At 38.5% G+C, this 144,179-nt stretch overlaps 1 protein-coding gene across 3 annotated transcripts; it reads left to right on the forward strand.

Annotated features, from left to right (window-relative positions):
* Nucleotides 1-3,706: 3,706 nt before the first annotated feature.
* Nucleotides 3,707-91,141, forward strand: CSNK1G3 (casein kinase 1 gamma 3). 3 transcript variants are annotated; one of them, XM_082074568.1, is made up of 15 exons: nt 3,707-4,065; nt 20,856-20,927; nt 26,013-26,430; nt 30,222-30,262; nt 36,920-36,989; nt 59,765-59,913; nt 61,193-61,427; nt 69,273-69,358; nt 69,491-69,575; nt 73,799-73,947; nt 74,986-75,081; nt 76,067-76,162; nt 84,160-84,266; nt 84,618-84,641; nt 90,675-91,141. In XM_082074568.1, the coding sequence occupies exons 3-15, from the start codon at nt 26,253-26,255 to the stop codon at nt 90,727-90,729; spliced, it is 1,371 nt and encodes a 456-aa protein (XP_081930694.1). In that variant the 5' UTR covers nt 3,707-4,065; nt 20,856-20,927; nt 26,013-26,252; the 3' UTR covers nt 90,730-91,141. The 3 variants fall into 3 exon arrangements, with proteins under 3 accessions (XP_081930694.1, XP_081930695.1, XP_081930696.1); XM_082074569.1 differs by lacking the exon at nt 84,618-84,641; XM_082074570.1 differs by lacking the exons at nt 84,618-84,641; nt 90,675-91,141 and having other exon boundaries at nt 74,960-75,081; nt 84,160-84,268.
* Nucleotides 91,142-144,179: the final 53,038 nt, after the last annotated feature.

Here is a 144,179-nt window from a genome sequence, read left to right on the forward strand (position 1 = left end):
GTAAGCCTTTCTCCGTCACAAACAGGATGTGCTGCCAAACTGCATGAACTTTAGAACAGATGAAAAGTACCCAGCATTGTTTGTTTTCTTTGTTTGTAGGCACATATTTACAGCAGGCAGTAACAGATTCCCACCACTACCTCTCCACATAGGGCTAAAAGTTGGCCAAGTGCTGGCTCATCATTATGTAGTTCACTATGTTGCAGTAATTTTTCTATCATACACTGGGAAGTCTAGAACAAAAAACTTAAACTAAAGGTTAGTCAAACAGAATTTGGATGATCCACAAGAAAGAATTAATTTACTGCAGCAGCTTATATTACTGCTTGTTTAGCTCTGTTTTTAGGTGTTGAGATCTTCTTAGGTACATGGATTAAGTTACAGGGTACTGAATGGCAGAAATGTGAAAAGACTGTGATAAAGATACCACAGTGAGAGCAATAATTCTGAATTATCTTGACTGGCTCAAGACACATGACAATGGAGAAAATACCAATATTAAGAACTGAATATGAGTTTAAAACATTGGCTAGAAGAACTAATCATATGATTATTTCTTCCACATGTGTGAAACAAACAAAGATCTTAACAAACTGAAAGAGCCGTTGTTATGGGAAACCTGAACTGTAATACTGTAATAAGTCAGAAGTTATGCCTGTTGGGTTTTTTTAGTGCGAGTTCTAAATTTACTAGTATCTAATCATTAAATATTTTAACAAGGCATGGAGGAATAAGTTCATCAGAAAAACACTGCATAAACAAAATATTGTAGGCTTCTGGAAGCAGTTGCTGAAATCTTAGAGCAAAATGATATTAAAATGAAAGTAGAAATTTTACAGGGGATGAAATATCTTGTCAACTTTATGATGAAGTACTTTTTAAAAATAAAAAGCTTTGAAAATAGGCATCTGGCAAGTTCTGTTATTTTTCGGTGTGTGCAGAAATTTTCAAGGGATTCCATGAAGGCAGTAATGCTCATTCTGGAACTAAACACTGAAAGTATCATAGAATCACAGAATACCAGGTTGGAAGGGACCACAACAATCATCTGGTCCAACCTTTCTTGGCAAAATGCACAGCCTAGGCAAGATGGCCCAGCACCCTGTCCAGCTGAATCTTAAAAGTGTCCAGTGTTGGGGAACTGACCACTTTCCTGGGGAGGTTGTTCCAATGGCTGATTGTTCTCATTGTGAACAATTTCCCTCTTGTGTCCAATCAGAATCTCCCCAGAAGTAACTTGTACCCATTACCCTTGTCTTTTCCATATGACTCCTTGTAAAAAGTGAGTCTCCATATTCTTTGTAACCACCCTTTAAATAGTGGAACATGGTGCTGAGGTCTTCCTCAAACCTTTTTTTCTCAAGTCTGAACAAGCACAGTTATCTCAGCATTTTCTTTGCTTGGAACAGCATTCATGCATGTACACTACAAGGTACATCACATTACAAAATTGAAGCTACAGCATTCCTTTTCTGTTTTATGTACTTGGCATACAGCATGGTAGTCTGTGTTTTTCTTAATGACTAAGAAGAGTAGAAACACATTTTATATGTAGTAAGTATCCACTTTCTTCACCACTGCAGCCTGACTGACTGTAATTCTAACCACTCCAAACAGATGCATGTTTTGTTCAAAATTCTGAGATGTGGAAGACATTTTCAATTTTGCCTTATGTTCTTCACCTAAATCCTACAATTACAGATTAAATAACCTGTTGAGTTGAATTAAAGGCCAATGAATTGCGCTTTTTTTTTTAAATATCAGAAATCATAACTTTACTGGAAAACTACTCTACAGATTTTTCATAAAAAATAAATCTCCACTTATTGTGAGGTTATGACGGCCTGTTTAGAAAACACTGGGAAAGGCAACATTAGTATTAGTGAGAATGTGTCCATTTTGGATTAAATAGAAAATTCGAGGACAGATTCTAAACAAACAAACAAACAAACAAAACCAAAAACCCAAACAACTGAAATCACAGTAATGCAAGACTGTTTTTGTCTCTGCTTAGTTGCTTGTTGGAGTGGAATGCATGTTTGACAGGATCCTGCAGTACTAATCGGAATTAAGTACATGCTCACTCCCATTCGATGAAACCATCTTTTACAGAGGGGGAACTTTCAATGCAAAACAGCACAAAGCTCTCTGCATTGATTCAAGACCACATCCTGTGTGATGCTACAGAAGACCAGATGAATAGCTGGAAGAAAGTTAGATGTTCTGAAGGTGAAGCTGTGCTCCACGTGGGAAGCGCGGAGTTACACATTTCTGGAAATGAACGTGGTCTGCCTTATATACTAGCACACCACAAAATACTTAGTATGAATACAAGACAATTATCAATGGGCTTCAGTTAGAAAATAACAGTTAAACACCAGCAAAATATTTCTTAATGGGAGTAACAGCATGGATGGCCTATGGAGATTTTTTGGCAGACATAATTAAATGTCTGCTGAGGCTGGGAAATGTACAGTTGAGGAAAACAAGGCTACGCCAATGACTTCTTAAAGTCTCTTGCAGCTATATTGTTTTAAATTCTTTGTTCTGCAAGGATTTCCAGGTTCTGGAAAGATGCAGACTTTCCCTAACAAGTGATTTGGGCAAGCAATACTGAAGATCTGTCAGAGGGTCCAACACTTACCTTTTGCATCTTCTTCATATTTATAATGACTGTAAAAAAAAGCCGTTAATAAACTTTTAAAGCTATTTTTAAGTTTACAAATGAAAAAAAGAATCCTTTTACTTAAAACTATAGACCCTCAGTGACCAAAATGCTACTCACCTCTGGTGAACAAGTGCCTAAAGATCTTTTCTTTTGCAAAAATGGTGTCACAAACTCTATTATATAGCATTTTTAATTCTATTTTTTTTAACTTTTACATGGTAGCTCTCACAGCCATCAAGGGAGAGTGGGGTTCTGATTTCTCTGAGACATAGGGAATGCACGACGCCTGAGTGAAGCTAGCGGTGTGTAACGTCACCCACCCAGTATCATTTTTGGAGCATCTGGTAAAAGAGAGCAGTGCGATGTCGAAGGATATTGGCATTTTGGGGACTGGGGTACGCAGCACAGAATCAAGGGCAGCTGTGGCCTGTAAATGATCGAGCCGTTCCCGGACACTCAGCCCTTCCCATTTTAAGCAGCTACTTTTGCCTCTCTAGCAAGGAGTGCGGCAAAGAGCATCAGCTCACCGAAGCTTAAAACGAGACGCTCACAGCGTGCCTACAACGACCCGCCGCCGCCGCTTCTCTAAACCGGATCTCTTAAGTTTTGAGGGGAAGCACCGAGGCTAGCGCGGCTAGGGGTCGGCAGCCAGACGCCCCCCGGTGCCGTAAGCACACCCAAGCGCCGTCCCCCAACCAGACCCCTCTGGGCGCCGCCGCCCGCCGCAGCGTGACCGATATCCGCCCCTCAGCGCTGAGGAGGAAAAAAACAGGAACAGGACGCGCAGCCCCCACCGCCCGCGCAGCCCGCACCACAGCCCAGGCGCATCCCGGCGCACCTCCTCGCGCCGCCACGCCCAGCCCCTCCCTCATTGGCTACTTCCTCTGCCCACCAGCGAGCCCCGCCCCTCCGGAGGCCTGGCGTTCGCTTCTCATCTCCCGAGTGGCTGGCGGGTCCTGTCAATCTCTCGCGCGAGGGGCGAGCGGCGCCGATCGCTCTCGGCTGAGCGCTCCCCCTGTTCCCTCTCCGAGAGGCCCTGCCCATGCGCGCGCCCCCTCCGCATCCGGGCGAAGGTGCGGCCCGCCCGGAGCTCCTGTCGCGGTGGGAAGGGGCGGGCGCTCGCTCGCTTGCTCCGGCCGGCGCTTCCCCTTTGACTCGGAACCCCTCCCCGGCTGCGCCCTCCTTGCCTGGCCCTATCTTAGAGCTGCCGCGGCAGGGCAGGGTCAGGGAGCAGTGCCCAGAGCTGACGGGCTCGCCGCCGACTCTGCCGGCCGGACACCCAGCCTCTTCCCTGTCGCGCGGCGCAGCCGGCTGGACACCCAGCCTCTTCCCTGTCGCGCGGCGCAGCCGGCTTCCCTCAGACCCCCCGCAGCGGCTCCTGCTGCTCAGCGGAGCCGGTAGGTAGCTGTCCCTACCCGCCTTTCGCTAGGGCGTCGATGGTTGGCGGCCGCAGCACTCCCTTCGGCCGAGGCCTGTAGCGGGCTCCCTCCCTCTGCCTCCGGCCGCCACGGGGCGGGGAGCAGAGCCCCCTGCGTGCGGGCGTCGCGGGGGTTGCAGGTGGCGGTTGGTCAGGCGGGGTCGCCCGCGGCGGCGGGAGGGAGGCGCCGTCTGTCCCGGAGCCGCCGCGCTGCTTCGTCCAGGTGGGCGGCGGGAGACTGCGCGTCCCTCCGCGGGGTTAACGCCTCCTAGTGCGGGCCGTGGCGGTGCCGGCAGCGCGGAGCGAGGGGTCGCGACCCGCGGTGGGAGGCCCCCTCGGTTCCCCGTAGCTCCTGGCCTGGGTGACAGAAGCTGCCGCTGTGAGACCTCTGGCTGCCGCCCTCTCCCGAAGAAGTGTTGCTCGCGGCTTGTTTGGTTTCCTGACTAATCACCGATTTCGATGCTGTCGGCGGTGGTTAGTCCGACAGAACACTGACTTGTTTTTGTAGGAACAAGTGAGTAAGTTCGTTTTCCTGTTCTGTAGAAGCAGGTTGTTGGCGTGCGTTTGTACTGGCTCGGTTAGCGGGTTAGCATATTACAGGCAAACTGACCTGCCAGTGCCTTTTTTTTTTTTTTTTTTTTAAGTTATTTATAAACACTCTGGGTGTAATGGTTTTAACTTGGAGTCATTAAAATCTCTTAAGAGTCATGTTTCAGGTGATTTGCTGTGAAGCTTTCACAGAGCTTATTTTCAGGCTTTTCTGTTGACTTAGCTGTCAAAACCTTAATGGGTGTTAAAGTGACATGCTATGTGTAAAAGGAGTTGGAAAATAAATGAAGATATTTTCTTTATGCATTTTGTATGTAACATATTTTGTAAGTACGTATGTAGTGATATAGACTGTGTAAAATTATTCTTTATTTGCATGTTCTTAAGCATGATAATAAGTGAAGCCCCCTGTTATGTGTATTAAATGTTGCTACCTGGCTTATGACTAGTCAGTTGTAGGAATAAACAACTTATCTGCACTGTAGACTCACACCTTTTCTGAACACTTCTGCATTTTATCCTGAGCTGTGTTGGGATATTTAACCCCAAGATGGGAATAATGCAGTTTTCCTCTTAGAGGGGAAAGATGAGATAGACGTTTGTTAACTATATTTTAGGAGATCGTTTCTACTGATCTCAACATGCTTCTGTCAATTTCTTTTGAATGGACAAGTTTCAGCAAGTGAAACAATGTTTAGAATAGAAATAAGTGGTATTTTATTGTGCTGGCCTGGCAAACAGCAGATTAGTTCATCAGCTGAGAATGACTTTCAGCTAATGAAATTAATTTTTGCGTGTTGCTAATGTGCTTTTGAACCAAATAGATATAATTGTTTCTAAAATGTAAATGAATTGCAGAATCTAGAGTAAGAGTTCTGATATAATGATACATAAGTTTTTCTGTAAGTGGTTTTTGGTTGTGTGGTGTTGTGTAAAGGTTTTTGGTGTTTTTTCTGTGTGTTTTTTTTTTTTTCCTTTCTGTGTGTTCAAGACGAAGATATTCAGGGTTAGGAGATTCAGCCAGTTTGTTTGGAAGACTTACAGGCCCTGTCTTAACTGTTCTGAAGTTATTCTTCCATTAAAAAAAAAAAAAAAAAATCACTGGGCGCGCAAAAGAGTTTTTCCATACCAAGTTCAGTTATGTACAATTAACAAGACTGAATTTACTTCCTCTGGCAATTTTTCACTTTTTCGTAGTCTCATAACTAGATAAATATATTTTTGAAGTTGATGTGATATATCAATACTTAGCATCCCATCTGCATTCACAAAGTGTGTTCTATGAAAATTCGATTGTTTATGCTTCAGTAGTGACTAGGCTAAGTTGTTCTATGATTAGAAGTATCCAAGTTACATGTATTTGTAACATCTTTACTTTTGTCTTAAAATTGTGTTTTATAAAATATTAAGAAGTCTTCTGCTGTTTAAGATGAATTTAGTTTAGTTATGACTCCAAGGCAACAATAAATCAAATGTGAGGAACAGGGAAGTGGCAGTGGTTACTTTTCTCCAGTATCTTGTAATTATAGGAAACTACTTTCTAAAGAACAGGGTACTGATCAGCTGCATTAACTATCTTAACTATCTCAGCTTTTCTTAATAATTCATACTAGCTAAACAGTTTTTTTCAGTCTGTTGTAAACAAACATATAGGTACTTCTCATATCTTAGATTTTTCATTTTACTTTTAACTGTTGGTTTTGGGCTAGCGTACACAAAAGCAATAACACAATTAAAGGCATACACAAATAACAGGAAGAACAAATCTGTGGAGGAGTTTGGGGTGCTGCTTCTTCACAGTTTAAGCTCACTGATTCAACTGCAAGCTATCTGCAAGAGTTTTCAGTTGATCCTGCATACCCTACCTGCAGTTGTATGGGCAAAGGAGCTGACACAGTGTTTAGTGGAAGAGTGGACTTTTCAGCAGCGGACTGTAGTTAGATGATAGTAAACTCATCGTGATAAGCTGGGAGTTATTTAGCAATAAAATGGAATGGTATATTCTCAGGGAGCAAGTAATGTACCCTAGAAGAATAGGTAAAAGCTTAAGAATTACAACATCTTTTTTGCTTTCTTTCTGGGCCTTTAATATTCTTTCAGAAGTGTTTTGAGATTTCTAGATAATTATTTTCCATGCTCTATTCAAAGATGAAGAAGAAGTAACTTTTATCTAATTGCCATATACTTTCTGGCATGCTTTTTTTTTTTTTTTTTTCCTCTCTATGCAAGCATTTTAATGCCTCCTAAGTGCTGCTGTAGAACCAATGCAGTGAAATCAAGCCTGCTGCTGCTGAGCTTGTTTTTCTGAGTGTGGTTCAGAGTAGCTTCCCAGACATTGTTGCTGGTGTTCTAGAGGTTTGTGGACCACAGCTGAAATAGTTCAGTGAGGGAAAATGTATGTGTTTAAGCTAAATAGTTGCATAAATAAAAGCAGAGTAGTAAGAAAGTAGTTAAAAGCTAGGCTGATGATCACAGATAAAAGACACTAACTGAAACATCTGTCCTTCCTTGTGACCTTAGGTAAGCCACTTATAGTGGAATGTCTTCTCCTTGGAATAGGGAGAATATAGAAAAGGAGACATTAGACAGCAGTCTGTGCTCTAGAATTGGTTTGGATTTTGGTTATTTAGAGTTTTTTGAAAGCTGTGCTTTCAAAGGGAGTTCTGAAACTCTTAGTAAGTAGTAAAGTACTCGGCTATGTTTAAAGAATATAGATTAATTAATTTTGATCAGATTTAGTTCTATTTAGTTCTAGTGTTCCATAGATATGTTCACTACCTTGAATGAATGAGTAGGATGACTTTTTTTCAAAGAAAAAGGACAGAAAATATTTTAAAATATTAAATATCTAACACTTTCAGAATATTAAAAATGTGTTTACCAGTGCATCCTCCTAGGATGTTTATTCAAATACATTATCCTGCATTTGTTAGAATTTTTGTTTGAACAAATTTCACTGTAGTTCCCTGTCATTAAGTTTTCTCTCTCTTGTTTATTCCTTTATCTGTTGTTTTTGAGTATATTTACATGTAAAAGCTCGGCATACATTTTAGGAAAGCTTTTTAATACAAGATAGATAATATCCACTTTTGGCTTTTAGAAGAGAGGTGTTTTATACAGAACAAGCATACCCTGTAGGTATGGAAAAATGACTTTTTTTTTTTCGTACTATTTTTGTGTCTAGTATTCTATTGCTGCCTTGTGCAGTGGAGTTAGGAATGGGAGGAGATAATAATGACAAGTCAGAACTGTCATTGCAAAAATCTGTACTCAGATGACTGTAGGTCACAGAAGTCCATGACAGACACAGAGGTAAGATTTGCATACTTCAAGTAGGTTTATTACTTAATCTGACATTGTGTAGAACATCACTAATGGAATTACAACAGTGTTTTCCATGCTTTATGATTGTCCTTGCAAGGTTACTTGTCTGTTTAATTTTTAACATACCAAGACTTTAAATAACTGTTTTACTTTACTAAAATCTGTTAGTAATTTAATGTCATTTTCCTAGAAATGATTTTTTTTCCAGATTACATGGATGTAATTGCCTATATGGGAATTTATACCCAACCACATGTTTAAATTGTGTTATTTTTTTATTAAGTCATGATGTGGATGATAGCAATGGAAGATAATGCCCTCTTTAGTACAGAGATGTTTTATGACAAGCAAGGCCCAGATTCCAGTTTAAAGTATGTGGTTTGACACACTTTCTTGTAGTCTCCACGTTTATTAATTGAGTAATTCTTGAGGTGCCATGCTCATTATTCAATAAATCATGTACAATAATAGAAAGCAGATGGAACAGAAGCATAGTTAATGGTGATGTTTGGGTGGCAACCTATGGAGGCTACTGAGCACGAGGGTGCTGTATTTTAAGAGATGCAGCAAAGCTGTGTGAAACAGGAGTCATTGAAATTGCATCGCAGGCTGTTGAAAGGGTCATTGTCTCTATTGCCAGGTATTTGAGTACCTTTCTGCATTTAAGGCACTAAACATTTTTCATTTTAGATCTTTATATTTGGACTTAAATGAAGCAGCTTGCATTTCTATGTGTAAAGACATTAAATAATTTTAATATTTCAACAGCTTTTTAATGTAATGATGTAAAGCAATCTTCTAAAGGTATTCATTGTTGATTTAGAGGAGTTCCAGTAGCTCAAAATTAAGTACATAATTAATTTCAGATATCTTTGGTATTGTTGATGTCAGTTTAAATGTAGATAATGTCCATATAAAACCAGATATTATATATAATATATATCATGAATATAATGAATATATAATATATATAATTCTGCAGTAATCTTGTCAAGATGAAGTAATATTGTAGAGTTTGCAGTTAGGGACATGGTTACTCTGGGATTCATGGGAGACATGTTTCACGCTAACCTTGACCACTAATATTTTCTTATTTGTGTCTTGCAAATACTGGCTTCTGAAACTGAAGAAGTCCAGTATGAAGCATTCTTCCTTTCTCTTTCTATGGAAGGTTGTCTCAAACAGCTGCTAGTCATTAATTTCTTACAGTATTCCAGGAGGAGATTGCTCAAGGTATCAGGTTGTGAAAGTTTTTTACTTCTATTTAACGTTTGCTGCTTGTAGGCTGAGGAATCTCTAAATCTGGAGGGAAACCAAGTGATGAATCTTGAATTTTCAGGTGACAGTAAGCAGATAGATACTTGTAACTATCCACAGTGAAGGAAGGATGTTACCTGTTCTGTGTGGTAGCTTGAGAGCTGTTCATCTTACATTTTGTGGTACTGGGCAAGCAACAGTACACCGCTCTGCTGAGTGAGAAGTGAAGGTGATAGTTTTATTGTGGGAAGAAACTAGGGGTTTTGCAAAATAGAGCTCAAGATGTGACAGAGGAAGGCCTGGGAATTCTGTGGAAACATGGAAGATCTCCAGCAAGTTGAAGTTACTACAAATGAGGCTGTGTGGGTGTTGAACACTAATCTATAGAGAGCTAAGCTTAACTAACCTTGTTACATTTGAGGAACCATTTGCTTAGTCTGGATCTTAGTCTCCCTAAGTAGTAAACTGAGAGTTTGCTACACAGTGCCTGCATCAAGATACTGACAGTTTTTCATTTAGTGCATGAGAATTTTGTTTTAAATTAAAATTGTTGTAGTTAGTTAATTGCCATCAGATGCTGGCAGAACTCATGCTGGTAGCATACAGGTTATTTTGTTCTCTGAACTTTTAATTTACACCAGATTATTTTGTATTCAGTGTTGTTTGGTTTTGTATAAAACTTTGAGAGATTTGATTTTTATGCTGAGTTTCATACGAAGTAATTGATTTAAGTATATTTTGTATGAGGAGATTAAATTTAAGATTGTAACTGTGGCTAATTTTTTTTTTAATTTGTGTCACTACGTATCTTTTGTTATAAATATGACAGTGGCTGGCATGATTCTAATTTTGTGGTTCCTGACGCTTTTTTATCTGTAACATTTAATTCCATTTTAAACTTATAAAGCAAGAAGAAAACTTTATGGAAGTTTTTTAAACATAATTTAGAACAGTCCAACAGAGCTGACAGTTTAAAGGAATTCTGCAAAAGTTAAGTCATGACTGCGTTCAAGCCTGGGATGCATGAATGGAACAAAACTTCTCTGGAACCTGCTCTGTCATGTTGATGGGAGATTGCTGTGGTGCCAGGCACTGAAATTTAACACCAAGTGACTTTCTGGCATGTGATTTTGGTGTTTTCTTTGCTTGTATCCAGAAAAAGGAGGAAACCTTAACAGTGGGAGGGTGGCTAGGGCTATAACTTGGGCTTTGTCTGAGCTAGGTGACAAAGAAGTATTTCCCTCCTCTCAGATGCCAGTACATGTATCCATACTGGCCACATATGGAAGAGCACAATTGGAGCTGCAGTTCAGTACAGTTGTAGTTGGACTAAAGTAGAAGAAGAGCTATAGGGGAAAGAACTACAAGTAATTCAGGAACAGTTGAGAGGGCAAATGAATTTGGTAAGGTCAAAATAAGGAAAGGCAGAGATACTAAAACATACTTTAATTAGTTCTGTGTTGTCAGAGCCTTTGAAACTTAAGTATGTGCCTTTGAAGGTCTGGTCTCATAAAAAGGAATAATGTTCAGTATTACTGGTAATAGATAACTGTTTTATGGGATCAAATAATGATCTTTCAGGCCTGAGCATGTGATGTCTTATTTTCTAGGCTTGTTTTTCAGGAGCACAGCACAGTAGTCAATGTCTGATGTGACTGCAGTTCAAGCTGAAAAAATCCAGAGTTAAAATAGTTTATCTTGCATTTGGCTCCTCTCTAAGTTCTTATAGCAGAATATGACTATGTAATTAAAGGTAAAGGTGAGGAGGAGTTGGTCTCAGTGAATTAACTAGATTTTTCATTTTGAAAACTGCTTTTCACAATCACTGTGGAATGCTAGAACAAACTATGTGCTTAATTCTATCCAAATTCTAAACTGGAAAAGAGTTAGTGTCTTTTGGACTCTTAGAAAAATATGTGTGGGGTTTTGTGTGGTGGTGTTTGGTTTGGTGTTCGTTTGTGTGTTTGTTTGTTTGTTTGTTTTCTCCTCCCACGTCACAGTGGAGTGCTTCACGATTGTGCTTGATTTTGTCTTCAGACATAGTTCTGGTGTTAGACAAAACGTGATGCTGTCCTTGCTTTGTGCTCTAGCTTTTAGATGTGTTCAACTTCACTGTTTCTCTAGCCTAGCTTTAAGCGAATATATACCTTTCAGTTGTTCTGCTGTAACAGCTGAGTGCACATGGTAAAATGTTTGATGTAGAAAATTGAAGCATCCATTGTACAGCATTAGCTAGCTCAGCATTAGCTTTCTGTCAGCTGTGAACAATATAGCCCATTTAAATGTGTGTGGAGGTGGTGTTGGAAAAGTGAGAAAAACAAATTACTGGAATGCTGTGTAACCATCAGTTACATCCTTTCTCTGCTCTTTAGTTAATAAACTTTAATACTGTCTTTATTTTTTTTTAATTTATTCCTTGTGTTGTACCACTCCTTTCTTGAAAACTGACTTTCAATTGTTACTCTAAAATTATGATTATATGATACTGCAAACAGGATGCATGCACAAAAAAAATAAACCAAGTAAATGCTTTCAGTTGTGTGAAATCTTAAACTGAAGTCAGTGGGATTTTGTGGTGAAAGACTGTAATAAAGTGTGATTTGTGGATTAGGTCCAAACTTAGAGGAAAAGTCAGTGAGAAAACATAAATGTTTGTGCACTGAACAGAAAGTAGTGGTCCTTAGTTGATATTAATTTTAAATTTACAGAGATGAAGAGATTGTTAGGGGATCTTAATTTTTATGTAGTTAATCCGGTCTGTCATTTGGGGAAAAACTGTAGTGAATTGGGGTGTCCTTGAGTAGTGTATACATTTTCTGGTGTAATAGTATTTTGACCAGAACTGGCAGTTGCGTGATGCTGAAGGCTGCATTATTGTTGGTTAGGTAGTAGTCTTTCAAGTGACAAAATTCAATGTACGGATTATGTACTAAAGTTTGGGTATTGATAACCCTCAGATATCTTCATGTTACTTTAAACCTTGGTACAAGAAAAATTACAGTAGCCTAACCAGAATGGACTTCTTAAAACAAACTTCAATAAAGATATTTTTTATTACCTTTTGTATAGAGGAAGATTTAGTTAAATGTTAATAAACGAATCTGGTTTTTCTTGTAGGTCTCATGTATTAAAGAAGGATTATATGTGACTCTACGTGGTTTGCTGATGAACTTTCCCTGGGGAAATAGCTATATATGTGCAAGTTTAAAAGCTCGTTCTAGAATCTTGAGCTAATTATTGTTATTGAAAATAGTGTGTGGCAGTTGATACTGTAAGAGGAAAATGTTTTTATGTATGTAACTTGACAGGAAAACCTGACTTTTTAGAAAGGTTGGCTGTGTAAATTTTTATTAATGAGAAATCCACTCAGACTTACTTATTTTCAATTAGGCTGCTTATTTGAGTGAATCTCTGTGATTGTGGACTGAGTGTGTATGTAGACTTGCATTCAGTTACATAAAACTTAATGTTATGTGGGGAGAATCTTACAAATCTGTAAAAGTAAACAGAATAGAATCTTAGCATGTCCTGAGTAGGAAGGAACTCACAAGGAACATCGAATGCAAATCCTGTCCCTGAATAGGATGAGGCCAAAGTTCGCATGATGTGTCTGAGGACATTGTCCATTCTCTTCTTGAACACTGTCAGACTTGGGGCTGCGACACCTCTCTGGGGAGCCTGTTCCAGTGCTCCACCACCCTCTGGGTGAAGAATCTTTTCCTAATGTCCAAATTAAACCTCCCCTGGCACATCTTCCTGACATTCCCTTGAGTTCTGTCATTTGTCACTGAAGAGAAGAGTTTGGCACCTGCCCTTCCTCCTCCCCTTGTGAGGAAGCTGCAGACCGTGATGATGTCTCCTCCAGGCTGAACAAACCAAGTGACTTTAGCCGCACCTTATACTGTTTCTCCTTCAAACCCTTCACCAACATCTTAGCCCATTTCTGGACACTGACCGGTAGCTTTATATGCTTTTTATCCTATGGTGCCCAGAACTGCACACAGTGCTCTAGGTGAGGCTGCACCAGTGCAGAGCAGAGTGGGACAGTCATCTCCCTTGCCCAGCTGTCAGTGCTGTGCTGGATACATCAAGGACATGGTTGGCCCTCTTGGCTGCCAGGGCACACAGTTGGTTCATGTTCGACTTGCCATCAAGCAGAAGCCCCAGATCCTTCTCTGTGGAGCTGCTTTCCAGCATCTCATACCCCAGTCTGTATGTACAGGCAGGGTTGCCGTGTCCCAGGTGCAAAATCTGGCACTTGCCCTTGTTGAACTTGATGCGGATGATGATTACTCAGTTCTCTAGTTTGTTCAGATCCCTCTGCAGAGCCTCTCTGCCCTCAAGAGTGTTGACACCTCCTTCCAATTTAGTGTCATCAGCAAACTTACTAAGCAGTCCCTCAAATCCTGCATCCAAGTCATTTATGAAGACATTGAAGAGAGCTGGCCCTAAGATGGATCCCTGCAGAACCATGCTAGTGACTGGTCACCAGCCTGACATAACCCTAATTACTAGAACCCTTTGAGCCCAGCCCATCGGTCAGTCGCTCACCCATTTGTATTGTGTATCTGTCCATCTATATGCTGGACATCTTGTCCAGGAGAATACTGTGGGAGACAGTATCAAAGGCTTCACTGAAATCCAAAAAGATCACATTGACAGGCTTCCCTTGGGCAATTAGTTGGGTAACCTTGTCGTGGAATTAATTTAAAGTTTGTCAACCAAGGCTTTCCCCTCATGAGCCCATGCTGGCTGGGACCAATGACTGCATTGTCATTCAGATGTTTTTCAATAACTCCCAGAACAATCTTCTCCATGATTTTGCCAGACACAGAAGTGAGACTGACAGGCCTGTAGTTACCAGAGTCATCCCTGTTGCCCTTCTTGTAGATTGGCACAACATTTGCCAGCTTCCAATCAACTGGGACCTCTCGAGATTCCCAAGAGCGTTGAAAAATCATGGAGAGAGTTCTTGCTATGATGTCAGCCAGCTCTTTATGCACCCTTGTATGCAGCAATGAGAACGATGCATACAGAGATGCACAGACACAGAGTTCTTGTTAGCAGCCAGAGCAGAGCTAGGTAGAGCTGAGTCAAGCTGATCTGATCCCTCTTTTATTAACAATTCTCAGTTTATAGGTTTACAGACACGGGCCTGGACCAAGAGGTTAAACAGGATGCTTTTTCAAAAAATGTTGTTCCAAACACACCACACTCATCTTGTGACTGTTTCCAGTCACATTCCCGTGCATATCTTGTGGACAGTGTTTCAACCCACTTGTTCACATGCCCAGGCCCAACAGTCACACATCATACACAGGGAGACAGTTTTCTGGCCCAAGGTATCATTCTCACTGGCCTGGGCTATTGCTCCTTACACTCCAAAAAAAACATGCTTCTGTATAACCTGTCCAGGGCCATTTATGTTTGACTAATTGCTGTGATTTAATCATGTTAGTATTATTCATCCAGATGGTCATATTAGTATTGATCTTCCTTTATCATACAGGTGGCTGGAGCCATACACTTGCTGTTCTCACACTTGGATGAATTCCGTCAGGCCACATTGACATGTAGGGATCTAGCTGGAGCAGCAGATCCCGTACAAGTTCCAGATTGATTGGGTGTTTGCAGCCATGGTTTTCTAGCCCAGGGCTACGGGAGCCCCCATGTCCATGATCAGTGTTGAAGACAGAGGCAAAGAAAGCATTAAACATTTTGGCTTTGTCTACATAGCGCTGTTAATAAGGTGACCATGCTCATGAAGTAATGGACAAATGTTATTTCTAGTTTGCCTTTTGCCATTAATACATTTTAGAAAGGCTTTTTAATTGTCCTTCACAGTACTGGCCAGCTTCAATTCTAATTGAGCTTTGGCAGCACGAATTTCCTCCCTACAATGGTGAGCAGCATTTCTGTAGTCCTCCTATAGAAAGGGTACAGAAGAATCTGTGGAAAACTTGAGACTTAAGTAAAAAAAGACAGAAGTAGTGACATAGAAAGTACTTGAGATACAAGCATCAAATTGTTGGAAGTGCTGGTAATGCAAACAAAATTTAAGTGTAGTTGCGATTTGTTAGTTGCCTTGGAGTGCTGAAGAACACAAATCCAGTATGTTTTGGGGCCATGTATACTGAGAAACAAATTGCACACCTGAGTTCCTGCATGATCTGTTATAAGGAGATTTAATTTGCCTTTGAAATGAGGGTATTATGTTTGCTTTCTTAAATAAATGTGTCTTCTGAAGTGTGAAGAGTTTGATCTGCATATGATCAAGAAGTAGTACTTGCTTTGCTTGTTTTACCTCTTTTCCGCTAAAACTGTTGGAAGTATTTGCAACTCATTAGTGTATTGCATAGCATATACATGATCTAGTCTTCAGTATTTTGAAAGACAAGGTGGCTGGGAAAGAATGTGAACAGTGTTTTTTGATAGCCGAATGTGGATGCTGTGTAAGATGTGATTCAGGTGCATCTTCACGTCTTGTGTGTTCCACAGGTTTTTCATCTTAATGATGTAGAGACACCAACCCTTTTATGCAAAACTGAAAAAGTTTGTCCTTGTTTCTTGCAAAAGAATGTTGTTTTCTGTGGGGCAGAATGGTGTTGCTTCAGAGGATTTGTGTGTTCTTTTTCAGTGTTTCCAAGGTAGTGGTTTACCTGACTGAAGTCACGAGGATAAGTACTTAAGAAATGGGAGAAGAAAAAGTTCTTAGATGAATCAACTAACATCTGAAAGTATGATTAATCTTGAGATGTGCTAGAAATGGTAGGAAGGAAAGAGCAGGTAATGCCAAGGTGTGTGTATATATATATATATATATAACGTTAAAAGATTAAAAAACCTAGAAAATTAGGCTGCATTAGACTTGCAAAAGTTAGACTGAAATTCCCTATATAAATCAAATGGATTACATTGTTGTGAACAAAATGAGTTACTAATGAATAAGTTTTCATTGTGTTGAGCTTACGTTTAGAGAAAAGCTTATAATGATACAGTAATGAGCAATTTTTATACAGGTCATTGATAGCTGGAGAGCAAAATTGTGTCAGAAGAAATTAGTTTGGAATTTTTTTTTGTTTTTTGAAACTCATGAATAAGTAGCATCTGTGGAAGTTCTATGTGCTGAATATTTCAGCATTCTCACTCTCAGTTTTGACTGAGATGCTGATGATCTTGCCTTTTTTCTGCTTCTGAAATCTGGAAAATGATTAAATAATATTCTTAAGTCAAAGTCAGATTGGTTACATTTAATTGACTTAAGCTATGAACTTTTTAATATCTCTTATTCTGGAGTTTGTATGTGAAAGTGTTTTTCTTTTCAGACTCGAATTAGTGATAAAAAGAAAAAACCGTCAAAGCGATGTGGTACTGATATTAAAAGCATATATTTGTATGAAAATAAAGGTATAGACAAACTTACTGGTAATATGAATTGTTGGAATAACAATTCTACTTTTAGGGTGACATGAAGATTATGTGAATAATTAAATATTTAATGATTAAAGAGTGGATTTATTTTTTTCATTTAAGTAAACAATGAATCTGACTAAATTATATAGAAATTTAGAGTTATTTTCTAACTCAAATTCTATCCCAAGAGGTTTTCAAGGCTATAAACTATCCTAAACTTTCAAGGACTCTTCAATTGAGAACCTTTTTGCTGTAGATTTGAAATTTCACAGGTGTCCTCTGTTGCATGGAGACATGTTTATGAAAATGAATGAAAATGATGCAATTGTCTCATAGCTGGGCTAGAAAGAACAACTTAATCTTTCCATGGGGCATACAAACAATACTAGAAATAGTTGGTTAGATATTTGACTTGTGTGTTGACTACCTCCCAATGAAGATCTCATTCTGAGCTTGATTTCAGATTTGTAGTGTGAATTGCAGTTTTTCTACTGTTAATTACTTCTAAAGGAGTTTTGCAGAATAAAGTTCCATGTTACTCTATCTGCGGTCCAAAAGTATTCATAACATTCAAATGAATACTGGAAATGGAACGTGACTGTTCTCCATGTGAAACAAGGCTACTTAGTAGGTGAATTATTCCATAAAAATTATATATAGTGTTAGAGGAAGGCTATTGGAGATCTGTGACAGAGGCACTAGAAACTTTCTGTGCATTTTTAGAAGGTGTAAGGAGAAGCTTTGCTGCTAGATCGATGTCAGTGCCAAAAAACCTAAGACCTTGGGAATAGAAGTATGTGAACAAAGAAGCTTTAGTGGTGAAGAAAAACTGAAGATGGATGAAAATGTAGGAGACTGAGTGAATTTCTAAATGCCTTGTGCTAAAATCAAAGGTGTTTATTTACTGTCTTTTTGCTTAATGGAATATTTTCTTGTTCTCCCTAACACTTGCACTATCGTATGCTTTTTCTAAAATTAGAGAAAAATCTTAGTATACTGATACTAGCAGTGATATAGGATTTTTGTAATTAAACTCTGAAAAGTAATACATATGATACATAACTAAGGGAGCAGTTATGGTTGCATTTTTTGTTAATTTTGTCACTTCCTGACAGTGGAGTACTTTATTTAGCAGCTTTAATGTTCTCTTAACAGGTCTATTTAAGAGTAAATCTGGAACGTGAAAATGAGTGAAGTAGCTAGTAAGTTTTTATTTTAAAGGTGACTTGCACATTTGAATGTGAACATTGTTATGACATACACCTCTGAATATGTAAACTTGCATGTACTTACAGTGGTGCTGTTGCTGCAGACAGCCATTTGAGAGATGTATGAATAAAGGAGGTGCTTAAATGAGTTAGTCTATTACCCTGCCTTATATAAGGTCCTAGAAAGTCTTTATTGCACTGAAGTAGGGTTATTGTTACGTGGTGTATAGTCTTTAGTAGTGTTAAATTGGACATTTTCAACTGAGATTTAGAGATGTGTAGATATGTATCTTTGTAATCTAGGGAAGTCTGCAATGTTTTATAGGTCTAACTTCTTCCTGTGTGCCAATCCCTGTATTAGAATTTGAACTTTAGCAGCCTGCCACTTTCTGGCAATAATTTGCCCTTGATCCTAAACCAAACTTTGAATGGGATGTTCTTACATGAGTGTGGCTGTGCAAGAAATTAGAAATAATTGTCTGATAATGAAATGTAATGGTGCTTTAAAATTACCAGCCCATATCGGGCTTTGAGATTTTTTTCACTAGAAGCTGTGGAAGAAATTGTGTTTCACTGGGTGTGTATGATCTTTGTTAGTGATGCAACCTAAAGAACTGGAAGCTGTTTCCAGGGCACTTGAAAGTGGAGAACTCTAATACTAATACAATTAGAAGATTTTATCAAATTTTTGTGGCCTTGTGTAATTATTGCTTTTTCTTAAAGCCGATGTTGCACTGCTCCATTGGTTTCTGAATACTGAATCAAGAAGGAAAAGATTAAGAGGATTTAAAGGAAAATTTCTCCAGTGCAGGTTTAGGTGAAGATTGTTTATCTTCACAGGTTTTCTGTAGCAGCATGTATTTGCTTAGTATAGAACGTATTCTTTTGGGTGCTGTGTGAATTTGGAACAATAGCAGCAAAATTGTTTAATATAGTGAGCATATAATGGAAGAGAGGACAGAGGAGAGCCTGAATATGTTTTTCTAACATCCTTTTGTTCACCATGTATATAATATTACAGTGTTTTTTTTTTTTTCAGTGCCTTTAAACAGTTTTCTTCAGATCTTTAGGCAAGTACTCTTTAAATGTAAATCGTTCAGAGATCATAATCTATTTGTTAAAAGGAAAAAAATACTGACATTTTCCCACAGTGAATTAATTTGTAAGGAAGATATTTGCTTAATTTTAATTTCTGTATGTCTGGTTCTGTGTATATTCTTAAGGAGTTTTCAGTGTTCCTAGTTATTCAGATTTATACAACTACACAGCATGGATTTAAATAAAAAATAGTTTGAGTATAGTGGTGAATTGAAGGAACATTTTTGTTAACACAAGTGTATAGTTCTTTTAAAACTCTTTCAGTTGCTCTGTGTGTAGAGTTTTGTGCAGCAGAGAGAGTGCAAAATGAACATTTCAAACAGGCAGGATTTTCTGTGTTGGAATTCCCTTGTCCATTAAGTTGTCTGTCAGTCCTTCAAATACCACAGAATTGCTCATCTAACCTTTAAACAGTAGAAATATTTAGGGAATGGTTCTTTTAGTCTTTGTCTTGGCTATGCTGAAGAAGTATTTAATCAACTATTGTGGTAAGACAGAACATGACTGAAGTTGTGAAGTCAAGTGCTCAAAAATTTGGAAGTGGTAATGGATGTAGGTGAATTGTAGCATGTTCATTTAATGGAGCAGAGAAGTTAACAAACTCTTCTGAATTGGTAGTAACTACTGTGCTTCCAGAGTTAACAGTTTAGCCACACCAGTGTAATGGTGAATCCAAGCTACTAAGTTTTGCCTTTGACTTCTTACATAAAATGTGGGAAAGCAAGTACTCTCAGAAATAGATAGTTCTCTATGGACACAGCAAATGCAGTTGTCCCTGTGTGCTTCTTCATCGCAAACTGGGATTTTGTTTTGGGATGGTATTACTATAATCTTTTGGCTAAGTTTATATGTATTTGGTTAATTTGACTATAGATTCTGTATTTAAGCCATGTGTCGACACAGACAAATAGCCTGTCTGTCTTTTGCCATCGATTTTATTTATGTTTCTGAAACTGAGACTGAGATTCCTTTTCGTCTTCTCAAGGTGTTGTGTGTATGACTGCTGTCAGTCAACTGAAACATGTATGTAGCTATTGTCTTCACTCTTCTTGCTTGTCTTTATCACTCCTCTCCTTGCTTTTCAGTCAGTCTCTCTACAGTGCTTAGTAATGTTTATGAAATTCCATCTAATAAAGAAAACCTCTATTAACTGCTATTAGTTTTGCATCTCAGCTACTGTGACCTCTTCCTTAAGTCTTCCAGTCTTGTTTCACCTTTTATCTTCAATCTATATGGATTGTAGATCTGATTTCTGCTTAGGAGCTAATTACTTTTCCTGCTATGTAACACCGTTTTGACTCTTTTTCTTGTCTTCCTTTGCCTTCTCTTCCTCTTTCTACTTCATCATAAACAGCTATTTCACTTCAATGACATTGCTTTGTTAACTTTGCTTTGGTGGTGTGTTTGCCATTATACTGATATTTAGTAATTGTTTGTTTTTTTTTTTTTTAACAAGAGGGCTTATTTAAATTCTAACAATATTCCCTGATGTCTGGCTGAAGCTTACGGGTCAAGTGTGCTCATTTATGCAGGCAGAGATGAAAAATGAAAATTAAACAGAAAGTCAAGCTGTGAAATGAGGACAAGTATGGCACATGTTTCATGTGGATTGCGTGTGAAGAGAATATAGTCCCTGTAGCTAGCACAGAGCAAGAAAATTATTAAGCAAAGAACTTAGAATGCTTACACTTAGGTTTTATTTTTTCACTTTAAATGATGCATACTTTTGAACAGTGTCTGAATTCTGAGCCCTACAATTTATGTTTAGTTTTCAAAAAAACTCTGCTGGATCTTCCGTAACAGTCTAGGAAAGCTAATGTGCTTCACATCACTTGTAATGTACTTGCATTCTATATCAGAAGGTTTTGCATGCCCAAGTAATTGCAAATATTACATATATATATATATCTTTGCCTTTTAGTGCTTTTCCTCTAGAATGTGAGCATTATGGTGAAGAAAAGATATTGCCATCAACAGTAAAACTATGCCATAGGTAAGTTCAGTGTAAATAAACAGAACGGTGAATACCTTTTGTATTTCTACGGTAAATACATAAAAGCGTTGCACAGGAACTTTATGAAGAAAATCTAAGTGCACTCCTTATTTCAAATTAGGTGCAGATTGTTTTATTAGGAAATGTTGTAAGAGAATGCTTGTGTCCTAGAGATCTGTGACAGTAATGCTTTTGTGTCTTCCTTCTGACATGTACTGTGTGAAAATGTACAGGGCTTCTGATATTTGTTCAGCAGGAGTCTGATAAAAGGTGCTAATTTCAGTTTATGTAAAAAAAGCATAACCATAATGTAACTGGAATATCTGTGATTTATCATTTAATAGTTTCATCCATATACTAGGATACATTTTTGGAAACTGAAATTTATGTTGTTAATGCATTTCATCATTTTTACCTTAATGTTCAGTAAAACACTCAATAATACATTAATTAAACATGACAAAATATTTTTTAGGAAGGAATTCAGTAATCAGTTTTTACTATTTATTGTAAAGTATCTTGCTCTCAAAATGCTAGTACCATTTACAAAACTAATCTACTTGATAATACTGAAGCTTCTGGTTAAGCTTATCATTATCCCTTGAATCCATTGTGACTTATCTTTTCTATTCCTACACTCTCAGTGTTTAAAATTACATCTGTCAAACAGCTTGTAGTGAGTCTGTGTGGACACAAACATTTGGGAAGCAGTGGTTTCTTAAATTGAAAAGTGTGTGGTACGCTCTTTCTCCTGGAAGCACTTGCTGCTTTAAAAAGGCAGTTACTCTGCTATAGTGTTTGGAATTTCACAAATTTGAAAGCTAGGGGTGTTGCTTTTGTAAATGCACTGTGTGTCTTTGCTCATGTGCTCTCAGGGAGGACTGCAGGGACCTCTGTGAGGAGAGGCCAGGGCTGTCCTATGCCAGACACACTGCAGGGCACAGCTGTTCTTGGCAGTGAAGATGGTGGCACCTATGGGAAAGCATATGTAAGAAAGGGTAAAAAAAGCTTTTATGAGAGAAACAGTCCTGCAGTCACCAAGGTCAGAGAACAAGGAGGAGGAGGTGTTCCAGGTGCCAGATCAGAGATTCCCCTGCAGCCTGTGGTGAAGACTGTGGTGAGGCAGCTATCCCCCCTGCAGTCAATGGAAAAGACCATGGTGATTCAAGGTGTCCATCTGCAGCCCTTGGAGAAGACCATTGGTGATGCAGGTTGTCATCCAGCAGCCCATGGAGAACCACAGTAGAGCAGAGATCCACACTGCAGCCCATGGGGAGCCCGTGCCAAAGCAGGCTCCTGGCAGTACTTAGAGAGGAGTCCGGGCTGCAGCAGGCTTTCTAGTAGGACTTGCATCCCATGGGGGACCAATGCTGGAGTAGTCTGTTCCTGAAGGACTGTGCCCTACAGGAGGGACCCATACTGGAGCAGTTCGTGAAGTCTCCAGTGGGAGCAACCCTGCGCTGGAACAGGGGAACAGCATGAGGGGGAAGAAGTGTCAGAGAGGAGCTGTTACGGACTGACCACAACCTGCATTCCCTGTTCCTCTTTGTTGCTCGGGGGAGGGGAGGGAGATAGTGGTGAGAGAAGTGAAGGAATGAAGGTGAGGCTTGGAAGAAGGGGAGTGGAGGAAAGGTGTTCTTAGCTTTGTGTTTATTTCTCATCATCTTACCCTCTTTTAATTGAAAATAATTTAAATCTTGCCCAAGTCAAGTCTGTTTTACCCGTGACCGTAACTGGTGCGTGATCTCTCTGCCTTTACCTTGACCCCTGAGCTTTTTTGTCTTATTTTCTTCCACCTGTCCTTTGGAAGAAAGGAAGTAAGTGAGCAGCTGGGTGGGCACCTCACAGAAGACTTAAAAAAGGTGAAAAGATTTCTCATAAATTAGCTCAGTTTTTGAAACTGGTTAAAACTTAAGTACTGTAGCTTCAGTTTCAGAGTGAATACTGGAATTAAAAAAATACTGGCAATGGTTTCTTTGACAGGATTCTATTCCAAATGGGCTGTTTCAATTAATTTATAAATTGCTTAAAAGAATATGTGATTTGATATTTAAGTGCATAGTGTTATATAATACATTTTCAGTGTTTGAGGCCGTGTGTATTAAGTCATCAAGAAAAAGGTCTCTTGATGAAGACTGTAGTACTAGTATGAATGACTTGAGAAAGTCTGTTGCCATTTTCACCTAATGAGCTGGTATCTAAAATATTAGACTGCTAAATTGTGGAAAAAGATATTTAGGTGTGCAAACAGATTATTTTTAAAGTGATTCTCCATGTATTGCAAGTCTTAATCTTTGGTAACTTAACCAAGCCCACCCCTTAATAGTATTATGATTTCGACTTTAGAAATTTAAGATCTTCCTATGATTATAGGTATGTTAAAAATGTATTATGCAAACTAATTTCCTACTGGCAAAGCTTTAGTGTCTTGTGAACTACTGGGCTTCATCTGGACAAACATACACGCGGAACAGCTAATATGCTTTGTGTAAATACAAAATCTGTCCTTGAGCTCCCAGCTTGGCTTCTCTAGTACTGCTTTATTGCTGCATGAGCTGAAACAGTGTGGGACTGGAAGCTTTTCCAGTGATGATGTACTTTCTTTGGCTCACAATTGCCTTCTTAGAGTTCACCATAGCCTTAGTGCTGCTACTGAATTTCTGGTGCCCTTTGTCCTCGTATTGCGTGGTTGTAATTTTATGCTCCTGATGCATCACAACTTCCACCACTTGCAGAACCCAGCCTGTTATAGGTAAGTTTTTGGCTTGGTTAGCAAGGGTACATGCTGTGCTCAGGTGACAGTTAAATACAAAGACAAAATGGGGAAATCTTAAATAAATGACAAAACTAGAACTGTTTTATCCTTCTGAAATGAAGTTGTGATGCATTAGAAGAATACAACTTTAAACTCATTTGACATGTGATTAGTTATTGTATATGTGTCAACAAGTAGGCGATATAAAACTTGTAAGCTAACAATCTTATTAACTCTGAAATCGGCTTTGGATTTCTTCAGGTTTGCCTGCATACCCAGTCCTTTCTGTAGTCCTAGTGCTCTGTTGTGGAGCCTGTTGGTGTCATTGGTATGAAGTATTAGTGCCTTTCTATCCTGTTACTGTTCTCAGTGAAGTCTTTCAGCACTTGGCACTATAAAAATTTTGGTATGTGGAAAATAGTGTGAGGAAGTTTGGCTTTCCACTGCTGCTGAGATTACCAAAGCATTGGTTTAGTAACTATCTAGGTATTTTTTCTCTGCGGATGGCAATAAAATGCTGTGCTTAGGTGCATTGCTTCTGTTTGCCATGAAGCCAGTGTATTAGCACTAAAAAAATCTAGGATTGCTTATCTTACTATTTCTGAATGGAAGATATGGAACATAACTACTTTTTCTTTGCTACATAAAATATTTATGCAATTCTGCTGCATCAGATATACTAACCTTCTTTCCAAGTGCTAAATGTGCTCCTGAAGTATTACCTCAAGACACTCTGTTTCTAGTTTTTTTTAGTTCTTCCCTAGCCTTTGTAGCACAGTAGGTGAGGAAGAATGACCTGTTTCCTCCTGTTGAGTTTGTTCCTCTGAGATGTGTGGTTTGGAAAGTCATTTAAGGGTATTTAGTGGTAGTGCTTGAATGTACAGGATAAAGTTGTAGTCACATAGATTTGTATTTTTATCTGAAATGCGTCTTTCTATACCATACTGCATTCATTACACACTGCTCAGGTCCTTTTCACTTGCATTAAGCAAGACTACCTGCACTGGAACCTCTATTTGCATTTTTTTATTGTTCTCAGAACAAGTATTTCATTCCATCTTTCATAGTAAGGTGATCATATTTCTTTGCCTGTTGAATTGCCATGTGCTTCCTTGTTCAGATCGTAGGTTGGTCAGCTGTTTAGAGATTTTAAAATATTATCTAGTTATGACCATGCTATGAATATCCATGGTTCAGTAGATGCAAGTATTCGAGTAGTTTTTCATATTATTTGTTTTCTCTACTGGATCTTTTATTTATAAAACATTGTAGTAAGCTATGATGTGAGTACTAATTTGTGAGAAATGGGTTTGAGAAGTGTAGATGTCTTCAGTTCAAAGTGTTTAAACTAAGCTCCTGATGACTATCTTTAAAATAGGCTCTAGCACATGAAATGCATTATTTTTTCAGAGGATATTTTATTTTACTGCAGTGTATTCCCAACATTGTAGCAAAGTAATTTTGAACAGATATTTAATTTGCCCTGAAATTTTCCTATGTAGTAGCCAACTATCTTGTGAATTTTGGGGTTTTAAACTACTGTTGACAAATAGAAAACAATATCCACTGTTCTTATGGGCAAGATAAAAATGTAAGCTTTCTTTGGATTCTTTATTGTAGTAGTAAGCTAACATTATGTTTTTACTGAAATCCATGTTGCAATTAGTGTCTAGACAATGAAGCTAAATGGTATACAAGCGGAGTGGGGAAGCAAATTGATGACATAATTAAAAGGTGCAGGGGAGAATCAGTAAAAATATTTTATTTTCAGGATTTAGGAGCTACTGAAAGAACAGAAGTGTCTTTTCCATGTGTTTATACATTGTGCATCTCAGAAATGATTTAGAAAAGATAATTGAATCATTTTAATCTTGAATATGTTTCTATAATTTCAATAATTATGTAGCTTGAGCATTTCCTTAGATCAACAGATACTACTTGTAAAAAAAAACCAAAAACCAGAAGTAAAATGCTTTCTTTGGCACAGCCAGCTTAAGATTCAATTACTGTCTAAATGTCAGTTTTTAAGTGTGCTTACCTACTCAGGATGTAGTTTTATGTTTGTTTGTTTGTGTGTGTGTGGTTTTTTTTTGTCTTTTTACTTATCTGTTGCATTAAGACTTGAGATTTTTTAGCGTACTTCAGTCACACCAATATCTTTTGCCATTATGTGCTAGAATTAAGAGGCTTTAACCTTCCAGTAGTACTTTTTATAGAGAATCTGTAAAGCAAATATAATTAGTTGGAACTTAATTGTATGACGGGTTGGAGGGAGAGGTAGTTTTGTACAAGAATCTTACTGTATTGAGTAACTTTCTTCTCTTTAACAGAATTCCTGTAAAAACTAGTAAGTTTTGCTGGTATTGCGCATCCTGGAGATAATATTTTTACTACAGATGCTACCAAGGCTTTGTGAATGGGATGAACACGCTGCTATTGACTACTTACTTACAGTAACCAGCAAGGCACTTCACTGGTGATGTTTTCATTCTCACGTTGTCCAACTGGGGTTTGCTTATACTAATTTTTAAAAAGAGGAAGAAATCAAGGTGGAGTACCGTAAACTTGACATGGATAATAAAAGGAAAGACAAGGACAAGCCAGATGAAAGAATGGCACGGCCTAGTGGGAGGTCAGGCCATAATCCACGTGGAACTGGTTCTTCAAATTCTGGAGTCTTAATGGTTGGCCCTAACTTCAGAGTTGGCAAAAAAATCGGATGCGGTAATTTTGGAGAACTACGGTTAGGTAAGATCCTTGTTTATTTCACTTTACATTATTCAAGGCCATTGTATGCAGTCTTGGCATGAACACACTATACAGCTCTTCAAGGTACTTTCTACCTTCAGTTAGGTTAAATTTGCCTTGCCTACCTTTTGTGGCTTGACCTTGTCCAGCGCAAGCTCTATCACACATTAAGAAGCTCCGTAGCAGGAGAGTTTCTGGGACTAAGTGTTTTTTAAGTGTGCAGTGCTATCCTAAATTCAGTCAGTTGTCTCTACGAGGATGCTGGAAATTACTTAATGGTTATTGTACTTTGCTACCTTTCTTGGCTTCCTGAGACAGTTTTCTGAGATATATTTGGGGCTAAGTGTAAGTGATATACATCCTCCTCCTGTAGGTCCGAATTATACTTCTGTGGTTTTGGAGACAGTGTATCATAGAATGTAGAAGGCATTACAGGGTTTTTAACAGCAGCAAGCTCTTTGATTCCTTCATTTCCTTTCCATCCACAGCAGTGTAGTGAGGCTAAACAGTGAGCTGTTGGTAGGCTGGGGCAGTGAGAATCCATGTGTAGAGAGAATCTGAGAGATGGGTAATTAATTCACATAGTTTCCTGCTGAACAAATGGATGAAAATCAAACGGTGAAGAAGGGGCGGACTGACGAGGACCTGTGGAAGTTTGAAGAATTTGGGCAGCAAAGCTGGAAATTTTACCATTTATTAAAATGGATGCTAAATTATGGGTGTGGGCTTTTGAAAGAGTATGTATTTAGTTTTTGGGACTTACGTTTTTGGAATGATGGCGTGATTAGCAGGGCTTTTCAAGATTTGGGAATTCCGTTTGTGTTAACAAAGATAACTTGACCATTATGGCAAGCATATATTCCTGTATTCCTAGAAGGCTTGAGTTAATGCACTGCTTCAAGGTGTAAAGAAGGATGGGTTCTAAAGTAGGATATTTGGGAGCAGAGTGGGCTATGTAGGTGACATGTTTCTGTTGATGATCTGCATCTGGTAGAACTAGTACTCAATGTCCTTCAGGCAATGTTTTTAATGTAGTGCTTGCATAAAATATAGCATGTTTATATATGCATATTTGTAATGTGGATAAAATATAACATGTTTTTAATAAAGTGCTTTCTGGGGCCTTATATCTAGTCTAAGTTAGAATGTGAACAAACTTCACATATTAGTACTGCAGAGGGATGAAACATAATATTCCTGGAGCTCTCACTGAGGATACTGAAATTAACACTGTCTAAATAAGAGGTACTCTTGTTATTCCTATTAATAGTTAAACAAAATAGATATATTTTGACCTTCACAGTGTTATATATGTGCCTCTGCAGTTCACAAGTCAAGCTTAAACTCTGTCTTCAGCTTTTCCTAAACTTTTCTAAACTGGCTTTGAATGATAATTTTTCTTTTAAACCTCTCTGTGAACTAAATCAAACTAGTATAATTAATGTCACATTTACTACTGAAGACAACTGTAAACTAGTAAATTTTTTCCTATCTGTTTTTCCTATCTTGGAGTGGTCATAACACACAGAGCTGATTATCTACTTCAGATCAATGTCAGATTAACTCATTTGCTTGCAGCAGATACAGAGTGAAATAATCTGTTTCATTCTAAAGACTTAAAGCCTGATAGTACTGAAATAAAATAAGGCAAAAAAGTAAAGGACATAGGAAGAAGATAATAATATAGTGTACAGCCACCAGGACAAGTGCAAGCTTTCCCTTTTTAATGGCAACTTTTTTTTACGTATACAGTAGATATTTCAAATCCTTATTTATTGTTATTTGTTGAGTAAGATGTTTTAAATGTAAGTTACTGAAAGCAGGAGTTAAGATGGGTATTACAGATTCTGATTTAAATTTGCTATTTTTGCATTTGCATTACTGCAGTAGCAGGTAATTTAAAGTGGGCATCCTTACTACAAAAATGTACACGAGCACTTTGTTTTGTGTTTTTGCAAACTGGAATATATTTTGAGCATGTGTCTTAGGGTTGAACCTTAAAGATTTAAAGGAGGAATGAAGTTTTTAAAGAACAGTGAAGTTGTGCTTCAAGAGATAAAAATTCAGTTACTATTCAGTAGCCATTGTAGTTCTTCCACCTGAGAGGAAAGGAATGGCCAGAATTCTGGAATAGCTTGTGGATCAAATGGTAAGTTGGTGGTATGTAGCAAATGAGTGTGTGTGATGTGCAACTATTAACTTGCAAACGACTCATTTTTTTAAATATTGAGCTGTTAATCTTTAAGGCTCTTCTGAGTTATAGTTAAGGGAAGCTGATGGGGTAGTAAAAGAAGGCTTGTTGCTGCCACGCGTGATGCGTTATACAATACCTGTTCTTTGTTTAGAGATAGATCAATACAAGTGTCAAATCTGCTGTCTTCCATATTTTAAAGAGACAATCGTCATGAATCCCCACATGGGAAGTTATAACATGCCTTCTGATGTTTATTCAGAATGATTAGACTGTAATTACTGCATTTGGCTACTGGAACGTGGTATCCAGTCACTTAACTATAACTGGATTTGTTATTATAGCTACCTCAGTAGCTCATTAATACACCTAATAGACTGAATGATCTGGATCCCTTCAGGAGTTTTTTTCAGTGTCTTCTGGTTTGTAATAGCATGCAAAGACACTGCAGCAACTTCACGCAAAGTACACTTGTTGTCAAAAATATAACTCAAATGATCATAAGAAAACTATTTAAGATGCTTGGACTTCTACTCTAGTCCCTAAATAGGTCTTGTAATTATCCATTCTTTTGGTGGTCAGGTTAGGGTATGCTGCCTATACTGATTTTGTGTTTATTATTTTACAGGGTGCGGGTAACTTGCTTTTTTGTAAAGTTGACCCCTTAACAGACACAAGATTTTAGTACTTTTCAGCTTTGCAAGAGTACTCTATTTTAAAAAATAAGGATTAGAGCTGAGATCATAGTGTTTGACTATAGCTGTCTTTGCAGGGAACTTCTTTGTCTTGATCCATGTCTTTTCCCTGTTTGTTTTCTTTAACAAAACTGAGCTAAACATGGGAAATTCAGACCTGAGTAATACTACAGGGAAAAAAGGAGGATTGTCATTAAAGTTAACAAGCACTAAACCAACTTAAAGACTGTAGAGAAATGAAGTGTTGAAAGTGACAACTTATTTTTTCCTTTATCCACTATTTTTTAATTTTACACCTGTAAAGCTAGTTGAATATTTTAGTCATTGCATACAGTTTGAAGTCATGCTTGTTGAAATATGCTTATCCAGTTAAAGTCACTTTTAAAGAAGCACATGCATTTTCCAAATGAAGTAGGCATTTAACTCAGTAATATTCTTGCAGTGTTTGTTGTAACTTTAAGCTTAGTAAATTAAAGAATTGAGGGGAGAAAGTGTTCCTAGTTAATTCTAGCTTTAATTAGTGTCTGGTCTTCCAAATCCATGTGATAATTTTAACATAAGTTTTATATTTTTTTCAGAAATAAATATGAAAATATAGAATATCACCTTCCACTTATAGTGGAATGTGATAATTTTCAAGCTTTTATAGTGTATAAAAATTTTGCAAAAGTAGTGAAATACCGGAAACTCATCCTCAGTGAAACTGCTACTTTTTATATTATTCAAGAGCAAAGTTCTCTTTAAAGCATGGTATCAGACTAATAGAGCCACTTTCAAGTCAATACCAGAATACTTAGCACCTTAGATCAAAAATGTTTCAAAGACTTTTTTTGAGGTTTAGATGAAATTTTTCTTTAACAGGAAACTCAATGTCTCACATTCTTTTTCTTTGTTCTTTTTTTAAGGAAAAAATTTATACACAAATGAATACGTGGCAATTAAGCTGGTAAGTTTGTTTGTTTGTTTTTTAAAGGATTTGGGATGAGAAACTGATCAGAACTTTTCTTTCATATTTAATAGTTTGACTTCTTTAATTAAAATCCTTAATAGTCTTGTATGTTTTCAACTGACTAGAAGACAGTTGGTGATAGATGTAATTATATACTTTGGCCATATTGAATAAAACCAGTGTTACTTGCTGTCACTATTCTAAAGGCTAAGTCTATGTTTGTAAAGTCGATGATGATTGACTGCTGCTTCAGGGATATCCAGTCTTCTTAGTAGATTCCTTTTCTGTGCAACAGTTAGAGGAACACCAGATTTAGTGTGAATCTGACAGATTACAGAGGAGCTCCAGAAATTCTGCAGGCTGCCTGTATTTTAACACCCTTACTCATGCCTCAAACAGTTTACCATCTGTAATCATTGGTATTTACACATCTGTTTTGGTACACATGTTTTATTTGCAATTATGTGTAAAATATTTCCTTCACCTACAAACATGGTTGATTTGGATATTTTGTTAATATGTCACTCTTCTGCTTTTTCTGAATCTTTTGTCAGAACTACTTGGTTTACTTCCCGTTTTGCTTAGGGACACTTTTAACTTCTTGGTGACTGTTTTCATAACCAAAGTACTTCAAGATGAAATTCAGTTGTTTACTTTTTGTTATTGAAGGAATTTTAGGACTCCCATTAATTTCTTCTTGCTGCAGTAGGACAGAATTTTTGACTTTCTGGTTTTATAAAGTAAAAAGGGAATTATGGAAACAGAAATAGAAATACATGGCTTTAGGTGGGAAATCTAAAAAGTGTTGCACATGTATGCTATAAACTCCTGAAAAATATTTGTATCACTATCCTTGCTGAGAAACGTACTTATTTCAGCAGCAGTTACAGATTTTTAAAAATCCACCTTATGTTTTGAAAGAGCAACATTGGGTGCAGTTTTGTTGGTTAATGTGTTTTATAACAGATTTAAATTCATGATCTTAAAATATCTTGAACTTATTCTGTATGTCTGGTTAAACTTGAAAATTGAGAATTGCTCTAGTTAAAGACTATATACTATAAAGCATATTCAGAAATAGTTTGCAAAATAGTGGGTTTTTTTAAAGTATTAATTAGTTAATTAATGTAGAGCAAGAGAACATTTAAATCTGATCAGTGAGTTTTGGTAAAACCATTTGTATTATAGATGCAACCATTAATAAACTCAGCTACTGTATCAGCACATTTCAGCTTCCAAGGAAAATACGAGGAAAAAATAACTACCCTTGTTTCCAAATTGCTCAATCTTACAGCTGTTCGTTTACAGCTGTATAAAAAGCTTGAATTATCACTTCTGAATGACTGACTTCAAAGTCACTAAGGAACTGTGAATACATAGTGGACTTTACCATTAGTGGTATGAAAAGCTATAGTGTCTCTGCAGTAAGCAGATGAAAGGAATCATAGTGAAAATCAGTACTGGAGTTTACATCATCATTCCAAGGTAAAAATACTTTCATTAGCAGATAGGTTCTTTTAATATGGTTCTCACTTTTTTTTTTTTTTTTTTTTTTAATAGCATTCAGCTTTTTTGTATTTGTTTCTAAATGGGAAGGGATTTGTGTCACAAGGTTCAGTCTGTTAAAAGCAGCTGCATCTAATTGTAGGATTTTGTTGAATTTTGCTTTTTTGCTCTTTTTCCTACTGGAGACAGTGCCAGGACCTTTTTCTAACGGTTGGTTGTACTTGCTTGTGGTATGCCATTCTTTCCCTTTTAAAATGTAAGCCTGACAGTTTAGTCTGTCTTTGGTACTTACTCCCTTTGTGCTTTAAGAGCACTTATTAGGCCTGTGCTCAGTCTTTGTTTAGTTATTTTAAATGAAGTACTCTTAATTTCTCCTGTTTTGCTGTTGTACTTCAAGTTTAGCCCTCCTGGATGGGATTGTTTTAATTATGTATGTTTGCTGGTTTGAGCAGTTACCCTTGGAAATACAGTTGTGCTGTTATCTCTCCTGTGGTATCCTAAAATCACATTTGTATTCCTCATGATAGCATTCCATGGTTGACATACTATTTTCTTGTGAGCAGCAGAGCATCTCCTGTGCCAGATGTTTTGTGTATAAATGATAACTATATACTCTAGTGCAGGAGGATTGTGTGGGTTTTGCTCAAGACAATGAGTTATAGTAACTACAATGATACAGCAGCTTGCAGTAGTGCTTCTGATGTTAAAAGTAAATGCATTTTATAACTACTGTTTGACTTAAATTTTTCATTGTGTTGAATTAATATTTCTATTGTAGCCAAAATTATACAAGTATTTTCCTATTTATGATGCTTATGGCAACTTCAGGATTTACTTGTGTAAGGAAATAGTGTGAATGTTTAATTTTTCTGTGTGAGATCTGAGGCTCATACAGTGTATGCATTTTAATATATAAGTTTATATTTAAATGTATATTTATTCTGGGAAAATAACTATGGTTCCAGCATTTTACTCTTTATCTGACTTCTTTCATTATGGCCTGTTCTGGTTGGGCAGGTGCTCAAGTCTGAAAGGTTAGAACAGACCTTTCATTTTTAAGAACTGGAGTGAGACTCTTAAGAACTGAGCTTTATCAGTTTTGCACAGTCTAGTGATGTTTGTGTTTCTGCTGGTCTGTGAATATACAAATTATTATCTGATCACACAGTTCTTCAGCAATAAATATTTGGTATGGATGAACTGTACCTTTCCTGCTCACCTCTTCATTTGTTGTTAGATTTACTACTTTTATTACAGGATCCTGGACTTCATTTAACCCTCCTATTTGCTATTCAGCTCTTCCCTCTCCTTCATTCTTCTTTTTCCCTTTGACAAATTTATCTATTTCCCAAACTTATCTCTTCTGCAGGATGCTTAACCACTAACCAAATACCAATTAAAGGATGTGCAGGAGTCACTGCTGCGTTTCATCTATAATCTTTAATTCATTGATTCATTAATCATTCAACTGTTAAGAATTTAATCCTTAAAATAATAAATGGGGTGCATGTGAAGAAGATTGTGGTTGGTTCCAAGGCCAGAATGTTCCCCCCCCCACCTTTTTTTGTTTTTTAAATAATTATTACAGTCTAGAATTATACCATTTATAATATGATATTATGATAGTATTATGATATGATATTTATAAAATTATACAATATCAGAACCTCTTTAAAAGGCCACAGTAAATCCAAATCAAGTGCAACTCTGTTCAATAGACTGATCTTTTCCTGTAACAAGAGCCCTACCTTTTAAAGAATTTTAAATTTTTTTTTTTTTTTCCTGAAAGTAGCTTTTATTTGCTGTCGCTTAAGAAAATCCAAAGCAGAAACTGAAGATATACTGAGTAGGAGTTATCACTGTCTGATTGAAAACGTGAAAAGTACATAACAGTTGAATGTTTATATTGTGCTTTGGGTTAATATCAGAGTTCTTGAAAATTTCTAACCTTACAGTTAGAGTAAGTAAACTGTTTTCTGGATGCCCTTTGGAAGGGAAATAGCATATCATGGAAGCTGTATAGGGATTTATTTGATGTATTTGGCACAATAATTGCAAAAAAAAGCATTATGAACTTGAAATAAATTTCACGTTTCAGGTGTCTTTATCCTTTTGTTTGAATGTGTAAGCATCCCACAAAAAAAAAAAAAAAAAAAAAGGAGGGAAGAAAAACTTTGCTCGAAATAACCTCTCTGAACTAAGGAACAGTTGTTTCTGATGCTCAGGTAATGGTGCTTGGTAAACTGCACATTAATTCTTCAATGGCAGCAAGATGCTGACTTCTCATTAAGAGAGAAAAATGCCCTTTTGCACAGAAAATAAGCTAAGTTTTAATATAGAAGCTTGGAAATAATTAGACTTGAATGTAAAAACAATGTAGTGAAGGTTGTTTACAGAACATTGCAGGAATTCTAGAATGGTTCTTTTAGGATACTTTAATGAAGACCTAAGCTTTTTTAAGTAAACAAAATACACTAATTTCTTTTGGTAAGAGCAGAGCTTGGCTTCAAAGTCCTCTGAGATTAACATAATGTTTGAACAGTTGTATGTTCCCAAGCTATTTTTAGGTGCTGAAATGTACTGAAATACTCGTGAAAATAGAACCATGATTTGCCATTTATTCTTTATTCTTGAATATGCTTTTTAGACTTATTAATAAAAACGTAGTTACAGTGGTGTGTTCTTCATTCTTATGTTATGGTAGAAGATTGCATTTAACATACTTTTATCTTGATTTATACTTACCTCTCTGTCTTTTTCCATTTATCAGTTCACTGCATTTTGCAAAGAGGGATGTGTAGGAGCAAAACAAATTTTGTATGAGGAGCTTATTGTGCTTGTTCTGTCACAAGATTTGTCGAACAAAAGATTGTATTTCCTTTGTGTGTTTGGAGTTCCTGAACAGTCAGGAAGATTTCTAAGCCTCCTTACAAAAATAAGGCAATTCCAGAGGACTGTCAGCCAATAAATGGACTACAAGTACATAGTACTGCATTTTTTTCCCCATTACTCGAGGGAGTAACAGTATTTAATTGGCATCTGCTAGACAGGGTTTAACTTAGTCATTGGTTGGTGTGTAGTTGTCAAGTTAGATTTGTTTGACTGTTTGAGAACATTTGCCTTCTGGAAGCCTGCCAGAGCTGTTTCCTGCTGATGACCGAATGAAGTAGCATTCTTTTGAAAAAGTGTAAGGACATGCCAAAAATTGGAGGGTGTGGTGGTTGTTTTTGGTTTTTTGTTTTTTTTTTTTTTTGTCTAGTTGCATAGATTGAATACATTCAGGCTATTTTTCATCCTTATTATGGGACCATCTTATAACATTGAAAGGTGATTAAATTGCTAAGGTACTATCAATTAAGGAAAAACTATATTTGAATAGAATTGAACTGTCCATAAGCCAGTGTCTTGTCTTGGTATATTCTGTAAACATGGAATTTTATAGACTATTTTTCTCTTAGCAGGCAGAATTACAAGCTTTAATTAGAAACAATGTAGAGAGTGGTATATTTTGTAACTAACAGACTTGTACAATGCTACTGCAGGCAAGCTAGTGGCTAAATTGTTCTGTTTTATAAAGGTTAAAATGTTTCAGTAATTTGCTTCATAGTGGATGTTCTTACACCTCTGAAAGCTTGTTACTGAAGGTTGATAGTTACACTGATTTGTTTAGGTATACAGTTACAGTAAGATATTAAGGGTTATCTGTCTTTAATACATAACAACAAATTTCATATGTTCTTCTCATTAACTATAAGAAAGACCTTTTGGTGGCCCAGTTAGTCTTACTTAGATATTAGGTTTGTGAAGGATCAGCATCTTTTTGTTTTAGAAAGTTCCTGCTCCCTTCTTTGCAGTGAGCTACAGTATTCAGCTAGGATGAATGCTCTGGAGCATAAAAAGCATATATGAAATTGTTTTGTTTGTTTGTAGAAACTGTTACACTGGCCTCTCTTTACTATCAGGCTTCAACCTCTGGCACCCTGGCAAAATCACATGTGTAAATTTGTCCTGACAAGGACTTTGGCTGTAGGACTAGCAGCAATTTGAAATACCTGATTATTTGAGGGAGATTGCTTGAGGAGGAAGACAACTAAGTTTCTCATGATTGCACATTGGCTCATGGATTCTATGTCCTGGATGTGCTACTGGGAAACAACACAGCTTACTAAACTGTTAGCTTCTGGAGCAGGTGATGTGAAGAAAGAGATGAGCACCTTGCCCAAACTTTTCCTGAAAACTGAAATCCAGTGTTATAAGTTATTGCTGTTAAGTGTATTTACAGTCTTACTAATTACGTGCTGCAATTCTATTCGGAGCAGTCAATGTAAGACTAATGCACAGTTAATATCTAGATTATCACTGATGCATTGGAAGATGTTATGTATCACAAGAAACCAGGCATATCCTCTAAAGGTGCTCTACGAAATTACTTTAAGAATCTTAGGATAAAGATATTAAAGTTAGGGCTTTCATTTAGGCTGCTTGTGTGTTCCTGTGCTTGATCTCATGTCACTTTGTTCTATTCGGCCTTACCACGGAACTAAGATTTCATTAATTTATGTAAATTATGTTGGGAAAGAGCTATTCCATCTACAAATTTATTCTGGTGCACTTTTTTTTTGTTTGTTTTGAATTTAGAGTTTAGGATGTTGCCACTTAATTTATACTAAGATGTTACTATTTGGTGGAAGGATTTGGTAGTTTTTATCAAGATCCTAGTAATTTTTTTTTTTTTTTTTTAATGAAGATACCTTTATATTGTGTAGAAAGTGTGTGGAGAGTCTTTTCAATCTGTTAAGCTCTGCATATCAGTGCTGCCTTTTGAGAGCTGCAAGACATATCACCCATGCGCTTTGGAGAGGCAGATTATTTTTTAGCTGTTCTGTTGTGGGTCTGTGATTGGGTGTATATGTTGGACCCCAGTCCCTTGGAGCAATACAAGGTGTGAATGTCCCTATATGCCCTAACTTCACCTGATTGAGGTTTAGGTTTCTTAGTTCATTACCAGTCATTTTGGGTGAAACAATAAAACTTTACATGTGGCTTGGAAACAGTAGGGTTAGTTTGGCTGGTAGTAGGTTAGTGTTTTAGTTTCTGGGCTTTGGCAGAGAGGCTTTGTTTTAAATGTTGTTTTTGTTTTTAAATCAGGAGCCAATGAAGTCGAGAGCACCACAGCTACATTTGGAATACAGATTCTACAAGCAGCTAGGATCTGGAGGTAAAAAGCAGTGTCATGCATTTTACTGTGATGTAATCCAGTATCAATTTTTGACAGAAGTTTTCTGAGTTAGGGGTACAAATCTATTCATTAAAGTGTCTCTAGCTATTTTAAACAGAAAAAAGCCCGATGAAGCAGTGGATTAATGTATACATTTTTCTAGTATTGTGAGATATTTTTGTTCTACTCTTTAAAGTGTGTATATGAAATCCTAAGACTAATAAGTCTTAAATATTACATACTTCGTGTGGATATAGGTGTACCTTAAACTAAGCAGTCTTAGACTATTCCCAGTTTTTCTTTGAATAAACACTATAAATTGCCAAATCATTAATCTATTAATCACATATTTTTATTTAAAGTTGCTATGATATTTAAAGAGATTCAGTTTCAGTTTTACCTCCATTGAAACAACACATATTACTGCTTGCTAGTGTTAAGCCTCTTAAATGCTTTTTAAAAAGTTTAATTTTAAATGCAGTTTAAGATTTTAATTTGTCATTTTGCTCCCTGTGGTCCCTTTATACCCAGAAGTACTCTTATGATGGTCCCTTCAAATATGCAATTATCACCTTTTGCTTTTATAGGTGAACAGTATCTAAAACTTCTCACATAATTTTGTGCCTTTCACAAAACTGTATCTAGTCAGTTAGCAAGACGTGAAGCTTCTTAAACTAGAAAAGTGAGTACAATTTTTCCCTAAATCAGTTATACCCTAGGAAAAAAAACTAATGATGTATTTTCCTTGAAAATGTTCCTTTTACTCCTATAATAGTTTTTCATAGGTCATGTTGTTAGTTTGTTGTTTTGTTTTTTTTTTTTTTACTAATGCAGATGTTTATTGTATAAAATTTACTACTAGTAGTTTTTTTATATACAGGGACACTTGTTTGTTTTTTCTATGAAAGGCAGCTTGGATTTGGTAATGGTGATTTTAAAGTTATGATAAAGCTAGAATAAAATACTATTTAAGCTCAAAACTAATCTCTGAAAGTCAGAGAATACAAAATCAACAGGCCCATACAAATTTCATTTTTTTGCCTTGAATGTGTGTGTTATGATGAATGATAATACTTTTAAAATACTACCTTCACTTTCGAAAATTTGTGATCATATGTTCATTGATGCAGAGACTGGATAGCGTTTCTCTAGTTAGTTAACTTTCAAAATTTTGTATTCTTCTTTAAAGACCCTCTCTAGGGAAATGTCCTTTCGAATACTTTCAATCCATATAGAAGTGTGGTTTTTTTTTTTTGATGCTGTGGTGTGAATGCTCTGCAACCAGGTATCTTTTGAGATAGACAGTGTCATGTCTTGCAAAGACCTATTTCTGTTCATAGATGGAAAATGAAGCTGCAGAATGTCTGTGCAAAGCGTTGAGTCTTACGTGGTTGTGAGTTGGAGAAGGGCACCAGGGCGCAATGTCTATTTTTTTTTGTAAGTAGTTGTGAATCATCAGCGTACACCAGATTATCATTGTGAAATAGCTGATAAGTGGAAAGCAAAGATCTTAATCGCTTAACTAATTAAACATAGCAACCCATAAGTTAGGGACAGTACCGAACTGTGAAAACCAAGGTTTAGATATCTAAAATTGCAAAGGAGCTGTGTAGTGAAGGTAAGAATAAATCCGTAATTACTAGCTTAAACTGCAGGCAATAAGCAATGCTTCTCAGAGGTAGGAACCTGTATGGGAATGTTTCTTGTGAAAAATGTCGTCGCAAATGTAACTTAGTTTAACTTTTTGTTTACTGAGTTAGACTGAGGGACTGTGTTTAATGTAAGAATGTAGGCAAGTCAAAGTTAATATGCTTTAATTCTGATACCATTCAGTCTTTGTAACCGTATTGGTTGGGTGCAATAACTTCATCGCTTTCACTGTTGCCTTATTGAAGTGCTGTAGGGGAGAATAATTCCTCTGATCCTTACATGAAGACAAGGAGACCTTTGAGATGAAAACAAGAAGATAAAACTGATGTGTTACTAACCATCTTCAATATTTATGAATAAACTTGTTATAGACCTCCTCTGATTTCTAGGTAACCTGCTTTTATTCCGAAGTGAAAGCCCCCTTCAGCAGCCATAGAACCCCATAAGCTCTTTTTTGAGTCTTGTTTGACTTTCTCAGGCACCCCACATGACACTGATTTTAGAATTACTGGTTCCTTGTTTTTCTGCAGTACTCTACCTTTTTGTATCTTTGCAGGAGTTGGGCCTTCGAGCCCAGAAAGTTTTGCAGGCTAAGGTTCTTTCAGAAAAAAAGTTGCAGAATTATATAATTTCTGTCCTCATATAATCTAAGACAATTGGTTTTACTTTAGTGTGGGTGTTTTTGTTTTGTTTTGTTTTGTTTTTTTTTCTTTTGGGGACATACATGTTTGCTGTCAAGAGCAGATGTAAAAAATTTTGTCACCAGAACAACTGGAAAACATGCTGGTGGAAAGTTGATGGACCAACCAATGAAGTCAGGTAGAAGCTGATCCTTTCTATATAGAACAGGAGATGCTGAAAGCCTTATGTCAGGTTTATCCATACAGATAATGTTGCTTTATGGGCAATCTACTCTCTTTTATCAGAGAGTAGATTGAAGGAAGAGTATATTCATTATGCATATGGCAGAAGAGTCCATTGTAGGAGGTATAAAAATAGCTGCTATTCCTAGAAGAAATTTGAAGTATAGTAATGTGAGCAATTGGTGGTTTCTCTGATAAGTAATTACTGGCTGTACTAGCAGTTGCAGTTGACTGGAACCTTCTGGCTACTAAGCTACTACAACTCCTTATTTGCAGGCTTTCTTAAACAGGATGAACTAGACTTTTCCTTAGCTGTTTTTGTCCATTGGTACGACACTTCTTATAATTTCGGTGATAGCTTTATGCCCGAGTTTGGACTGCTTCTTTTGCATTTAATGGTATTAAATAGTCTTTCTGCTTGTTCTCCTTGTGTGTACGTGCTAATATGTTTATTAATAACAAGTGATTACTAAAAAATTGTTTGAAAAGCAAATGGTCAAAAGGGAATATTACTCCCTTTCTTTCCCAGTTTTGTAAGCGGAGCCATTATATCGTGTAAACAGAACTTCATTTTTCATAAATATGAACTATTAATTCCACAGGTTATGCTACAACAGACTCATGCTTAGTGTGAAATAACCTGAAGTTTGAGATAAATACCTGTAGCCCTTATGCAGTCCCAGTTTATTTGGCATGGCATGGGGAGGAGTAGAGGGGCATTAGCATGTGAAGGAGTAGTTCTGGAAGACAATGAGGTTGTTTTCCTGAAATATTTAGTTTGCCTCAGTTGATGAGGACTGGGTTAAGGACCAGTTAAGCAATCCACCCATAAATCCATAGGTCCTGACGGGATGCACCCGCGGGTGCTGAGGAAGCTGGCTCAAGTCCTTGCTAGGCCACTCTCCATCATCTTTGCTAAATCGTGGGAAATGGGAGAGGTGCCTGAGGACTGGAGGAAAGCAAAAGTCAGTCCAGTCTTCAAAAAGGGCAAAAAGGAGGACCTGGGTAACTATAGACCAGTCAGACCCACCTCCATCCCTGGAAAGGTGATGGGACAACTTATCCTTGGTGCCATCTGAAGGCATATCAAGTAGAAGACTGTCATCAGGGGCAGTCAACATGGCTTCACCAAGGGGAAGTCATACTTAACCAACTTCATAGCCTTTTATGAGGACATAACCAGGTGGATACATGATGGCAAAGCAGTGGATGTGGTCTATCTTGATGTCAATAAAGCATCTGACACAGTCTCCCACAGCACCCTCGCAGCTAAACTGAGGAAGTGCAGTCTGGATGATCGGGTAGTGAGGTGGACTGTGAACTGGCTGAAGGAAAGAAGCCAGAGAGTTGTGGTCAATGGGGCAGAGTCTAGTTGGAGGCCTGTATGTAGTGGAGTGCCTCAAGCGCCAGTACTGGGACCAGTACAGTTCAATATATTAATCAATGACTTGGATGAGGGAAGAGAGTGCACTGTCAGCAGGTTTGCTGATGACACCAAGCTGGGAGGAATGGCTGACACACCAGAAGGCTGTGCTGCCATCCAGCAAGACCTGGACAGGCTGGAGAGTTGGGTGGGGAAAAATTCAACGAAATGTAACAAGTGCAAGTGTAGAGTCTTGCATTGGGGCAAGAGCAACCCCAGGTTCCAGTGTAAGTTGGGAAATGACCTGTTAGAGGACTAGATGATCTTTTGAGGTCCCTTCCAATCCCTAACATTCTCTGTGATTCTGTGCATAGCATTACCCCTTCAATGAAATAAACGTAAGTAAATGCTCAGTATTTCCATGACCAAGGCCTGTATTTCTTGCAGTGCCATATGTCTGATGGTTGAATTAAGGCAATCTGTTAACCTCTCTTTCTTGTGTCTCTGTTTCCTTAGCTGTGCTAGCAGCTGAGCAGGTGAGGCAGGCAGGCGGAGACCTGGCTTGCAGCAGGCAGGGTGGCCGTGCCCAGTGCCCAGCAGATGAGACTGGGCCTGGCCGCGGGGGGCTGCAGGGACCGGCACGCAGGGCAAGACCCTCTCCCTACACCTCAACAAACCTGCCCGAGCACATGGAGGTGTAGATTGAAAAGGCTTTATTGGGGGGAGCGGTCAAAAGGGCAGCGGCCCCTCGCTGACCACAGTGAGGATCCTTCCCACTGCATACGCCACGTTGTAGTAGGTCTCCTCACGCAGCATGTGCAACAGGAGGCGGTAGAGGAGCTCGGTGTCGCAGCAGGAGGCGTAGAGCACTGCAGCCGCCAGAAAGAAGAGGACAAGCAGCTCCGGGATGACGAAGAGCACGCAGAGCATCCTGTGGGGCAGAAGAGACATGGGAGACCGGGCAGGGTGGAAGCCTCGCAAGCCCTTCTAGATATGGGATAGAGGGAACCCTTCTAGGAGCTCCACAGGCCACCTCCCTGGCCATTTCTCCTTGCTCCCTTGGGCAGGCTGGGACACGAGACTCTGCAAGTCTGGGAAAACATCCCGGCCCAGGGAAAAGTGACGCTGAGCACTTCTCAGCTGCAAAGGCAACAGCCAGCCAGCAGCTTGCCAGCAGCCTGGTTTGTGAGCCCCACCGGTTGGAGCAGGCGTCTAGCCCATCATGCCAGCCTCTGCCCAGGAGCGGGCCCCAGGACACAGGGGACCCAGTGGGGACACTCACTGCAGCCAGTAAAGGAAACCGCGTCTCCTCGCCAGCAAGTCCTTCTCCTGCAGGTCAACACAGAGCAAGGACACTTGTCAAGCACTGCTGCACGGTCGGGACAGACGGAGTTACACGGTGCCCCCGACCTCCGCCTTGAGCAGGAGCGTAGCCCATGGTGGATGTGACCTCCATGGACCCCTCTCCCCAGAGAGACCCACGCTGGCCGGGGGGCAGGGGCTGGCACACGCTCTCATGCTTACCATCTGTTCTTCCACCACCTCTGGCAGCGCAGTCTCTGGCGTCTCGGCCTCCTTCATCTTCTGCAGATAGCTGGGGGCAACAGGGCTTGGTTGGACGACTCACAGACCTCCACGGCCACGCAGGGGTTCCCGTTCCAAACATACGCCACCCCAGGCAGGGATTGGGCTCCCCTGTCACACCCCCACTCCACTGCCTGGCACCAGCATTGGCAGCCCCATCCCTGCGGGTGCTGCGGAGACACCCTGGAGACCCGTATGGGGTGAGGGGCCCAACTCACCAGGCCTCTTCCTCCTCTACCTCCTCTTCAAAATTACGTATTTCCCGACGCAGCACCTGGGAGTCAGAAGAGTTGCGAGTGCCTGAGCCCGCTGTGGCCCCCGCCAGATCCCCCACCCCAGGGCCTGTGGGCACCCACCCGTTTTCCCCCAGCCCTTTCGGCTTTACCTCAGTCTCCTTAATAGCCTGGTGCAGCAAGTCCACCGTCTTTGCATAGCGCCTTTCCTCCTGCTAAACAACGGGTACTTCATGCGGGCGGCTGGGCTGGGACATGGACACCCCCGGCCCTCTCCTGCCCCACGGCCGTGCCCACTCAGGCCTCCTTCTCCCCTCTACCTGCTGCGTCTCTTCTCCTGTTGCGCCTCCCTCCAGACACGCTGCCTCACACTGCTCCTGCAGGAGAGGAGGGCGTGAGGAGCAGCCATCAATCGGGGCACGGGGACACCCCCACGAGTGCACTCCCCTCGCCCATTATCCCCTCTCCCAGCTCCCTTCGGGCACCACCTTTGCCCCCCTCGTGTCCCCTCTCCTTCCCAGCCCTGCAGCCACTGTGGGCAGACAGAGGGACCCCCATGCCCAACTCGGGACGCAGTCCATGTCTGGACACGGTCCTGAGCAACTGGCTCTAGGTGAGCCCGCTTGAGCAGAGGCACGAGATGAGACACCACCACCTCCAGAGCTCCCTTCCAAGCTCAACCAGCCTGTGATTCTGCGAACTCACCTCACACTGGGCCAGCAGAATCTCCAGCTGCTGGAGCACCTGCTGGCAGTTCTCGTAAGACGCCGCCACAGCAGAGTTCTGCAAAGAGGAGCCGCATGGAGTCATTGAGCCCCTGACACAGCCTGAGCTGCTGCAGCTGGGGGAACATGGGCAGAGGAGGGGACACTGACCTCCTTGCTCAGCAGCCCTTCGCTTTTCTTCAGCTTCTCCTGCTTTGCCTGCATGGGGAAGGGAGGGGTCAGGGGCTGAAATCTCACAGCCCCAGCCCGCGGCGACAAGAGGACAACTCCACACGTACCAGTGTCCCCCGTTGCCTTTGAGTCATGGGAGAATCCTGAACCAGGCACTCCTCGAACATGTAAAGGTCTTCCTCCAACATGTTCATCTCCACTTCCTCACTTGTGTGTCCTGAGACTGCAAGGTCTGAGGGACACGGCTGTGGGCACTGTTGGGCACAGACGTAGTTGGGGACGCTTCCCAAGAGCACCAGCAGTCACGCTCTCTCGCTCACAGGACACGGCCACACACGTTGCACAGTCAGGGAAGCCCAGGGCCTTCCACTGCACAGCAAACACGGGACAGGTCGTTGGCGACTACTCTCCAAACTCCTGCCCCGCAGCCGCGCTCTCTCGCTCACAGGACACGGCCACACACGTTGCACAGTCAGGGAAGCCCAGGGCCTTCCACTGCACAGCGAACACAGGACAGGTCGTTGGCGACTACTCTCCAATCTCCTGCCCCACAGCACCGAAGTTCTCCTCCGGATGCCTCCCCACGTCGGGGAGCAGCCCCTTTTATTGCCGCCAGGGTGCCCATGTCACAAACCCACAGTGTCATCGCCGTGACATGGCCAGCGTTGCCCATTGTGACATGGCCCTCCCCTCCGCGGGGCTGGTGCCAGAAGCAGATTTGGGCTCCAGCTGCGGCCGCAGGAGGAGCAGGGCTTCCCTCGCAGCACCCACTCTTAGCACACAGGCGGGAGTGAGTGCGGGCGCCACGTGTTGGCGTCTCCCTGTGGGCTTTGCCTGTTCCTTGACCAGCCGGCCGCCTCGGCTCCCCAGCCGGGGCTCAAGCAGGAGCCAGGCTGCGCATGTGCTCCCAGCCGGCACCTGCAGACGCTCACACACACGTGCGTGCACATGTGCGTGGAAGAGCACACCGTGTGGGCTCCAGCGCAGGGCTCAAGCATCCAGCCCCAGGAGGGAACTACAGCTCAGGAAGGGGAAAAATCAAGAGTGGGGGCCTCTTCTCCCGCGTGCACGGAGCCTGTGCTCTGGGGGTTTCTCTCTTGCTCGGAGAGCCGCAGCCGCTGCCCATGGGGGGACGGCAGGAGGAAGGTGGGGCACCCGGCAGGCAGGCAGGGAACCCCGTGCTTCAGCTGCGGCCCTGCCAGCGGCTGCGTGCAGCGGCGCTGCATTCGGCAGGTACAGGCCGCGTCGCTCCGGCCTCCAGCCAACAGGGCCTTCCTCCTTGGCAGCCAGTGCTAAGGGGAGGAAAAGAGGCACCAAGACCTCAACTCTGCATAAGAACAGAGCAGACTTCATGTTGCTCAGAGAACTACTTAGTAAGATTCCCTGGGAAGAAGCTTTTGAAGACATTGGGATGCTTTTTAATTGCCACCTACTGAAAGCACGGGACTGGGCAATTCCAAAATGCTAAAATTCTAGCAGGAGTGGCTAAAAGCCAGCTTGGTCAAGCGGGGATCTCCTTCTTGAAATGTGGTAAAAAAAATAAACGGTATGATGTCGTGGCTGAGACGGACAAACGACATAGACCAAGTTCTTCCAGGATGAAAGTAGTAGGTGCCATTTATTGCCACGAGTGCGTTTTTATACAGTTTGACCAATTCGTGTGTCTCTTCGCTATTGGTGACGAGTTACAGCAGTAACATCTCACTGGCTGATTTTGCTATCATCAATGTTACTCTTCTACTCCCTTCTCTCTCACGGATACACCTTAATATCTCCGGACACTCCTTTACTCCCATCTTTCTCACGGGTAGGCCTTAATATCTTCAAGGCTAATTTCTGTTCCCATGCCCTCCGTCAGGGAGTCCACGCACCCACTGTAGTGCCCCACAGTATGGTCCGTGGACGACAGGTCAGGCGTCGTGGGAGGAGTACAGAGGTGCTGCTCACCTCTGCAGGGAGGAAACTCGTGCAGCCACAGCTCAATTGGAATTGCAGCTGGCCAGTAGTGTCCGGGACAAGAACAAAGGCTTTTGAAAACATGTTAATGGCAAAAGGCAAACTAGAAATAACCTTTGCCTGTTACTCAGTTAGCATGGTCACCTTATTAACAGGGACATAAACAAAGCCAAAATGTTTAATGCTTTCTTTGCCTCAGCCTTCAACACCAAAGATGGACTTGGGGACCCCATAGCCCTGAGTTAGAGAACCACGGCTGCGAGAACGATTGACTCGCAATCAATCCGGAACTTGCACAGGATTCGCTACTCCAGCTAGAGGTCTGCAAGTCGATGGGGCCTGATGGGGTTCTTCCAAGGGCGCACCAACACACGCAGTGTGGGGAATAACAGGAGGAGTTAGAAACCTGTGCTCAGGCAGGAGATTATGATCCGGTGGCATTTACAGATCCAGGGTGGGACAGCTCACATGACTGCAGTGTGGTCATGGGTGGCTATGTCTTTGTCAGGAAAGGCACGCCAGCAAAGCGAGGTGGTGGAGTTGCTCTTTAAGTGAGAGAGCAACTACAATGTATTGAGTAGTGTCCTGGGGCAGATGAGGAGCGAGCTGAGAGTCTGTGGGTGAGAATCAAGGGGCAGGCTGGCGGGGGTGATACTGTTGTGGGTGTGGGTCTACAGGCCACCAGATCAGGACGAGGAAGTTGACGAGGCATCCTATAGGCAGACGAGAGCAGCCTCTGAATTACAGGCCCTGGTCGTCGTGGGGGATTTTAACTACCCTGATGTTTGCTGGAAGCCAGTCAGCCACAGTCCAGGAGTTCTTTGATAATAACTTTCTGATGCCAATGGCGGAGGAGCCGACTAGAAGAGGAGTGCTGCTGGATCTCATCCTCACTAACAAGGAGGGTCTGGTTGAAGCGGTAAAGGTTGAGGGCTGCCTTGGCTGCAGCAACCGTGAGATGGTGGAGTTCTGGATCTCATGTGGCAGGAGCAGAATAGCAAGCAGAATCGCAACCCTGGACTTCAGTAGGGCCAACTTTGGCCTTTTCAAGCAATTGCTAGGGGAAATCCCCTGGGCAAGGGTACTTGAAGGTAAAGGGGCCCAAGATAGTTGGTTAGCATTCAGGGACTGCTTCTTCCAAGCTCAAGATCAGAGCATCCTGACACGTAGGAAGTCAAACAAGGGAGCCGGGAGACCGGCTTGGTTAAACTGGGAACTGCTGGGCAAACTCAAGTGGAAGAGGAGAGTTTACAGATCATGGAAAGAGGGGTTGGCCACTTGGGAAAAATAAAAGGCTGTTGTCAGAGGATATAGAGAGGCAACTAGGAAAGCTAAGGCGTCCTTAGAATTATAAACCTCAGGAGAGGGATCAAGGGCAACAGAAAGAGCTTCTTCAAGCACATGGCAGATAAAACTAACACTAGAGGCAATGTAGGCCCACTGATGACTGAGGTGAGTGCCCTGGTGACAGAAGATACAGAGAAGTCAGAGCTACTGAATGCCTTCTTTGTCTCTGCTTACACTGCCGGAGGCTGTCGTGAGGAGCCCCGTACCCCTGAGGCCCCAGAGGAAGTCAGGACAACAGAGGAGTTTGCCTCAGTTGATGAGGACTGGGTTAGGGAGCAATTAAGCAATGTGGACACCCATAAATCCATAGGTCCTGATGGGATGCACCCGTGGGTTCTGAGGGAGCTGGCTGAAGTCGTTGCTAGGCCACTCTCCATCATCTGTGCTGTGTCGTGGGAAATGGGAGAGGTGCCTGAGGACTGGAGTAAAGCAAATGTCAGTCCAGTCTTCAGAAAGGGCAAGAAGGAGGACCTGGGTAACTATAGACTGGTCAGCCTCACCTCCATACCTGGAAAGGTGATGGGACAACTTATCCTTGGTGCCATCTGAAAGCATATCAAGTAGAAGACTGTCATCAGGGGCAGTCAACATGGCTTCACCAAGGGGAAGTCATACTTAACCAACCTCATCGCCTCTTATGAGGACATAATCAGGTGGATAAATGGTTGCAAAGCAGTGGATGTGGTCTGTCTTGATTTCAGTAAAGCATCTGACACAGTCTCCCACAGAATTCTTGCAGCTAAACTGAGGAAGTGCAGTCTGGATGATCGGGTAGTGAGGTGGACTGTGAACTGGCTGAAGGAAAGAAGCCAGAGAGTTGTGGTCAATGGGGCAGAGTCTAGTTGGAGGCCTGTATGTAGTGGAGTGCCTCAAGCGCCAGTACTGGGACCAGTACAGTTCAATATATTAATCAATGACTTGGATGAGGGAAGAGAGTGCACTGTCAGCAGGTTTGCTGATGACACCAAACTGGGAGGAGTGGCTGACATACCAGAAGGCTATGCTGCCATCCTGTGAGATGTGGACAGGCTGGAGAGTTGGGTGGGGAAAAATTCAGTGAAATGTAACAAGTGCAAGTGTAGAGTCTTGCATTGGGGCAAGAGCAACCCCAGGTTCCAGTGTAAGTTGGGAAATGACTTGTTAGAGAGCAGAGTAGGGGAAAGGGACCTGGGGATCCTGGTGGACAGCAGGATGACCATGAGCCAGCACTGTGCCCTTGTGGCCAGGAAGGCCAATGGCATTCTGGGTGTATTGGAAGGGGGTTGGTTATTAGGTCGAGGGAGGTTCTCCTCCCCCTCTACTCTGCCCTGGTGAGGCCGCATCTGGAATATTGTGTCCGGTTCTGGGCCCCTCAGTTCAAGAAGGACAGGGAACTGCTTGAGAGAGTCCAGCGCAGGGCAACGAAGTTGATGAAGGGAGTGGAGCATCCCCCTTATGAGGAGAGGCTGAGGGAGCTGGGGTGACTGAGGGGTGATCTCCTTAATGCTTATATATATTTAAAGGGTGAGTGTCACGAGGATGGAGCCGGACTCTTCTCAGTGACAACCAATGGTAAGAGAAGGGGCAATGGGTACAAACTGGAACACAGGAGGTTCCACTTAAATATGAGAAGAAACTTCTCCTCAGTGAGGGTGACAGAACGCTGGAACAGGCTGCCCAAGGAGATTGTGGAGTCTCCTGCTCTGGAGACATTCAAAACCCATCTGGACACATTCCTGTGTAACTTCATCTGGGTGTTCCTGCTCTGGCTGGGGGATTGGACTAGATGATCTTTCAAGGTCCCTTCCAATACCTAACATTCTGTGATTCTGTGAAACATAATATCCCTTTTTCTTTCTTTTCTAATGATCTTGTGACTCTAGACCATTTTTCTAATTATTATTTTCTGTAATAAGAGTCTTGGTGTTCTATCTCTTGAATGCCATGACATGGAAGATGTACTTGAGTGTAGAAAATTTGGGAGATCTTTATAGGTCTCCTTCCTGAAAGACCAAGGCAAAAACAGACATTAAATATGATAGATGCGCAGTTTATATACACAGGACTTTTGAACTTAGAGCATTCTTTAATAAGAAGTACTTTTGGCCTCCATAAAAAAGAATTAACATATTGAAACTGTATTCCTTTGGAGAGAATCTGTTCATAAATAAGTCTCATCTGTGATTTTACTCTGAAATACGCTTTTTGCTGAGCATGCATGTGAGCATGCAATAGGTAAAAAATGTGAAGAATCTTTCTTAAACAGGAAACATTTTGTGGACTTTCGGAATTTTTTTGAAACATTTTTAATTATTCAGGGGAACAGGTCTGAAAGTTATTAAAACTAGTTTTAAAATTGGTTTAAAGATGTGACTTATTTTAGTTGCATCATTATTTAACTTTCATTTAAGTTTTATATACCAATAGAGATTTTCATGAAAACTGGTGTCTCTTTTCTGCCATAGTTCTGTCTTTCAGTAGCTGTGAGCATACTCTCCTCATGAAGTTAGAGATCATTTAGTCAGTATGCAGAAATTTCTAGTGAACTGAATGAGCAACCTACAGGTGGAATTTAAACTATCCAATAAAATTTTAGTCAAAAGTATTTTTTCTTAACATCCACGTATAAGTGCTAACAAAACTGATATATTATGATAAATGGAGTACTACAAATAAAACTATAGCTGAATTCTTACCTGAAATTACACTAAGACTTTTGGAATGAATAGAAAACAGTTTTGTATTTTTTATTGATTTTTTAAATTAATCTTGTACACTGCCAGTGTTTCTCCTTATGCTACAAAGATGAACTGTAGATGTATTTCATGTTCTATACCCATAATTCAACTGCACCTGGATTCAGTGTGCTTTCCTACTAGGAGGATCCAAGGGAGGGGAAAAATCAGTATCTGGCTGAATTTGAGTATTGGGCAGTAAAGCTGAGAATTCTTTTAATGTGGGATTTTTGAATTTAAAAGCCTTATTAGTGAAACATTTTAATTTACTTTAAATTACTTTATTTCTTTGACAGGTAGGTATGCTTCAGTTGCCTTTTGCAATAAGGAGTCCAGTGTACATATTAAAATAAGTTCTGTATTGTTATGTGTTGATGGGCATGAAAAGTATTCAGCTTTTATTGTCTGATTTTTCTAATGTCTCTTAGTAAATCTGTGGGTCATGAATCATAACAACTGGGAGTCTTTACAAGTGAAAGAGGACTCTTTTGTACTTACCCATCTGACAAGTGGAACCAGAGGATGGCATATGGCTCCTGCTGTTTAACCTGCCATAGTAGAGCTTGTGTCTGCAGTACTGCTGTTTTACGAAGAACAATCTGTTACTGTGGTACCTGTCCTTAGCAATCAGGGGTATCTGTTGTTAAATTCTAGTTTTTCATTTGAGTTCTGTTTTGAAAAAGACAAAGATCTGTTCATTTGTAGGTTATCCTACATTAGAAGCTGCTGTATTAACATTTCAGAGAAGGCAGATGTTCAGTATTGCTAATGGCATTTTATTTAACTTCCGTACTTCTGTTAATTAGCTCAAGTTCAGTTAACACTTCTATTCTTAAAACTGTCAGTCAAACACTTTACTTGCAGGGTGGCTGTTGGCCAGTGCACGTGTAAGATACATATTTGTGTACTATGGAAAAAAGTGTTGTAATTTAAAAGGTTATGGCCAGTCTGAAATGAATGCTAAGTATTGCATTCTGTGCATAACAAACTTTTTTGTGTCTTGGTACTAGCAGTCATGTGGTAAATGCACTCTGCTTTGCTATCTAAAAGTGTATTTTGCAGTTTTGAGGTAATGAGAGCCTGCCTTAGACATAGCAGAATCATCCTACTCGGACAGTAGTAATGAAAAAGTTACTGTTGGATTAGTGGTTGAAGACGGTTGCAGTGCTGGCATAGTGTGATTTTGGAAGGTACAGAAACTGGTAAATACTGTCAGTACAAGAACAAATCTGTGTGTAATCTTTACAAGATTGGATATTAGGGAAAAGCTTATGCACAGGAAGGGTTATCAAGCTTTGGAGCAGGCTGCTCAGGAAAGTGGTTGAGTCACCATTCCTGGAGGTATTTAAAAGACACCTAGATGTGGTGCGTATCATGTCTTATGGTTTCAATTCCCTTCTCAATAGGTAGATTGAAACTTACTTCCTAGATTAATATTCTGCCACATCATGAGGAAGTATCTCAGTAGCAAGTCCTATTGTAGTGCTAGACTTATATCTAGACTAATGTGACAAATGATCATTTTTGTTTGTGGCTCTTATAGAAACAACGTAAAATAGCTTACCCCATTCTGTATTTTTCAAAATACTTTGGGATTGTCACCCTGCACTTGCTGCTTATTGTAGGGTAAAAATGATGGAAGTTAGCAGGATTCGAAGTGAGTTTAAAAAGATGATTTTTACAAGAGTACTCTAATGTGATATATGTGCAAACCTATTAATTAATTGAATGTTTCCACTATTAAGTAAAATGGTAATAATTTACTGAAGCTTCAGATTTAAACATATAATTTCATTTCTAAAACGCATTATGTTTCTAACAATCAGTAACAATGGAAGTTGAAGACAAAATGCCTAGCTGTTAGCTACAGAGATAGCAAGTAACTCAGTTCAGGGTAGTGTTAGTTTTATGTATGTAAATAATGTTTTATGAGTTCTTATGTGTGTATCTTTGAGTTGTTTCACTTCATAACCTGTCCATTTATTTTGCTAAAAGTTATTCAGTATAAATCCAAAGTGATTTTTTTAGTAACTTCACATGAACATTGCTTTGAGCTATAGTCTTAGATGGGTAACTGAGAATTTACTCTAAAACTCATTATTTTACATTTTTTTAATTAATGCTGTCCTACTTTATTACTTTTGTAATACTTTGGTTTTGGCTATTATGTAGGAAAATAAACAATCAGCAGTTAGTTGAATCTCAAATTCAAGCAGTTAGTTTTTTATTTCAAATAATAAAAACACAGGGCAGGTGAACTTAGCAAGTCATGCTCTGTGCTTGATTTAAAAATTTGTTAAAAGCACTTAACCTGAATCAAATGATTAATCTTTTGACTCTAGGGTTATCTGTTCATAGGTACTGCTAATCTCTGTAATGATGACTGCTGTGGTTTTGTTGTCAGTTGTTTGGGGAAAAAGCTGACTCAGTTTTGAGTTCTGTGGCTGCTGATTAAGAGGAGGGTTTAGCTGCTCAGTTGTTAATGTGAATATACTAGTATTTACATTTAAGTGAACGAACAATGTTGATAATTGCAAATCTATTACTTAAGTAGAGTCCAACAAAACCTATAAGCTTAAGTGATAAGAAATTTTGTGGGCAGTTTTTCTTGTTTTATATGAGTCCTTTCTAGCATTTGGCTTAAGGAAATATACAAAATGTTCTCAATTTAAAGTATATTTTTTTCCCTAGAATGAGTGCAAAAGATCTGGTAAGAATGGCAGCTGCATAAATTTAAATGTAGCTTATAGGTGCGCATGCTAATGTTTCTGAGAAACAATAATTTCTGGCCATAAAAAGGAATTGCACTGATGTTGGAATGTGATGTCAAACACAGATTTCAGAGTCAGTGATTTTTGGATAAAATATAATAGATAGATGAAACTGTGAAGAAAGCTTGATGGTAAGGTTCACAGAACACAGTGAATGCTGCATAAATGGATATTTGATTAAATAAGGCTTACAATAAAAATGCATATCTGTATTTTAGTAATGTAAATAGTTATTGGATCAATTTTAATAGAAAAAAATTACAATTTCTTAGATTTGTAAATATATTCTTGTATTTGTAAATACAAAAAGTAGTCCAAGTGTTGCAGTGTATGCCTCCAACATGGCATTTCAGCAGTGCTGAAATCACATTTCTTTTATAGTGTCTTGTTCCATGTTTAGAGTTCTACAGTGCATGGATGAGCATGGTTTCAGTAGCTATAAAATGCTACATTTCCAGAAATTATACTGCCCTCTGTCTATGCTGCATTACTTCAAGTCAAAAACCACATATGACACTATTCTGGATTTTGTAATTGCTTACTATCAGAGGATTCTGGCCAGATTCTGTAGGCTTAGTAGGGCATACTTGTATTTGTGGCAGGTTGTTGAATTGTCTTGTTTACAGAGTACCTGTACACATGTGCCATGGAAGATGGCTGTTACTGCAGATCTTCCAGCTGCTCACTTTAGGGTATTTTGCTTGTGTCCAATTAGTAGCCACATATGAAAATTAGAACTACAAGTAAAAGACAGTGGGATGTAGGAAGCTGGATATGGAATGCCTGTTCTACAAGTGCGATCTTTTGTATTTTACTGACATTTATGGATCTGATTTAGCAAACAGTCTAAACAATAAAATATAGTGCAGATCACATCAGTAGGTGTGTTTCTTGACTGTCTGAGAGGAAACTCTAGAAGGAAACTAGTATTACAAGAAACTGAAAAGCATTGAAAGGCTGCGTACTTGCTTGATAGCTTTACAAATTCAGGTTGTATTTTACAGAGATACTTTGCCAAGATATGGGTCAAAATTATGTCAGTGGTAAATTGGGAACACAAGGTTAAGTGTGAGTGGTATTGCCATTGACCTATGTGTTTCATATTTTTTGACAGTCAGTCTCTACTCCTTGTTAATTAGTTTGAGGTTTTGTTTGTTTTTTTCATTTGTTTTTTGTTTTGTGCTTTTTAATTTTGTTTGTTTGTTTGTTTGTTTGTTTTGTTTCTTTCTGAATGAAGATACACATGCAATAATTGAGGTTACTATCTAGTATCTGCATTAAAGCAAGTAGCTGGAGTTTTTGCTGTAAGATACTGATCTGTGTTCATGCTACTCATTATGTATGTTGCATTAGATAATTGCAGCAACCAGCATGTAGCCTCAGGTTTAAATCAGGTTTCTGATGTTTTTATCTTGTCATCATTTCAGAGGAAGTCAGACTTGTCAGCTTTAAAAACGTTCTAGACATCATCTACATAAACATGGTGGACTAACGCACTTAAGTGATAAACCAGTCTTGACGGATGACAGAGGTGATTCTATTCAGTAACTCATTCCTTAGTCCTGAGAAATTGCGAAAAGGAGAAAACATCACTTGTTTTCCTTTTCTGCTTTCTGAATATAAAGCAAAGTGCAAGTCTGACTTAGTAAAATACTGGGGGGATTGCACTATATATATTTATGGAAGAAAATTATGAACTGGAGGATATGTGACACTTACTTGATATTGTGATTGTATTTTGATAATATTTTTAATTGATATTTTGATGCACAATTTTTATCAGAGTGTGATAATTTATATGGAATACTTAACGCAGTTTTCTTGATCTGATAGGCACAGGGTGATAGTCTCCTGTAGTTAGCTTTTCAAGGAATTCTTGAAAACAAACTTTTACAAGGAGCAGAAGTGCCAGCTCTGATGTTTTGTTGTTTGCTTGTCCTAGCATTAGTAGCTTTATCTTCAATATGTGGTTTCTTTGTAGGAATTGTTTTAAGCTGCTTGTTTGTATTGTGAGGGATAGTTTAATGAAAACTAGACAATATAATCCACTTAACTGGGCACATGTAATCTACAATAAGCCAAAAGTGAACAAATGAATACATTGCTGTCATCATCTCTCCATTCCCACTCTCCTGCCAGAATTCTTCCACATGTACTGTATGTGACACAACCATCTGACTGAGTGAGGGCTTCAGTGTCAAGCTGTATTTTTGATATTACCAATGCTTTGTTTCTTGTTTTTAGATTTAAAAAAAAAAAAAAAGTTCTCATATTTTTTCCAGTACCCCAGTCTTGTGCATTTTTTGTGTGTTTGCACTCTATTTCAGAAACCACTGGTGTACAGCAGCCATCTTTTTAGGTGGCTAATGAAAACTAACTTTTCCAGAAAAAGAAACTGGGATCCAAGCAGTATGCAAGTAGTGGATTTCCAAGTCCAGACTTTCTTGCTTTTGCCATGTGTAAAATGTTATTGAGAGTCATATTGGTTTAAAATGGATTTACAATTTTATGACAGGGCCATCACATAAAGCATTGTAGATGGCTTTAGTAAATTGGGTCTGTTCAAATGAAAGCATTTTACTTGTGAGCAAGTAAAAATATAAAAAGATAAGCAAATGTGACTCATATCTGAAAATAAGGATACTGTATTCAGAGTTGTAAACCTAGAAAGGAATTAGTTGTTATAGTGTTCAAGTAATTTAGTGCTACTATGTGATAATATTTTTTGGCCACAGATAAGTTTCTTCATTGGTGGAAGCATAGGAAGTTATTTGTAATTTTATAGTGACATCAGTGTGACAAGCGTTGAATTATGCACATAATTTGGGCAGAAGTGTAGTGGTGTACTTATTTTTAAAAAGGATTTTTGGGAATGGCATAGAAGATCTGTCAGCCTAATAGAAAGGGTTGCATAGTAATCAAAGTATTTATTGAGCACAAGATACCAAAGAACACTTGACTTCTTTAATTTCACAGAAAGAAGACCGGGATGTGTCTTACAAGTTCCCAGTATTTTCTTCTCATTTTCTTACACCAACTAACTTCTCTTGAAAGTATTTTGGAGTTAATGTCTTTAAACATGCAAATATAAGAACAGAGATTCTCAGAATACATCTCAGGCCATTACAAGTGGTACTCTTTTTTCCAGATTCCCAGTGCTTTTCTTTCTCTTTGTATGCTTAGGTGGTTTGTGGTTTTAGGTTGTGGTTTTGTTTGTTTGTTTCTGAGTTGCTTTTTTTTTGTTTTTGTTTTGGGTGGTTTCTGTTTTGTGTTTTGTTTTGGGTTTTTTTTGTCTGTACGTCTGGATAACTGAATTTGCTGCTGGGGATACATCCACATCTCTGTGTGTAATTCTACCACACCAGAAAGTAGAGGCAGAAAACTTGAATTCTAGAATTAAGATATCCCCTTATGTGTACAATTTAGGGATGATACTTTTAGAATTAAAACACTATCTTGTACCATGTTCTGATGTAGTGTGCAATGTGCTCCTTCTTTAGTAGCAATAAGCTACTCTTGTGAAGTCTTCCTGAAATTCGTATGATTATGCATGTTAAGTATATTAGTATGAGTATGTGTCTGATAATACATATTTAAAAAGTAAATGAAAGCTCTAGTCTTCAGAAAATGGAACAGTTAAACTGGGTTTTTAGGGGCTATGTTTTCATTCTTCATTATTTCATTATTCATTATTCTCACTTCTAGGAAAAAAGATTAGTGAAAATGCTTTTAAAAATGCTGCATTAATTTGCTTTTTGCTTTGCTAATACAGTAAGGGTTTGTTTAGTTTTGTTTAGTTTTGTTTTGGTTTTATTTGTTTGTTTATTTATTTATTTATTTATTTATTTATCTAACTATTTATTTATTTATTTATTTTACCCAAAGCTATAGTGGACACAATTACAAGGAACACAGAATGCAGTTGTTTCATTACGCTATTCCAAAAACAGATTTTGTAGTTCTATGTAGTACAGTATTGTAGCAATGGATGGCATAGAAAAAGCTCAAATGAAAGGAAAATTTCATTTTCAGTGTATTGAATATTTAGAGTAAGTGAGACAGACAGGATACATACTGAAGAGCAAAAAAAAATCCAGAATAGCTAGATTCCTTAAGTGAACAAATTTATTCTGCTGAATGAGGAAGAGATCTTCTGCATATGAGGAAGTACAAGGTGAATAAGGGCAGTGGTATCAAGTTATTTTTTATTATGTAGTCACACTATGCATATGTACAATAAAGCTAAAGTAAAATTGGATCATAAGGCTTTAAATTTTTATATTTTCAAACTTGGAAACTGCCTGGCTTTTTAAGGCAGGTGTTTATATAAACCTATAGAGTCTAGAAGTGCAGAATATTTTTGTATTACTTTTTGGAATCTATATGCTCTTCATCTTATTGATAAAGTATATGACTATATATGAAGATATATGAACATAAAGATAGAACATGGCATTATTGCTAGCGTAATTGTAAATGCAGTGCTTGAGATTATTAAAGAACATTTACAGTCTTTTGATGCCTGCCTTTATTTTGTCAAATATTTTTTCAGGAAGCACTTTCTAATGATGTGGATGATCTTATGTACACTGCTAACTGAAACTAAAAATGATTATGTCTCTGATAAAGGTTTAGATATGTTTAACTGATTTGTTTTTTAATCATTCTTCTGCCTAGCCAGGAGAAGTGTTATATGGACATGCTCATTATGCTTCTCTTAAGCAAAAAGAAGTAATTTTTTGGGTAACGTAGTTTTGCTGTTCTAAGCTGTGTGCATCAGGAGACTTTTGTTCAATGATTCTGGTAACAGAGTACATAGGAAGGGAATCTTCTCAGTGTAACACATGTGACTTTTTACCCTAGTTTTCAAGACAACCTTGCCAGGGTTTCTGGAATGCTGCCAGAGAAAACTAAACAAAAATCAATTTTTCAACACAAAAGTATAGTCTTAGGTTTTTGTAATTTTTATGAACAGCAGATTAATATATTCTCCAAGTGTTTTGTGTTGTAGAATATAACACTTATTTTACAACAGGAAAAATGTTAGAATGAGAAATAAGGTATCAGAGTGACAGCTCACGTTTTAGACTCTGTACAGGATTTGAAAACAAGTGTAGCTTTAACATGAAATTTGCCTTTTGCCCTCCTAGGTAGATGTATTTTATACCTGCTTACAAAGTATTTAAGGAATTGTTACCTGAACATACAGTAGGATATTTGTGATCCCACATATAGTGTTTGGAAATTATGTATGTTTTATTCTGAACTTAATTTTTGTTTTAGTAATTTTTAAAGTAAAACAACAAAAACAACCAACCAAAGGAAAAAACAAACAAACCAACAAAACCAACAAAAACAAAAGCAAAAACCCCCTAAAATTTAAACATTTTTTGCTTGTTAGTATAAAACTTTAAATGTGAGATTTTTGTTCAAGGACCTTTTCTTCTAAAACAAGTTAATGATTTGACAGTAAGAACAGCATCTAATAGATTCTTACTGGACATCAATTTTTAAAATAATTTAAGAAGTTAAGAGTTGTCTCTGGTGTGATACTTCAGAAGTGAAAACAGGGTGAATATTTACCATAGGTTCCCCTTGAGGCTTATAAAAATCCCCTTCATTATCTCTTCTTATGATTACATTAAAAAAATCTGTCCTTCATGCAGTGTGAATTAATGAGTCTCAGTCTACCATATATTTCACTGGAAATCTAGATTGAAAAACCAAACCAAACCAAATAAACACCACAAAAAACCCCACCACAAACCTGAACAAAAACCAAAAGCAAACAAAAAACCAAAGCCAAATCAAACAAACAAAACCAACCAAAAAAACCCAGAGAAAAAAAAAACAAACAGAACAACAAATACCACGAACTTCCATACTGTGGTTTTTAGATTTTTAGTGCTGTGCTGCCATTCATGGAGACGTGGACAAGGCTGGAGGACTGGGCAGAGAAGAACCTGATAAAGTTCAGCAAGGGCAAGTGTAGGGTCCTGCACCTGGGGAGGAATAACCCCAGGCAGCAGCGCAAGTTAGGGGTTGGCCTGCTGGAAAGCAACATTGCAGAGAAGGACCTGGGAGTTGTGGTCGACAGCAGGTTGACCATGAGTCAACAATGTGCCTCTGTGGCCAAGAAGGCCAATGTTATCCTGGGGTGCATTAGGAAAAGCGTGACCAGCAGGTCAAGGGAGGTTGTCCTCTCCCTCTGCCCAGTTCTGGGCTCCCCAGTTTAAAAAGGACAAGGAATTACTGGACGCAGTCCAGTGGTGGGCTACAAAGATGATTAGGGGTATGTTGCATCTTTCTGATGAGGAAGGACTGAGAGAGCTGGGTCTGTTCAGCCTGAAGAAGAGAAGGCTGAGAGGGGATCTCATCAATGTTTATATCTCAAGGATGGGTGTCAAAAGATTGGGACCAGACTCCTTTCAGTGGTGCCCAACGACAGGATGAGGGGCAATGGGCACAGAATGAAGCACAGGAGGTTCCATTTGAATATGAGGAAAAGCTTATTTACCTGGAGGGTGCCAGAGCACTGGAACAGGCTGCCCAGAGAGGTTGTTGAGTCACCTTCTCTGGAGACATTCAAGACCCACCTGGACACATTCCTGTGCGATCTGCTCTGGGTGAACCTGCTTTAGCAGGTGGGTTGGACTAGATGATCTCCAGAGGTCCTTTCCAACACCAACCGTTCTGTGATTCTGTGAATAGACTAACTCACATTTAAGGAAAATGTTTTCTTTTATGTACTATGTAAACAGAAGCCAAAAATAACAGGGTAAGAGGGGACAGAAGAAGACTTGCACTGCAATTTAAATAGAAGATGCTTGTATTTGGGCAAAAACAGTAATACAAGTGATGACTATAACAATTTGTCATCTATGGTATATTTATTTTCTGTATAACTTGACATAATGTCTCATTAAACTTGAAGACTCAATAATATCTTTTAGATTTTTAAGTGATTTCTGTATATAATGTGGTTTTGTTCCTGAATATAGGTTTATCGTAGCTTTAATTTTAAAAGCTTAATTTAAATACCTATCTTTATGAAAAGGAGCTTATTTAAACAACTCTTTATATCTTTTTAAAATCCTGTTTCAATTTACTCTTAAAAAAAACCTAGCAGACAGGTTCTGATTTTTATTTTTTTATATAAAGCTTTAAATCTTTGACAAGTCAAACACATGATATTAATAAAATATTTAACAAACCTGTGCTACCTTTCTTATACCCGTTGTATCTCTTACCTGCAGTTTTTACAAGTTTTTATTGTTGCTTTTGTTTGAAAAATGTATTTTTAACTTCATATCAATGTGAAATGCAGTAGGAATTTTATTGGTATGTTCATTCATCTTATTTAACTCCTTTTAATTACTTTTTATCTTCCTTTTACAGATGGAATACCTCAGGTTTACTATTTTGGCCCATGTGGCAAATATAATGCTATGGTGCTAGAACTACTTGGACCTAGTCTGGAAGATTTGTTTGATCTGTGTGGTAGGACATTTTCTCTTAAAACCGTTCTTATGATAGCCATACAGTTGGTAAGTAGAATAGATATTAATTTTAGTGTTCATTAGAATCATTAAGTCAGTTTTCAATGGATCAAATGCTTATTTCACTTAAGAGATTTGCACTTCATGTTTTAAATTGGTGTTGATGGCTTCTAAAGAGCCTATGACACAGTTTTAGCAGGGAGACTGTTTTATGCCACTTCTACTTACTTTGTTCTGGGTTTTCAACAGTCGTTACATTAGTGCAGTTTCATTATGTCTTCTGAGTTCTTATAGTCACAATCTGAAATTGAAAATTTTAGTTTGACAAAATTAGAAAGAAAATGTCCATGAAACAAAAATAACTTTCATTCACAAAAACAGTTGGACGGGACTTCTAAATAGTGTAAATATTTTTCCTTGGCATTCTCTTAAAGCAAGCAAACGAACAAAGGAAAAAATACCCCAAACCCTTCCAGAAATACTAAAATAGCACAAAATAATTAAATGAAGAATTTTTCCCTTTCTTTGAAGATTTCCTGATTTGGTTTCCACCCGAGGATGGTGGGAGTAGAAAAAGAGAGAAAGAGGAATAAGGCTTTGCATATTTAATTTGATACCATATGTTTTAAATAAGTTCTTATGAAATATTAATGATACTAAACCTCCACTTCCATAAATAAATGGTGACATTCTTACCATGTAGTGTGAAAGTAGCTGTTACAAACATGACTGTAGTTGTATAATAGGCCTGCAACTATAGACATATAGACACATTCAGCTTATTTACAGTCAAGAGCATGAACTTAATTTTCTAAAATGCTCAAAGCATCACAGTCCTAAAGATCATCTTTATTTAAAACTTACTGTTCCTTTCTGATTATATAAATTTTGATAGCAATACAGCTAGAACGAAGGTTATATGCATAGTGGTGAACTTTCAGTGCTTCTCTAATTTATACCTTTAATATGTAATAGATCTATATGAAACTTTCCTCACTGCTTGATGACAAGATTTCTGCTTATAATGTGCACAGAACATACTTAGTGTCAGCTGCCCTTATGAAGATAACTTCTGTTATTATATACGGATTCACGTCTAACGTCCAGTGTGGAAGTTTCCAGTACACCAAGTGGTGTATCTACTTAGGGGATGTGTACAATTTTCATCGACTTGAATTGGGAGATACATTGTTATGAGCAATTATCATTTCGTTTTAAGGGATTATGTGGGGTGATTTCCTCTAAATATAAAGTCAATGTAAGATATTCAGCTTCTACCACAATGCGGCAACCTGAGGCTTAAATTTTTTTTTTTCTTTTATTAAAGATTTCTCGTATGGAATATGTCCATTCAAAGAACTTGATATACAGAGATGTAAAACCTGAGAACTTCTTAATAGGAAGACCTGGGAACAAAACCCAGCATATTATTCATATTATAGATTTTGGTTTGGCAAAGGAGTATATAGATCCAGAAACAAAGAAGCACATACCATATCGAGAACACAAGAGCCTTACAGGAACAGCTAGATACATGAGTATAAATACACATTCAGGAAAAGGTATGTGTGCTTTTTAATGGCTGAAAACAATGCAACAGCTGTCATCTCTCTGAAATCATCTTGTTTTAAATTTGTAGTTTTTCTCAGTCTGTAGTCATTAAGAACTGCAAGATTTGTGTACTACACAAAATTATACTTGCTCCGTATGGAAATACTATTCATGAGAATAAGGTTTTCTGTCTCTCTAATCATCATGGTCATGTCTCAGCAAATACTTATGTTATTTTTCTTATATGTCCATAACACAAATCTGAGGTGTATCTTTTTGTATCATAACATCTCCATATTAGAAGTATACCATAGTGGGGTGGGGTGAAAGTAGATATGCTTATTAAAGACTTCAGAGTGAACAGTTTGCAACAACACAGATTTTTAATGCTACCTTGCCTGTTTTTTTAATCCTGCTGAAATGCACCATGCAGTGGAATAAAAGTAGCTTATATTTGCTGATTTATTGGGTTTTTTTTCTTTATTGTTTATACTCTTAATGAGGCTTTGTCAAAGTAGCTGAGGGTTATGCTATTGTAAATATGATCAACTAAAGAAATGACAGGATATATGCAGAGAGGTAAGTTGTTATTGCATAAATTTAGCTGGAACAAGGTGCACTCAAGGTGGTCTTTCTTTCAGTTATATAGAGGTTTTCTAGTGAAAACAGGTTGGACACCTTTGAATTTGTGTAAGCCAGTAATCCTGCATGGTAATCACTAATTAAGTTGCTCTTTGGTCATAAAATACATTGCACAACACTGATCGTTCAAAGGTCTTTTTTACTAACATGGCAGATGAGAAACCTTTCACATTTTACAGATAGTAATGAGGTGCTTTATCAATAAAATCAGACTATAGCAGCTTGTGGCTAGCAACTATAGCCGGTGAAATGATCTTAACATACAGACTCATATTGTCAGTTAGGTTGCAAAAGACTTGTCATCAAGTCCAGCCTAACACTGTGAAGTCCATCACTAAACCATGTCCCTAGGTGCCTCATCTGTGCATTGTTTAAACACCTCCAGGGATGCTGACTCAACCACTTCCCTGGGCAGCCTGTTCCAATGACTGACAACCTTTTCTGTGAAGACATTTTTCCTAATATCCAATATAAAACTCCCCTGGTGCAACTTGAGGCTGTGTCCTCTTGTCCTATCCCTTGTTATTTGGTAGAAGAGACCAACAAAATCCATTCAGGCAGTTGTACAGAGCAGTAATGTCTCCTTTTCTCCAGGCTAAAAAATTCAGTTCCTTCAGCCCCTCCTCATAAGACTTGTTTTCCAGACCCTTCAGCAGTTCTTTGGACACATTCCAGCACCTCAAATGTAGTTCAGTTTAATGTATTTTTTAATAATGAAGTAATAACAGATATCCTTTAAAGAACAATAATTAGGCACGTGTGTTGAGCCTTTATGCCTTTTTAATACGGAATTGAATTACCTCATGTATAGGCAAAAATTGTTTTACTTAATTAGTATGAGGCTCTTCTGTCTATTTCGGCCTTTCTCTTCTTGTCTGCCTTAGTCTCAAAATTAATTGGAATGAAAGATCTGAGTAACTTTCTTGACTACTAAACTGACTTCAGATATGCCTTTTATATGAGAATGTAGAGGAAGAGTATAAACAATTACCATTCAGTGCATTCCATGGCAGATGTAGATCTGTGTTTACAACATGTCCTTCCACAGTACTTCAAGTCATCAAACTTGGGAAATTTTCAGCATCTCCAGGCAAGTTGAAGAACCTAGAGCTTTTTCGAATCAAACAAAACCTACAAATCTACAAAACAGATAGGAGTAAGACTTAAGCAGATGCATTTAACTGGTGGTAAAAAGAATACGTTTTTCTATGTTGACATTTCAAAAGGATTTTGATTTCACATGACTAAATATTACTTTATAATTTAAAATTAGTTTTGAATTGTATTTTACCTGACATGCATCTTTGCATCTTCTGGCTTCTTTGTTTCTTCACGATCAAAGCTGAAGAATTTAATTTCATGATTTGCAAGCAAATTCTGCCATTCATTCCAGATTCTGACATCAGTTGATCTTGCTTTTTCCACAGGTTCCTAAAACAACCTAAAATTTCTCCAATAAGTAGGGAGAAGGAAGCAAGTGTAGCTATGGCTATGTTATTTATCCATATGTAAGTGAATATAAGATCTCCAGATTATTAGAAGCATGTGGTCAAAAATCACTGAGTTGGACAATTTCTGAAAGGCAATCCCAGTTACTTGATGAGAGTTATGTTTGGGTAGTGTTCACCTAAATTTAAATAAGTTTTTATGTATGCAAACACTATGTATTTTGTTAGGGGAAGTGGAAAAAGTGCTGTTTAATGTGTACCTGTCTTGCCTTTGTAACTGAAAATTGATTTGTGAGGCAGACTTCTGAGTTGGTTTTAAAATGCCATTGGCAGTTTAACATGCTGGAAACATCTTCACAAGGTGACTACCTTCCTTATATACTTGCTTTTTGGGGGAAGTTCTGAAAATAAAACAATAGTTGCTTCACTTCAAAGGTGGGAGATGGGGCTCTTGTGCATATCTGCTCAGTTTTATGGAATAGCTTCTGTAGAAAGTAGATTATTAATTTAAGTAACAGATATTTTAGGTAGTTTCTGCTAAGTCTGTGAAGCACTGGTGTAATTCTTTGTACTTATATATCAGAAATGCACAAATTTCAACAATATCATTTGTCAAAGAAACACGTCTAATATCTAGAACATAACTAAGTCTTGTGAAAAGCAACTGAGACTTTTAACTTTGTAAGCATCCTAGAATTCAACTTGCTTGGCTAACTTTAAGTGGGTTTATATGTAACAGAGCAGCTGTGAAACAGTTACCCAGTTTGCTTTTATTTTTTTTTTTTGAGATTAAAGCTTTTGTACCTAAAGAAGTTAATCAACATACAAAGTTTAAGTCTCATGTTGTATTTGAACAGTTGAAACAAGTGAGAAATACTTTTGCTGGCAAGTTGAGTCTTGGTAGTTTGATGGAGGTTTTTTTTGTTATAATTCTTACAGACTTCCTTTTCTGATAATACAAATGAATTCTGGAAGGATCCTTCCTTCAAATAAGCAATTTGTGAACAAGGTTGACATGGACAACAGAGCAGAGAAGTAGAAGGGACCAAGTTTTGAATTTTGACTTAAGTACTTAAATAGCCCTGGTTTCCATATTTAGATGTCAAGACATTCTGTCCTTCTCTGGAACCTTTTCAATACCTGTCAATAACTTCATATAGTTTTCTACTCAACTCTTCACTGATGAGCAAGGTTTGGGGATTTTTTTAAGCAAAAATATTCTTTAGAAAGTAGTGGGAATAATGATTCATTCAAAAGATATTCTCTCTATTTAAGTAGAAAACAGTGGAAGAAAGTTAAAGAATTCCAAGGTTTTAAATAAATTGATGAAAGTAAATTTTACAAGAAATTGTGTAGCAGCTTATTGTAGCTTGCAGTGCAATAGCAAATTAAAAGTTGAACCACTGAAGGTCACGTTTACTTGTATAAGGAAAGAACGGTGATTGGTAGTAGTCATGGAAAGGAGACCAAATTGATAATCGAGAAAATTATGAACAACTACAGATTTCAACTTTAAGTATTAAAGCTATCAAACCTCTGAACTGCACTAGAAAACTGTAAAATTTCACAGTTTGATTCACAAAGTGTTCAGTCATCCATGCCACAGGGCTGCAATTTCTGAGTGTTAGGAGAAGGCCAAGCTCATTGTCAGCCATCTGATATTCACCTTCCACAGCCAGTGACCAATAGCTTCCAAAGGTCTGTTTTGTTAGATATTGGCTGACAGTCTATCATTGTTTTCAGTTGTACCCACATGTTTTCATGTGGACAGGGAAAAAAGGTGGGAGGAATCTCTCCTTATTTCAACTGATGCTTCTGGGCATCAGGATATTACCCTGTTTCTGTTTTGTGCATTCTCAGCTGCTGGTTTGAATCTCAGAAAATGTCTCAAAATTAGAAGGTACTGGTTACATATTTCAGCACTGAAGAGTTTAAATTATCATCCCCATTTGCCATAGCATCATGGCCACTGTGGTTCCTTTCCTCATTACAGAAGTGTCTAGTGACCCTTGGCAAATAAGAAAGATTCCAGTAGTGGACTGGTAATTGCAGAATGGTTGAGGTTGGCAGGAACCTCTGGAGGTCATCTTATTCAACCTTCCTGCTCAAGCAGGGCCACCTAGAACTTGTTGTCTAGGACCGTGTCCAGATGTCTTTTGAATATCTCCAAGGAGGCAGACTCCACAACCTCTTTAGGCAACATGCACCAGCAATACATCTTCTTGTAGTACATACAGAGCAGAAAACTTTTTGTGCTTTCTCACCATGTGGAGTGATTACTGATTTAGCAGTTGCAGTTGAAAGTTTGTCAGATGGATAAAAGGTTTTATTTACTATTTTTTTATTTAATATTTGTTGGAAGTAATAGTTATGAGCTTAAACTAATATATTTTTCTTATTGTTTTACAGTTGTATAAAAATAGGAATCTTTTCTTTTTTTCAGATGAATATATTTTCCACAATGGTGCTGAAACCGTTTCTGAGAACTAGCTTACTAGAACACATTTTGGCTTTTCCCCCATGGTAGAAAAGAAATGTGTCCCAGCTTTATTTAAGCAGTTCTTTAAGTGTTTGAAAATGGAATCCTACCGTTATAATACAGAATTATGTACTAGAATGCTACAGTATTTTTTAATTGTAACCACAGTGATGACAAATTTTTCATTACTTCAGGTCTTACCATCACTGATGTCAGTGAGTTTTGAAATTCTTGATAAGGAGCAGTGTCTTAATTAAAACAGTATATTAGCATATTTCAGGTAATTTAAACATAGTGAAAGACCTCCCATCCCACTTACCTGTCCAAAAATGCATTGTCTATGAAGCTGACCTTAATTCTGTATGCATTCACATAGTAAAAGGATGTGTAAAAAGTAGCTAAACTGCTGTAAGCTTGTCATGTTTGCTAGCTTTAATATTCTTCACCAAGTAAGACTAAAACTGTGTTGTTGTTAAACTATATTAGAGCCAAAGAGCTTTAAGATTAGATTAAATGATTTTTCATTTAATGGCTTATAGTGTAAATATTAATACTTCCTATAATGAATATTTAACACTTGATAGCATGGTTTGAGCTTTCTAAACATAACTTTTAGAACACGAGTTCTTCAAGTGAAGGAAGCATTCACTTTATTTTTCGGGCATAGTGTCAGTTTAAGGCCATGAAATGTTCCAAAATCAAATAACCTTTTTTAGTTCTGAAGTAAGAGAACCCCCTCCATATCCTGTAAAAAAATAAACCAAAAAGAGTCCTCTGACAGACTGGGCAAGGTAGACAGCTGTTTAATGTCTTCTGTCAACACAGCTGCTATGCCAAAAGCCTGTCAGTACCCTTTTGGATCCTTGAAATACCCTCTTGAGGTAGTCTGTGCCAAGGATGTGTGGAGCCCCTGGGCCAGTCACAATGGGGTGCTTTTGGTAGTCCTTCCTAGTTAGACTCACTTCAGCATCTAATGCGGTTGTTGGGATCCCTCTGTCACTCCAGAAGTAATGGGTTCTGCCCCTTCATAGTTGGATGGCATTAGGGTATACTGCACCAGTGTCCACTAGAGCCTTGTACTCCTGGGGGGTCTCACATGCCAGGCTATGGAATCTACACTGTCCTGTAAACTGTCCCTCTGCTCCGCATGGCTGGAGGCAGGGCTCCTCTAGTCCTGGTTGTAGTATTCATTACTCACTTTTTGTAAAAATGAATCAGAAGTCCCTTTAAGAGACTCAGAGGTAAGACCAGCCCTTCTACTCTGTCTGAAGAACAGACTGCTAATAGTTGAGATACCAGTCTGCACAGGTGGGAAGTGGAACTTACCCTCAAATTTCTGGAACTCTCAGGACAGTTTCTCAGCTAGAATGTCTGACAGTTACTCCGTAGCCAAGATGCAGGCTTGTAGGGAGGAAGAAAGCCTTCCTTCATATTGCCGGAGCTGGCCAGCCAATTCATCCACTGTCTTTCCAGGACATTACTGTCAATGAGCTGACATACGATGATGATGTGCTCCATAGAAACTTCTGCCACGAGTTGTGTGCGTTGAACTTCATCTGTGTCTGTGGGTAAAGGCTCATTCTTAGGATAATTGCAAATCACCTCCAGCACAGCTAATTCCCTCAGGTACTGGATACCTCTCTCCATGGTGGTCCACTTGCCTGGGTGAGAGGAACATCTTCCTGGAAGAGATAACTTTTCTTCACACCTGACAGAAGTCACCACCAGAGTCTGAGGGCTTCTGTCTTTTTCCCAGTCACCTTGTTAATGCTACCTTCCCTTGACAAGGATCCCAGGTGTTTTGCTTCCTTATCCTCTAATTCCAGGCTACTGGCCCAGTTAAGCCAGCATCAGAGGAGCCAGATGACAATATCCTCACTGGGACAGCAGCTGTATCTCACAGGTCACTCAGCAATAGGGATCAGGTGATTATCTCTGATTCTGCCTCTTGTCTTTATCTTGTGATGACCGTGGTTCATCATCATCCCTCACTACACAGGCCAGGTTTTTTTGTGTATTTCTTTTTCTCTGTAGAGGCAACTGATAGCAGCATGCGTTGATTCTCTGGTTCAACCTCAGTGCCTGTCGCCTGAGTGTGAGTAGCTGCTGTGTACAGCACGAGGGTAGGAGTAGCTGCAGTATCTGTTGGTCTGGTTTGCTTCTCTTCCTCACAACATCATATGGTGTTGAATATCCCTTTGGCTAGTTTGGGTCAGCTGTCCTGTCTGTGTCCCCTCCCAGCTTCCTGTGAGAGCTCTGTCCTGTCCAAATTCAGAACATTATCTGCTTCCTATGAAAAAGAATGTCATGAGTGGTGCTTGTAAGTACTCATTATCTCTATTTCCACCCTATCTCGTAAAGAGCACAGGATTTCTGCAGGCAACTGGAATAATTTTGTCTTGTGTACTGAAAACTGTCAGGCATAGAAATCTGCTTTCTTCTTAACATACGTGGTTGCATCAGGATAGCGTAAGGTCAGTAATTGCAATGTTGCAGGGTTGGCAGAGAAACACAAATAAGCCCAGATTGTCTGGGCTTTCTCACTGAGAAAATGAGTGGAGGAGTGGACAAAACCAAGAAGAGTGTTGACAAGGGAATAGGAAACATGAAAATGAGTTGAAGAGACATGACTATGAAGGAGCCTCATATGACTGGCAGAGGTGTGAGGAAATAATAGCCTAGAGATGTAACCCATTCTTTGAAATTACCATATATTTGCTTGGTATTTTCTTGTCCATTTGCTATACTGTGTTTACTCAGTGTCCAAATGAGAAGAATGGAAGACAGAGTAATGAATAAATTATTCTTTTTATATGAAGATTAAGAATTGTTTTTCAAATGCAGTGTATTTGTGTCAATATTTTGTGTTGATCAGATCAAAGCCAGGTTGGTTTTATTAACTGTCCTGTGTTCAAAATCTAGCAAATACTTTTTCGTTTACTTTTCTGCTCTGTTTCTCCATTTTCTCAAGCATAGTGAAAATACTGAGTAGAAGCAATGTTGATATTTTGCTTTTCTTCCTTGTCAGGGAGGAAATCAAAGTTAGAGGTAAATACTACCTGTTACTAAAAGACATAATACACTGTGTAACCATCATTTCAACAGTATTACGGAATGAAATCGGGTGAAAATATAAAAATCTGGTTTCTATTAATTACCTAAAGACATGCTATTCTCTGTTACATTTAGTTTTCCTAAGAATAATGGATATTATTTAAAAATAATATGGAATGTACTTTGAAAACTTTGAAATTTGAATGTTCTAATAATATTAAATTTTGTTTCAGAGCAAAGTAGAAGAGATGATTTGGAAGCTTTAGGTCATATGTTTATGTATTTTCTCAGAGGAAGCCTTCCATGGCAAGGTTTAAAGGTAGTGGTTTTTGATATATTCCTGTATCCTGTTATCAGATCATTAGCTTTTTTTGCCATGATCTTTTTTCTTTTTGGAAGTTTGTCTGCAAGCTGTATAACTTCAGAAGCTTGTTTTGTTCTTGTGTCATAGGCTGATACATTAAAAGAACGTTACCAGAAAATTGGAGACACAAAAAGAACAACCCCTATAGAAGTATTGTGTGAAAACTTCCCAGGTAATATCTGCTGTTAATAAAATGTAGTGTATTGATTTAGAAGATGAAACCAACATAAATAATTGTTTAATATCTGGTTTAAAAAAACAAAATAACGCTTCCAAATACATATATTATGTACTGTTGTAATAGGCACAACAGTTATCCTTTGAAGCAGCAGTAAGCTAATGCTGGTGTTCTTCAAAGATAGATTCTTATAAAGGAAACATTAAAAAAAGTAATACAAAATTTTGCAAGCCTGATATGTCCCTTTTAAAAACAAACTTAATTAGGAACAGCTTGAAATAATATTTAAAATAACTTTCAAGTACTTTCAGGTGTCGCTTCTAATCTTCCTTACATGCACAGAGAATCAATGAAGTATTAGAAAACTGGAGAGAAGTAAATAGGACATTTTTTAGAAGTTGGGCTAATCAGCTCAGGACAGGGGAATACACATGCATGACATGGACACAATTCTGCCAAAATAAAAGTAAACACCTTGAAAAATAATCACAATGTCACTGATAGGCAAAATAGATTTGCTGAGAATAGCTTATGACAAACTGATTTGATTTCCTCTTATGAAAGGAAATCATATCCACAGCAGACAGCAGGCAGATGTTTTATGTCATGAAATCTTAGTACTTTAGCTTTTGACACTCTTTTTAAGTATCCTCACAAGTAATCTTAAAAGCATAATCACAAAGAACCTACTATGGGAAGAAGAGTGTAAACCAATTTGTAGTAGTTAAGTACATTGTTGCCATATTTAAAACATGAAACAGTATTTCAGAGAGATATGTGTTGGATCTGTTCTGTATTTTTGATTGTCTTGTATAATTGAAAATATTTCTTAAACTTAGAAATTATAAGTTTGAAATTTGTATGTGAAGTGAAGAGCATGAAGGGATTACTATTGCCAGGGAGAGTATGGAATTGCTTTGGCTGGAGTTGTGTGAAAGCAAACCAGTCAGACAAGGCTGTAACTGGTTTGCTATGGGATAGGGTGGTATACTAGATGGCCTTCTGAAGTTCTTTCCAACCCTGTAGTAAAAATTGGTCTATTATCAGTTTTTCTTATGTTTTTTATTTAACTTCTGTATATTAAAAAAAATAATAAAATCTAGTGAAATTGACTTTTTTCACAGAACTTAGAGCAAATGTCTGAACATAATGTTTGGTGAATTGAAAAGAGTTTAAATGTGAGGGAAAAATAAGTATTCTGAAATGTAAGTCTTGTGTATCCAGTAGTACATGCTTATCTGCATGTTGATTGTTATGTAGTTGCTGGAGTCCTTTAAATATCTAACTTTAGGTGTATATGGTGCAATTCCTTTAAATAATTATGCATGAGTATCTCCATATATCTAGTGGACTGTTTTCACCAAATTTAATGAAGTACATACTTTTTGACAGGCTTAGATCTGAAAATGGAACAAGGAAAAGATATTTGGCCTTGGAGGGCATGAAAGATAACCTTATTTGACAGTACATATGCACTTTTTCATAATATTTTCTTGAATGTGTAAGTTTTTGCATATCAGATATCTGAGGATTTTTTACCTTTTCCTGTCCTTCTTGTCACTTAGGACATACAATAAAATGAGTACATCCATCATCATTTCGATTTTTTTTCAGTCAGCCTGCAGACTGAGCTAACTAACTGGTGTTCCATAAGGCAAGAGAACTCTGTAGTATCAGTGAAAGATATTTTAGTCTTTGTCACATGTGAAGCACTTACCTTTTTCATCCCCTGTTCCATTTAATTGTACTGTCTTTGAGTGTGTAACAGTACTGCTATTTCAAGCCTTGTACAAAATATGAGCAAGGATTCAAACTCTGGATTTTCTGTTTCAAATACATGATAAGGGTGGTATTTGATTTTTTTTGAGTCAGCCAGCTGTAACAGATTCAGCTGCATTATATGACTCAATTCCAGCCTTCATACCTCTGAAGACATATCTGCTTTGGGTTCTGGTTTACCTTGGGAAAGTATGATTAAAGAGATCCATCTCAATGTGTCAACATTTCTCTTAGCCTTCTTCAAAAACTGTCTCTTTGGCTGGTATTGCTGAAGAGTCAGTTCTAATGTGTAGAGCTGGACCTTAGGTACCAAGGAATTCCTCTGATGCTTCATCTGCTCATGCCTAAAACATAGTGCTTAATACTATGGTTATGTCAGAACTGAGTAATTTTGAATGTCTTGGCACCTTTGTCGTGTGGTGAATACCTGACAGCACCAATATGTCGCTGCCTCACAACTTTTTGTTATCAAGCTGGTCACAAACCTTCGCTTCTCCTTCTTTCTACCCTCCAAAAGAGTTTAATTTAGCATAGCTCAGTCCTAGCACTTCCTCTTCACTTCTCAGCCATCCTCTATCAAAAGACAGGCTTCTTACAACACCTTGTTTGTACCATGAAATGTTAGCTTCTCCAGACTTATTGAAATGTCATGGGTACGTCAGGGTGAGTATGCAGTGATACTCTTGTGCTGCTTCTGTCTACATACATCTTCACAGGATCAGTGAGTACTGGAGGCACCTACTTTTAACCTTATTCATCCTCTGACAATTCTGATCATATAGAGGTGCTTTCTCTTGTATTTTGGGACCATGTGAACAGCCTTTTTGGCTTGAGAGTAAGGAGTCATTGCTTTTCTCAGGATGGCTTGGGAGTGAGTGGTTTCCCAGTCTTTCATGAACTACAAAGTTTCCTAAACAAGCTAGATTTTAAGAGCTGTGTCCATCAGGAAATTTGGTCCCAGGACTCACGTCAAGTGCCTCACTTGATCCATATCAGATTGTGAGAAGTTCTTGCAGTACTCTGTTTCAAGCCACTGTAGTATGATTTTTTTTTCCTTTTACTATTCCTCCTGTAACAGTAAGGTATGGATGGATGAGTGAACCAAAATGTCAGTATTGGTTAGGTTGTTGAACTCTTCATTCCTTTAGTACTTTAGTTCTTTCTTATAATACCTACTGGATTGGAAGGACCTGTAGGACTTGGTCTTTTTGAATGCTTGTTAATGTGTATCTCTTCCCACCATCTGCTGTTTTCTCAGACTGTTTTATTTCCACCTGCCCTCATTTCACTGATTCCTGAAGGAGTTATTGCAAAGGTAATCACGTGTCTGAACAGTTTCTCAATAGGATTTGAAACTTTTGCTTCAGATGTTCATTGTTCATCCCTTTCATCCCTTAGATTCTGGTAGTCCTCTGTCCATAAGGATGCTTGTTCCTTACAGCTGTTGTCTCAGAAGCCTTTCCTGGCTTAAACCCAGTATCAAGAATGGGACATCTGTATGCTCTACTTAACAGCCACGAAGTTTATGCTGGAACTCTTGTTTTACCTAGAAAGTTCTGGCTGGTAGTGCACCCTTTAACGGCTAGGAAGGCTCCTTTTATCTTTACAGGCACAGGCCCTTTCAGAAATCTCTCTCATCTCTACTACTGGAACAATGTTATAATTTCCGTGTAATACCTACTCAAATCTCCATTTGTATGCTGACATGGTATTTAAACAGTGCTATTAAACTGATGCTGGTCAGAAATCACTCTACAATAGCTCAGGTAACCTTGGTATTTCTCTGCAGTGTTTCTGTTCAGAATATTTGCCACTTCTGCTCACCACCTTCATATAACATGATGCCTGAAGCATTCAGTGCTGTTACAACCTTCTGTAATCATACTACAGACAGAGCTCAACAGAGCGTATAGCGAGTGGTTTTTGCCAGGACAATTGGAGTTGCCCCCTTCAGAACGTACATATTTGTCCTCTCTTATAGAAAGGAAGGTTACATTCCAGTAACAGGTGTTTTTGAAACATAGTCCATTCTGTACATGCATACACCCCCTTCTTTACCTTTCTTTAGGCGTGTCATTTCACAATTAATTGAAAAAAAAAAAATTCGAGACATAGAAGCATTTCTCTCCCCATTTTTTCACACACTGTGCATCAGAATTGGAAGGTTGTATGGAAGATCTTGACAGGTAATGCCAAGAGAAAATTAGTGGGGAGCCACTTGGTATGTTTAGAATATGGCAGTATATCCTGAAGAATATTGTTACTATTAAGTAACTTTTCTTTCTGGTAATTCACAGATTCATAGTGAAAAACTGTTCAGGTTTTATTGTGAGAGGTAGAAGTTGCTTCAAAGTGTAAAACTAAGTACCGGTTTTAAGTGCCATTAAAACAGGTATGGCAATCATGTACTTTTTTTTTTTTTTTAAATATATATATAGAGGAAATGGCTACATATCTACGTTACGTAAGAAGGCTAGATTTTTTTGAAAAGCCGGACTATGACTACTTAAGAAAGCTCTTCACAGACTTACTTGATCGGAAAGGCTATATGTTTGATTATGAATATGACTGGATTGGCAAACAGTTGGTGAGTACAGTTAAGGTATTAGTAATATGTTGGGCGTCCTTGTGTGATCAGTTTTGAGCCAATGTTGGTCTTGAGTTTTAGTATGCATGTGCATCTCATGGCTGCTATTAGAGTTGTGAACAGCTGCTATTACAAACCCATTTTCAAATGCATTTCCAAACATTATCTTTTGGCTGCAGTATTTAATATTAAGTCTTCTTCCAAACTTACTCTTAATATCAAAGTAAATTGTTCAATTGGAAATGAGGTCGTGGGGGTTCAGGCTGTTTCTGAGTTGAAGGAATTTAAAATTTTGCAAGTGATTGTCATTATTGCATGTATTTTCTTGCTTTGAGGACTTTATTGCTCCTAGTGTTTTTAAAATGTAGAGCAATCACTTCTCTGCATCTGAGGTATGCTCCAGGTATTTATCTGTTCATTATGAAGAAACTGGCTATGCTTTATATGCATTGTTCTAATGAAATGTGGTGTAGAATATCAGTTTTGATCACAGTGCATCTAAAGTTACAGAAAAATACTGCGTTGAATTCCTTAAAGAGTAAAAGATGAATTTTTCAAAACACCTCAAATTTTTCCTTGCATCTTTTTAATAAGTAGAGGAGGGGCTGTGTGTGTAGGTTGAACGATTTCAGATTATACATTTTACCCTGAAATTCCTTGTGTGACTTTCTGAAAGAATTGTAGTGTTTTATTGCTAAATGTTTTTTTCAGCATTAAAAAATGCTTTAAGCCTTTCTTCAGGCTTTCATCAGAATGTCCTAACTGCTAACTACAGAAAATGTAAGCCTAAAGTCTTTCAGAAAATTAATGTCTGATAATACTCAGAATTGCTACTTCATGAAATGGTGTAAGTCTTGGTTTACCTTTTTCTCTTTGGTATTAGCAAAAGCTTCACTACATATTTACTTTAATTTGATCATTTTGGGTAATGGGAAACTGTCAGATTTAAAGATTAATTTATTTTACAAACCAGTAACTTTTGGTAAGACTTAGAAATCTGTTTTTTTACCAGTTGCTACATATTATTTATGTTTGTAGCCTACTCCGGTGGGTTCAATACATTCAGACCCTGCACTGTCTTCAAACAGAGAAGCCTATCAGCACAGAGAAAAAATGCAACAATCCAAAAATCAGGTAAACTGTTCATATAAGATTATCATAATTACTTTGTCTTTTATCTAATTATTTGTGCTATGTTGTTCTTTTATTAGAACTCCAAAATAAAACTGACTTCAGGATTTCTTTGCTTTTTCCTTGATTAAAGTAGGTCCATGTTAATGTATTTCTACATATGCAGACCTTAAAATGTCCTAAAATGTTGTTTGTTTGATGCTGTGCTAAAATGTATAGCTTAAATCAGTAGTGGATTTTCTCTATGCTGATAGTTCTTTAAATTTTATTTTTAGTTCTCTCTTTTTAATCACTGTCTCTTCCCCATATGCTGTATCATCTTTAGGGGCTGTAACATGTGTGGGGTTCTGTCATTTTCACTTTTTTTTTTTTTTTTTAATCAGGATAAGAAAGAAGGGTGCAGACTATTTATCAGGGCCTGTGGCAATAGGACAAGGAGTGATGTTTTCAAATTAAAATACGGTAGATTGAGGCTAGACATGCAGAAGAAATTTTTTACAATGGGGATGGTGAAATGCTGGCGCAGGTTGCCCAGAGATCTGGTGGATGCCCCATGTCTGGAGACTTTCAAGGTTGGAATGGGCAGGGCTCTGAGCAACCTGATCTAGTTGAAGATGTCCCTGCTCATTGCAGGGGGGTTGGACTAGACTGGGACCTTTGGAGGTCTCTTCCAACCCAAACTATTCTGTGATAATGACCAAGGTGGTAAAAACATTAGGAATTTAGATCTGTGTCCATTTACAGGGTTGTGTTGGTGGACTTTGTTTCTTGCTAGAAATTTTGAGTTTTATCTACCTCTCTATGAAAATGTATGTGTAGTTATATGTCAGTATGCATATAATGTTGATTTACAATCTATATCGGAGTGAAGTCTGTAGTGGTTTTGTGCTTTTAAAAATAATGTATAATAATTAATGCATGAATTTTTTTGTTTTTGAATTTTTATTTCTTCTTTTCTTTATATTCCTAATGCATTAAAAAATGATAGTCGGCAGACCATAGGGCAGCTTGGGACTCACAACAAGCCAATCAACATCATTTGCGGGCTCACCTAGCAGCTGACAGACATGGTGGCTCGGTACAGGTATTTTCTGCTTCTTTCCATGACTTAATCCATCTTTTTGCATTATATAATACTGTTATAGTTTCCTGTAGTGCATGACATGATTCATGTTTTCATATTAAGTTTACTGTCCAATAATGTTCAGAATGTTCCAACTATACCCTACTTAACAAGTCTCAAACTGAAATAAGAACAGGCGCAGAAACATATGAATCTTTTTGTACTAGAATTTCTGCTACATGTTTTTTAATGGAAGCCTAAACCGAAGAAACTATCTCTTCTTGAGGGAATGTGCACTTAGATGAGTGCAAGCAACTGAAGTTTAGAATTTTGATGTGTTACTTTGTTGTATTAGCAACTGAAACACAATTGACGGAATTCAGTGTTGTTCAAGTGATGTTTTTTATTCCTTAAGCAAACTTCAAAGATGCAGCTTTGCAACTTTTGTTTAAACAGTAGTTGACTAGAAGAATGTTTCCCAGGGCAGTACTTCACACTTATCAGTGGAAAAATAAGCAGGAATCAAGAATTTTTCCTTTATTATTAATTTATTTCATCATCAAAGAGCTTTTTTTTACTGGTTTACTCTTAATTTTTACTTTTTAGTGTCTTGATCTTTGAATATATTTAGGGATGAGATGGCTGGAATAATACATAAGGAGAGGTTCCAGTATAAGTTGGAAAACAACCTGTTAGAGAGCAGTATAGGGGAAAGGGACCTGGGGCTCCTGGTGGACAGCAGTATGACCATGAGCCAGCACTGTGCCCTTGTGGCCAGGAAGGCCAATGGCATCCTGGGTGTATTAGAAGCGGGGTGGTTAGTAGGTCGAGAGAGGTTCTCCTCCCCCTCTTCTCTGCCCTGGTGAGACCACATCTGGAATATTGTGTCCGGTTCTGGGCCCCTCAGTTTCAGAAGGACAGAGAAGTGCTGGAGAGAGTCCAGTGCAGAGCCACAAAGATGATGGAGTGGAGCATCTCCCTTATGAGGAAAGGCTGAGGGAGCTGGGTCTCTTTAGCTTGGAGAAGAGGAGACTGAGGGGTGACCTCATTAATGTTTATAAATATGTAAAGGGTGAGTGTCACGATAAGACAAGGGGCAATGGGTACAAACTGGAACACAGGAGGTTCTGTTTAAATTTGAGAAGAAACTTCTTCTCAGTGAGGATGACTGGAACAGGCTGGAACAGGCTGCCCAGGGAGGTTGTGAAGTCTCCTTCTCTGGAGACGTTCGAAACCCACCTGGACACATTCCTGTGTAGCCTCATCTAGGTGTTCCTGCTCTGGCAGGGGTATTGGACTAGATGATCTTTTGAGGTCCCTTCCAACCCCTAACATTCTGTGATTCAGAATGCCAGCTGCAAAGTCTCTATGGGGTTTTGACCTTTTGGTCTGAAATGAAAATAATTTGTTTTTATAAAGGGATATCTGGGGAAAAATGTTTTGTCTGCTGCATTTTTGATTCTGACAGTCTAAGTTACATGTATTTCTTCTGACATATTGGTTTGGAAAAATATTTTCAATGCCTGAAGAATGAGAAGTCCAGACTAAGGAAAACAATGCTGTAGTCTCACCAGTGTGAAAATTCTGTATCTTAAATGCTTTGAAACACAATTCAAATGTAACATTCTCTAAATTTTGCTGCTTTAGAAATTACTGTCAAGTGTCTTGTAAGAAGAGCTGGTAGATTATAATTCTCTGGGTATATCAAAAGTACAAAAAATATTCTGGGCTTCACATTAACAAAATTTAAAAAAACTTTACATGTATATTTAACTTGAATTGCTGTAGTACTCGCAGTAGCATCTTTTGAGAACATTAGGGTAATGTGGAATCAAAATTGGATTTGAAATTGTATCTTCCCAAATTATTAAATTTATTTTTTATTTCTATTTTTTTTTAGATTAGAAAAATACGTATTTAACTTTTTAAATTCCAGTTGGTAGAACTTTCAAATTGTATATCATAATACTCTTTTGGCAATTTTAGCACTTAAGAAACGTCTTGTTCTTTCTCAGGTAAAACGTAATAATCATGAGAGATGTTATTTCATTGTAATGTTAACATACATTAAATGCCCTTTGGGGGTGGAGAGAACATTTTCTATGAAATACTGGTAGTACTGCTTTCTGTTAATGTAACGATCTTTCTTTTTTCCTCGAAGAATATGGGTATTCTGAGTTCAGATCGCTTAGATCAGTTGAGACTACAGAGTTGTGTAAAAAGAGCAGTGTGGCAAATTTCAGACTTTGGTCTGTATCTTTGAAGATCAAGTGTTGTGCACAAGAGTATTTTCAAGCCAGCTTGATTGGGTTTTTAATGTGATTATGTTTCCTCACTAGATGCACTTATAAAACCACATCATATCTTCAGTTTTGTTTTGAAGTTTGAGCCCTTGACTGTTGTCAAATACCCCTTTGTTATAGTGACACTGTCTGAATCATGCTATTGAGTTGGATGATTAGCTAGCTAGTTTAGCTGGATTCCTAATTGCACCCAAGAAGGCTAGTTCTAAAAGCACCACGGATAATTGTTCAAAGGAAAATTGAGTCTAAGGTATGAAATTGAAGTCTGTTTATTTTTTGTGTGACATTAGTGAGTCGTTGCTTATCTTTGAGATCAGTTTTATGCTGAATTATCTGTTTTTCTGCAATATATGAAAATCTGGCAGATAATTTTATTTTAAAGTGACAATGGAACGTTTCATAGGTCACTGCTGCACTCATCTGTAATACTACTGCTGATGTCATCTTTAAAATCCATTTGTAGAAGATTATTAAATTGTGTTAGTGATACTTCACTGTGACATTAAATTCAAGTGATCTGAATGTATGTGTGTATATGTGTGTTGGTACATATTTTTTATGCTCTTATTAATCTTGTTGAAGTGGGAAACATTCAGGTTCTAAATGGTTTGTTCATTAACAGTGATCATTCTAGTTTTGTGCTACTTTAATTTATCCCAGACTCTCTAGACCTATGTTAATTAGATATTAATATGCTCAATGTCTAATTTTACTTTGTAGCATCAGTTCATGTTTAAAGTTCAAATACTGTTAGCAAATTGAGTTGTAAAGGGAAGACCTACAGAAATAGCTCACATCTCTTCTTCCTCTCATCTGTATTTAGAATAAGATAAAAAAGCTGTAGTATGGCAGTCTGTCTTTCTAGTTTGTATAGCCTTATTCATGAGAGGACCTTGTACCTCCCAGCATTTCATTCAGCAACTTCCTGTGTCTTTAGTTTGCCTCAGTTCCCAAAAAAGTCAGCTGTACAACATTGAATTGTTTCCTTCTCTACATGAACTGCAAACTGCTTATGCACTCAGAAAGACTGTACTAATCTGTTCATTACTTTGTTTCCTCACTTGCTAGCTTATCTCCTTCCCTTTATCCTTTCTCTTTCTGTTTTCCCATTTAGAAATTCTTTAAAAGAAGGTTAGATTAAAACATCAGGTTAAAGAATTCCCAGTGAAGTGCCACAGGTCTTGAAAGGTGCTTAGAAACTGCTTGAAGGGTTAGATGGAAGTAGTTTTGTGTTGTGAGACATCTCTTCTTCAAGAAGTCAAGATAGCAATGTGTTAGATTTAACAAATAAATTTCCCTAATCCTTTGTGTATTAAAAAGATAGTGTAATTTTTAAAAATTCTTTTTATTCTTTTTATTCTTTTCTCTTGTCTTAACTGGAAGCTTTCTGAAGGTAAAATATAGCATTCTGTAATATCACTAATTAATTGCTTGGGCATGAAGGCTGGCTTTATTTTTTGAAGGGTGAAGAATTCAGTTACTAAGATCAGTAATGAAATCAATGATTATTTTCTCTGTGATTCTAAATGTTTTTCAATTTCTTATTGCGATTAGAAGCATGAAAAACAACAAAATGTCTTATGAGAGAGTTTCTGACTGATTCTTGAACATAGCAAGTAAAAGACTAGTTCACATACTAATCCAAAATAAAACACGGGGATAGCCTGAAGATTTACCATTTGGAGAACTGGTATTCAGACCTAACTCTGCCTTGCTATATCTGACCTTCATCAAGTTTCATAAGGACGTATATCTAAGAAATGAATCTGTTTCACAATTAATATATCTAATTATTAGATAGCTGGGTCTAGTATTTTAAATTTGTTTGCCTTATGGAATGGAGGGTAGCAAGAAACAGCCAATGTGACACACATGCTTCTTCATATAAACTTTTAAAGAACTGAATAATTTGAAGGAACTAAATTTGAAGGAGGATAAGATGTGTTATCAAAATGTTTAAAATTGGTTTAGATTTTCAGTTTAATGGTTAATCTCTCACTTGTATATAGGTGAGTAGCTTAAGTTAATCTTCAACATTGCAACACTTCTAATGTGAAACTTAGTTTAAAATAGTGGTTTTCAGAGAGTTAATTCTGTAAATATTCATGGAAAAATGTTCATGTTCAGGGAATGAACTTCCAGCATTGTAGGTTATTTTAACAAGCTACAGAATTTATGGTTGTAAGAACATACAGTTGTACCCTTACTGATGCTGGAACTGAAGCATTCCTGCCTATCTTTTGTACGGCTTTGAATGATGCTTTATTAGGTTTTTTTAAAAGGTAAATATTTGACTCTGTTGAAGGTGTATTAATTCTTGGTTTTTCATCTTACTGAGATTGTTCCTAGAGCTCTTTTCAGCAGTAGTAGAATAGAGTGAAACTCAGGGAATATGTGATTCCAGAGAAGGATGACTGAAGCTGTATTTTTTAACTACCAATACTCTTTGGTTCACTTACGCTTTCAGAGATCACAACTCTTTCCAGAAAGATGAATGCCATTTTCTTCCCATCTAAACTAAGCCATGCAACAGCTATTTGTACTTGGTCATGTTGGATTGTGTATTCGTTGGATATGCCTGGTGTATGTATATGAGCAAGACTGAGGTCTCTTTCTCCTTGATGTCTCTCTTCCTTTGATAGAGATCAACCAGAGTGAGGCAGGACAGTCTTCTGCTATCTGATGTGAAGGTTTCCACAAAGTTTGTGTCAAAGTTTCATGGAGAAAACAGCACTATTAAATTAATAAAAAAATACCTTAGGACAAATGCTGTCTTGAAAGGAAAGACTTCCTCTTTTGTAAGCATATAAATGTATTGGGAAACACTGAAATAAGCCTTACTCTTTGTTACCATATGGCAGTGCACTGACCCAAGCAGAAGACTGTTATTGCTCCTTTAAAGCTGAAGTCAGCTTAGATTAGTATGACTTTAACTAGCTGTGATTTTAAAACAAAACAAAACCTGTCAGAGGTTTTTGGTTTTGACTTGCTTAAATCTTGCACATGTTCTTTTAACAGTTGCCAGAAGAGGTTCCAAAGAGGCCAGAAGAGAGTTGTTGACAAAGACTGATAAGAACCATCCATGAATCTTGAACCAGAGCAGCAAGCCTTTTTTTTTGCCTGCTTTTCGAAAATAAACTTCCTCTAGTCAGGACAGAATTACAGACTATAAAAACATGCTTAGATACAGTTTTGTTCCTGTCAGGCTTTTTATCCATCAGAAGGGAAAGATGGGTTTTCTCAACCTATTGTTGAAAAATAATGTTCATACGTAGTTTATTAATGTAGGAAGGAGTTTTAGTTACCTGCTTTCATGTTTTCCAGTTCAAATGAAGAATGTGTAAATGCTTGAGTTTGATCCCTTCTTTTGAATCTCCTTCAAGAAAACAGAGGTGAATGATTGAATATGCACTTCTGGGAAGGAAGTGTGAAGGAGAATGCCATGTGAAAGCTCCACAGATGCTGGAGTTGGGGAATGTGTTTGACATTTGAGTAAAAATCATAAATGTTTTTGCTTGCTTTTTGTAGGAAAAGAGAAGAAAATAAGAGTTCTTGCAAATACCTATGCAAACTGTCATCTGTTCTTTAAAACGATCAGGAATGCTAAGGTGTATGGGTTTTGGATGCTTCCCATCCAGAAAGGGGCATATACCTGTTGTGTGGTTTCTTGATGAACCCTACCCTTGAGAAAACTGAAGACAAGGCTGCTGTTTCTTATCAAATGTTCTTACTAAAATTTGAGAAGAGGTCTGAGGATCTCATTAGAGAAGTTCATTTTAAGTTCAGATAATGGAGCAGAAATCTGGAATGATTAGGACTGCGTGCAAGGCTGACCACAATCTTAATTGGATGGCATTGCTATATATGGGTTAGTGCAGGCTGTCATTGTGATTAGTTATGTAGTTATGATTTAGATCCTTTGGATCCAAAATGCATTTGGTAGACAAGTTGAGCACATTTTTTTACCCTTACATTTTCATGAATGATCCTGTCTTACTTAGCAAGTGCTTCCCATGCAAACACCATATGTTTCTGCTCTGCCTATCACTGTTACAACTGGATATTTCATAAAAAAGAAGTTGCCTGCACAGTAAGATGCCTGGTGAGATTCTTGGGATCATACTCTTTCCCCTTGCTGGAAAATATGGACAATGGTGTCAACAAATATTAAGATACTTGTAAAAAAAAAAAAAATCTGCTATCCCAGCATGTTCTGTGTAAGATGCCTGACCCACCATCTTATGATCTGTTTTAGTACAATTCCTACCTATTTCTGTCACTGAATGTTTAGTGCTTCTGCCATCCCAAATGATATGAAACTAAGCTTAAGCCATCTGGCTGAAACTTCACTGACCTACCTGTCACCACAGAAATAAAGACCAATCTCCCGAAATTTCTGTGGTTATGTTGACCAAAATTTAAGTAATTTGGTTAGTGCAATCTGAGAGATCTTTCCTTTTGTTTTGTTATTGGGCTGCACAGTATTCTGGCAGTGGCTTCTGTTTTAGTGAAACTCAAAAAAAGAAGAAAACTCAGCCTGAAATAGGCATATGGCACGGAAAATGGCTTAGGTTCCCCAGATTTCTGAAGCTCGCTTCTTAGTTGCAATAGGAACTGGAAAGCAAACCTTAGCAGGCAAGGATATTAGCTCTGGTTATAAACAGATGAGACGTAGCTGTTCCATTAAGAGAATTTGGAAGGGTGAGGGGGATAGTGACATGATGATGATGAATTTCCCTCTCTCTGCTTTCTTCTACCTTAATCTCTGACCTTCAGGCTGGTAAGAATCTTGAACTATGAACTACTGTTGGACCACATTCCTCTAGCTGATTATGTTTTACAGGTGTTTTCTGCTGGCTCTTAGGTTATTTGGGTAGAACGATACTTTTGTTCAGTGTTGTTAGGCCAATCATTTGCTGCTAGTCTTTAGCTGCTAGACCTCTTTCTATTTTAAAGGTTCTGTTATCAGTGTCAGCTGCCCTGACCAGATGCGCACTTGTCTTTTATCCAGTTAACCATCTTCTTGGCCAGTTCTGTGAAGTAAATCAGAGAGAGGCCTGGAGTAGCTCCATTTGTCATGCAGGAAAGATGTCAGGAAGTGAGAGAGGAAATATTGGGTTCCATTTGGTTTAAGGTCAGAACAAACACCAGAGCTGTCCTGGTGGCTCGAGAATTTATGAAGGAATTCGAGAGTAAGTTAATGGAAATGAAGACAGCAGTAAGTGTTCTTGTGCTCTAAGAGTGAAAACCAAACACCATCTCTACACTCTTCTATCTAGAAAATGTTTTGGTTTTCCCCTCTTCTGTTGGGTAGTCTGAGATCAACTGAATCGGGCCACTAAGAAGCTTAGATACACTAAAGAAGTAGAGATAGGGTAAGGCGTACTGAATTGATATTGGGAAAGTGGTTAGTGCCTTTGCTTTGAGGCTCTGAAGAGACGTGAGGGAGATCAGCAAACCTGGAATGGAATTGCTTTGCTTAGTCCATTCACTTTGAGTCTGTCACATAGATGTCAGTTCCACTAGTAGGTATGAAAGTAAAGTTGCAGGAGTGCAGGGATGTAGTAATGAAACCTGGAAATATACTGTTATTGGAATCAAAAGAGTTATGGAATTAGCAAAAAGTACTGTTTTTTGAAGGTGTATTATGACTTTGGGAATTGACAAATGTATGTCTGGCACTAGCATAATTTCAGGTATTTCTGATGATTTCAGGTAGTAAGCTCAACAAATGGAGAACTGAACACAGATGACCCAACTGCAGGCCGTTCAAATGCACCCATCACAGCTCCTGCAGAAGTAGAAGTAACGGATGAAACTAAGTATGTCCATCTTTTTATATTCTTTGGATCTTGTGTGCTCAGCTACTTAAAAATTCTTGTATAGCTATTAAAAAATATTGTCTAAACTGAATAGCCATTGGTAAGGGGCAAAACTATAGTCCTGTACATAATTTTGGCTTTAAATAATAGACTTCCTGTAGCTTATGCTTTTTAGGCTGAGCCCTCAATAACACATCTCTCCACACTAGAAAAATGCATGCATTTTTGATATTTCAACTGATTTTGAAATATTTATTTTCTGGCTACCAAAAATTACACATGAAAAATGTAAACTTCTTCCTCTGTGTTGTATTCTGATTCTCTTTTTTCCCTTACTTTCTTTCTGTATAGCTGCCAGAAAGTATTGAACATGTGGTGAGTTCTGCAGCACAGGCAGAAATAGCCCCAGGGGTTTTGTTCTTGTTATTTAGTTTAAAACTAATATCAGAGAACTTCAAAATAATAAGTCAATTTGGAAATCACAAAACATGTTTTAATATTGTGAAACAAGTGTTTTACAAACAGCCACCTTCAGGGGCTATTTTACCTGCTTCACATCTTGCTTGCTTTTAAGTTGTGTAGTCTGTGATGTACTTTATTTAATCCTTTTTAGTGAGTAGCAGAATATTTTTCCTTACCCCCTATCCTGTTTTAGAGGAGGAATTGTTCTTTTCAGATGTTGTAGCATTCAGCTAGTATTTTAACATCTAGAAAGTAACTCGCTTAAATGAACAAATAATAAATGCTACCAAATGTTTGAACTTTGCCCGTTATCGCGGTAGACGTTGTTTCCCAGATGATTAGTCTTTGACAACCTGCTAACTAATTACTAAAACATGACTTCAGGGTTCTGTAAAGTTACAGTGTAATTAAAGGGGAAAACATTAAGGTCTGTTAACATGTGATGGACAACTAGTGTATATATATTTGAGTAGTAAAGTCAGACTTGCAAAATAGTATTGAAAAACATTCTTGATAGCTAAAGGCGGTATAACTTTTGACATGTTTTCTTTTATAGTTTTGCTTAGAATAGAATTTTACAAGGGTATGGATCTCATTTATCATCAAATGGGGGCATGCAAGTATGAAGGATACATAAGTAGCAGAAAAATCCAGTAAGCATTCCTTAACAGCAGTAAGTTTTGTAGGGCCCTTTTTCCTAACTTTTAGATAAGGGGCAGTTTCTCAAAGTACAATTTTTTTCTTGAAGTGATTGTTCTGCAAGCTCTTGTTTTCATGTGTAAGATGTATGTGCATGTGTAGTTAAAAATTGTGAATAGAAGTGCCTGTTGTGCCACACTTGTGAGTTAGTTTTGTGTGAGCACTGAGAACACCAGTTCTTTATCTGCCATCTTTGCAGAGTACTGTATTATTATTTTTCTGTTTTTTCTATAATTCTGTTTTCTAAAACATACATTTAAAGCAAAAAAAACCCCAGACCCCAAAGAGCAAGGATGTTGATAGGCTGCACATAGAGAACTTCCCTATCTCCGCTCTTTGAGATGTGCAGTCATAACCTTCCTTATGCCCAGTTTGTGTACACAGAGGAAAAGATTAGATATCTTAAGTTTTGAGTAGTGCTTAGCACAATTAAACCAATGGTTACTTCTCTACAGAAAGTAAGAGAATTCTCAGAAGGCAAGATGCTGCAGCTGCTCTAAAAGTGTAGATGTTCATTTCCTTTGGTATGAATAGTTGATGAACAAATATGCTATCTATCACCTTTTTGGCTTTCTCTTCATTGGTTTTGTTTCAGACAGAATATCTAGTCTCAATATACTACACTTTAGGCTGATCTTATTTTTCAATATGAAACAGACAAACTAGTTTTCCAGTAGTGTCTATTTAAACTGCAGGTTCCACATTTGCTATTTTTGCGGGAGTAGAAGTTGTTCTATATTTTGGCAGTAATTAAAGCAATACCCTCGCACCCACACCTCCCCCACATAGCTATCAGACATCAGTGTATAAGTATACATCTTTTTTCTGTAACAATACTAGAGAAGGTTTAAGTAATCCAAAGATATTGTGAGACACTTAAACATCCATTTATAGATTTTTATACTGCTGAACAGTGTAAGGAAATGCAAGGATCAGTATCTTTCATGTCTGTGATACAGACTTTTTTGGTTTTAAGAAGACATTGTTTAATTGGAAGACTCTCACTTTATGCCTCTTCCATAATCTTTTTTCCATCTGACAATATGAACAAAGTTAATGTCTCTTGCTGGTATCTTAATGTTTGTAAGATTTCCTCATACTCTGAGGACACAAACTGGAATATTTTTTTAGAAACATGTCATTCTTTGTTCTAGATGTTTGCATAGTTTTAGCAGCTTAGCATCACTATATCTTCATTTAAAAGACTGAAGAACAGGTGCCCTGTCATGAGTGGTTTTAACTATGAACACAAATATTGCTTACCTGAATATTAGATCTTCTGTTACCATTTCAAGTGAGATACTGTAAATCAGAAAGTAGAAGTTTTTTTTTCAGTAAGCATTGCATTATTTTGGGACATACATCCAACATTTCCTTTTTTTCTTATATGTTTATGTACTCACATGCAGTATATATGCTAAATCTTATGCCTTCTCATCTTCATGCACTTCAGGTGTTGCTGTGCCGCAAGCATGTGCAGCAAGCACAACTCAGCATTGGGTGTTGGGTTTTGAAGTTTTGGGTGTTTGGGTTTTGTTGGTTTGGGGTTTTTTGCCTTTTTTTTTTTTTTCTTTGTTTGTGTGGTTTGTTTGGTTTGTTTTTTGCTTTTTTAGGAAAAACACTTTCAGCACTATTTCAGTTGTTACTTACTGGAGTTGTAAAACAGGGAGAAAACTAACCTGATCACTGTTCTGCCCTGCAACTTGTACATCTCGTCTTGTGTAGGTGGTCTTCGAGTTATCACTGAGCAATTAGCCTTTATTTTGTTAACTCTTTGCTAGCCATCAGAACAGTTGCATCTATGAAGCATGCATAATTTGGTAACTAAAAGGCTCTGTCCTGGGATGACAGAGGAGGACAAACAGGAAAAGATATGCTCTTTCCTTTTTGCATCTTGCATTCTTTTTGCGTCTTTAAACACCTGATAATAATCCTGCAGTAAAGTGCTGCCACATGCTAGATGGCAAATATAAAACCACAGCTATTTAAACACAAATGAGAACTGATGTTGCTTTAGCATGTTGTGCCAAGGGACTGCTCAAGTGATAGAGGGAAGGGTATTTAACAGAAAAAAGTGTGATAATGTTTTAAGAAGGACAAGAAGTTTTTGTAACCATAATACGGAGATTGCTACCATAGATGGTATCTCAAAGGTCACTTTGGATTGTACAGGCAAATTAAGTTGTTTCTCGAGTTTCAAAAATTGGTATTATACTGCCTGCTGTAGAAATGTTTAATACCTACAGAGAAAGAGGTTAGCAGTCATTAAATGCTTTCTTTATAAAGAAAAAAAGTTCCTTTTCTAGAATTAGAAGTTTTCAAAGTGCATCTGTTCTTATGCATTTTGCATGCGTATTGATTAATATGATAAATTCATGGTTTAATACTAAATAATAATACCATTATCTGTAGCTTTAATATGACTTTAAGCAATGTAATATACACAGAAAAGTGATAATGACTCCCTCTAGTGACAGTATTCTTAAGAACATGTCTGTATTTCTTTTATACTCTTCAAGAGATCATGCACTATGGATCTCTAATATCGGAGTTACATCTCTGTCATAAAACCTAATATCAGCAATGTAGTCCGACCTCTCTTATTCCCATGTAAATGTGAATATATTTAAAAATAACGTATGTTTGGCCTTGGAAGGTTTGCAGGTCTAACACTCTCAGGCTGATAAATATACATTTCAGTTAGTTTCCAAGCCAATTCTGTGGTTTACAATGCTCTACATAACTTGCATTCCTTTAGCATTTTTTAGATATATTGTATGTTAGTAAGGGATTTATTTTCCCACACCAAATAACAGTCTTCAGCACTTAGTGAAATTCTCTGAACTAGAATGCATTTGATTAGTTCTTACAACAATAAACCCGCCTCACACACATACACACAAAACCAACCAAACAAAAAACGACACAAACAAAACACAAGCAATAACAACAGAAAAAAACAGCTATTAATAGAAATTATACTCTTTGTAAGAGTATTATGCGAACTCCAAGAGGCCAGGGCATTAAAAAAGCAGTGCTTTATGTTGGTTAAATATAGAATTCTTGAATTCTGTATTGCATGATGTCCTTCTTACCTGGTTGACAGAGAAGTAGCAAACTTAATAGGCTGTGGAGAAGGAATAAAGGACAGTATAAGTTTTGTAGGAAGAATGGCTTAAAATTTTCTGGGAAGGAAAGAAAGAAAATCTAAAGTGTTCTTGAATTAGAAGTGTGATCTGCTGTTCCTTGAGACATGCTCCATATAAGCAAAATGTGGTTAAACAGTGAAAAGTTAAAATTCCATATTGTTTTTCTAGAATATAAATTGTCTGAGACAGTTTGATCTTCCTACAGTTACTTGTGTAACCTGTGTTCTGTATATACCGAAATTAAGAGAAAATTTTTCTAAAAGATTTCTTTTAGGCTTCCTAATCTGAAACAAGTACAAAAGTGATTTACCATCACAGTCTAGGGTAGGATTTCCTCGTTTACAGTATCATAGGATAATTCACAATGAAAGCGAAGGAGCACTGTAAAATGCTTTTTTTTTTTTAATATGCTGTTTGTTGTATATATATACAAATGAAATCCTTGGGAAAAGACTGGGGTGAAAGAAAATCGGACTCCATACATCTGCACATAAATTCAAAGCTTAAGTGATAATGGATGTTAGTGTTTGTAGACAGATGCTAATAAAAAGGGTTAGTAATTATGAGAGAATTCCGGTTGCAGTTGATGGCTACTAGCCTTCAAAAACAATTATGTCTCATTTAGAAGTACTTTGAAGTTCATAAATACAGTATATTTCTGAGATCTGTAAAAGTACTTATCTATGTAGTTTCCCCTATTGAATTTTAGTTTTGGACTTTCTCTCTATCAATAACCAATGTTTTTTTCTACTAAAAGTTATGTAACTCTCAGAGCAGCCCTGGTCTGCCTCTGCCCACTGCTACTTTTTCAGTGACTGAGCAACAGGGTGCCCTTGGATATTTTGATAAGGTAACTTCTGTCTCCCCCTACGTTGGATGTTGTTCTGATCCCCTATAGAACCTTATTTTTAGACCCTTATTCTCCCTGTTTTTCAGATGCTTTCCCCATTTCCCATATTCCAAACTAAATCAACAGAATGTTTGGTGAACTTAAAGACTTACTGATAGGTTACTGATGCAGTACATTTAGATTTTCACTTCCATTGCATTGGTTTAAGAAAGACTCTTGAGTATATAGCACTGCAGGTGAGGATTCAGTAACCAAACTGCAGAACTCCATGGGGCAAGCTCTGTTAAGGTAGAGAGCCTGCATGTTCACTTTTATTTGCGAATTGTGAAAACTGTACTAAGTGCAAGATTTATTTTAAAAGGTGATGTTCAGGAGCTGGGACTTGCTTCAAATAAGGCTAACATTATGTGCAAATGAAAAACTATTCTTGGTGTTATTTGTTGCTTTCCTTTTTAGTTTATTTTCAAAAATACTTCCTGGACTTCTGCAATCCTCCTCTGTATTGTCTGTCTCTAACTCCCTCCAATTCTTTTTCCTTTTGTATTGTTTTTGCAGTTACTTTTGGATTGTCTCTTTTTGCTAAGTGATATTTGCAGTATTTGTCAATTTTAGTTTCCTTTGCAATAAAAGACAAGAGAGAATGTCAGTACACTTAAAGCTGTGATTTTTTTTCACAGTAATATCATCACAGTGTTGAATCTGAACATTATATTGTTCATGAATTCTTCTAAAATATTTTGTGGAATATCCTTGGGGAAGGTTTTTCCAAGGTCTGGTTGACAAAGGAAGCTCAGTTTGTTTTCTAGTGTTAGCAACAGTAGTGTCTTAAGTATGCAGTTCAGGTGACACAGTCTTAAGCTCAAGCTTCTATTTGGCATATTACCAGTTAATGTGAAAGAGTACTCAGGTAATGAAACATTCCTTATTCTTACAAATACATTATTTTTAAGTCAGCCTGTAACGCCTATGCTTTTAATACCCTCACACAATACTCTACTTGATAGCTATTTTTATTGTAATGTTTTTCATTTAATAATTTAAAAAAAAAAAAAAAAAAGTGAAATGTGGCAAAAATACCTGTTTCAGTTTCTTTCACTAATAAATTAATCAACTGCAATAGAGCTTTATGTATTCTTCATGGTCCTGGATATACTTGAACTACATACTTCAAATGAAACAAATACAGTAAGCAGAGTTTGATTTTGTGTTTTCTTTTTATATCATATGTAATTCATGTCACACCTGCAGGTGCTGCTGTTTTTTCAAGCGGAGGAAAAGGAAAACCATTCAGCGCCACAAGTGACTAGAACCAAGCAGAACATGGGAAATTGCCTATTTGTTCAACTACTGTCTTGTGATCCTAAAAAAAAGAAAACCTCCATAATGAGCACACGTTTTCCAAAGACTCCCTTAGAAACAATGTCATGCCTGTGTGCTTTGATTTGTTCCTCCTTCATCCATCTTTTGTTTCTTCTATTCATCTATTCTGAAAGCTTTAAGGTTTTGACCATCAACCAATGGACCAAGAAAACAGTACAAATGAAGAGTATCTTCAGCAAAACTGAGCTTGAAAAGTATTTTTTCTGTCCTAGGAAGTAGTAGCAGTGTCTTAGCTGAAGACAGATACCGTATATTTGTTATTTGAGTTCAGGGCAGCGTATCAAAAGCACTTTTCTTCAAAAATGCAGAAGAAAAATACAGATGTACAACCATAGAAAAATGTTTTCTTTTCTGACCCCTTTTTTTTTTTTTTTTTTTTTACCTTTTTTTCCCCACCATATTACTGGTGTAGTCAAATTGTGTCAGTGTTAAACCCTGTCTGTGATCCTGTGGTACGGTCACTGTCTAGAGATACTGTGGATGCTGATATAACTGTTGACAGTTGTCTCAATGCTGGTGATACTGATGAACAAAGTATTGCCAGTAGCTTCTAGGTTTGAAAACCTGCTTTTATTATGCCTACAATGGAATTGTAGTACACTAGAAATGACAAGAGTGTGTGTATTATACAAAGAATACAGAAGTTTGTATAATTCAGGTTGTGCTTCCAGTGATGTTAGTAAGATTGAAATACCTTCAAAAGAGATCTCCAGAGGAATTATAAAATGAGAAATAAATGTGAATCTGGTTACAGAATCACTATTAAAGCCTATGTGTTCACTAAGGTAATTGATGATTGACAACATCTTTAAACTGAAAATATGTATGTGCCATGTAATGTTCAAGATCTGTTTGTAAATCGTTTTACTCTTTAATTTAGAAAGCAAATGCAATGGAAATTAATTAGGCTTTTTTCTTCTCTGCATACTAGTACATAGCACCCAAAATTTCCTGAAATTTCTTTTCTTGGAAATTTCTTGTCTTTCAGTGTAACGTCACTACTATAGTAGTATAGCAAGAAAGTGTCAGGTACTTCCCCACAGTCCAATGAAGTGCCTGCAATGTGAACAAACCAGCAATTCTGTGGACAATGCAGCCCACTTTATATTTTCTTTAGAAAATATATGCTTCTTTAAAGCCATAGTGACAGAGGTATGCTTTTCTCATGTTTAGCTGCCAGTTATTGAAGAAGGGTTTTGAAAAATAAATGTGACTAGACAGATTTGTTGACCAAAACTCAGATGATATTATTTTTTTTTAGTTCTTCTAGACGTAGTTAGCATTTTTTTCCTATCCACATATGCCTTTTGGCATACTTATTTATTTTTAATCTGTTTTGTGGTAGCATTTAAAATATATGTTAAGATAAATGCACACCTTTGAATTCATTACTACATTGACAAGTATTTGAACTGTATTTTGTAATTTATTTTTCCTTAACAGCCCAAAGTATATTTTATTGTTTGGATTATGTGCTCATATGTATACTTCGATATTTGTCATTATTACTGTTCATGACCTTAAGTTTTAGTTTTAAAAAACCTGAACTTGGCCTACAGAAATATACTATATAACAGGTTGTAAGTTTCCACTCCACCAGTTTGTGTTATTGATTATCTCAAACCCATGAAGTTACTTCTCTGCTTTTATTTGAACTGAAAAGGCAGGTTACTTGCCATTCTCATATGAAAACACATCCTTCCTTGTAGTACTTGACCAAATTTGTTGCTTCATAAGGTCTTAAGTACATGTGGTATGTGTATTTCTCACACACCTGATTAGTTTTATTCTCAGAGGTTTTTGACCTGTACAGTATTTGTATAATCTGAACTCTATACACGTAGAAAGAAAGTGTGTATATTATGGACTTAAAATATTTGAATATATAAGCTGTTTGTTTGCTGAAATGACCAGTGTCTAGGGACTTGCTTTTCAGCAATTTTTTTAAAGTGCTTGATTTAAATGCTGAAGAAAGTTTTCTTCTAGCAAAGCGGTCAGTACTAATGCAGCTGTGTTCAGGTTATGTCATTATGATTTGCATTTTTTTTTTCTTGACTAAACTAATGAAGTCAGCATTGGCTGGGTGTCTAATGAAGTACATCCTAGTTTAAATGTAAGAAAAAAAAATAAAGATAGTTTTTTAAAACTTGCCTTTTCCCCCCCTTTGCTACAGTCTTGGATGAAATAATGGGAGCTGTTATTTTAAGAATTGCTGAACAGTTTCGATCTTGTTGGGCAGCAAGGAATTTGGAAATGTGTTACTCAAAATGCTACCTCAACATTGCAGTTATGTTTGCTTAGTTAACAGGTGTTATTGCTATATGCTTTAATATATCTAATGATAACAATAGAGTGAAGACACTTGAATGCATGTGTTTGTAACTAGGAAGTCTACTCAGGGTCTCCATGGATTGAAGTCTATGCTGTCTGTGCTACCTAGAATAAAAGCTGCTACAGATACTGTGACATATGCAATAAATGTGTCTTTAATTTTGCCAGGTAGGTATCTAGAAAAAGCAGACTTCTAGTTAGTTTTTCATTTCCAAAATTTTATTCAGTGGAGATGATTGTTCCTAGCTGTAAAGCATTTGATATGATATGAAAAAGGGCATGTTTATTTGAGAGCAATGTTTATAGGCAAAATTGGTTGCTAGACTTCTAATTAAGATTGCTGGCACTTTGCTTTATAAGCAGATTTGTCATTCACGTGCTGTTACACAGAACTATTGCAAGTAAAAATTTTTTCAAGTTCATGTTTTCTTTTTATTAAAACTAAAGTTTTCCTCAAAAATTTGAAGCGGAATTTTAACACCTGAGTGCTAAAAAATACACCCCTGTGTGTTTTTCAGTAGCTTTTTAGGAGCTTTTAGTAACTTTTTTTAAAGATATTTCAAACATGAAGATGCTTCATTGATTGTCTGATCAAATTAAGTAGTGTATTTTCTGAAGGTTTCTTCCTCTTCAAGTTTTCAGAATGAGTGATAGTAACTGAGATAGTATAGTTTTAAAGATGTATTCAGTTCTCAGATGCTCAATTTTTATTGTTTTTGTAAGACAGACTGTTTCATATCTTATTACTGTATCTGTTTGAACCTTACTCAAAATACAGCTTTACTGCATATTTTGGGGGCTTCCCATACTATAATATGGGTATTTAAGACATTTACATCTTTACACAACTTTCCTCTGAAATATTATCCTGTTATGAAATGCTGCTAAATCTAAAACTACTGTAAAAAAAAATAAATAAAAGAGAACCCAAACAAACAAAAAAACCCTAACACCAACCCCCCCGCCCCCCTGCATTACAGAACACCCAACCAGGATGGAGAGGCAGGTGAAATATTTTGCAGGCAGCTGGGAGAAGTCTCGCGATCACTAGCCCTTGTTCTTATGAGGGACTTCAACCTACCAGATGTCTGCTGGAAGTACAACACAGCAGAGAGAAAGCAGTCTAGGAGGCTCCTGCAGTGCATGGAAGACAACTTCCTGACACAGCTGGTTAGGGAGCCTACCAGGGAAGGAGCCCCACTGGATCTGTTGTTTGTAAATAGAGAAGGGCTAGGGGGCACGTGTCGACTGGTGGGTATAGTGATCATGAAATGATTGAGTTTACTGTCTTTGGTGAAGTTAGAAGGGTGGTCAGCAAAACTGCCACTTTGGACTTCCAAAGGGTAGACTTTGACCTGTTCAGAAGGCTGGTTGGCAGAGTCCCTTGGGAGGCAGTGCTGAAGGACAAAGGACTCCAGGAAGGCTGGTCTGTGTTCAAGAAGGAAATCTTAGAGGTTCAGAAGCAGGATGTCCCCATGTGCCAGGAGGTGAGACTTTTTTTTCTTTCCTCTGCAGCACTCAGCGGAGCCCCTTGCAGGGCTTCTCTAGGCCATTTTTGCTAAGTTTCTGCCTCCTGCTCTTGCAGCATTGAGACACCACTGTTTGCCTGGATCTGTAGAAGCCCAGGTCGTGACCACTGCTCTGCCCTGAGATGCTCCTGTCCTTGTACTACTTACAGCTTGCAGGGGAGTGGAGAGGGAAACAAGGAGGAGGCATCCCCACCACTTCTCCATTTCGGAGAACTTGAGATGGTGCTTGTGTAATGAGAACAAGGAGGAGCCCCCACAAACATGAGCCTGACCTCATCTTTGCGACTTGGTGCAAGGTGGCAGTAGCAAAGAAATTTGCCTGCCTTCTCAGGCTGGCTTTTCTTCTCAAGGACCGAGGTCTCAGCTAGGTCCACAGCATGAAGATTCAATGCAGTGGCATGTCCTGTGGTCTGTGGCTTGAAGCATTGCACTGCAGTGTAGCAGCCCTTCATTCGCCAGAGGCACTGGCTGCTCTCTCCTGCAGAAGCCCAGGCCGTGGCTTGGGAAGGTGACGCTGCAGGGATGTGAGGCAGGACAGGGTTACTGGTGATAAGCTCTGGGACAACATGACAAGGTTTGAGTGACAGTGTGCTAGTGAGGACTTTCACTCTGCTCCATGATGCACCCAATACAATGGAGCACATTTTATATGTTTATACATGAATGCCTGCAGATTGAGGATTAAACATGAGGAACTGGAAGCTTTGGCTCAATCCCAGAGCTGCTGCAGCTTTGGCCTAAGTGAAGCTTGGTTGAGAGAGTCCTGTGACTGGAGAGCTGTGATGGAGGGTTACAGGCTCTTCAGGAGAGAGAGGCAGGGCAGGCAAGGTAGTGCTGTGTGTAAAGGAGTGCTTGGAGTGTACAGTGCTTGCAGCAGTGGTGAAATGGTTGAGCACCTCTGGGTAAACATTAGGGGAAAATCTAATAAAGCAGATATTGCTGTGGAAGTCTACTATAGATCACCCAGGCAGGAAGGACATTGATGTATTAGTCCATAAGGATTTAACCCAGTGCTCAACATCATTTGCCCTTGACCATATGAACAACTTCACCTTTCCAGATGTTAACTGGAAGTGTCATACAGCAGATCTGAAGAGTTCTAGCAAATTCATAGCATCACAGGACTTTTAAATAACATCTTGTTCAACACCCCTGACATGGGCATGGAAATCTTTCATTAGATCAGGTTGCTTAAAGCCCCATCCAATCTGACTTTGAACACTTCCAGGGATGGGACATCCACAGTTTCTCTGGGCAACTTGTTCCAGGGTCTCAGCATCTTCATGGTAAGAAAATGTTTTCCGTACATCCAATCTAAATCTACCCTCCTTCAGTTTAAAACTGTTGTCCCTTGTTCCGTCACTAGAGGCTGTGGTGAGAAGTCTCTGTCTTTCTTATAGGCCCCCTTTATATACTTTATTTTAGGGCAACAAAGATGATTAAGGGAGTGGAGCACCTCCCTTACGAAGAAAGGCTGAGGGAGCTGGGTCTCTTTAGTTTGGAGAAGAGGAGACTGAGGGGTGACCTTATTAATGTTTATAAATATATAAAGGGTGAGTGCCATGAGGATGGAGCCAGGCTCTTCTCGGTGGCAAACAATGATAGGAGAAGGGGTAATGGGATCAAGCTGGAACACAAGAGGAGGTTCCACTTAAATTTGAGAAAAAACTTCTTCTCAGTGAGGGTGACAGAGCACTGGAACAGACTGCCCAGGGGAGATTGTGGAGTCTCCTTCTCTGGAGACATTCAAAACCCGCCTGGACATGTTCCTGTGTGACCTCACCTAGGTGTTCCTGCTCCAGCAGGGGGATTGGACTAGATGATCTTTTGAGGTCCCTTCCAATCCCAAACATACTGTGATACTGAAAGGCGACAATATGGTTTCACCAGAGCCTTCACTTCTCTAGGCTGAACAACCCCAACTCTCTCAGCCTTTCATCATAGCAGAGGTGCTCCATACCTCTGGTCATTTTTGTGGCCTCCTCTGGACTTGCTCCAACACATTCATGTCTCTCCTGTACTGGGGACCCCAGATCTGGGCAGAGTACTCTGGGCAAGGGTCTCACAAGATTAGAGTTAGGGGGAGAATCACCTCCCTCAGTCTGCTGGCCATGTGTCTTTTGATGCAGCCCAGGATATGATTTGCTTTCTGGACTGCAAGTACATGTTGCTGGTTTATGTCCAGTGTTTCATCCACCAGGATCTCAAAGTTGTTCTCCTTTTCAGCTCTCAATCTCTTCATCCCTCGTCTGTACTGATACTAAGGATTTCCCCAACCCAGGTACGGGATGTTGAACTTACTGGTTTTGAACTTCATGAGGTTTGCATGCGCCCACTCCTCTAAGCTTTGAAGATTACTTTTTGATAGATGTACTAAGGGAGCGGAGAGGGAAAGATGCCCCCCCAGATCTGTTTGTAAATAGAAATGGTCTCATGGGTGAAGTGATGATTAGTGACTATCTTGGCCACAATGATGATGAAATTTTTGAGGTTTGGCAATATAAGAAAAACTGTTAGCGGAGGTGCTACCCTGGATTTCAGAAGAGCAGGGTGTAGGCTACTCAAGGAACTAGTTAGTAAGGTCCCCTGGGAATCTGCTTTTGAGAGTATTTGGATCCAGATGCCCCAGTGAACATATTTTGTCTAAGGAGAAGGACTTGGGGGAGATGTAACACATGTCCTATGTCCTGTCTTGGACATAGCAATCATGATACTATAATAGTTTTTAATTCTTAGAGAAGTAAGGAGGGAGGTCAGCAGAACTCTCACCTTTGATTTTGGGAGGGCAGACTTTGACCTGTTTAGAAGACTGGTTGGCAGAGGCTCTTGGGAGGCAGTGCTGAAGGACAAGGGAGTCCAGGAAGGCTGGTCACTCTTCAAGAAGGCAATCTTAGAGGCGCAGGAGCAGGCTGTCCCTGTGTGCTGAAGACGAGCCAGCAGGGAAGACAGTTGACCTGCCTGAATAGAGAGCTGCAGCCAGAATGCAGGAATAAAAGGATAATTTATAACTTTTGGAAGAAGAGGCTGGCAACTCAGGAGGATTAGAAGGATGCCGTGAAGTTATGGAGGGAGAAAATTAGAAGGGCCAAAGCATAACTATAGCAGAATCTGGCTACTGGCATAAAAGACTACCAAAAATGTTTTTATGAATACATTAGCAACAAAAGGAGGGCTGAGGAGCAACTCCATTCCCTAGGGGCTGCAGGGGAAAACACGGTGACAGAGGATGAGGAAAATGCTGAGGTAGTAAATGCCTTTTTTGCCTCAGTCTTTAATAGTAAGACCAGTTGTGCTCCAGGTACCCAGCCCCCTGAGCTGGAAGACATGGATGGGGAGCACAATGAAACCCCAGTAATCCAAGGGGCAATGGTTGGTGACCTGCTCCACCACTTCATTTTAGAAGACTTCCTCATCAATCACAACACAGATGCCATCATCAACCCACTGAATGGACTGAAACTTGTGGCCTTGGAAAAAATTACAGAGTATCTTTGGAAAGGTAAGGAATGCAGAGTCATCAGCTTCACCAGAGCTCCCCTCTAAAGAAATGAGATGGACTGCACAGGTCCTGTGGTCATGGCTGCAAGCTTGGAAATGCTTTTCTTCCTCGATGGATATTAATGAGAACAACTAAGCCTTTGGATGCTCTGGGTAGAGCTAACTGATGGGAGTTTAGGAAGAGTAAGAAGGGTTTCCTCCAAGTGCCAGGGCATCCCTGAAAGCCTGGCCCAGGCAGACACAAGTTGCAAGTCAACAGACCTTTGCTGTTACCCTGCAGTGCTGTTCAAGTCAGTAGCTTGGGAAAGAAGGACTCTGTCTTTGGGCTAAGAAAGTGTGGCTGGTCAAGCCAAGAGGACACAGCCAGGAACAGGTTTGTACCAGCTACTGCTCTAAGTGTCTAGTTTACTCAGAGAACCATGTAACCACGTGTGGGGTGTTGCATAAAATGGACCCAATTTGAAATCACTATGCTTTGAAATCAGGTTCATGTTTTTTAAATACACTGTATATGCAATGGTTTTAAAAGCTATGTTTTAAATATTTCTGAGTAGTATTACTGCATTTTACTTAATAGCTGTGGATAATTAAATAAAATCCAATGGAGACCAAGAGTCTTGACTTAAAAGAATTCCAATAAAAGACAATACCAAAAATGCAAATTCAGCACTTTTTTACTGAGTTTTTTGACATAATTGAAGAGATCTGCTATTAAAATATGTGGTTATTTTACTGCAGTGTCGCTTTGTATTGTTTATGCCCATATTAAAGAAAAGTAGATTTTTCCTTTTTTAGAGAAAATGTGTGTGGTAATGTCTGCTTTCTTTCTCTGTTATTCTGATTTGCCTCATTGATCAGTTAGCAATTACTGAGATGGGATTAATTTGATCAGCACAGAAGTGACCCATTTCATCTTTGAGCTATTAGAAAGCAGTAGTGAAAAATTTATTGAATAATAAGATGGAACTTTTAAAACTTGTTTGTCCTGTTATTAAGGAAACTTATATTAATATTTTTTCTTCCAAAGACTGATAGACTTTTTCTCCTAACAGAGATATGAATTCCTCATATTTTATGAAGAATAATATTTACAAAATCTAGTAAACAAATTTAGGCTATGGGGATTAGTCTGAAGACTGTTCCCCACTCAGGATGGCATTCTGAAGAAAAGCTGAGTCTGTGCAAGGAAGCCATGTTCTTGAATTAGTACTTACCACATGTGCTAGGTATTGCATTACACATCCATATGCACTGCACAAAATTACAGTTGAAAGTACAGTCTCATATAAAATTTGTCTGAAAGTTTTATCTAATTAAAAAGTGCATCTTGTCTGCATACCAGATGAATTGGTAGCCTAACTGCATGTCATTTCTGAGACCTGAATTATATTTCATAATTCCAGTACCTTATAAAGTCATGACTTCATAATATGGACTCATATAAGAAGCCAGTTCATTCGTCTCCTACATTGTTGTCACAGTTTGGAAATTTATGCATCAAACACTTTTCATTTGTGATCAAAGCCAGATTTTAAAATTCTACATGTGTGTACACGGAACGTGAACAGTTATTGGTTCTTCAAAGGCAAAAAACCTGCACTACGCTTGAGTGTGTTTGTTGTATAAAACTTGTTGAGTTAGGCCTAGTCTGTGTAAAAGAATATGAGGGGAAAAATTAAGAGACAGTAGGTTGAAAGCCTACTAGGGTTTGAGATATTTAAAAGAAGAAAAAATCCAATCATTATATATGTAGTTTTCAAAAGCTGTGATATGTTCCAGTGTTCATTTGAATGATCCAGAAAACTAAGGCAATTCAATACTGTATTTTTAGGACTAGTATTAAAGGCCATTCATTTTAGAATGATTTCTATTGATAGGTAGTTTTATGTTCTTCTGAAGATAATTGTATTCAGGCTTTTGGCTGCAAAGATTTTCTTTATGGTATGCCTATCATAAGTGAGCTTGGATGAGTTATTGGCACACTAACCAAGTACAATCCCTGCAACTGTAACAGCTGATGTGGAAGTTGTTCTAAAAGGCATACACAACTCCTCTGTTTTTAATACAGACAGCATATTAGAGATGTTTCACAATGATACTTGATTTCATTTTGGAATTGCTATCTAGCAAGTCACCCATTCAAATACTAACATATAGAACTCAGTGGTCTGCATTCTTCCAGAGTCAAATAGTTTTGGATGGATATATTCTAGAGAGGAGTTATTATACTAATTCCTGTGTTGTATTTGGTCCATGAGGCAGAATTTAACCTTGACAAGAGCCATGTCAGTAGCAGCTAAACTGTTCAGTCATGTGGCCATTTGTCTTGTCCTGCCTAGTATAATAGCACACTGTAAGCATTCTGTAATACTGATTCTCAGTATTGAAGTCTACAAATAACATATAAGACAGTGAATATTCCTGTCTTGGATGTACAACATTCAAGATGTATGACATTTCACAGTTAGTATGCGATGAGGTTTTTTGATGCAACTTTTGAGGGACTTGGTAATAGAGCTGATGGGTCAAAACTTGATTGTCATAGAATCATAGAACAGTTTGGGTTGGAAGGAACCTTTGAAGGTCATCTAGTCCAACCCCCAGCAATGAGCAGGGACAGCTCCAACTAGATCAGGTTGCTCAGAGCCCCATCCAGCCTGGCCTGCAATGTCTCCAGGGATGGAGCATCTACCACGTCTCTCTGCAAGTACTATGTATTCAGTAGCTTGAGCTATATACTGTACTTTTTGACCTGTCGTAATTATAGGTTGCACATAAGCACAATAATGGGCCATAGTGTTCTGCAATTAGTTGCAATTTGTGTATGTCCAGTGAAAATAATAGTAATGACCCACACCATCTCCATCTAATGTTTTTGTTTGTTTGTTTGTTTGTTTGTTTTGCCAGCGTACCACAGTGTATTGAATCAACTGCTGGATTTCGTTGGATACAGTTGATATGCTGCAGTTGGGTTGCTGTTAGTATTGAGGCTGTTTCTCTCAAGTTCCATATTTTCACAAATATGATATTTGCTTCACCTGATCTCAATCCTTGTACAAATGTAACACCTTGGCAGTAAACATTTGTATAACCACATTCACCAGATGCTTATGTTTCCCTCTCTTCCCCAGGCTACCTGCTTGTCACGTAGACTTCCAGTCTTTTGAGAGAGTTAATTACTTGTGGGAACGGAGAAGTGTGGAAATAGGGATTGTTGTCAGATGGGTGCTGGGCTGTCTAGGATAATGGACATAGAGTGACTGAGGAAGAGATGGAGCCCTGGACCAAAACATCTTATATCACTTGTGCAGACACAAAATAAACATTGATGATGAATTGGTTTTTACATGCTGTGGTGTTTGTTTGTTTGTTTTTATGTTTTGTTTTGTTTCTTTTTTTAACAGAACTCCTGCTATGGGTGTTAAAATACTTCATTTAACTGTGCTGCAATACTGCCACATAGATTGGACATTTGAAAGTTCTTATTATATGTGCTTTGTAACTGAAATCATTAGTTATTTCCAAATAAAATATGCTTTATCAAGAACCGTGATCAGGAATGGAGTAAGTGCTTCAGAAAATTCTCCATTTTGTAGCTAAAATGCATTGCCTAAAACAAACAAAAACCAAATCACCAAACAAACCACAAACAAACAAAAAACCCCAAACCCACACAAACAAAAAAAACCAACCCAGCTACTGATCCTTGTATTTAATATGTTGAACTGCTATAAATGTTGACACCCTCATGTAACTAGTCTATTAAAAAGACGGTAGATCTATTTTTAAGAACTATCTTGTAAATATTTGTGCTTTACAACTTGTTGAAAGTATATTGTTTAAAGTTGTACAATAGAGCATATTCTATGAGCATGGAAGCATATCCACAGAGCACAAAAATGTCTACGTATTTCTAGAAGTATTTATCTGCTTGAAGAAAAAGTAACCGATGTTGTTGATGAGGCAGTGCTAATGATAAACTATATGCCTGACTTAAAAGAGAGAAAAGGGAGTTGGGAAAAAAAGCCATTTAGGCAAACACTCTGTTATAGGTGATTTTAACTAGGAATTCAAAATGTATGCCACAATTGGAAAACATTAAAAAAAAATGCTTTTATGTGAAGCTGGTATGACCTTCGTTGTCTGAAATAGCAGGAAACATTATTTCTACAGTAATGATACTACACTTTTAGCCCAATGGTTGTTAAGCTGAAAGCTTAGCCTGAATAAATACAGATAGAAATTGTCAGGTCACGTTTCAGTGAGACTTCATGTTAAGCAGTAATATAAATGTAAGAGCTTACAATGAAATGAAATTTGTAATGTAAAGGTCAAACCTGCCTGTAAGAGTCTTTTAAGGAAAGTTGTTGGACTGAAAAGATTCCAATTTTGTTTTAATAGATGGTAACACATTACAGCAAAACCAGGGCATTTCTGCTGGATGAAATGTGATATAAATTAGGGCCTGATTCAGCAGACAAACTGCATCTGCTTCCATGTGAATGATCTTACCATGCAACAAAATCTTTTTAAATCTGAATGCTGCTCTTAGATCAAAATAAAAATATAGAACTTTGTGGTTGCACTGAACTTTATGGTTGCTGAAGTGTTTTAGTGATTTAATTTCAAATATTCCCTATTAGCATGAGTAAAATGTTGGTTTATGGTCCTCACTGATGCTGTGCTTGTTTGTGCCTTTCCTTCAGTAAGCAGGCTAATGCAACAGCAACGTAGCAGTGAGCTGTCGTAACCTGCAAAAGCAGGTGCAGAGCAAAAAGCACAGAATTAGTTTGCCTGGAAACTCAGCAGATTGCTTCTAGTCAGTCTTTCCTGTGAAGATACAAGGTTGTCTCGCTCAATAACTGTGAAGCTTTTAATGAAATGTATTTAAACTAAGATGGCTTATCAAGAACTACAAACATTCTCAGCATAGACAGGTGATTACAAGGACATTTCTAATGAATTTTTATGACTTTTTTTTCAAAGGTAGTGTTTCCAAATATGCTTAATTGAAATGAATGAAAACAGGTGAAGGGGTATGGGTTTTGTTTGTTTGTTTGTTTTGTTTTGTTTTTTAATTGTTGTTGATAATGTATTGCAATATGTCATGATATCAAAGAAAATCTGGAATGGACAATTACTATCCTTTTTCTGTTTGGAATGCTTGTTTTGACATCTTGCATATTTTATATGTACTTAGTTTCCCATTTTTCACGTCTGCTTACACTGTGCAAACCAATTATATTTGTCCAATAAACAGTGAAGATACTCATTCCTGAGCAACTAATAAATGATACGATGTATTCTGTTCAGTTGTCTTCTAATTGTATACATCTTTGTTTAGAAGTACTTGAGGCAGAAATTAAAAATGTCAGCGTGACACCAGTTGTGATCTCAGAAGGCATGAAACGAGCAATACTAATGTTGCAGCATATGTACCACATTTGAGGGGACTTTGCTTTTGTTTGTAAAGTTCAGTCCTTATTTAGCCACAGGCCTGCTAAACTGAACTTTTTTTTTTTTTAATTTTTATTTTTATATTTTTTTTTGTTTCCCAATGTGAATTCTTGGCTTAAGTCTCAATGAAGATTTTTAAATATGTTTCTTTGTGTTGTTGCTCTTTTTTTTTTAATTTCCCCTGGCCATCTGACAAGTATATCCCCTAATTCTTTTCAAACAGTGTAAATTTACATTGTAGTTAGGGAAAGTGCTGTCAGCTACCATTACACATATGTGTCTGTAACTTATTTTAATTTCGTTTTGTTCATTTTGTCTGTCTTCATGATGCTATTTTCCCTTAGGCTTCCACTTCTATTCCAATACTTGTTTTAGCCTGTGTATTCATTGACACAAAGTCTTGTGTTTACTTGCAATGTGAAGTACCATGCTACCGCATTAATATTTACAGAAGAAATAGTCTCTTCTGCATATGTGCAGAAATGCTCAGTACTAATGAATACAGAAATAAAAACAGAATACAAGTTTCTTGCCTGCTGCTTTAATATCACAACTTGAGGTTTATGAACTGTTTACTGAAACATTAGGCACATGAAAGCAAAATTCTGGAATCATAATAGCTCGCTTCAGTAAACCCAGTCAGTCTTCTATCATAGCAGCAATTAACTATTTCAAGTTTCTGGTTGTTAAACTCTAGAGAGCACCTAGTAGTACTGTAACTTCATAAAGGTTGTATTGGCTGCTTGCTTATTATATATTTGCCATTCACTATGTATGATCCTTCCAGTGATAATGCTTGTAACAGTCTGGCTGGTGATGGGTAAAAGTTGCAGATGTATGCAAAATAATTGGTTTAGATCACCCTTTCTTCAAGAGCAATATACACTTCATTGCAAGCTGTCCATGAAGAAATGATGTATGGAGGAAAGAGCCACTGGGCTCAGATAATCTGACTCTGTCACAGGCAAACCAAGGAAACAAAATAGCTCTTTCCCCAAATAATTTTCCTGCTAGAAAAACAGATGGCTTCTTTCCCATATCTCTATATTTCTTATTAGGTGGAAGTTGTAAAGATGTTTTTGAAAATGCTTCAGCCCAAAAATATTTATTAAAGTTTATTGTCTAAGGAGAGCCTTATCACCTGCTTCAGACAAATTCATTTTTTGTTGGGGGGCAGGTAAACTGGACTTATATATTTTGGATATCCTGTTCTGTCCAGCTCACCGGAATATTTTGGACATCTTTGCCTGTAAATTTCATTGAGATGGTCATGTCATCGGCATTGTTGGTCCTTGTCTCTCTGTGACAGCTGTAACTTGTGGAGTATATACAACACCTTATCTTAAGTGCCCAATACAACTGCAAAGTGTTGTTTGTTTTTATTTTTGTTTTTTTTTTTCTGGGCTGTACATGTGAGTAAGCTTGTTTCGGAAGATGAGAATAGGACTCTTCACTGGGCAGGAGGATGAAATGCACTTATAGATGTTTTGAGTGACTTAGAGTGTATGGCCAAAAGACTATGGTCCAAGATACACTTAGGGAATCAATAACCTTCTCTGGTCTGTCTAGACCTTGAGGCAAGGCTTATCTGGTTTAAACTGTCATGGGGGTGTTTGCTGCTTTTCGTTAGAGCCCTGACTGTGGGCAGATGGTAATGGGTCGATTTTCAGGCGCCCGGCAGAGCTGAGGGAGGTTGAGCAGCAGTGTCTGCGTGCTGGAAGAGCTGCTCGGGCGCCGGAACCCACGGGACAAAATGGAGCTGAGCAAAACCATCGTCTCTGCCATCTCTTTATGGCGATCCTCCCTCCTCTTGGTGTGTGGGAACTGAGTATGTGCGAGGAGCTCCGACCTGGAAACTGGCGAGTGCTGCAACTGCGAGTTGTGCCACTTGATGGCAGCATTGACTACGTGTTGAGTCGAGTTTTACCGTTCTAAGGCCAGGCTGAGCTCTTGTTCAGCCTCGTTAAACATCCGTCGTGTAAAAAGATTGATGGCAATGCAAATGTATTTATAACCACTAGAGATAGTCACCTTCCACCCCAATTAGCCTTTGAATTGATTTAGTGAGAAAAACATCTATTATGGAATAAAAGTCTTAGAGATTAGTGTTGCATTATTTCACTACATTTGAAATAGCTGTAGGTAAAATGGCCTTACAGGCATCAATAAGCTTTAATATAATAAAGTGCTTTTAGGCTACATCAGAAGCAAATTACAAGCTGAAGATTTGTTTGTTATGTAAAATATAACCACAGGTATGCTGGGTTATGCTGGGCCGCTGTGGCAGTTACAAAATCTAGCTTATAAATTTTTTCTTCTTAGTCTTTTATTTATAAAAGGAATTAGTTCATGAGAAGATGCTTATAGTAAAATTACTGATTACAAAAATGTGCTTCTTTTAGCAAGCTAACAGAAATTAATTATGGTTTGAAGCTTTCCGTGTTTTTTTTTTTTTTTGGTTGGTTGGTTGGTTGTTACTGTTTGTGGGTCTGTTGTTTTTGTTTTTGTTTCCCCACCCCCTTCTTCCCAAACACAGTTTGCTGAAAGGAGCCTGAAGTGAGAGGGGCTGTAATGATTCTCACTGTGGGGTGCAAGTCCTGGATACATCCTGATGACAGACTAGTAATGCTAGGAAGGGATCCAAGAAGGGAGTTCTCCACTTGACATGGAGCAAAAAGAAATTATTACAAACGCTGTTGTGGTTCAATGCTTCTATTTAAAGACTCAATTTAGGTCATGTTGAGTTGCCCTTACAGGTGAGAAATACTATTTTTTTTGTAAAAAGCAAAATTTCTGTAGTATTTTATAATATTGTACTGATTTTGCTGCTTTACAGATATGGTGTAAATTAGCTCTCTTGCCTGGGGTACAATGTGGACAAACAGCTTTTGAAAACAGAACTGGAGCTGTAGCTGGGTGCTTCCTGATAGAGGTTCCTTCCCCCTCACCCCTTTTCTAGTGTAAAATCTGTGCAACTCTTTGCTTTCTATTTATGTATTCATTTGTGTTTATATAAAGGATGAAGCTTAATGAAGTCTATGCAGTCACAGCAGGATAAACCACTGTGAGATCAGATGTGGCCCAGTGCTGAGTGTGAGGGCAGGACCTTTGAGCTGTGAGTGTTCTTATTCTCTTCATTGTTACTCGATCTATCTTTATTTAGTATGTAGCTTATATGGTGAACACTGTTTAAACATGAAAGGTCATTTCAAAATATACCTCTGTCGAGGGTTAAGATTGCGGGGTGACAATAAAACCCTGGCAGATGTATTGTTAACCTCCTCTCCTCCCCACTTCCCCCGTTTTGCCCCTCCCTCTCCCCCCTTCCCACTAAGGACAGGCGATCGGGAGGGAAAGAAGGACAGAGAGAAGAGAGTTGGAAAAATTAAAGATATTTTACTAATGCTACTAATAAGAATAGAGAAAATAATACAAAATATACAAAACCAGTCTTGAAAGTCTCAGCAACTGCAGAGCCGGCCACCAAAGTCCTGGATTAGACTCTGCAACCAAGCGGAGCTGGATTCAGTCTCTCACTAGGCCTCAGTTCTCAGGGACGACCAGCCAGATCCTCTCCTAAGGTCGGCCATAAGGAAAAAGGGAAAAGGGAAAAGGGCCTCGTGGTCTCCCACTTTTATATGAAGTATTCACGTGAATGGAATGTTATACACAGTTGGTCAGTTTCTTGGTCACTTGTTTCTCGTCGCCCCTCTCGCGAGATGTCCATCCATGCTTATCAATATGTTTGCATTCCATTGCTAGGTTTACCAAAACATGTGTCTGGTTCTCCAGGAAAATGCAGTTAATATGAAGGCTTTAGCTGACAGGCAAAATTCACTGAAAGAGAAACTTGTTTTTTAGCAAAACCAGGACATTCCACCCCTTATAATATGCCATTCACTGAATACTTAAACCTTATCAAAACAATCTATCAACACAATCTAATTAATCACTACTACTATATATATACACAGGAGTAATTAATCAGTGGACCATCCTTTAAAAAGTTCATTAAGTTCATTTTGTCACGACAGTCTCCCAGGGCAGGAAAAATGGTACAAGTGCATCTCATGACCACTGTTTGTGGGTTAAAGACATCAACTTCGAGGAATTTGTCAGGCGCCACTCGAAGAAGATAGCTCTGGTTTCATCATCACTGTTTTGATCTGAAAAAACACTTATTAAACACTGTTAGTATGGCAATTCACATCATGCAGTTCAGTATTGAATATTTTCACCCAAACTCAAATCCCCTTGAGGTACACACCGAACTTCTCCATCCTTAAGCATCACCCACCAGGTGCTGCCAGGTCCCTGGGCAAAAACAATCCCACGAATGGGCTTGCCTTTGCCTGAGGCAGGAGTAACCCAGACTGCCTTTCCTAACATATTTTTCATGTGTACTACGGGGACTTTATCTCCTTCTACAGTCCGTAGAATTTCTGATTGGGCAGGCCCGGCTCGATTGGTTGATCCCCTGGTGTTGACCAACCAAGTGGCTTTTGCTAAATGTGAATCCCAGTTTTTAAAGGTTCCACCACCAAGTGCCTTTAGTGTAGTTTTTAACAAACCATTGTACCTTTCAATTTTCCCAGAGGCTGGTGCATGATATGGAATATGATATACCCACTCAATACCATGTTCTTTGGCCCAATTGTCTATAAGACTGTTTTTGAAATGAGTACCATTGTCTGATTCAATTCTTTCTGGCGTACCATGTCGCCAAAGGACTTGCTTTTCAAGGCCCAAGATAGTATTTCGGGCTGTAGCATGAGGTACAGCATATGTTTCCAACCATCCAGTGGTTGCTTCCACCATTGTAAGTACATAACGCTTACCTTGACGAGTTTGTGGAAGTGTAATATAATCAATCTGCCAAGCTTCTCCATACTTATACTTTAACCATCGCCCCCCATACCATACAGGCTTTAACCGTTTCGCTTGTTTGATTTCGGCGCAAGTTTCACATTCATGAATAACCTGTGAAATAACGTCCATAGTTAAATCCACCCCTCGATCGCGAGCCCATTTATATGTTGCATCTCTACCTTGATGCCCTGAAGCATCGTGGGCCCACCGAGCTAGGAAAAGTTCACCTTTATGTTCCCAGTCCAAGTCCACCTCAGCTACTTTAATCTTAGCAGCTTGATCTGCTTGTTGGTTGTTTAGATGTTCCTCGGTGGCTCGACTTTTAGGCACATGAGCATCTACATGACGAACTTTCACAGGCAGGCTCTCTAGCCGAGCAGCAATATCTTGCCACAGTGTGGCAGCCCAAATGGGTTTACCTCTACGCTGCCAGTTGCTTTTCTTCCATTGCTGTAGCCACCCCCACAAGGCATTTGCTACCATCCATGAGTCAGTATAGAGATAAAGTATTGGCCACTTCTCTCGTTCAGCAACGTCCAAAGCCAGCTGGATGGCTTTCACTTCTGCAAATTGACTAGATTCACCTTGTCCTTCAGTGGCTTCTGTAACTTGTCGTGTGGGACTCCACACAGCAGCTTTCCACCTTCGATGTTTTCCTACAAGACGACAGGATCCATCTGTGAACAGTGCATACTGCTTATCAGTCTCTGAAAGAGTATTATACGGTGGTGCTTCTTCAGCACGTTTTACTTCCTCCTCATCTGGAGACATCCCAAAGTCTTTAATTTCTGGCCAATCTGTAATCACTTCTAAGATCCCTGGGCGATTGGGACTTCCAATTCGAGCTCGTTGCGTGATCAATGCAATCCATTTACTCCACGTAACTTCGGTTGCATGATGTGGAGAGGGAACCGTCCCTTTGAACATCCAGCTCAGCACCGGCAGTCGAGGTGCTAGGAGGAGCTGTGCTTCAGTACCGATCACTTCTGAAGCAGCTCGAACTCCTTCATATGCTGCTAGTATCTCTTTTTCAGTTGGAGTATAGTTGGCCTCAGATCCTTTGTATCCTCGGCTCCAAAAACCTAACGGTCGACCTCGGGTTTCTCCTGGTGCTTTCTGCCAGAGGCTCCAGGTAAGTCCATTATCTCCGGCTGCGGTGTAGAGCACATTTTTAACATCTAGTCCAGTCCGAACTGGTCCAAGGGCCACTGCATGAGTTATCTCACGCTTAATTTGTTCAAAGGCTTGTCGTTGTTCAGGGCCCCACTCAAACTGGTTCTTTTTACGAGTCACTCGATAGAGAGGGCTCACAATGTGGCTGTAGTCAGGAATATGCATTCTCCAAAAACCTACAACGCCCAAGAAAGTCTGTGTCTCCTTTTTATTAGTAGGTGGAGACATTGCAGCAATTTTGTTGATCACATCCATTGGGATCTGACGACGGCCATCTTGCCATTTTATTCCTAAAAACTGGATCTCTCGTGCAGGTCCCTTGACCTTGCTTCGTTTTATGGCAAAACCAGCATCCAAAAGAATCTGAATTATTCTCTCACCTTTCTCGAAGACTTCTTTCGCTGTGTCGCCCCATACGATGATGTCATCAATATATTGCAAGTGTTCTGGAGCTTTACCTTGCTCCAGCGTGGTCTGGATCAGTCCATGGCAGATGGTAGGACTGTGTTTCCACCCCTGGGGCAAGCGATTCCACGTGTACTGGATGCCTCTCCAGGTGAAAGCAAACTGCGGCCTGCACTCTGCTGCTACAGGAATAGAGAAAAATGCATTAGCAATGTCAATTGTAGCATACCACTTAGCTGCCTTTGACTCCAGTTCAAATTGCAGTTCTAGCATGTCAGGCACAGCAGCACTCAGTGGTGGCGTAACTTCATTCAGGCCACGATAGTCCACAGTTAGTCTCCACTCATCACTAGACTTACGCACTGGCCAGATTGGGCTGTTAAAAGGTGAGCGAGTCTTACTGATCACACCCTGGCTTTCCAATTGACGGATCAACTTCTGGATAGGAATCAAAGAGTCTCGATTGGTGCGATATTGCCGGCGATGCACCGTCGTGGTAGCAATTGGCACCTGCTGATCATCAACCATCAGCAGTCCTACAACAGAAGGATCATCTGAAAGACCAGGCAAATCAGACAGCTGTTCAATTTTCTCAGTGTCTACAGCTGCTATACCAAATGCCCACCTATACCCTTTTGGGTCCTTAAAATACCCTCTCTTGAGGTAGTCTATGCCAAGGATGCACGGAGCATCTGGACCAGTCACAATAGGATGCTTTTGCCAGTTTTTTCCAGTTAGGCTCATTTCAGCCTCTACAACAGTCAGTTCCTGGGATCCCCCAGTCACTCCAACAATATTGATGGATTGCGTTCCTTTATAATTAGAAGGAATTATTGTGCACTGAGCACCAGTGTCCACTAAAGCTTTGTACTCCTGGGGGTGTGTTGTACCAGGCCATCGTATTTGTACAGTCCAATAAACTCTGTTATCCCTTTCCTCCACCTGGTTGGAGGCAGGGCACCTCTAATTTCTGTTTTGCACAGTTTCTGGGTGTGAATTAGAGGTTCCTTCAAGAGCATCAGAATCTCTTCTGCTCCTTTTGTAAACTGGAGCAGCCACCTTCCTAGGAGTTTTTCCTTTGATCTCACGTACTCGTTCCTGAAGTTCTGAGGTAGGTCTTCCATGCCACTTATTCATGTTTTCTCCCTGCTCATGTAGGAAGAACCACAGTGAACCTCTTTTTGTGGGCTGCCTCTGTCCTCTCTCTCGAGACTGGAAACGCCTTTTCCTAACAGCTGAAACATAGGTTTGTGCAGGTCGTGAATGGTATGTGTCTTCTCTGAGGTCTTTGATTTCTTGCAATAGCTTTTCAAATCGGTCATCAGATTTTTCACACAGTTTCTCTACAGCAGAGACACAAGCCCGTAGAGAACCAGCAAGGCTGTCCTCAAAGTTCCGGAGCTGCTCAATCACTTCAGTAATATTTTGTATACCTCGTGATGACCAGACCATTCCTGCCAATGACTTAGCATATGCCGGTGGTGCACTTTGTACAAATCTGCGCCACAGAGGTCGTGTACAATTGATTCTATCTGGGTCTGTCCCCTCTTGGCTGTTTGGTTCAAAATAGATGATCTCTCGCACAGCTAATTCTCTCAGGAACTGAATACCTCTCTCCATAGTATTCCAGTTCCCTAACTTGGATATACAATCTTCCTTGTAGGGAAATCTTACTTTCATAGCTGCCAGGAGTCGGGTCCAGAGAGTAGTGGCATTAGACTCTCTTGAAATTGCCCTATCAATGGTGGAATCTCTTGACAGAGATCCCAGCTGCCTGGCTTCACCACCTTCCAATTCAATTGTTCCTGCCCCATTGTCCCAGCATCGGAGCAGCCAGGTTAAAATATTCTCGCCTTCACGACGACTAAAGTCTTTTCGCAGATCTCTCAGCTCACCTGGAGAAAAGGACCGAGTGGTGGTCACTTCATCTCCTCCCTGTCCTGATGATGATGGCCCTTGGGTTGATGTTGGCCCTGTGCCATCATCTGCTGCACGGGTAGTCTTTCTAGTGACTTTCTTACAACCGGCAACTGATGCTGATATGGGTTTACCATCATTTGATTCATTTCCAGAGTCTGAATGATTGTCACAGTGATTACTGTGGTTACAGCAGCAACAGTGCCCAGTGTGTGAAGAAAGGGGGGCTGCCTTAGCCTGTGAGGCTGGAGAAGTAACGTTATCAGTAGCGGCAGAGGAATTCTGCGTAGGAGTTGTACCTTCAGCCTGCGAAGCCGCGGTTGGCGGGGGGGCAGTGGCAGCAGCTGCAGCCTTTGCTGCTTTGCTCTTTCTCGAGCGGCCAGGAGAGCTTTTTGCTAAAGCTTCCGAAGACGCACCGCAAATCTCAGGACAACAAAGAGACGCAAACCTCCTGTTGAACGCCATTTCTCTTAACAGAAGCACAAACTGACACACATTCAGCAAACCAGATAACACCATAACAGTTCTGTCAAAACTCCAAGGATATTCAAAATTCTCTAAAACATTTGCGAACTCTCCTAGCGAAAAAACGAAAGTATTGTTAGTCAGCCTTTCTAAAGATGCGCTTGACCAATTAGCAAACACAGAGCCGTTCTGCTCTTTAATCTCTCCTGGAGGCTTTTCAAGGTAAAGCAGAAGAGAGTAGAAATTAATTAGCGGCTGCAGTACAATGAAATAAACCAGTGACAAACCACACAGTATCATCATGATCATTGTCCAGTTCCTTGTTGTTATATAATGAATACTCCGATTTAAAAAGAAAGCCCAACACAGATATGGAATCAGTGAGCACAATGTAGAAAACAACGGATACAACTTATGCCATAACATCTTTAAATCAATGTAATTCACTTTGCCTTAATACCACTGAATAACGTCCGAAGCAAACAGACGCGCGAGTATCACAACTCTATGAGCTGGCACCGTGCCAAGAAAACTGAAAGGTACGTTAGAGCAGCAGAAAAGCCAAAAATCTTCACATTTACCCCTTTCTCGTGCCCCACGTTGGGCGCCAATTATCTGTCGAGGGTTAAGATTGCGGGGTGACAATAAAACCCTGGCAGATGTATTGTTAACCTCCTCTCCTCCCCACTTCCCCCGTTTTGCCCCTCCCTCTCCCCCCTTCCCACTAAGGACAGGCGATCGGGAGGGAAAGAAGGACAGAGAGAAGAGAGTTGGAAAAATTAAAGATATTTTACTAATGCTACTAATAAGAATAGAGAAAATAATACAAAATATACAAAACCAGTCTTGAAAGTCTCAGCAACTGCAGAGCCGGCCACCAAAGTCCTGGATTAGACTCTGCAACCAAGCGGAGCTGGATTCAGTCTCTCACTAGGCCTCAGTTCTCAGGGACGACCAGCCAGATCCTCTCCTAAGGTCGGCCATAAGGAAAAAGGGAAAAGGGAAAAGGGCCTCGTGGTCTCCCACTTTTATATGAAGTATTCACGTGAATGGAATGTTATACACAGTTGGTCAGTTTCTTGGTCACTTGTTTCTCGTCGCCCCTCTCGCGAGATGTCCATCCATGCTTATCAATATGTTTGCATTCCATTGCTAGGTTTACCAAAACATGTGTCTGGTTCTCCAGGAAAATGCAGTTAATATGAAGGCTTTAGCTGACAGGCAAAATTCACTGAAAGAGAAACTTGTTTTTTAGCAAAACCAGGACAACCTCTATCCTTTTTACTTTTAGGGAAAAATAGAAGCTATTGTGATTTTTTTTATGACAATAGAACAATATTTTATGCAATTCAGCATGCTGATTTGGAGCATTCGCTTAAATACACTTCTATTTGGAAAAGCATGTAAGCACATACTTGTCGTTAAGCACCTACAACTTGGGCATAGAATCCTGCAATAAATCGCCTTTTTCATGATTACTGACTGTGACATATTTTTTAAAAGAGAAATTACTCCCGCACTTCTATTTTTCTGAAGTGATTTTAAACCTCCCTATGGTAATAAAATATTTCCTACTAAGCTAAAACTTATTAACTTTTCTCAGATTTCGATGTTGTATTTCCATCCTGTCTTTCTAGTTTGGAAAATTCCTGAAGTTTACAATTCCATTCACTTTTGTTTGGAAATCTGACATTATATACTGTATTCAGATTACTGGTTACCGTTATACTGTTACAGATTACTGGAGGGCTGAAATCACAAAGATTGTCTTCCACTCCCCACAGCAGATATTTAAAAACCTAGACTGAAATCTACCTGAACTCATAAAGAATACGTCTTTCCAGATCACAAAATGTTTTTATTGAAGCCAAACGAAAACATTGCCCTTGGTATGAAGTTGTAACTTTATTTTAGATATTTGTATTTGTAGTTTGCTTTCCAACATTCAGTCAATGAGTATGAGGACAAAGTAAAATGATAAAATAGGAAATGTTTGCCAAGTATGTATTTGAAAGCCCAAAAGGGCTGAAAGTTTTGCTAAATCTAGATTACCCCATAAAAATTTGGAAGAAAAAAAAAAGTTAATAACTCTACTTCCAGGCTTTTGTTTTTGTTTTTGTAACTGTTTTTGTAACTGTTTTTGAATGTCTGCGGTGCACTGAAGCATTGGTACTGGATAATACAATGATATCCCACTTAGTCATTGTGAAGCACGCTTGACAATCAAATATCAGCTGGAAGAAAACCTTCTGGCAGCAGCCTAGATCTGATGGGATTTGTCTTTATGTTCGTGTATGTGAGTGTGAGATACACGAGCTCTAAACATAAGTTGCATGCATGCAAACTACACTGGGGTTTAAAATATATATTGCACATTCAGCAAAACGTTTTCTTCCCTATTTCTGCAATTCTAAAGAAATATCCAGTTCGATAAAGATAGTACCCAGGGATCCAAAATTGGCATTGATTTTTAATTTACACAGAAGTTATTACAAATATATATATCAGTGTCAGTTAAAGCAGTTTCATTGTTTACAACATATAAGAAATCAAATTCCATAATTACATTTGCCATGTGGATAGTAACACAACTTCCATAGTTCAAAGGTCACTGGCTATTAGCGTAAGATTTAAAATTAAATTACACTCAATATTGTTCACTTTCATTGCTTAAAAAATTGTTAGGAGAATATGAATGTTAAATATAAATAATACATTCTGGCAGAAAACCTTAGTGGTCTTTTTTTCCTCTAAGGTTTGCATTTTTAGTCATTGAATTTCTTATTCTGTTCACAGAAAATGGTTTGTGTTGTGCCTGGGTAACCAGATAGAACTTATTTACCATATAGATATGGCTTTATGCAATGTTTGTAGTAGCCTGGGAACACAACAATGCAGATAAGATTAAAAAGAGCAAAGGTAGTAATCTGGCATTGGTTAAACATTTGACAGGATAGCAACAAAAAAGTCACTTCCATCTGTAACTCTAGGGTTGTATTTATATTTATTAGATTTTGTTTAACTGATCTTTCCTTACAGAATTTTTTCTTTCAATTTCTTCTCAAATCGTATTATGTTTTAGGGATCAATATATGTGTGTGTTCTAAGTCTAGCAGATGCTTTGTGGAAGGCCTTTCTGCAAGGACACAATTTTAAAGCAAGTATTCGGATAGTACACAGAGTAAGCGCGAAGAAGAGATACTATTTCAGTTTTCTTTGTAGGTACAATTTGAATGGTTGCAGGATGGTTTTCACAACAATTTGATGAAATGAAGGCAGGAACATGTCAACACAGAACCTACCCTGATGGAGTTTTTCCTTGTGTCCTGATTGGCAGTCTCACGTGTGCTAAGAAGATCTGCACAAGCAGCTGAACATGCTATCTGTGCCCTTTATGCAGCTGTGGAAAAGAAGTGGAATAGACTTGGGTCTGTTGTTGGAAGGCATTGCTAATGCTTCTTTAAATGAGGGCAAGCTGTCAGCTGTTCTCAGAGACGTGAGGGCTCCCCCTCTCACTGTCTGTGAAATTGTTGCTTGATGCTAATGTTCTCTTTAGTTGTTGTCTGGTTTCTGAGAGATTGGAAGATGTTACAGTCTAAGGTGTTTTCCACGTGTTGGTGAAAGTTCTTTATGCCTAGTGAAAACAGAGATATGGCTGGAAGTTGGTTGGCTTAAAATCAGCGTGACTAAAAAGGCAGTTGTCAGAAGATGAAAGTCTACAACAGTTCACTTCAGTGAACGTGTTTTCAGACTGTGTATGAGACCACAGAAAGTATCTCCCATGTCTAAACCTTCAAAAGAAGTGTCACAAAACATGAAAACCATAAATTTCTCAAGAAGTTTTCCCATTCCTAACAGATGAGAATTTTATGACAGATGTGCAATATTTTACATATGCAAGATGTTAAAATGTATTGGTTTAAACTTAAAAATGCACAGGAATTTTCCATGTTACTGAATGTAATCAAATGAGCCTTGAATTAAGGAAACAAGGCAACATACCATTGTCTGGGTTAGCGTACTACAGACTTCCAGGGGTATGCATAAGGAGACTATTAGTGAATTCTGTAATGAAGAATCTACATTTTGCAAACAAACTTAGTGTGCAAGGGTCTGTGTAAAGAATACTTGTGAGAGGAAGAGAATGCAGATAAAAAAGGTATTATACTTTTAGTCCAAGGTACTGTATTAATAAGAACCCAAACGATTTTGCAACTTCTGTTTAAAGACAAAATGTGCATTATTTAGGGAGTAAGATGTTCTTATATATCCTATGTAGTAAAGAAGAATTGTTTGTAGAAGGTGTTCAGGCATCATCAGTGAACTAAAGACTATAGTATCCTAAATGGTAACTTTATTGTTTCACTCCTTGTGCATCAGAATATGTCTTGTAATTGGCTACTTGAAGTTACTGTGAAATGTTTCTGGATAAAATTTGTGGTAAAATCGACATGTGTTAATCTTAGTGGTGACATGACTTCTGCTGGGAAAGTAAATGAGTTTGAAGAAAAAGTGAAGCAAACTTGAGAAACACCATAGAGTTGCAGACTAGTGATGATTTTATATATAAAGTTCAGTTTGAGGTAACTTCAGGATTGTAATCCGGAAGATTTGTTTGTTAGAAAATCAAAGGCTATGTTAAATTTAGATGATTGTTCCAAAATGACAAGAATAATACTGTAAACTTGCATGCGTACTGAATGCCAGACAGTACATCAATTGTCATGGCAGGTAACGGGGCACAATATGAATTACTTGAATTGCTAAAGCATATGGCTTTTAATGTTGAGTCAGATGTGTGTGCCCCCTTTTGCTATGTGAGAAAACAGTTTAAAAAAGCAATAATGCTTTAGAAGTTGAATGGTAGTGACTTTATAGAAGCAAAGATCATTGAAGATTTTCTTATTCCTTCTCTGCTTGATAGAAGATGTAGGAAATAACAGATATTAAGTTTCCAGACTCAGAGGGAGACCAGGGTTACAGGTGATCAAACCATATCAGAAAAATGGACCTGAGAAAAACAATACAGAGGTACTTTAAAGATTTATGAAACAAAGAAGATTGAATCAGAGACCGAGGGTTTTTTTCGTTTGTTTGTTTTTTGTTGTTTGGTTTGTTGTGTTTTTTTTGTTTGTTTGTTTGTTTTTGTTTTGTTTTTTGTTTTTGTTTTTTTTTTTTTTTTTAATGATGGTTAGTGTACATTTTTTAGCAGAGAAAGAAGCAGAGTTATTTTGCCCCTTAAACACCCTTAGAATATTCTGGTTTAGATGGTGTCAGTTAATCAGTGTCCTCTCTGCTGTATCTCTTGAGAAGCATGCAATTCTCTCTTGCTGTCTCTACCCTCTTTCCTTTACTGTCTATTACTTTTTTTTTTTTCTTTTATTATGCTACAAGGATTTTACTTATAAGCTCTGTCACCGACATTTCTTCAATGACCAGAGATGGTAGCTAGTCCGAAACTGGGACAATGTCTTAAAGCTGCATGAACACCCCATTTTTCTCATCTGAAAATGTTAAAGTGTACTTCTTAGTAAGAACAGTGAATGTTTATCCTGTGCAGACAATGCTAAGAAATTTTATGAATTTTGTGATCATACTTGGTCTTCACTATGCCCAAAATAACATTTTTGCAAATTTGCATTTTTATAGCAAAAAACCAGCATATTCATTCTTGGTTTTCATCAAGTTAAAGATTTTTAGGACAAAAGAAGAATAAAACTGTATTTAACAATAGGTTTGATTTTAGTAACTCACTTAAAACAGTGGATTGAATTTCTAGAAATAATTTCAACATTTGCACTGAAGCAGCATGGAGGAATAGTACTGAAGTTTTATGACCTCCTCTTGTAGCCATATTTATTTTTGAGGAGTACTGGAAAAAGTCTGCCTCACATGCACACTTTGAAGAAAACAAATTAAATCCCCATAATATTTATTAAATTTTATTTTAAGCAAAAAAATGTACAGGTTCTTTAGATATTTGCTGTCTTTTTATTTGTAGCCTTATTGTTTTACAGTTGAGGCTGAAGAAAACACTTGTTTTACAATAAATTTCCTAAACTATGGAATAGTTAAAAAAACCCCAAACAAACAACAAAAAGAGCAAACAAAAAAACCAGAAATGAGATGTCTTCCCCGTCCCCTATATTTTTTCTGATGCAGTCAGGATGAGGCTGTAATGCATTCCAAAGATCTGCTGATTCCTAGCCTAGTCCTGATCTTAAACCTTTTCAGTTAATGTGACTCTTTACTGTACAAGTTCAAAAATCCCAGTGAATAGCTTGCCACATTTCAAAGATTTCTTAGAAATACACACTGAAAAAAAAAAAGTGAAAAACCTGCATACAACTGTTCTTCATTGTGTTTTCAAATCTGGCTTAGGTTAAGAACAGTTACTATCTGATTTACTTCAGTGTCATTAGCGCTTTGAAGCTGGTTTATAATTGACAGGGATTCACATGACATAAGCCATTATCAGGACTGTCACATTCATTGGCATTCTCAGAAGACACAATGTTTAAGATCAATATAGTGATTAAACAAGGTTAAAATGAATGACGAGGATTTAGAGGATAAATTAGATGTCAAACTGAACAGGGGGATAATGCCCCCCAACCCCAGATTTTTTGAGAATCATATCATCCAGAAGCAGGAGACTTTGCAAGTAAATTCCCATATCGGAACCATATCTGATTATTTTTATGTCCTATGAATGAGAAAAGGACTTCTGAAGTAACAAGAATTCCAGTCCTCATTCATCCAATAGTAGAAGTAGTCAAACAAGGATAGGTGATCCCCAGTTATGTATGTTTTTGGCTTCTATCCCTTGTGTTTTGATTTTTCATATGCTTTTAGGTCATGTATAATCTGAAATGTATCAGACCTTGTTATAAAATAGGTATCAGGAGATGCATCCGTTCACATCTATAAACAGAAGAGATGACCTTGGGAGTTACAGCTTCTTTGTATTGCTCAAAGTCACAGATAAGCATCATAGAATATAAATAGAGCACAATATGGCAGTTGTATGACGTTACATGATTAGGTATCCATGCAGATAGACATTAAGCAGTACCTCTCCCAAGAATTATCTGCTATTACAAGCACTGCCATCCCCATTTTATAGATAGGAAACCAGAGCTGTGAGAGATTAAATCCTTCTGTAATTTTCTGATGTAGGCAACACTTTGAGTATATGCTGATTGAACCTAAAGCTTCAGCCAGGAGTTCTGCCTCCACTTAGGTGAAAGGATAATTTGTGGTTTAGTGGCACTCTTATCACATGCTAACAGTTTAACAGCATGTTGTAAATACACTGTAAAAATAATTATTTGGAAGAAACAATGTGTTTTTTTTAATTTATTATTTTTTAAGAGGGTCTTATGAGACCCATACTATTTTGGATGCCTGATTAATTAATTAATTAATTAATGAGAGTGCCCCTCTCATTATTCCTGACTGCTTGCAATCTAGTTAGCCATTGCCATCTTTATACCTTGAATAGTTAGCAATGAGTTCATTTTATTTAATTTATTTATTTATTTATTTATTTTAGTTTTGTTTTGTTTTTAACTGGCTCTTCCAATTTGTAGAAATGTAGAATTTATTTCCATGGTAACTTTTAGACTCCAAGGCTTGTGGGAAAAAGACTGGTAAGTGTATGATTTAGACTATAGCTGCTCAGTCTCATTGTGTTTAAAATGTGGTTAAGACGGAGAAACTTAGAGTAGTGACATTTGGAAGGTCTGACTGAAATATTTTGCTAATGTCTTTGTTATTCTGTACAAATAATTCCAAACCAGGCATTTTTTTTCAGGGAGCTTATTACACAGCAGTTACATTTGTGGACTGAAATGTTATTTGCATACTGCTGTTTCAGCAGAAACAGTTTATTTGGGGTAAAATTAACTTTCTATGTGTAAATATTGAACTTGAAGGCCTAATTAGATTGCTTGTATTTCTTGTTGGTAGTTTGATGTATAAAATGTTTATTTCTTTATTACTAATTCAATTGACAAAATTACCAGAAAAAACCCAAAATATTCTTATACCATTTAACCTCAAGGTCAAAGCAGCCAAAAGGAAGCTCTTGAAATCTGAAAACAGTTCTGCAGTTATGACCTATAGTCTTGTAATTACAGTATTATGAAATCCAAATGTGAACATGTTTTTGATTGAGCTTCAAACCACGGTCTGTATCTCTTGTGGGTATGGTTACTTTCTTAAACTTAATTTTATTTTCTCAAAGGCAGTGTTAATACAAAAAAGGTCACGTATGTACTGCTGGTCTTCAAGGCAGCTTCAGCTCATCCTAGGAAACATCTTGCATGTCTAATGTTTTAATGTAAAAAAATCAGTATAATTTTGAGAGCTGACAGGAGTCTAGCATCCAGAAAGTTAAGCAACCTATGACATATGTTGAGTATTGGTTATTTTTTATGTCCTTCAATGTAAGAGATAATCGCTGATCATGTAACATAGCTTCTGAATTGTCATAGTAAAATAAGTGTTTGCTTTTCTTTAGTTTACTTTTCTTTGATGAGGCTAATTTTTAACAGTTTTCTTTAGCTCTCATAATAAAATGACTTGCATTGAAATGCATGTGTTTATGGTTTGGAAGATATTTATTGTTCATAAAACTGAAGGCCTTTCTTATGAAGAATAAGAAACTGTAACACAGTAAGATCTTCAGAAGTAAATAATTCTGCTGAGAAGGATTTGGCACTGCCTGAAGCTGATGATTTTCCTTCTCAATTTGTTTGGATTCTTTCCATATAATCTCTTTGCTTTCCCAGTTTTTTTGTGGGTGTGAATACACATTTGAATCTACAGGATGGATAACAAATCAATCCACTTGCTACTGAAATGTACAAGGTTAGAATGACTACTTAGATGGGGTTAAGTATGCCTAATTATATGTGCTTGAAAACGTAATGCTTTGTTTCTCAGCTTTGCTGGTTTAGAGAGAGATTGAATTGAGATACATTTGTTGTATCTTTTTTTGATCATATTTTGTTGGTGTTGCCCTGCTTGTTCCATCTTAAGTACATGATCTATGTCTGTTAACAGTTCTTCAGATAGTGCTACTCTTGAGACTTTCTTCTCCAAAATATGTTCCTTGAATATACTAAATATGTCAAGAACATCTGAACATGCAGTACTATGTGCATATTTTAAAAGATAAAACATGAATTGAACACTATTATGCAAACTAGTGGATTTTGTCTGGTTTCTGTGCACATAATACAGTTGGACTGCATTCCTGTTGTATCTGTATGCAGTTACGTTGCTGCTGCTACTCATAAATAAGTTTTTGAAATAGAATGTCTGATTTTGAATTAAAAGTCAGGCCAAAATAAATTAATAACTTCACCCATTCAAGTAATGGTAGCAAAAATTGTATCTTAGAGCAAATGCCAGCCTAGGTTCTTTGAGCTCTCTAACAGACAGGGAAACCAAGAACACGAGCAAAAAAGCTAACACGCGTACTTATGAACGACTGTTGAAAGACCTAGAAGGTAGAATGAAGCCATCTGTTTGTCAATTCCCTTTGTCCTTGCCAAAAATTGGTCAGTTTCAAGCACTTTTGAAAGAAAGTTGAATTTCTCAAAGATAATTACGTTCTTGAAAGATACATGAAAATCAATGAAAAGAGATCAGTGGCAGGAATACCAGGCAGAGCTCAACCACTACTGCTCATTTGGCACCAGCCTCAGCAAGCACATACACCTCACTACTGGGAACAAACCATAGAGACTTCCTTTGATCAGGGCTGTTGGTAAACAAGGGAATCATAGAATCATAAAATCATTTTGGTTGAAAAAGACCTTTAAGATCATTGAGCCTAACCATAAAACCAGCACTGCCAAGTCCACCTCTAAACTATGTCCCTAAGAACCTCATCTATGCGTCTTTTAAACACCACCAGGAATGGTGACTCAACCACCTCCCTGGGCAGCCCGTTCCTATGCCTGAAAACCCTTTCAGAGAATAAATTGGTCCTAATATACAATCTAAACACCCCCTGGTGCAACTTTTCTCCCATCCTATTGCTTGTTCTTTGGGACAAGAGATCAAGAACCACCCCTCTACAAACTACTTTCAGGTAGTTGGAGTGAATGATAAAGTCTCCCCTCAGTCTCCTTTTCTCCAGGCTAAACAGACCCAGTTCCCTCAGCCGCTCCTCATAAGACTTGTGCTTCGGACCCCACACCAGCTTCGTTGCCCTTCTCTGAACTCTCTCTAGTACCTCGATGTCTTTCTTGTAGTGAGGGGCCCAAAACTGAACACAGTGTTCAAGGTGGGGCCTCACTAGCACCGAGTACAGGGGTTGATCACTTCCCTGGTCCTGCTGGCCACCCTGTTTCTGATACAAGCCACTTTCTTGACCACCTGGGCACATTGCTGGCTTGTATTTGGCTGCATGTCAACCAACCAAGTCCTTTTCTGCCAAGCAAATTTCCAGCCACTCCTCTCCAAACCTGTAGATTTGCTTGGGGTTGTTGTGACCGAAATGCAGGTCCTGGCACTTGACCTTGTTGAACCTCATACAACTGTCCTCGGTACATTGATCCAGCCTGTCCAGATATCTCTGTAGAACCTTCCTACCCTCAAGCAGTTCAATACTCCCACCCAACTTACTGTTGTCTGCAGACTACTGAGGATGCACTTGATCTCCTCATCCAGATCATTGGTAAAGATATCAAAGAGAAATGGCTGAAATACTGAGCTCTGGGGAACACCACTCGTGACCTCCACCAAATGGATTTGACTTCATTCACCATGGCTCTTTGGAGTCAACCATCCAGCTAGTTCTTTACCCAGCAAAGAACATATTCATCTAAGCTATGAGGTGCCAGTTTCACCAGGAGAATGGTGTGGGAAATGGTTTCAAAGTCTCTACTAAAGTCTAGGTAGACAACATGCACAGCCTTCCCCTCATCAACTAAGCCGGTCACCTTGTCATAGCAGGAGATCAGTTTAGTCAAGAAGGACCTGCCTTTCATAAACCCATACTGACTGGGCCTGACTGCCTGGTTGTCCTCTATGTGCCATGAGACATAACTCAGTATGATCTGTTCCATGACCTTCCCTGGTACTGAGGTCAGACTGACAGGCCTGTAATTCCCCGAATCCTCCATCTGGCCCTTCTTGTCAGTGGATGTCACGTTTGCCAACTTCCAGTCAACTGGGACCTCCCTGGTTAGCCAGGAGTGCTGATAAATGATTGAAAGTGGCTTGGTGAAGACTTCTACCAGCTCTCTCAGTACTTCTGGGTGGATTCCATCCAGCTCCTAGACTTGTTTACCTTCTCCCTGATTCTTATCCATAAACACTTGACCCTCACATCACTCTCATCAGCCTCCAGACAATCTAAACACTCCCTAACACACAGGGCTACCCCACCTCCTCTCCTTCCTTGCCTATCCCTTCTGAAGATTTTATAGCCATCCAATGCACCACTCCAGTTTTGGGAGCCACCCCACCATGTTTCCATGACGGCAACTATATCATATTTTTGCTGCTTCACAATGGCTTCCAGCTCCTCCTGTTCATTGCCCATGCTATGTGCATTGGTATAGATCAGAGAACACAGTAGGAAACAAAGTCTCAAGAGTTCTGGTCTTTACAGGATTAGTTTTACAGTTTTAAGATTAACCAATGGCCATTTAAAAATACTGTCATTGCACAAAACATGATCACATGCAAGTAGTATATATTTCTTTCCCCCTTTTACCACAATCCCTCATTTTGATCCAAGATTTGGAGTTTTAAAGTTGTAGAGTTACCAAAAGAAACTTTATTTACAGTTTGTCATTTGCATATATGTGTAAGCTATTTTGATCTACATCTTCAGTAAGGAGCTATCTTTTGTTCTGTTTGCTTTTCAGACTGGTTGAAAGAGAGTGTGTTCCAGTCTGAAGGCTCCATGCTGCATTACTTCTGACATCCTACCTCATACAGCCAGATGCATCTCCACAAAAGAGCCTCTGCAGCTAGCTTTCATGTTAGAGACATAAGCTTAAATACCAGTCTCTGAACCAGGTCTGGATTTTCAGGTCTTTCCTGAGCCAGCTATTTATTTTCTACATCTTTCATCTTTTTTCTCTTACCTCAGTATAACTTAACTTTTAAGGTACTACCTTTCATTTCACAGTTCAAGGAGATGCAAAAAGCAGCTAGAAGAAATGAATGGATAGCTGTTGTAACAATAACTATCAAACTCGGTTCCTTTGTGTCAATTGCTTAATCCAGAAGCAAAAATACATATGCAATTAGGAAAAGAAGGCTGTGACAGTGATGACTATCACAGCCTATGGCTAGTTATAGAGACTTCCAATTTAGTTTCACACCAGTGAATATTATTTTATGGTTATGGACAGTACTGTTGGATAACGATTTTTGAGGTGGATAGTCATATATTAATTTATTTAACACTTAAGGGAAAATCAGAGGCAAACATCAGTTCTGTGGGGTTTTTTGTGCTGATGTTACATTTTTATTGATGGATTACATTTCTGGGAAAAAGGAGGTTTCAAGATAAGTACTGCATTCTTTCAAACTGAAAAAATATGAAATGTAGTAAGAGTTCCTGGGGACCTGACTGTGAATAATCAGTACTAGGAGCTTTGCCTGTCTGTAAGACCCAGATTTGCTTCCCTGTAAGAGGCTATTGGTCCTTAGGGCCTAAAAGAAGCAAATGTTGACAGCAGTGTTTAAATCAGTGTGGTGTTTTTTACTGCAGGCATTTTTTTTTGCTTTGCAGCAGCATTATGGTCATGCTGTTGTATTTTCTTTTTTCTTATCATACATTAGATTTTTCAGGTGAATAGGACTTCAAGCCCTCAATTGACACAACATTCCTCCAAGAGGTTACATAAGCAAATTGGAATGTTCTTTGAACAATTACAAAATAAACACACTTTTTCAACAAAAAGCTTGCTGACAGTGAACACCTTCATGCTATTCTTGCACTAAGAGTAATGGATTATGCTGTCCAAGTTTATGTCATGTTGGTGGCAGATGGCACAAAATAAACAACACGTTGTTTTGGTTTGTACATGCTTTGATTGTTTGTTCAAATGAGCAATAGGTGTAGCTTATGTTTAGGCCTCAAAGTATCTTAGACTGTGAGTGGAGAAGGCTGCACTTGTTCTGCTGAAGTGAGTATTCAGGGTGCTTGTTTTCCTGTCAGAATCCACAAAACAACCATGCCCCTGGCATAGCTATGACGTTTGATTTTCTGACCACTAGACAGTATATTCTGGTACGTGCTGATAAAGCATTCAGTGTCATCTGTTCCAAGGACACTTATTTTGCTTAGTCTGCTATTTCACTTTGTTCTCCTCCTTCTTGCTTCTCCCACCAATCTGGAAAAAAAATAAAATTGCCTTTTATTCTGGTTCTTTCTAAAATAATAATGAAGTCTACATTATAAAATGTCATTGGATCATCCCGTTCCATTCTTTTTCTCTTGTTTCTGTTTTTTTTTTTTTTTTTTTTTTTTTTTTCCAAAATCAGCTTGCAGGGAAAGTTAATTGTACTTTTATTTGACTGCAGGATAAAAAAATTACTTTGCAAAAGCCAATTCCAGTTGGTGCTGATGTGTTTGCTTTTTGAAATATCAAACAGCTGAAAGTTTGGTTACTCAGGATCAGATTGGAAGCAATTTCCTTGATTTTCTTTGATCTCCAAAGACAGCATGAGATACTGTTTTGATTGTCACTTGGCTGTTGGTTAAGGAGAAGAAAAAAAAGGATGAAAAAAAAAATAGAAAAGAAGCTTGTGTGAATATCAGGGCAAATTATTTCTCTGTCCTCAAAAGACAGAAATATTTAATTCAAACACATGTATAAAAATTACAGTTTGTAGGATTTAAATCATGACCATTTAACTGTTATAATCACAGCTGATTATCCAAGTCTTTCTAGTGAGGTTCCAAGGTAACTGTTTGGATATCAGTGTGCTAAAATAAAATTGCTATTGCTATGGCTACACTGACTTATGCCTTGATCTTAAAATGAACTTCATGTGAGGACAGGAACTTACACTTGTCTAATGACTGACATTTTCACACCGTGTTGAAATCAGCTGGCAAAAGACTTGGGTGTGAGCAGGAAAGATTGCTGCTCCCAAACACTTTAATGTTAATCTCTCTGCACTAAGGTCAGCGGAAGGCTTTTTAGGAATAATTTTCTAACAATTTAGAAATTTAGTAATGGTTTAACAGGGAGTGGGTAATGGGCTGGTGTTTGTCTACGTAATAAGTAGTGACTGCATGCTAAATGGGGCAAAACTTTTTTTCCTGAAATGAATGAGCAAGACTTTTGAAATTAATTGAACTGACCATTGAAGAGGCCTTCGCAGCAGAAGACACACTTCTGCTGTTCTTCTGAGCTGCTGTCACAGAATACATAGTCCTTCTTGATGAGGATCTACCATTCCCTGCTAGAGCAGGTTCAGCTCAGTTTTGCCTGATTAGGATGGTGAGAGGATGGTGTGACAAACTGAGAAAATGGGAGAATTAGAATCCATTAGGACTTTGAGGGAAGGAAGACTTTAGAGTATCACTTTGGAGGGTTCCTAAAGGAGACAGATACTGTCTGAGATGTTGACCTATCACTTGTTCTTAACTGTAATTTCCTGTGTTAGCATTCAATATAGGAAATTGTATACAATAACCATTGAAGATGGAACAGGGTAACAATTTAAAATCACTTTATATATATGATTAACAGTTGCAGGCTGATTAGGTCAATTTAGCTTTACTCAGATTCAGCTAAAGCAAAATGACCACAGGGCGTGAGTATAAGAGAAAAGCATTTCACAGATAAGGATTAGAAGAAGCATCTTCAGTATGAACTTGAAATTAAGACTCACTTTTTGGGTCTTATTTGGCTTAGAAGATTACAGGCTTGCAAATGTCTACCTTATATGGATACTGGACACTTTCAATACAGGAGAGAGTGATATGTCAAAAAGGCTGCTTCAGCAGCCTTAGAATGAAGGAAGATGATTCCTCCAAATAGAGAATCTGAATAGCTCCTGGCTGTAAGAGCTTTAATTGAAGAACTGGTAGAAAGGCTCTGATAAGTGTGTGTATTTATTGCATATTTGTGACTCTTGCGTTATGGTGTAAAATTCAGTATGGTGTTATGCAAAGATAAGAGAGCTAATCAAAGTTCTGAAAGATGCGTAGTGGCATCAGTACTGTTGAATTGGTACTATTGAAATACTAATCCTACTTTCCAAGGTCAATACAAAAGTATTTCTGCTGGCCTATCAGTTTGCTCTGCCTTGTAGATACAGTAGGATGGTGTGTGAGTATACTTTGCACGGTAGACATCAGCCTGAAAAATTGCATATCCTTGATAAGGAGAACAAAAACTTATCACCAGACTGAAGGTTGAGAACTTAAGTTGTATTTTTCTAATTGAAGCCCTTAAGGTGCTCAGAATAGAGAGAAGACAGACACACTTGTGTAGACCCTTTTGTAGACCCCCAGCTCGGAAGAGATGAGTAAGGAGAGGCTTTTTTTTTCCACTGCTGAACTAGAGAAAGGTTCTCCCACCCCATCATGCAGAAAGCTTATTTTCTGTTAACAGATGCTCCTAAGAGGTTATACATGTTTCTGAGAATTGAGTTGTTTCCTGTTTTTTGACAATTTAATTCCAGTGAAAGCATCTTCCAATTTTTATTTGACTGAAATAGATTTTTAATTCAGGCTCTGCACTTTATGAGTTTGTTAGCCAATTTCACTTTTCTGAAAATTTCCAATTTGATGGAAATCAGAAGCACCATTTGAAGTAATGCTGATATAGAATATGAAATGACATTTTTAGATGTTCCCAATGCATTGGAAGCTTTATTGTTAAATGACTTGTTAGCAGAATGTGTTGTTAGCTGGTGTATATTTGCTTGTAACTCTTTTAGGCTTCCTGATGATTTGTAACTGTCATGGTTTAACCCAAGCTAACAATACAACCAGGATAGCTGCTCGCTCAACCCCTCGCCCTGCCCCCCAACAGGGGAGAGAATCAAAAGGGAAGGGAGAAACTTGGATTGAGATAAACACAGTTTAATAAAATAAAAGAATTCCAATACACTACTCAAGGCAATTCCCCATGAACTCCATCCACACTAAGCAGCAAGTCCCAGGAAGTGACACCTCAGTCCTGAGCCGCCGAGCCTAAAGAGAGGGGGGAAAAAAAAAAAAAAAGGAAAAAAAGCAGAAAAGCCCATATGCCTCTGCAAAATGGGAAAAGGCCAGACTAAATGTCCAGACCAAAAGTCTCCCAGCTGCACTTCAGGGTAAGCAAGAGCGAGAGAGAGAGGGGAAGAGCAGGAAAGCCCAACTCAACTCCTTAAATAAGGAGTATGATGCTAATGGGATGGAATACTCTTATTGATCAGTCTGGATGTCAGTCAAGCTCTGCCCCATCCATGCCCCACTTCCTCACTGCCTCACACCTGTGGGCAGAGCACTCAGAGTGCCCTTGGCGCTCAGACCAGAGCAATTAAAAACATTAACTCTGTTCCAGGGTGTTATCTGCTTGTTCTCAAACTAAGTCAAAAATAATGACCATGCTAGCTATGAAAAGGAAAGCTTTCTAACTGCATGATGAGAATTAGCCCATTTTCAGTCGAACCAGCACAGTAACTCATAGCATTAATAAAATGCAGAAGAACAAAATACAAAAAATTGTAAGTTATTTCAGAAGTAGTTGGTGAAGTGCTGACAAGCTGATAACAAATTGGCACTGTTTTCCAATTGAAGAAAAGTTTCTTTAAAAAGCTGTTATTTCACCATTATCTGGAAAATAGCACTGTTGTCTTCTAGGCATCCATACTAATTTTTCTGTATATGAACACATCAAAGTGCTTACCAGTGGTAACAGCAGATCGAGGCATTGACAGTAAATAAAAGAAAATATTTAAAACTTTCCACATAAAAAAACCCCAACACCCTTTAGAATACACAGTGAGACTGTGCATGGTGTTAAAATCTCTTTGACATGTTATTTTGAAGCCAACCTTAAGTCACTTTCTGTGTTCAAGGTGCTGTTTATTCAGAAAGGCTGAAATCTTCTTTCATTACAGACTTAACTGTTCCTCTATTCTACCCAAGAGCATCAACTCAGGGATGAAACCTCACGCTTTTCCTTTTGCTGGGGTGACATCATGGAAATCTCCTATGCTTAGGTCACAGGAAAAGGAAGAGAAAGTCTTCTGTACATAAAAACTCATGTGGTTTGATACTCATCAACTTTCTTTGCAAGCAGGAAACAGAAAACCACACAACCTTGACCGACTTAAGTGTTTTGTACAGGCAAAGGAATAGGAACACAGATTAATGCAAGGTAAGTCATTTTTTTGGAAGGCAAAGAGTGTACGTGTCCCCTAACAGGATTCCTGCAACTTTCATACTGAGAACTGAGATAATTGCTTACTCTTTTGTTTAGTCTCAGCTTTGGAAGGCTGGGTTTGTGCCTAATTGTTTTCGCTGTGTCTTCCAAAATAATTTTTTATGCAGTCAGGAATACTTTGTTAACTCAAGGCTTTTTCACCCTTTTGATCTGATTGATCAAAACTGATAGAATGTATTCAATGGAAAGCTGACCCAGAGCTTGCAAAGTCAGAAAGGACTCCCTATCCATCTATCACAAGTTACAAGCATTTAGCAGAGAGGTGGGGAGATTCTTTTTGAAGCAAGCAGAAAACAAGATTTCCAGAGGTCCAGTTGGTTTAGTGCAACATTTTAACAACAGCAAGGTCAGATACAGTAACAGTGTGTTGCCAAGTGGCTCTGCATCTACTGTGGTTGAAAATGACAAATTAGGATGTTAGTAATGCAAAACCCAGTGTCTCCAGTGTGTCAATGTATTTCTTCTCAGAATAAGACAGGATGTGAATATGCAATGTAAAACTAGTGCAAGCTGAATAGAAACATCCAAAAGTTTAGTTTAGGAAGAGGAGCAATAGGGAAGTCTAGTATGGAATGGAAAATCAAGCATTGTTTGATACACTATACTGGAAAATGTAATATATCACACTCACATTTGTGAATGTAGATGCTGTTCAGTGCTGAATCTTTAAGGGCTTTTCCCTTAAATTGCTGTCCTTTATTTTTTTCAGTATTTTGAACACAGGTTTTTTCCGTATTGATAGTGGTTTATTGTAAGAACTTCTTTCAATTCACCAACAGCTATCTGTTATCTCTGTATTTCTTTGACCCATATTTTAGTTGTCAAAATGCAAACAGATTCCCAGTGTTAGTTACATTTCAACACAGTAATTGCTAAATCATTTAGGAAGAAGAAAATCAAATAGTCATATAACCAGTTGTTATTATGCATGTGTATTTTTAATATCTGATTTTCAGCATAACCTTAGATTACAATGCAGGTTAAATTTCCTTTGCTGATTTATAAGTATAATGTAAACTCCAGGCTCAGCTAATGATATTGAAATATAAAACAGTTCTGTTGCAAAGTAAAAACCTTGCTTAGCACTGCAAAGCTCTGGGTTCATTTCAATGTGATCATTCCAGCACTATGGAGGGATTATGCTTTTATTGTATTTTTTTTCATGAATACATGAATGAATAATAAGTTCAACAAACAAGAGTTCCCTACTGGGTATGTCAAACAAATCATTTTGTGAGATGTTCTGAATTTCAATCAATCATCCTCAACACTCCTTGTCCTGCTGAGGTCTGTGCATTAACAATGTCAGCATTTTGGAACTACTGTAAATGGTCTTGAGTCTTGAGCGGAATGTCCAATATCAGAAAGTTGAAAAGGAATATGAAAAAGGAAACATCCTTTGTGTATTTGTATGTATTTTGATTTTATCTTCCTTTCCACACTTGACAAGCATTGCTGGTGTTGTATTTGCAAGTCCATTGATTCAGCTAGTCTAGAATGTGTGTTTGTGTGCCTTCACTTTCAATGAGTTATTTCCCGTAAAAAGAATTAAAAACATAATGCCATAAAAGCCACAAAAATATAGGAATGCACGCACACACAAAAGCCTGAGATTCAGAAAAAGTAGGACAGAAATGCACAAATTATGAGGACCCTATGTAAAACACTATAGTTCTATTCCATCTGTGTGGTATTTTATGGGTGTGTGAAGTAATGATAAACTACTAGTTCATTAAAAGTGTGATGGAACGAATAAACACATTGATAAGAAGGCAATATTTGCAATATATGCCTGTAGGGTGACATCAGTATTGAAGTAACACACCTGATCCATTTATATCTTTTACAATAAGTAGTAGAAATAGATACACAGTACAGGATATCATAGTACATTGTATGCTCTGTTCCTAGGGCTAGGTTTCTTGTGAAGACATTTCAACTAGGAGTTTAAAAAAAAAAAAAAAAAAAAAGTGTTTGAAATATTTGTCAAAGGAGAGATAGGTGGGAAAGCAAAAGATATATTGTGATGGAATCAATAATCTGGTATGAGATGTTTAATTCTGGCCCTTGCCCCAACTTCATCCCTACTCTTTTTCTGAGAAAGATGAGATTTGTGACCTTCCATTCCCATACTCCCATCTGTCCTTCCTATCTCAAGCTATTATGGATGGTTTTTTTCTTGGTGCTTGTTGTTGTTGTATAAGAGGAAAAATAACTTATGAACCATAGTTTTGCTTAAAATACATATCTATGAATTTTTATAGCTATTCTTCAACAAAAACATACTATTGAACTACTGGGCTATACCTGTGGAAATTGAAAAAAGTGATTAGATGTATTCTGCAAAACCCAATACAATTTGCCTCAGTCCATTGATTCAGCTGGTCCAGATCTCTTTGTAGACCCTTCCTACCCTCAGGTAGATCAACACTCACACCCAGCTTGGTGTCATCTGCAAAACTACTCCACTCATCAAGATCATTGATAAAGATATTAAAAAGAACCAGCCCCAATACTGAGTCCTGAGGAACACCACTCATGACCTCCACCAACTGGATTTGATTTCATTCACCACAGCTCTTTGGACTCAACCATCCAGCCGGCAAAGAGTACAGCCAGCCAAGCTATGAGCAGCAAGTATCTCCAGGAGAATGGTGTGGGAAATGGTTTCAAAGGCTTTACTGAAGTCTAGGTAGACAACATGCACAGCCTTTCCCTCAACACTTTGTCATAGCAGGAGATCAGTTTAGTCAAGAAGGACCTGCCTTTCATAAACCCATGTGACTGGACCCGATCACCTCGTTGTCCTCTATGTGCCATGAGACATCATCCAGGATGATCTGCTCCCTAATCTTCCCTGGCACTGAGGTCAGACTGACAGGCCTGTAATTCCCTGGATCTTCCTTCTGGCCCCTCTTGTCAGTGGATGTCATGTTTGCCAACTTCCAGTCAACTGGGACCTCCCTGATTAGCCAGAACTGCTGATAAATGATTGAAAGTGACTTGATGAGCACCTCTGCCAGCTCTCTCAGTACCTTTTAAGTGGGAGGCATCACTTAAACTAGATGGTGGAATTGTTGACTTGATTTATAGGCTACCTAACTCTTGCTCATAAATGCCCAAAGTGGAAGTAAATTGAAAAATGTTTTGCCTTTAGAAATACTAACTTAAATTTCACTGCCTACAATTTTTCTTATGTTTAACTATCAAACTGTTTAGTGAACAGGAGGATGACCTTAAGTTCCAGTGCTGAAATTTTGGTTACTACGTGTGAATGCTGCAAGTTTTCTGACTTGCTTTGCTGTATCTATGGCACTTTGAAAAACATGTGTTTTTATACATGAAAAGGATCTGGCATCTAAAGCATGTAAATCCAGGGTTTGGATATATGTGTTTGAACCTGCACTGAAGTATTTGGAAAGTGCTCTCTATATGTGATACAGGCATATTGAGTGAATAAAGAGTAGTTTGTTCATCCTTCTGGTATGAATTTTTTTTTTTTTTTCTTGCTTATGCTGCAGAGTTGAGGTTTTGGCAGCTAGTTGGCTGAGACAAATACAGAATTGCCAGTGTAAAACAAAGAAACCATCTATTGGTATGTTGACTGATTTCATCCCATCAAAACTGTCGAATCTCCTTCAAAGTGATAGTCACCACCTTTTCGCTTTGGTGCTCTGTTCCATGTACAGCCATTGTTCATGTAAATGATGTTAGATGGGGCTTTTTTCCCTCTCCCATTTAGAGTCCAAGAGGAGTACTTCAGCTCCGTTAGTGATCCGACTCATTTTATAGGTTGGGCCCACATCATGTTCTTATGAAGTCTGTCACTTAGAGTCCTAGAATCATTTTGGTTGGAAGAGACCCTCAAGATCATTGAGTCCAACCATTCACTTAACTCTAGTGCTAAACCATGTCCTTAAGAACCTCAACTGTTTGTCTTTTAAACATCCCCAGGGATGATGTCTCAGCTACTTCCCTGAGCAGCCTGTTCCAATGACTGACAGCTCTTTATGTTAAGAAATTTTTTGTAAAATCCAATCTAAACCTCCCCTGGCACAACTTGGGGCCATTCCTTCTCATCCTATCACTCACTACTTGGGAGAAGAGACCAATGACCTTTCATGCTACAACCTCCTTTCAGGTAGTTGTAGACAGCGATCAGGTGTCCCCTCAGCCTCCTTTTCTCCAGGCTAAACAGACCCAGTTCCCACAGTTGTCCCTCATAAGACTTGTTCTCTAGACCCTTCACCAGTTTCATTGCCCTTCTTTGTCTCTTTCTCTCTTAATTTTAGAAGCCAACTTGTATCCTCACAATCTTGAATAATTCTGGGAGGTGTTTGCAATCTTGTTGTTATTCTTTTTTTGTAATATATTGACCCAAATGGGTAAAGTATATCCAGCACAGTCTCATTAACGTCAGAGCACAGCAACCATATTTGCATTTTCTTCAAAGGCTTTCCTTTGCTTTGGTAATTTCTTACTCTCATCCACCTATCAATTTTTCTCTGTTCAAGTATAATGCGGAAATAGCATTTCTTCCCACTAAAGGGCTAAGATAATTTATGCTAGTAGCTAATAAACTTGAATTTTACAAAAAGCTGTGTACATGCCTATTGTGTGCACTGTGATTAACCTCATTAGAAACATCTTCTCATTTGAACGTGTCTTGTAGTACTATATAGTACTGGAGGAAGAAATACTAGACTTATGGCTTACATTTTTTGCAATTATTTTTCTTCTCCTATGCAAACTGTCTATAAACAACCATATCTTAACACTAGTTATTCCTTTTTAAATCACTAGCTAGTCACATAAATCCTTGAAGATGTGGGCCCTTCTCTCTATAAAAACTTAATTTGCCCCAGAACATTTGCTCAGAGAATTTTCTCACATGCTTTGAGACTAGAACATCTTCTTAGTGCACGGAAAGCTGATTAATACTGCTTGTGGATTTTCTTTCTATTGATGCTTCAGTACCTTAGATAAGAGGCAACTGTATTGTACTGTGCAAAGAGAGCTGCTGTATTGAAGAGCTCACAGCCTTGTGGGTATGATATTGAGCAGTGTGAGAGAATTATTATATGGAGGAGGAAGGAGCTGAGAAAAAAGGTGATTAAGTGGCTCACAGAAAGAAATCTGTAATACAGTTTTTTTTTTTAACTAGAGAAAATCCTTCCTGAATATGGTAATCATAAAGGCAAGAATGTACTATGAACTGTTTTCCCTTAGAAAAAATAACCAAATATTTCTGGTTACAGGCTCCACTTTTAACCATTTGGTATAACAGTTGCTTCTGGATAATGCCCTTGTGGATTCATACAGGTGATTCATTTTTTTGCAAGGTGCCCTGGGTATACTGACTTAATTTATCAGCATGGGGAATTAGATAGACATGCCTTTGTGCACTGATCACTTTCCAACTCATCTTCGGGTTCAATGAATTACATGTTTGTTTGTTTTGGTGGTTTGAGAAATCCTTCTATTTCTTTTTCTTGTCTGAAATGGTTCATATTAAAGTTTTCATAATACCCTTCAGTTTCAGTGTTAAATTGATGTTTAAATTGGAATGAAAGTAGGAAGCTTGGAAGTTTAGATAATTCACTTCATCTGGTGGCCAGCTATGTTAACAATCACATCATATGCCAGCACTTACACTAGATGAAAGGAGTCCCTGGGGCACTAGAACTGCATTTTAGAAGCCGAGTGAAAATACAGTTATGGTCTTTGTTTCACCATTTTATTCTGTAAAATGGTAAATTATTTTAACTGGAATTTAAAAGTGTTAAAAGAATAATTTAAAGGTTATGTTGAGGGCTATTTCGGGTGGATTAGCTTTGGAAGCTGAATGGCAATTGATCAGTATTCTGGACAGGAAGTGTTCAGCACAATGTCAGCAAATTATGTCTTTTTATTCCAATGTATTGAGCACTTGGAGGAAATGGTATATTGTTAGCATATGAATAACATCAAAGCTCCGCATTGCAAGATGTATTTCAGTCTTCTGAAATAAAATGTATGGCCTCCCCTTCATGTATTTAAGTGCCTCCCCTTGTAATATAGTACATGCTTGAACCCAAAAGCTTTTTCTTGCCTAGCTAACAAACTGAATTTCAGGATTCAATTGCTGGTGCATGACTGCACATTCCATCACTTAGCAGAAACATTTGCAATACCAAATTGGCTTCCTGCTTGAAAAGTAAAGTGTATTTGATTAAAAATAAGATTCTTGTAGGAAAAGTAGATTTTTTTTTTAAGAGCAATTCTCACAGAATGCATTTATGTCATCTGTATTTCCCTGATAATAGTTGTGACTGTAACTACCCTGCATGAAATGAATGAATTTAAACAGTTATTTACATCAGAGGTTATTCTGATTTGGCCTTCATTAACGTGTCCTGTGATTATATTTATAAAATTAAGTCAAAATAAAAAAACAAAAGTAAATCCAACAGACCTACTGCACATTTTAGCACTTTGAATTATTATTATTTTTTTTCCAGGGTTGGGATCGTAGACTCATAGAATAGTTTGGGCTGGAAGAGACCTTCAAATGTCATCTAGTCTAACCCCCTGCAATGAGCAAGGACATCTTCAACTAGATCAGGTTGCTCAGAGCCCCATCCAGCCTGGCCTCAAATGTGGCCAGGGATGGGGCATCTACTACTTAACTGTGCAACCTATTCTTGTGTTTCAAAATCTGCATGGAAAAAAATTTCTTCCAAATGTCTAGCCTGAAACTCCTCTCCTTTAGTTTAAAATCTTTTGTCTTATCATAACAGGCTCTGCTAAAGAGTCTGTCCCCATCTTTCTTATAGACCCCTTTAAATACTGAAAGACAACAGTAAGGTCTTCCCAGGGACACCACTTGTTACCAGTGTCCATCCAGACACTGAGCCATTGACCACTGCTCTCTGGATGTGACCATCCAGCCAGATTCTCATCCACCAAACAGTCCACCCAACAAATCCAAACCACTCCAATTTTGAGAGGAAAATGTTGTATGGGACCATGTCAAAAGCTTTACAGAAGTCCAGCCAGAAGACATCCCTAGCCCTTCCTTAGTCCACTGGCATAGTTACTCCATCTTAGAAGGCCACTAGCTTGGTCAGGCTGAACTTGGCCTTGGTGAAGCCATGCTGGCTGTCTTGAATCACCTCCCTGTCCTCCATGTGCCTCAGCACAGCTTCTAGCAGGATCTGTTCCATGACCTTCCAAGGCACAGAGGTGAGGCTGACAGGTTTGTAATTCCCAGGGTCCTCCTTTCTACCCTTTTTAAAAATGGCTGGGATGTTTCTCTTTTTCCAGTCACCAGGGACTTCACCTGACTGCCAGGACTTCTCAAATCTCATAACGAGTGTCTTGGCAACTACATCAGCCAATTCCCTCACGACTCTCAGATTCATCTTATCAGGTTCCATAGGCTCCTGTATGTTCAGGTTCCTCAAGTGTTCAGGAACCTGATCCTCGCTTACAGTCAGAGTGACTTTGCTCCCCCAGTCCCTGCCTTGCAGTTCATCCACTTGAGAGGTGTAGGAAGAGAGCTTGCCCATGAAGACTGAGGCAATGGAACTGCTGAGTACCTCAGCCTTCTCCTTGTCCGTTGTTACCTGTTTGCCAGTCTTGCTCATCAGGGCGGGTACACTTTCTGTGACCTTCCTTTTCTGGTTGACATACCTGTAGAAGCCTTTCTTGTTATTCCTTGCATCTCTTGTCAAGTTCAGCTCCAGGTGTGCCTTTGCCTTCCTGACCCCTTCTCTGCACAACCAGGCAGTGTCCATGTGCTCTTCCCAGGATCCCTGTCCCTGCTGCCACCGCCTATGCTTTTCTTTCTTGCCCTTGCCTGGCCCTTCTGAACAGCCTGTAGCCACCAATAGCCACATTCTAGTTATGGGACCTATCCCACCAATTTTCAGTAATGGCCACTAGGTCATACACTTCTAGCAGCACAGTGGCTTCCAACTCCTCCTGTTTGTGGCCCATGCCGTGAGCATTGTGATAGACCCACTTCAGCAGGGCTGTTGGCTGTGCCACCTTCTTAGAGGAACACCCCTTAATTCCTCTGAAGTATTTGACTAGTGTTTCTCTGGTGGCCAGTATTACCTCAGGAGCCCCTGGCTTGTCTCCATAAGACTTCAGGTGGACTCCAGTGAAGCCAGCACATCTCAGGGCCACTGGCTGAAGGTCCGTGCTAGCACCCCACTCCTCTGTCCTAGTGTCCCATTCCACAGCTTGTCCCATCACACAGCTTGTCCCATTCCACAGCTTGTCCCTGATGAGCGGGTCATCATCCCCCTCTCTCATCATGTCTAGTTGAAAGCTCTGTTGATGAGCTTGGCTACTCATGTCCAAAGACTCTCTTTTCCCTTTGAGAAAGGTGAACCCCATTTGATGCCAGCAAATCTGGTGTCATGTAGGTCATTCCATTACAAAAAAAAAATGAAATTGTGGTACTGACACCAGCCACAAAGCAATGTATTAATAGACTACGTCTGTCCGTCCACCTGCATCTCTCCATCTGTGTCCCTCTGTTTGTTTCTTCTAATGTCACTGCCCACAACTGGAATGAGAGAGGAGAAAATCACCTTTTCTCCTGATTCCCTCCCCAACTGTTCCAAGGCCTTAAAGTCCCTCTTGATTACCATAGTCTTGGACTATGGGTTGCAACATCATCCCCACCCACATGGACCCACAACAGGTAGTAGTCCGAAGGCCATAACTGTGCCCCAGGAAGGCAGCAGACTTCTCTAAGAAGAGAAGTCTGTCTGGCATGTTAGACCCTCTGTACACCCCAGAAGGCAGTCACCTACAACTATAACCCTGCTTTTCTTCCTTGACAAGGCAGTTGTGATACATGGGGTAAGCCTCTCTGATCCTGTCAACACCTATGGTGTAGATGGATATTTTCCTCATCCATTGACTGGGCTTCCACATCCAAAGCCTTGTACCTGTTCTACAGAGGCACCTGGGAAAGCAAGGAGGCAAAGAGGGGTTTTGCCTGCCACCCCAAGCATGGAATTGCCTCCATTCACTCATTTCCCTTGACCTACTGTGTTTAGTCTGGCAGGGGAAGGGTACAGGACTCCCTTGTTCTTGTTTGTTTTTTTTTTAATGGTGGCCTTTCTTATCTCAAAGAGGCCAGAGCACAGTCCCAACAGTCTATGTCCCTCTCAGACTCCAATACTGTACACAAAAAGAAACTCTTGTTACTTGAAAATCTCAGCTAGACTGAGTCTGTGGGATGGGAGCTTGTTTGATAGTCTCTTGCAGAAAACACAATTCCAAATGCTTGAACTATTTTGTCCATTGGTTTAAAGGCTATAGGTAGGAAAGTTTGATATACTAACTGTCAGCTACATATTGGTAGGTATGTTTGGCTCATGAAGACTTTATTAATTTTCCATAGTACTTTTGTTTACTGGCAGAGTAGAAAAGCAATTGAAATTGAAGGTCAATGTAAGTTATATTGGAAACATTTAACACTAGTATGAAACTAGTGGAAATTGGAGGCTCAGCACCTGTCAGGAAATTTCCAGTATTCTGAACCTATCCCAATTCACACGAAGGGTGCCTCTGGCTCAGATAACGTTGTGTGTCGAATCAAGGCTGATTTTGTTGCTTTTTAAAATCAGCTTCTCTCTGTGACTTTGGAAGCTGGCAAATGTCCAAGTCTTCAAGAAGGGCAACAGCAAGGACCTCAGCAACTACGCCAGCCTCACTTCTGTGTCTGGCAAAATTATGGAGAAAATTATTCTGGGAGTTATTGGAAAACATCTGAATGACAATGCAGTCATTGGTCCCAGCCAGCACAGGTTCAGGAGGGGAAAGTCTTGCGTGACCAACTTAATTTCTTTCTATGACAAGGTTAACCACCTAGATGACCAAGGTGTTGATGTCATCCTTTTGGATCTCAGCCTTTGATACTGTCTCTCACAGTATTCTCCTGGACAAGATGTCCAGCATACAGCTGGATAAATACACAACGGAAATGGGTGATGGGCTGGGCTCAAAAGGTTCTAGTAAATGGGGTTATGTCGGGCTGGTGACCAGTCACTAGCGCCATTCTGCAGAGATCCATCTTAGAGCCAGCTCTCTTCAATGTCTTCATAAATGACTTGGATGCAGGACATGAGGGAATAGTAACTAAGTTTGCTGATGACACAAAACTGGGAGGAGCTGTTGACACTCTTGAGGGCAGAGAGGACCTGCAGAGGGATCTGGAGAAATTGGAGAACTGGGCAAACACCAACCAAATCACATGAAGTTCAACAAGGGCAAGTGTTGGATTTTGCACCTGGAACATGTCAAACCTATCTGTACATACAGACTGGGGTATGAGATGCTGGAAAGCAGCTCCGTGGAGAGGGATCTGGGAGTTCTGGTCGATGGCAAGTTGAACAGGAGCCAATGGTGTGCCCTGGCAGCCAAGAGGGCCAACCATGTCCTGGGGTGCATCAAGCACAGCATTGCCAGCCAGGCGAGGGAGGTGATTGTCCCGCTCTGCTCTGCACTGATGCAGCCTCACCTGGAGCATTAGAGCCTCCTCACAAGGGGAGGAGGAGGGACAGGTGCCTATATATTCTCTTTAGTGATCAATGACAGAACCTGAGGGAGTGGCAGGAAGATGTGCCAGGGTTGGACATTAGGAAAAGATTCTTCACCCAGAGGTTGGTGGAGCACTGGAACAGGCTCCCCAGGGAGGTAGTCATGGTGCCAAGCCTGATGGTATTCAAGAAATGATTGGACAACACCCTCAAACATATGGTGTGAATTTGGGGGTTGTCCTATGCAGGGACAGGAGTTGTACTTGATCCTTGTGAGTCCTGTCAGAATCAGGACATTCTAAGATTCTAAGTTTCATTTTATTTTAATTAGCCTTTAAAAAAACCCCAAAATTATGTATTTCATAATTTTATTTTCATCTAGATTTGTTGTTGAAAATTCAAAAGCCATTGTTCCTGAAAAAGATTGCTATTACTACTGCAGTGTTTCCTGCACTAGGGCTCTGTACTAGATTCTGCTTTGCTGCCCTTGCTCAGCAACAATCCAATACACCAAAGCACTTCAGCACATATTTCACTTTGGCCCCATGAATAATACTATTGAAGTCAAGGAGACTACAAGTGCTTAAATGGTTTGCTGGACAGGGGACAATGTGTGTCCTTCACATCAAATGACAATACAGACGGAGGAGGAGGGGACTGATTAGTCTCCTGGCCACTAAAAATGGTGTTGCCTTACACTGTCACCTTGTTACCCACATGAAATACCCTTCAGACACTTAGGAAAGACTTTTTAAAATAAGAGTTTGAAAGAAAACGTAGTTTTTCTAAAGCAGTTACTACATAAAAACCATCTTAAACTGACAGCTACACAGTCATAAAACTAAACAAACAACTGGTGCTGCCTCACACTAAAGGCAAAGAAGAGGGTGAAAGAAAAAAAAGTAAATTAATTCCAGAAAATCCATCAATTTTCTGTGCACACATGGCCTCACTTTAAAATAAAATTTTAAAATCATTGCTGTCTCTCCAAGTATTTCTGAATCACGTAACTGATAAAAAGATTTCCAACAAGCCATTTTTCAAAAGGACACTTGGGAAAAACAGTTCCCTAAAATGAATCTGTAATTTTAAAGGGTGAATCAGCCGATAGAGTGATGACTGCATATTTGGGATTATTGCTGTTCTTGCTGCACTTGACCATATGCTGAGAATTTAAAGACGTCTCAGGTGGTCTAAAACTCTTACCACCCAGCCTGATTTTGGTTTTAGTACACTATAAATAAATGTCAGAAACCACACATTGTTATTAAGCAGTGCTGCAGTAACTCTTAGATCTGGCAAAAAGTCAGTGGAAGTGGTGTGTTAAAATGAACTAAAGACTGCTAGACTCATGCCTTCAAATGAATTAGTCTCCATCACAGTGGCTCAGCTTTACCCCATTCATCATTTGATTATGAAAAGTGTGATTAAAGATTATGCTAACTGACTGTCAGTTATATATGAATGCAATAAATGAGATTCCACAAATAAAGTACTCGTTAGAAGTGGAAATATTACATAATATTACTTACATTGGTTTTTAGATCATCAGATCTGTGGCAAGGTGTCTCTACAAGAAGTGCATGGGTATTTCCAACAGGATCTTGAAAAATGTTAGAATCATTTTTGGCTTTAAAATGGCCATAAGCTGTTAAAAAGAAACTTTTCCTAACAAATCCCAGTCACAGAAACACCTGTGCTAAAGAGCTTTATGCTGATCTGCTGTGAAAACTGGCAGAACAGTTGGACATTTGTTAAATAAAACTGGGGTGAAAATCCAATTAATTCTTAAGGCAACCTCTTTGAGGTACTATTCAACTCTCCTACTCTTACAATATTTTGTAACCATAATTGAAATAAGCAACATACTGCAGCTGAAAGCTTGAGTTACGAACTTTAATTCTCTGAGAGAAAATACAAATAAATGTGTAGATTCATTATTCATATTTAGCATATGTAAGAGTGAAGAATTAGAAAACATGGAGAGATGCCAGGAGGACCTATGCTTTGTTGACAGAACAATGCATCTTTGTATCAAAACCACATGGAATAAAGCACATAAACATATTTTTGTTAGAGTATGGAAACTACTTTATGATTTGTCTAAACCCTAAAGTGCCAAGTTGGCAGGAGGGAGTAGAAGGACCAGACAACAAATATGAGTTCATACTCCCTAAGTGTAGGTAACCACTTTAAAGTTTCTTCTTCCCTCAGTCTTCACTTGACCACTCAGAGGGAAAATAAAAAATATTTCTTCTTAAATTCTGTTGAGAATGTGAAAAACCTGAAGGAGACTGTGACTGTGCTAAACTTGTTGGTGCAGGGGACCCAGCAACCACCTCAAGGATTCTACATTTGTTGCAGTCTTTCATAAGATCTGTGAACTATCTTTTCCACTGGTTCCTGTCGTATGAACCAGCAGGAGACTGAAAAGGACAATACTATAACTTACTGATGTGTTCAGAGAGCTACAATCTTGTGAATTCTGCTTCCTGCGGACATAAAGAATAGGGTGGAAGAGAAGAGCAGAGTAGCAGTACAATATATCATGATGGTATCAAATCTCTGTGCTCTGTATGGTTTGTTTGATCACCTTTTAAAGGATCTGTAATTTTAACATTATTGTGACCCTTTGTCTAGGTCAGTGGAAGAGGTCTTCTGTCCTTGCTTCTGCCCTCTTTAGGCTTCACTGTATCTAAAGGCAATGTAGTTTTTCAGGACTGATGGTAATGAGAGCAAAGCTCTAAAAGGGAAAAAAGTAGTGAGAAGTTGAGAAGAAAATAAATCAGCAAAAAACAACCACAGTGAAATCTAAAACTGCTCAAAGGTTGCTTCTTTGCCATTATGTTACAGGTAGAGATCAGATTACCTGTGACAAAAGGTCTGAGTAGATTTACAGTCTTTCCAACTACATTGGCATAGACAAAATAAAAAATATGGACTTCTTTATAGCATTACAAAAAATTAATCTGAAACTATTCTTTACAGTAAAGTGTATCAAATATGGTATTTGTTAATATAACTTCCTTTAGACCCCAAGTATGGACTTGTCATTCTTTGAATTTGTAAAAAAAAAAAAAAAAAAAAAAAGACTGTTTTCGCATTAATAATCCCTACAATGGGTCACAAAGAAGAACAACACTAAAGCACAGTCTCACTTCTTAACTCTTGCTAATTTACTTCTCTCTCACATCTATTGTAATCTTAGGGCTTGTCCTTGCACAGAAAGTATAAACATTTCTCTACATAATCTTCAGGTGCAGCAGATAGTACCTGGAAAATAGGGGAATTTAACCCTAATCAGGAATTTTTCTTACGGCCATCAAACTGATGTGTTAGACAAGAAAGGAGATCAAGTATAAGGGAAAAAGATTCATCCTAATATAATAAATTATAATTATTCTGAAGACTCCTTTTTTGTTTTTAATTTATGTTTAATTTAATTTATGATGAAAAAAAAACAGTAATCAGGAAACCTTAGATTTATTGTGCTTTTGCTAGTGCTGAACTTCCCTTTTGCCAAAGCATAATTTGGTGGCAACAACATCAAGCAAAACAAAGGTCATAAGCAGAGTTTTGTGATAGACTTAAACTCGTTGTTGTTGTTGTTGTTTTTGCCTGGAGTAAATTACAGTCTCACTAAATCATTAAGGCTGGGTCTCATAACCATAAGAATATTGATTTGTGTGTGTGTGTGTTAACAAGCAGAAAATGCTAATCAATTACATAAAGTGGTTTGATGGCTTATTGGTTGCTTTTCCA

This window comes from Streptopelia decaocto (genome assembly GCF_964273445.1).
Source record: "Streptopelia decaocto genome assembly, chromosome: Z".
NCBI lineage: Eukaryota > Metazoa > Chordata > Aves > Columbiformes > Columbidae > Streptopelia > Streptopelia decaocto.

What these genes read in the sequence shown, in the direction of transcription:
- CSNK1G3 (XM_082074568.1), top strand. Translation starts at nt 26,253, where the DNA reads ATGGATAATAAAAGGAAAGACAAGGACAAGCCAGATGAAAGAATGGCA. An exon ending in TTATGATAGCCATACAGTTG is followed by an intron (nt 59,914 to 61,192) that starts GTAAGTAGAATA and finishes CTTTTATTAAAG; the next exon opens with ATTTCTCGTATGGAATATGT. An exon ending in ATTGTGTGAAAACTTCCCAG is followed by an intron (nt 69,576 to 73,798) that starts GTAATATCTGCT and finishes ATATATATATAG; the next exon opens with AGGAAATGGCTACATATCTA.